The following is a 128545-nucleotide window of genomic DNA, read 5'->3' as shown; positions in this document are numbered from 1 at the left end:
AAGAGAGGGCTGCACGAGTCCAGAGTTCATCTGCATCTTACAACCAGAGCAGGACTACCACGGCCCGGTCACACAGTCCAGAGAGCTACCGCGGCATCGCTTTGTGTTTCCTAGATATTGGCAAAAAAGAAAAGGCCGTTCCCAGACTCTGAAACCGTAAAGGACTGCATGCTGGCCGTCGTGGATGAGGTGATCAATGACGATAAAATTAAAACAAGCGTGGCATCTGCTATAAAAACAAACCCCTGTCAGATACTTTCAACAGTTGTAGAGTTGAAATTCTTGCTGCAGATGTGTATGAAACGCTTTTAGGAGACCTGAAGAAAGCTGAGACCATGTCTGTAGCAGGAGATGAGTCCACAGACAAAACTGATCCTGCTCAGTTGTGGATATAGTTCCGCTATTTTGACGGCAGATGCTTCCGTGAGGAGCTACTCGGCCTACTGCCGTTACAAGGACACACAACTGGCGACATAGTCTTTAGAAGAGTTTCCACTTTTTTTAAAGACAATGGTCTGGATATGAAGCTGGATATGAAGCTGGATATGAAGCTGGATATGAAGCTGGATATGAAGCGTGTGTGCATGCTTGTGACAGACGGGGCTCCATCCATGACAGGGACAGTGAGTGGTTTAGTAGCACGCTGGTCCACTGTTGCACCTCAGTTGATCACCTTACACTGTATTGTGCATCAGGCGCTCAAAACAACAATGGACAGCGTGATGGCTACAATTATTTTTATTCTCTCCACCTCAAGCCTCCAACACCACTTATTCTGCATGCTGCTGTCAGACATATCTGCTGAAATGACCGGCCCAGCTAACCTTCTTGGTTCGAAAATCTGGCCCAACTTAATTTGTAATTGAATAGCCCTGGTCTAAGGCATTGTATGAAACTATTTGAATAAAACAGTGTTCATGTTTCTCATTTGCAGAGAGAACATTGTGTGTGACAATAAACTGAAATTGAAAGTAGAGCTGCATCAGCAGAACAACTCCACATTGCTTTGAAAAGCTAATCTAACCACACACATGGATAGCTGTTACAGTAGAGAGAAAGCTTGCTTATGTTGATTACTGAACAGCTAGCATATTGTTGACGTAGCGGGGATGCATCACCCACATGAATTTACATATTTATTGATGCTGAAGAACCAGCAAGGGGAAATTAATTTGTTCATGTTTTTGCATCTGCACCTGTTCATTTCCATTGCACAACACAAAACACTGTGTTTTAATGCCAATTACCCAGTAATTGGCTATGTGGCTTAACTATCCTCAAAAGTCAGTTCACATTAAAGAAACTGTGTGGCTACTTTTTCTCACTGCAGTGCAACCGTATGTTTGCCCCTCTGAACCTTCATCTCCCCACTGGGCTTTTCTCCATGTCCTGAGTTAAGAAACTGGTGCATACTAATTGGTGTGTCTTTATCCCTGTGGCAATAAGGGGGACCAGTAAATGTGAGTGTGCATGTGCGTGTGTGTAAGTGTGGGGGTATGTGTATGCATGTGTGTGTGTGTGTACACACAGACACACACACCTTTCTCATGTAGATCCATTTTTATTAATTTTTCTTTTCTTTCAAAAACAATGCTTTTCTCAAATAATCTCCAGAAAAGAATGCGTTTGAAACTGTTTTGCATAGTTTAGAGTATTTCCTTCAAACTGACACACAATTCTTTGGCAATTAATCATTCACCCACACTACTGGTCTACCTGTGCTTGCCAGCAGTTCTGAGAAACTAACTTTGAGTTGCTTCCAACTCTCTTTCATCGCTCTAAGATAGATAGATAGATAGATAGAAAAATAGATGTTTATTGATCCCAAGAAAAATGGGAAATTACGGTGTTACAGCAACACACGTACATCAGTCACACAACACAGAATATAAATATAAATGAGATACTAGGAAAAAATATACATACATACAATATACATGAAACAATATTAACAGGAATAAATTAAAAGAACTATTATTTGAATATATACAGGATGGGAAAAATAAAAAGTGCAACTGCTTAAATATTATGCTTAATGTATGCTAAATGTAAATGAACCATTTGTGCAGCTTGCCCTTAGTGCAGTGGTGTGGGGTCTAAAAGTCTCATCGAGCCCCCAGTGATGACGTGTTGAAAAGTTTTATTGCCTGTGGTAGGAATGATTTCCTGTAGCGGTCCGTGCGACATCGAAGCTGTCGGAGCCTCTTAGAGAAGCTGCTCCTCTGTTGGACCTGGGGGGGGGGGGGGGGGGGGGGGGTCCGGGTTATCCATGATAGATAACAGTTTGTTCAGAGAGCTCCTCTCCACCACAGCATCAAATGTGTCCTGTAAAGCCGATAAGATGCAGCTGTTGTCGTATTGTGATATTTTCTGTCTCTGCTCTATGTGAAAAAGATTTGATTGACCGTCACTTGCAGCAACCCAGAAATGATCATTAACTGTCAGTTGGAGGTACCACTTATGATTCTTCATCAAGCTATTTGATATTTGGTATTGTGTGAGTGACTGGATTGAAATTCAAATGAAGTGAGTCAGAGGTTACGGAGAAGAGTGTATGTTTGGGATTAAACAAGGCTAGCTGTTTCCCCCCGTCTTCTGTCTTCTGTCTTCTGTCTTCTGTCTCTATGCTAAGCTAACCAGCTGCTAGCTACAGGTTAGCCTACGGACATGTGAGAGTAGTATATTGATCGTATCAGCAAATTCTCTCGGCAAGAAAGCAAATATGCATATTTGCCTAAATATCAACTATTCCATTCAATTATAATGTTGGTCAGTGAATGAAAAAGAGGATACACATCTGTAAAATAAGCTACAACTGATTTATAATGACTAAATTAAGGAGCATGCTAACCTCGGTCTGAAGGCAGGGACCCAGATTATATGTTCTAGGAGAAGGGTCAATCCGAAATGGGATAGATAAGCCCTTAAGATCTCGGGTCCAAACTTTAACTTTAATTATACCGTTAAGATTAAAGCCCATGTTGCAGGTTTAACTTTCCAACAAATTTGCACTTATTGATTGTTGGTAATAAACATTCAAACTGTTATCCACTGTATATGATATTGAAAAGTATCACATAACATAAAATAACACGAAAAAGTAGGTCATATTTTACAGTGGTTTGCTTTTCTCCCACAATGCATTGCATGACGTCACACAAGGGAGACGATAGGCCAGCCAGCTCAGAGAGACCGTTGAGAGTTACGAGAGAAAGAAGACAACAGTGTAAGAAAGAGTATTCAGCAGCAGATTATAGATAATACATTCATATACATAGATAGCCTATATATATAGCGAGACATATAAACAGATAGACACTATTGATAGATATATTTAAAGAGAGAGAGATAGATAGCTATAGCTAGCGAGCTAGCTAGCTGTAGGTTAGCTAGGAAGGTGGGTACAATTTGTCCGTGTTAGGCGGGTAGATTTTTCAAAGACGGACGTAACCAAAAATTCAAAGATCTGAAAGTGAAACACGGCTTAGACGGGGGATGTTGTTCGGCTTTTCACAAGTTTAGAGCTAGCTAACGCTACGCCGCCGGACGCCTAGCCTGCTAGGTAAATATTACGACTGCCTTTGGTGTTGCCTATATATGCGTCCATGTTGTCAACATCATACATGTGGCATTAGTGCTCCTTTTGTACCATAATTGTATTGAATGGAATAGTAAGCATCGCTCCTACGAGATGGGTGGGTTTTTGTTACTTTACACACAAAGCTAACTGGCTATAGTTAGCCTGTACAGATGCTAGCGGATTAACGTTGTGTAGCCAGCAACTTCAGCAGTAGAGTTTCGGTAAGCTAACCACGACGGCGTTGTCGCCCACAATCAACCTGCAGTGATGTTTGAGATGGAGACACGCATATCGTTTCTTTCCCCTGAGATCCTGGACATTATTTTCATTTATGACGTTAAAAATAAATGAAGAGTAGCCCGAGTGTGCGCGGTATGAGCTTCCCGACCGGAGGCTACTCGCCTACACCACCCGCTCTCCACCCACTCACTCCCCTACAGCACCCGCTCTCCACCGCAGCTTCGCCACCACACACACACAAGCACCGGCCAAACAGCGACACGTTTTCACCGGAGGACGAGGTAAACACTTAGAAATAACACTCGGGGATGCCTTCTATTCCTATATCTAGATAAATGTACCAGTACTTATCTGAACTAACGACATGATCCCTGTCACTAGGTCGAGAGAAAACGTTGACGTTCACTCGCTGCTGTTCACTGACAGTAAAAAGTAAAGTCATCGTCTGCACTGCTGCGTTTCTAAATAAAGGAGAGAAATGAAGAAGACTTCCCCACAATCTTGACAATTCCTCATTTGCCCTCTCACATCTTGCAGGTTGGTAATTATTCGGCTGCTGGCCTTTCCTCCTCCTCCTCCTCTTCCTCATCCCAGTCAGTCACCGTAGTTCTAGTGCCAGACTGAGACCTAACTCCCTCCTGTGACGTCATCGCCGAATTGACTCCATAAACCCGCAAATACCAAAAATGACCAAAAACTAACTTTTAAAACTATTTGGAGACATTTTTAAAAATGATATACATATCTTGAGTGCTTTTTGTACCCAATAATCAACAGTGGTGGTTAACTTGCAACATGGGCTTTAAGTGATACTTCATTGATCCCGCATTGATTACTCCATTGTTAGTTATTTCACACATTACACACAGGCCCAAGATACACACATGCACAAACCTCACACACACACTATTGGAGAGATATGAGGGGGTTGCCCTTAAAAGGCGCCCAGAGCAGTTGGGTGTTCGGTGCCTAGCTCAAGAGCAGCTTGGTAGTACCCAGGAGGTGAACTGGCACCTCTAGCTACCAGTCCACACTCGGTACTTGGTCAAACTGACGAGCCAGATAGCCAGACAGATTCTTCTACGAGAATGAAGGAATGAAGTGATGCCTTCCATCCAGAAGGGCTGTGGAGATGGCTAATGTATAATAATGTAGTAATAATGCAGCCTTTATTAGTCCCACAAGGGGAAATTACTATGGAATAGGCTAGAATGGCGGCGTTTGAAAAATGTTAGATAAACACATTGCAAGATTGAAAATGGGGAAAGTACTCAAGCTTTCTGAAGGGCTCCTATTTATAATATGTTTACATGCTTATTCCTTTAGCACATAGGTTTATTTGGTTGGTTATTGTTTTGTTGTATTGTCGTGAATATTATGGTTGTTGTTGCTAAGTAAGTGGTGATGATGAGTGTATATGTGTATATGTGTGTGTGTGGGGGGGTATGTTCATGTTATGATATGAATGTTTGGTATTTGGTGTGTTGATATCAAAAAGTAAAGGATATTTATCACAAATTAACAATAAAAAATGTATAAAGCAAAATAAAACCAATACATAGCAATTAACAGCAGAGTTAGCTAGTTTACACAAATTTAAAAAAGACTTTTTTTTATATTTAAAGCAGACTTTTCACACAAACACAATAAGATAATATGGAGACACCGTCGGCCTATCAGAGCTGGCAGGATAAAGGTGACAAGGGAAGAAATTCCCTGTCCACCTCTCCTGTGAAATTAAAGGAGATGGCACCGAGACGATAACCACTCCTGACAATCCACTCATCTGCATTTCAAGCAAGGCAGAAGGGACAGGACTTGCTCCGGGGAGAGGGAAGGAGACAATGGGTCAGTGGACTGATTTGACTAAAGGTAAGAAGTGCCATGATAAACTAACTACAGCCACGGAATTACATATTTGAGAGGTCAATAATAGAGCTAATGCTATCAATACAGAGATGCACGTCTGAAGAAAAGAAAATGAATGGAGAGAAAATGAGTCATACTGTAATTAACGCGCAAAGTGGACATTGTACAATAAGCTGGAGTAAACTCCATCATCACCACAGATCTTTGAAGCCCAACCGTGACATATCCTTTTCCCCGGTTATTGCCAGGGTTTTGAATGATTAGATCTTGTGGGATCGAGATTATGGAGTCACACTTCAGTTACTCGATAAAAACAGGCCGGAGCACTCAGAGCAGGGGACAACACATTTTACTTGACTGTCAAAAGGAGGTCTTCCTGTTGATAAGGTAGACAACTGAGATGAGAAGAGACAGACAGTGAGTGATGGAGTGAGAAAAGAAGGTTTAAAAAAGAGGTAAATATAAATGTGAAGCTACTGCTAGCTGTGCGTTAGCTTATAGCACATGGGAAGACTGGACTGGAAACAGGGCAACAGCTAGCCTGGCTCTGTCCGGAGATAACAAGCTGCCTTTATTTCTAAAGCTCACAAATGAATACAACATTGTAAAGTTACGAGCCAATTTGGTTTTAAACGGCCGGCTGCACAAACAACCCGACCAGTCCGTGTTTCCAGATGGGTCTGTGTGTTCGGATTGGACCAAACACATGGGGATATTTAACATAGCAAATTTTTATGTTTGATCTACTAACCATCAACCCAAATAGATATTTTTAAAGAAACATGGATGCTGAAATGTATTCAGCAGCACTCATAGTCTGGTTTAGTTTACATGGAAAACATTGGCTAGTGGAAAATCTGATTGGCTGGTAACTATAAACATGTACTAGCCATGTTGGCTGATGATTAAAAAACGTTCATCTAAAGCCCGGAATATGTCATGTGTTTATTCCGTAGAAAAAACAAGGTGTAAAAACGACACCTGGTCATATTACAGGGTGGATGAACAGGAAGAAAAACAGAGGCAGAGACGGTCAATGAAGCGCCGGGCTCTGTTTAGGAAGCTCTCCCTCCTTGGCGCTGCATTCACACACAACATCAGCTTCTACCTATTGGTCCACACTACATCCCCACTGGTGGCTTGTAGTTCGACACTTCCTTTTGCGTTTCAAAGCATTTCCCTGCAAACAGAAAACTCTACTTTGAAATTCTTGTTATGTTCAGTCATTATCCCAAGGCACTGAGATTTATGGATTAAGTAAAATATTTCAAACCCTAATTGGCGCTGAAATGCCCCAGATGCCAGTGGTTAGCTATGCAGCTTAGGGAAATAGATAAGTCCTATAGCATTGTCTTTGATTCCTGGTCGCTCTTTGTAGCTATGTGCTGTGCATAGAGAGGAGCTCTCAGCTTCTCTGCTGCTGACAGCTCTGGTACGAGTGAGCCTGAGTTGACCTGAGGGCAGAGCATGTGCTACGTGGCCAGGAGAGTATGGCTCGTGCTGTTTTTCTTCACATGATCCTGCACTTGGCCAACATGATTGCAGTATTAGTGTAATACGGTGTAAAATCCATATTATTATTGTATCAACACAAAATTGCCTATTACATAGTGTGTGAGTTTATCCCTGAGGTTAAAGGGATCAATGCTAGTTTGGTTAAGATAGCAATGGAGGTAGATGGGTAATTGAGTGTTATTATGTGAAGACTAGATTACAGTCTGTTAAAATCATGCAAATTTCCTTAGCGCTAACAGCCATATTTCAGATCAAAGTGTCTAGTACTTACTGGATGTCTGACTACATGGAGTCCCAGTGTTACTTTCTCAAGATAAGTATCTCACATCATTGGTTTAAAGCTTGAATAACCTCCCCGCCATTCAAGCAGCAATCGACTAAAGACAGAAAATAAGATGTTAACATCGAGGGAGTAAGCAGCTTATTTATCCCAGGATTATTCTACTTTTCACCCCCTCTGGGATGTGGTACAAATCCCAGAGTCCTCATGGTCGAGTGATGAAGCAGCTGTTTTTCTAAGGAATCTACAAAACGACTGGAAAGTAATGTTCTTTTTTAATAATAATAATAACAATAATAATAACTATGTATACTTTATTAATCCCACAAGAGGAAATTACAATTTACACTCTGTTGTTATTACACACATTACAGACAGAGCTGAATTACACACACATGCTCAGGACCTATACATGTACTAATGGAGAGATGTCAGAGTGGGGGGGCTGCCCATGGAAAGGCGCCCCGAGCAGTTGGGGGAGTACGGTGCCTTGCTCAGGAGCACCTTGCCAGTGCCCAGGAGGTGAACTGGCACCTCTCCAGCCACCGGCTTCCCAACTCAACTCCCTACGGACTGAGCTACTGCCCCCCCAGTCCCAAACTGAATAATGTGCCATGCTCTATAAACATTGGCTTCAAAGCATTTTAATTATACTTTTGTGACTGAACGGTTCTTGAGGTAGTATGCAGCTAATGTCACACTTGTGATCATACACAGGGTAGGGGTAACAACACTAAACCAAAACTGGGACTGCAAGGAAATGATGAATGTTTTGGAATTATAGGGGCCAACAACAATACAGTCTTTACACGATGTCTGTGCCTGAAAGGAACGTCTAACCTGACAGTGAAAAAGAAGGGAGACAGGCTTGGAACCAGTTGAATCTTTGGGATCAACAAGTGCAATGAGTATGTAAGATAAGAGCGTCTCAAAAGGAGAAGTGCCATTGGCTCCGTCTCAGAGAAGGCCTAGGACACACGCCAACAGACCTTCTGGGAAACAGAGGAATGTTAAATTACAATTTAACGTCCACTGAAGAATGACAACAGAAAACACTTTATCCACTTCCAGTGGACACATTAGTCATCGGTAGACATGGCAACTGGCTCAGAGCCTAGGCGAGCAAAAAGGGCCCAGAGTCTACGTCACTTGAATTCCTACATGGACATGGCAGCCGTCACAGTCACTCAGGAGAGATTCATCACTGTCCGTCTCACAAGCAGTCCTGTGACATTTTCATTTGTCACATGACAGTAAGCCACGGGGCCAAAGCGTGGGCCACGACAATTCCTTTTCCTGGTGCGGCTGTGGACATGAACATTACTTGGTGTGTGAAAATGCTTATTTATTCTGATAGGGAGACAGGGAGACAGGGAGACCCACAGACGGAGAAATGGAAATTAAGTTGAATACAGAGAGGCAGAGAGATTCAGAGAAAGTAGGTTATGCAACAGGGGATTGATGGGAAAGAAACCAAAGTGCAGCATTAAGTGTTCTTGGCTGGCTGGACAGAAGATGATGGGGGGGTGCATGTGTTCCATGATTTTTTGAGTAAAATGGATGGATGATGGATGATGGATGATGGATGGTAGGCTTTAAAGGTGAGATTAGATATTGGAGGAGCATTAGTAGAGATGAGCGACATGCAGGGACCAGATACTATGGACCTTAATCAGCGAGGCCGAGACTGGATGGTTATGTCATACACACTGTACATAAACACATCCCTAATGCAAGCCCAGCATTAAATGAGGAAATCTGCATCCTCTACAAATGAGAAATTGTGTGAAAAGTCCCTTGAAAGTTGTTAGTTGTTACCAGCGTCTATGTGATTGAGGAAATAATGAAATTTGAGCTAGATAATAAAGGAGTTAGAGAAATGGACAGGTGGACAGCTATGGATAGACAAGGGCATTTAAGCCGTGAGAGAATTAAAAAGGAAAACATGCTGAATCCCAGGCAGATGTTACCATGCAGGCAGGTAGCCAGGTGGATGCTGACTAACATTGAGTTGTCTGCCACTCCGACATGGCATGTCTGGGTATAATTATACATTAGCCCCCCACACAGATCAAACATTGACATCCTCCCCCTCAGGTGTTTCACACACGTCTCAAATTGTCTCTTTCACTGTCAGGGACTCAGACTCTGCGTGCACAATGATTCACATGGTGGATTCTCTTATGTTCATTTCATTAACATGGAGTGGAAAAAAATAGTTTGTCCATGAATACAGCCATCAGAGCATGACATTAGGAATAGGAGAGCTTTATAACTACAGTTACTGATGCACTTCATTTCCTGGGATGGAAACAGTTTGCTAGCAAGCAGTTATCATCAGTAGTCAGTACTTAGGAACACAGGCTGGGAAAGCAATAGACTGCAGCAGGTCGACAGCCTGTGCTGAAATCTCATAAGGCGTTATTTGTCTGTAAACTCTCAAGGCTTTCTTACACATGCTGGAACTCCTAGCAGTGGGCCCTCGGGTCAGGCTGTTAGAGTAGAATATTGAAGAATGATGAGCAAATTCCAGATTAATCACAAAATATCACAGGTGCTGGAGCTGATGGAGCGACCGTATAACACAAAAAGTGCTTTGATTTATGGGCTGCGGTCGCCTGTTGTGTGTGGATAAGTTATCACCTTCACCATCATCACTACCAATACCAGGATTCAGCTCTGGGTTATCATTTCCAGTAATCATCCGCTGCAATATTTAGAGGTTCAATGCATTTTCAATGACCCAAATGTGGACATGAGCAGCTCTCAGGGGTAGAGAAGTAATCTGCAGGAGGGGAGACACCCCATGGATGCCATTTTCAATAAGGTTTTTTGAAAAGTAGTTTTTTTGTTGTTGTTTTTTTATCTCACATGGGAGCTACATGACTATTTTATGGAAGCAAAGAGAGATTGGAGACAGAGCTGAGATGAAACTAATTCAGATGATGATACTGATGCAAGGGAACGGAGTTGGAGGTGAGGAGCGAGAGGGCATGAAGGAATGAGACAGAGCTTTGAAGCCCAGAAGGAGGTGCAGTGTCAGTGTAAATTGGAGGGTGGGGAGGTAGATAGAGATTAAGGGCCAAAAGAACAACAATGTATGGGGGGAGGCGAATGAGGGAAAAGGAAAGAAGTGATATGGCGGATCAAACTGGGTATTTATATGTGTGCATACAGTACGTGCATGTGCGCTTGTGTGCTTTGTGTGTGTGTGTGTGTGTGTGTGTGTGTGTGTGTGTGTGTGTGTGTGTGTGTGTGTGTGCGTGCGTGGAGGTAGGGGGCAGTAAAAAATAGGGGAGAGATGGAGTGCGAATGAGAGGGTGAGTGGCATAAATTAAGAAGGAGAGAGAGAGGGAGGGGGTGCACAGAGGCTCTGTGGAGAGATGAATACAGCTGTGTAGAGAGTAGGAAGGAGACGCACAAACAAGAAAACAAGCAACACTAGCCCACACGCCAGGACCAAATGATAGGAGCAACCGTTGTTTATCTTTAGGTGGAAGAAGAACTGGGATATTAGCAATAATAACCAAAGAAGGACAGATATCTCTGCCACTCACAACATTTGGGACAAAGGAAGACCGAAGAGTGGGAAAGGAAACAAAAGGAAGAGTGGAAAGAGAAAAGGAGTGACCTGAGGTGGAAACAGGAAACCAGAACCCTGAAACAGGTAGGAGAGAGAGAGAGCGAGAAAGAGAGAGAGAGAGAGAGAGTTGGGATGAGACCAAACCAGAAAATTAGAAATTTGTGTATAAATTAATATTTTTTTGGCATGTGCATGCATAGACTGAGCAAACATAAAGAAAGAGATTTGTTATAAATATATTAGCTGAAACATGGCTGAAGGAAAAGAGCTGATGAGGAGTGTGAAAGAGAGAAGGAAGAGAGCGTGCACAAACCTACACAGATAATCAGCGGAGCCTTTAGATATATAAGTAAATAAGATAACTTGTGAAACACAACGTAAATGAATCATCAACTGGCATGTGTTGAAAAAAACCCAATGGCATTCTTTGGTTCTTTAACTTTCATCATGGCCATTAGAAAGAGGAAATAAAAAGTGTTTGTATGCGTCATTAATCACATTGGCAGAGCTGCATAAATAATACATGGAATTTAATGGAAATGCTTCGCTGAGGTTGGGAGCTTTTCAGTGTGATGGGAACAGCTGGAAACACAAACACATGAATAATGGATTTAGATTATTTGGATGCAAGTATACATGAGGAGGGCTAATAATCTATTATCCTAACTGACAGTGGGATTTATCTGCAAGAGAAGATGAGAGAGTAACTATAATAAAGGGACAATAAAGGGGAATCCTTGCTGAGTTAGAGACAGGATTAATTATCAAGGGGCTTTGGGAATAAACCACATATATCAGCAGGTGACAGACCATGTAAATAGGTAGGTGGGTACATTCATGGCTTCTTTATCTCTTTTCTTCATCTTAAGCAGTCACTGATACATTTATTGAGCAGGGAGGCAGAGATCACATTTTTATTTTTATGTTAGTATGAGGGCAGGGAGACAGGAGGATGGCTGCTGGGCTGCTATTTTCCTGAGGTTTAGGATCACATTTGGTTCAGTGCTGCCCCCCTATGGTGAAATGATGCTACCCCATATAATGTGAATTGTGCACGAGACAGATTTGTGGCTTTATGAGTTTTTGTTTGTAACATCTCCCCGAGCACAGCCGCTGACCTCGGCCCGCTGATCCACAATGTGTGTGCAGCTGCAAACGCTACTGCTGCTGACCCTCTGGCTGAGCGTCACACAGGGGTGAGGGACCTGCGCTCAGACACTGTAGGAAGATGTAACAGGGTTCAGAACACATGCTGACATTGCTATTTATGTATCTTCTGCTTGAACATTTATGGTCCATTTTCTCCTATATCTTTATTGACGTCAGTGTTCGTATGTATTCTAGCAACAGCTGGGGAGAATGGAACGACTCTCAGCTTCAGCCAACAATTCAGAAGTTGATGAAAGGATACAACCGCTACCTCAGACCTAATTTCAATGGTAGGAAGGAGCTTGATAAGTGTTTTTTTCATTTCATTTGAAAACAGACTTCTTTCCAAATCTTCTTGTGTCTCTGTCTTGCTCGTGCTAGAGGGCCCTGTGGAAATTGGAATGAGCCTTGACATTGCCAGCATTGATGCCATCTCTGAAATCAACATGGTACCAACATGGAACACTCGTCCTACTTTGTTTTTGTGTGAGTGGGTGAATGAATGAGTGAATAAAAGTCTTCTTTACAAAACCTTTTTAGGACTACACTGCCACCATCTTCCTTCGTCAGCGCTGGCGGGACTCCAGGCTGGTGTTCCCGGGAAATGAGAGTGTCAGCGTGGATGGACGCCTCGTGTCCCTGCTCTGGATCCCCGACACCTTCATCCCTGACTCCAAGCGCTCCTTCCTGCATGACGTCACAGTGGACAACCGCCTCATACGCATATTCAGCGACGGAACTGTTCTCTATGCCTTACGGTACAGGTTTATGTTTATTGCTTGATATTTACTGACATTTGGTACGCCTGCACATAAGATGTACAGATTCTGCTGAGCTAGTATGAGGAAATTGGTCTAGAAGATGAGCAAATAAAAGTTTTACAATCACTGAAACAAGAAGATGAAAACAGAAAGGAAAGGAAGGGAAATGTACTCATTTACATTTCCCATTTTATGCTGTTTTCATGATTGTTGTGTTAATCAACTGCAAATTGGCCTTAGGTTCTACTAAATAAAGAAAGAAAGAAGAAGAAAAAACACATATGCATCATCTTAGTCATAAATTAAGGGAATGCCACGGAATTAGTGTGTTTTACCGTGACCTTTAAACAGTTCAGATTGTGTTAAGGAAGATTAGCAGATTTCCCCTATGGCCACAGTGAAAATATGTCACACTGATACAAAACAGCATTGTTATGACTAGACAGCTTTAATTAGGACAGAAAGGGCAGCATTGGGCAATGTGTTCCTTATTCTTCTTCAGTAAAGTCACATTTTGGTTTATTATTGTTAATTGAGTCTGATACATAATGAATGCATTGGATAGAAAAATGTCTGACACTGAGATATTGTTGTCAGGAGAGCTCTCTGTGTTCTCTAGCCTGGTCGTACATCAAAGGAGTAACAGTGTTACAGGTTTCTAATGATCTTCCTCTGAATACACAACAGCATCACGGCTACCATTGCCTGCAACATGGACCTGACCAAGTACCCCATGGACAGACAGGTGTGCACCCTGCAGCTGGAGAGCTGTGAGTACATGGGAACTCCCTCAACCCCCCATCCAGTGTGTAGATGGACATACGTCACCATACGTCACATTCTCATCATTATCATCATCATCATCATCATCATCATCATCGTCATCATCATCAATGTCGTGAGTATCAAGCTGAATAAACAATGTTATTCTTAGCAGGTCAGATTCATCAAACCATCTGTGTGTGTGTGTGTGTGTGTTTGTGTGTATGGTCAGGGGGCTACAACCTGCAGGATGTGGTGTTCTACTGGACCAGAGGGAATGATTCCGTCAAGGGTCTTGACGTCCTGCGGCTGGCTCAATACAGCGTAGAGAGCTACTACACATCAGTGTCAGAGGCTGTGTATGAGACAGGTAGGACCCCCCCAAGTTTTTTTTTGGATGGGGGCTTTTTGGGTTGGCCTAATTTCCATTTTGCAGTAGTCAGTTTTTGAGTTGCATGAAGTGGTTTTGTGGTTGTGTTACTTAGCGGCCTTCCATCTGGGAGTAGATTCTGAAAGAAGCGGCGAGCTCGGGGAACAGAGTGACACGAAGCAGGGTTCAGTGTTCTAAAGGTTTGATGAGACACACAAGGATATATACTCTTTCTAACAACGCTCCATTCACTGAGATCACGTGACAGTATAAAGATAAGAAGGAGGCTCCAAAGGAGTTGGGGATTGATTGGAGATGGGTTTCCCACAGATAAAAAATCTTCAGGAGAACAGACGGGAAAGGCTTTTTTCAGAGTTTTTCACAGAATGGAATGTAACATATTCACAACAGGTATGGTGTCCTTCAATACATTAATGGTCACAACTGAGCCGTGACAGCGTTATATATAAGTCTCTAATGTAATACGTGTCTTTTTGTGTCTCTTCATGCAGGACAATACCCCAAGCTGGTGTTGCATTTTGCACTGCGTAGAAACGTGCTGTTCTTCATTTTGGAGACATATGTTCCCTCCATCCTGCTTGTGGTTCTGTCCTGGGTCTCTTTCTGGATCAGCCAGTCCTCTGTCCCAGCTAGGGTCTGTATTGGTCAGTACCAAAACTCTTAATGCGTTTCACTATAGGTTAAAGTAGTCTGATGTTAGTGCATTCATTTGAATTACTATCATAGAAATTGCTCATTATACAGTGGGTACGGAAAGTATTCAGACCCCTTTAAATTTTTCACTCTTTGTTTCATTGCAGCCATTTTCCAAAAATCAAAAAAGTTCATTTTATTTCTCAGTAATGTACACTCAGCACCCCATCTTGGACAGAAAAAAACAGAAATGTAGAAATTTTTGCAAATTTATTAAAAAAGAAAAACTGAAATATCACATGGTCATAAGTATTCAGACCCTTTGCCGTGACCCTCATATGTAACTCAGGTGCTGTCTATTTCTTCTGATCATCCTTGAGATGGTTCTACACCTTCATTGGAGTCCAGCTGTGTTTGATTATACTGATTGGACTTGATTAGGAAAGCCACACACCTGTCATATAAGACCTTACAGCTCACAGTGCATGTCAGAGCAAATGACAATCATGAGGTCAAAGGAACTGCCTGAAGAGTCAGAGACAGAATTGTGGCAAGGCACAGATCTGGTCAAGGTTACAAAAAATTTCTGCTGCACTTAAGGTTCCTAAGAGCACAGTGGCCTCCATAATCCTCAAATGGAAGACGTTTGGGACGACCAGAACCCTTCCTAGAGCTGGCCGTCCGGCCAAACTGAGCTATCGGGGGAGAAGAGCCTTGGTGAGAGAGGCAAAGAAGAACCCAATGGTCACTGTGGCTGAGCTCCAGAGATGCAGTCGGGAGATGGGAGAAAGTTGTAGTAAGTCAACCATCACTGCAGCAATCCACCAGTCGGGGCTTTATGGCAGAGTGGCCCGACGGAAGCCTCTCCTCAGTGCAAGACACATGAAAGCCCGCATGGAGTTTGCTAAAAAACACCTGAAGGACTCCAAGATGGTGATAAATAAAATCCTCTGGTCTGATGAGACCAAGATAGAACTTTTTGGCCTTAATTCTAAGCGGTATGTGTGAGAGAAAACCAGGCACTGCTCATCACCTGTCCAATACAGTCTCAACAGTGAAGCATGGTGGTGGCAGCATCATGCTGTGGGGGTGTTTTTCAGCTGCAGGGACAGGACGACTGGTTGCAATCGAGGGAAAGATGAATGCGGCCAAGTACAGGGATATCCTGGACGAAAACCTTTTCCAGAGTGCTCTGGACCTCAGACTGGGCCGAAGGTTTACCTTCCAACAAGACAATGACCCTAAGCACACCGCTAAAATAACGAAGGAGTGGCTTCACAACAACTCCGTGGCTGTTCTTGAATGGCCCAGCCAGAGCCCTGACTTAAACCCAATTGAGCATCTCTGGAGAGACCTGAAAATGACTGTCCACCAACGTTTACCATCCAACCTGACAGAACTGGAGAGGATCTGCAAGGAGGAATGGCAGAGGATACCCAAATCCAGATGTGAAAAACTTGTTGCATCTTTCCCAAAACGACTCATGGCTGTATTAGATCAAAAGGGTGCTTCTACTAAATACTGAACAAAGGGTCTGAATACTTATGACCATGTGATATTTCAGTTTTTGTTTTTTAATAAATATGCAAAAATTTCTAAATTTCTGTTTTTTTCTGTCAAGATGGGTTGCTGAGTGTACATTACTGAGAAATAAAATGAACTTTTTTGATTTTTGGAAAAAGGCTGCAATGAAACAAAGAGTGAAAAATTTAAAGGGGTCTGAATACTTTCCGTACCCACTGTATATTGATTCACTGCATGACCTTATATGTGCCTCAGTAACATACTCTCTCACAGACACGGTCAGACAGTTACCCATAAAGCAGATAGAGTGTGTTTGAATGCCGTTTATTTAAACTTAATCCTGTATTATGCACCTGTATTGTCAACATTGAAAACAAATCAAATTGCTGACTTAAAGGTGCAGTAGGTAAGACTTCTAAAACTAACTTCCTGTCATATTTGCTAAAACTGAGCCTTGGTTCCAGAAGAACTACATGAAGCAGGTCGGCTCCTCTGGCACGACTTACAGCCTGTAGTGGGATTTACAAAAATCCACAGCTCCCTGTTCAGCTCAACCAACCAGGGCCGGGGGGGTGTCTAACTGCATGTCAGTCACTGCTCATGCACATGCATTCCTTCCCCTTGTAGAGTGGGGCTTAGGAGACCGTTTTGGGCTTTAGCAGTCCTGGATCTTCACCATACTACCTACAGCACCTTTAACCATTGCCATAACCTAAATACTAACACATTAAAAAAGAAAAGAAAAACATGTGTTTACATAATGTTTTAACTTATGAACTTATTTTAATATATGAATACCCTCACCTTAGCGACGCCATAACTCCAGCAGGCGTATGCCAACTGATTATAAAATGAAGAAGTCAGCTGTAAACGAGTTATTTGCACCATGTTCAGCAATGTATAACTTTTGTAACTGTCCTGCATTCATGAGAATATGAATATGAATACATCATCACTTTACTGACACCTGTAACCAATGGGATGAAAGAGAAACAGCAGAAGTAATTACAATGACCAATCCATCTACTATGTTACCTTATGAAAACAACCCCAGCAGCACTGCTGTGACGTGTTTTCCAGGAGTAACAACAGTCCTGACAATGACCACACTGATGATGGGCGCCCGCTCGTCCCTGCCCAATGCCAACTGCTTCATCAAAGCCATAGATGTGTACCTGGGAATCTGCTTCACCTTCATCTTTGGTGCACTGGTGGAGTACGCCTGCGCTCACTTCTATAACATGCAGAACCAGACCATCGAGGATGTGTACAGGGTGAGGAAAATGTTACCATTTAAATAGGAAGTGGAAACAAGACTTAAAACATCTAAGATAATGAAAACATTGTATTTGTCTATCTGTCTGCCTGCCTGCCTGCCTGTCTGTCTGTCTGTCAGGATCTTCTGAGGGAGTTCTGTGAATCCAATGGAAACGGCTCCATTCCCATTGTCGGCTCCAACCAACCGAACCAGTCTGTTGAGGTCGGCTCCACTGCAGAGGAGCTCACGGAGCAGTCAGCAAACAGCACCACTAGGAACGATGTTCTATCTAAAGAGAAGGTGTCAGGACAGGGCTGCAGCTTGTCTTCAGTGAAGGACATGTCACGCAGGGCGGCATCCACCTTCACTGTGGAAAATCCACACAACATTGATCGCCACGCTCGTACCGTTTTCCCCACAGCGTTTCTCTTTGTCAATATCCTCTACTGGCTTTACTATCTCTTTCTCTGATTGTTGGCTCCAAGCTGCTGCACAGTTCATTATTCACCATCCTTGAAGAAGCTCTACCTCCTCATTTGAGAGCCAATACCAGTTACCACTGCCGAAGCTTTTTGTATCACACACCGTATAAGAAACCTTTTTGTCCCAGACAGGGATACAAAGTGACCCAAAAGCAGTTGAGAAATGATTCTATGTATCACACCCTTTACTGAAAGCTATTTTTGATCATGCATGGATGGCTTTTAATATATTAACATGTAGAAGTGATGATACAAATCTGATAATTCCATAGAGCAAATGAAGATGAGTAAATTAGTTATAAACAAAAGGCTGTGTGAACTGCATCACACTACATTGTGCTGCATGGAATTTTCTTCACTAGGTGACAGATGTAAATGTGTCTCTTTTTTGTTTGTGTATTTAGTTCATAGCATTTCATGTGGAATTAAAAAATTAAACTAATGGCTGGGAATGCATTGTAGTTCTGTATTGTAACAATAATTAATGATGACATGTTTGAGAATAAGACACACATTTATTATTCCCTTATCCAGGTAGGAGAACAGTAAAGTGCAAAGGTCAAGCACAGGTTCTGCAGAAAAGATGTTGAAATAGGATATACCGTGGTGGAGATTCTCCTAGTCAGACAAAGACAGGTTTGAATCACAGAAGAGCAGTATTTAACAGTTTTTGAATGTGGGCGAAAGAGGGTCAAGTGGTGTAGGATTATTTAGCAGATGGGTCGCGGTTCAGCACAGCTTCAACCTGAGAGGAGAAGCTAATAAGCACAGTCAAAAAGTAATAACTCACTTAGCCCTGTATGGCACATAATTGAATACCCCTCGACAAGTGTACGTCTTATGATGATGATGATGATGATGATGATGATGATGAGAAATGGAACATGGAACAGTGTCAAAGTATAAAAGATACAAAACCGTAGTCTCACTCTGTACAGGCAGATAAAAAAATACATTATATGAAAGGCACATTGTGGCTTAAACTACCTCCATCCTCATAATTATAAACACATCACTTGTCTCACATGGCACCCTAACAACTTAACACTTCACCTTAAGCAACACTGGATGAGAACACAATCCGGTTTTGCTTTACCATTACAACGCTGAGCACTAACTTCACTTTTCATCACACTTTCTTTCATGAACTCTTCTCTTTCCTGTTTGCCACCAAAGACAGCTGAAAGTACTTGGATACAGACAGAGAGCAGGTCTTGGATTCCTCATCATGGAAAAAGTCCTTTGAGGAAGACAGCAGAGTAAATATTCAGTGAGATGTACCTCCACCTAGCGGCTGGTTTCTTTCACACAGTTGATCTCCTGGATGCAGCCTGTGCTCTTTCTCCATGATGCTGCTCTTAGGTGGCTTTCTTTGACTCCCATTCCTGTAAAGATAGAAGCCTTAATGAGATGGCTTCACAAAAATATCTTTATAGGTAGAACAATGAGTTACACTATTCAGCTTCGTAAACATTAAGTCATTCAGTTGTTAGACTTTATTTTTAGACAAAATATAACAAATGCAAAATAATTTAGGTTATTGCTGAATGGTTTTATAGCATTGCAATGTACTGCTACTGTCACTAAAATCATCAAGGTAAGTTAGCAATACACAATCATAAAGCTGTTTATAAACAGATTCTTTTCTGTTCACGGATTCTCAAAATCCAAAATCCAATGCCACTGACTTCAAGAGACAATTGTTTTTGACAATTTATATTTGGGTGGTTCACAGTAATGAACCAAACTGGCTCAATGAATCAAAGTAAATCAAAGACCAAGTAAAGGTGTCGTACAAGGCAGTATAGTCTCTGTGTGAATAAAAACCATTCCAATCTACTAGATTAGATCACTAGATTACCTCGAACCATTTACGTAGAAATATTGTGAAATGAGTTGTGAAAGCAGTAGTAGCTGAGCAAAGTGATATTCAACTACGTGTTGTAACAGAATCCCTTTTAATCCTTGTCCTACTGAAAATACTCTCACACAAGGCACTGCATTGTAAATGTCCAAAGGGACTGTGTGAACACCCTTACTCTCTATTCATGTGTGAACTGTAAAGCCATTAGATGATGACACATGCTGCTATCAACCCTTGTGAAGCCTGACAGAGATATCTGTCCATAGGCTGAGGAAGGGTTCAGGAAGTGACTGTGACAGTTACTTTTAGTGATGGCCAAATGAAGCTTCGTGAACCAGTGTCTTTATTTTCTGAGCCCACTAGATGGCGCTCTCTGTTCAACAATTGGTTGAGAACACACTGAACTGCAATGCCTTAGGCCTTTCTCTTAAAACCAAGGGCGCCATCTAGTGGCCTCAGACAAAAAAGACAGTGGTTCACCAAGCTTCATTTGGCCATCATTAGATACCTTTGCCTTCTGCATGACAGTTCCAGTAGAAGCATAAACAGATAGAGGTCTCCGACGCATCTCTGAGGCACAGTTTACTGGTAAAGAGTCACTGTAGATATTCTGGGTCTTTTTACAAGAGGCCTACACAAAAAGAAAAAGTAAAGAAATGAATAAACAATGCCTATTCAGGCAGGTGTGCAAGTACAGTGGGGCTCGAAAGTTTGGGCACTCCAGGAAAAAAGATGTATTAATGTGTAAAAAGAAGCCAAGAAAAGATGGAAAAATCTCCAAAAAGGCATCAAATGAAAGATTAGACATTTTTATAATATAACACAAAAAGTTAGATTTTATTTCATCATTTACACTTTCAAAACAGAAAACTAAAAAATGGCGTTTGCAAAAGTTTGGGCCCCCTGCCGAGTTTCTAGCATGCACCCCCCCTTTGGAAAGCTGAGACCTGACAGTGTCATGGATTGTTCTCCATCATGGTCTGGAAAGACCAGGTGATGTCAATCTTAAGTTTTAAATGCCCAGACTCATCTGACCCCCCCCCCCCCCAACAATCAGCACCATGGCTTCTTCTAAGCAGTTGTCTAGAAAACCGAAACTGGAAATAGTTGACGCTCAGAAAGCAGGAGAAGGCTACAAGAAGATAGTAAAGTGTTTTCAGATGCAGATATCCTCTTTTGGGAATGTAATTAAGAAATGGCCGTCATCAGGAACAGTGGAAGTTAAAGATCTGGAAGACCAAGAACAATATCAAACAGAACCGCTCGCAGGACTGGGAGAAAAGCAAGTCCAGACCCCCGTTAGACTGCCCGATCCATCCAGAAAGACCTGGAGACACCTGGAGTTGGGCTACACCACTCCACTATAAAGAGATACTAGTACAAACATGGTCTTCATGGAAGAGTCATCAGAAGAAAACCTCTTCTACATCCTCACCACAAAAATCAGCATTTGAAGTTTGCAAATGAACATATAGATAAGCCTGATGCATTGTGGGAACAAGTTCTGCGGACCAACAAGCTATTAACTCTGTGGGGTGCCCAAACTTTTGCAGACACCATTTTTTTGTTTTCTGTTATTTTGAAAGTGTAAATGATGGAAATAAAATCTAACTTTTTGTGACTTATTATACAAATTTCTAATCTGTCATTTCTTGGCTTCTTTATGCACATTAATACAAATTTTTACCTGGGGTGCCCAAACTTTCGAGCCCCACTGTAAACATGTTTTTGTGCATCTTTCCACATAGTGAAACAAATGTACCTGAACTGGGGGCTTCGCCTCAACAGGTGCACCCAGCGCTCCGCCTGCCAGGCTCTTCTTGAGGTTTTCTTGGACCTGAGTGAGCCGGAGCTCCAGGTCCACCCTCTCCACCTCTTTAGCTCGACAGGCGTCCTCCAGCTGGGACACGCGCTTGTTCAGGGAGGACGTCCTCCGCTCTGCTCCACACACACACACACACACACACACACACACACACACACACACACACACACACACCACACACACAACACAATCAGACAAACAAGGATTAAAACGATAGATGTTGTATTTTTGGGTTCTTTTAAATGGCGTTAAGTCAAACATTTACTTGAAGTAGCTGAGTACTTTTTACTACTTCAAAAGTAAATTTTTTTACTGTCCAACATGTATAGATACTAGTTCCAATGTGATTTCCAATGAGTCATTTTGCTGGTGCTTATTTTGCTGGTGCTTCGTTAGTAGACTTTTACTTGAAATGGACTATGTTTACAGTCTGGTATGCTACTATCACTCTTTCACCACTGCCGGCAGCATATTATGTGAAACTAATTAGAGAGATTAATTACATTTAGAAGGAATTTTCATAACCATGTCTTTGATTTGATAAAAAAAGCAATTAGATGTTTTATTTCTCCCTGTAGGGAAGTTGTCTTCTCACACGGCCCTCTAATATAGCAGGTCATAGTGCAGGGTCAGATACAGAGCAGGAATACAGAATGTGCACTTAATATGCAAGACCTCTGGTTAATGTGCAGACAAATACGCTAAATGTGACTGAAAATAATACTTTTGCTTAGGAAGAGTCTGTCTCTCCATCCTAATGATACTTAAGGTCCATACAGTGGATGTATTTTTTAGCTATGCTGTTCATTTTGAGAGTGCAGTAACAGGTTTTAGTATCCGTAAACTGAAGAGATGTCATGACTGAGGAGAATTGTGTAGCACGTGCTGTCTGTTTTGCTTTGTGTCTCCTTACCAGAGGCTGTCTTCAGCTCTTCCTTCAGCTCTCTCTTTTCCTTTCGGAGGGTCACAAGTGCATTTCTTATCCCATCCCTCTGTCTTTCCAGCTCCTCTTTCTCGTTCAGGTAACGCTTGGCATCCTCTTCCGCTCGCGTTTTCCCATACCTTCCGTATTGGTTGGCGTCTGCGTGGAGATGCCAGAGGAGAGCAGAGGTGAGGGGTCAATGGTGCAGGGGTTATGGGAAGGAGACAGCGAACCTTCTGCCTGTCAAGTTCCTCACGTGAGGAGTATGGTGCCACTTGTATAACCCGCATGAAAGGGTAGCACAGAAATCTGAAGTTTTTCATAATTCAAACAAAAGAATTCTAGGAGGAATCAAAGATACGATGCATGAATGGCTGATAAACAAACACACCCCTGCAGAGGGAGAGGTCAGAAGCAAGACAGCAGATCTAATGTGAGTGTCCAATAAATCTCAGGTTCCATCCTGAAGCTCTCAGCCATGGAGAGCGCTGGCTCTTTGATGTGTCAGAACGTCATAGTGAAGGCCTGTGAAACGGCACTGAGACAACGACCACGCGGTATCACTTTCCTAAACTCAGGACGCTCAATATATATATATATATATATATATATATATATATATATATATATATATATATATATATATATATATAGATATATAAAGGGTGTAAGGTATATAAAGATTATTCAATTTTCCCTTAAAGGGCAGCAGGCTACTACCCTCAGCTTTAATTGTGTTTTTTGAGAGAGACAGACCCAGGAGGGAAGCTGCTGTAAAGATACAGCTCAGCTGTTTGGTTGTGAAAGATATTGTGAAATGTTTATAAAAATGAACATTGTGCAGCTTTTCTTATGAATCTGTTGAAATGTTTTTTCTACACTATTGATCACAATATGTTATTGAAGTGCATTACACATATTGGTGTGATCAACATCAGCAAAGGGATTATTCCATTTTCGGTCCTCTTCTCTTTACTAATAACCTTGGCCTGAATGAAGTCGATTCCATCTGTATGCAGATGACACTATTTATATTCAAATGCTTAAACAAGTCAGCATGCACATACACACTCCAGCACAGGGATTCTGTACTCAGAACACTCTACAACTGCAAATTATAACTTTCCTCGTTGTGGGACAAATAAAGGTTTATTGATTAACTTTTTATTCTAAATCTCGCAGAGCAAATGAAGTATGGTCATTTATCGACATGCGATAAAGTTTGAAAAGGTTTCCATCTACATCTCTGTTATTCAGTAAGCTATATTTTAAGTTTGACATTGACAAAATGATAACGGACCTAAACTACAGAAATAGTGTTTATGTAAAAGCTGTAGAAAACAATTGGTCCAATCTATATTTCTTCTAATTTTTGAAATAGTTCTCCACCGATTTAGCATTGAACTCCCATAACATTGTCAGACTCACCATGGACAGTTTAAAACCGGAGTGTCAAACTCAGTTTCACCAAGGGCCACACTGGAAAATTAGAATCCCATCATGTAGACTTTATTGCTTTTATGTCATCAAAAAAGTCAAATATCTTTGACTGTATTATTGCATGTCTCCTATAGTCTTCTCACATACAGTTTGGTTGACAAAAATGTCAAAATGCCAAAAAGAAAGGTGAGATAAACGGTAGTCTTTCAAATTCCCTACACAATAGGACAGCGCTCCAACCAACCAGAGCAACACTAGCTGATACATTCAACTTGTGCTCTTTCCGGTCAGCAAAACTCCGAACACATCTTCCTTTTTTAAAGAATTCATAGCTTAACTCCAAGTCTTCCAGAGTCACGAAGTTGGGTATGGCTACAGCCTGGAGACCTCCTGTCTCATGCCTCCAGTCTCATGCTCTCCCGGCTACGTGAAACTCGCAACTCTGCCGTCCTTATGTTAAGCCCACCCACCAAATCTATACACGATGTGACTGGCCTGACCAGAATTTGTTTTTTCCCAAAAAATTCGCAAGCCGACGGAGAGTTGCTAGGCTGACCAGATTACATTTGGAGGCCACTGGCGCGTCTAGTTTTCCGGGCAACCAAAAAGAATCAAAAATGTCAAATAATGCGACAGAAATGCTGGAAAAAACAGCAAAAACGTTGTAAAAATTGACAAAAACTAGGCGGGCCAAAATTATTGTGAACCAAAATATACATGGGGGGTAGATCAAAATTTGAGGGAGGCCGGATATAGCCCAAGGGCCTTGAGTTGAGCTGCTTACATACTCACTCAATAACCTTCTTAATTATCAAGGGATGCTGTTTTTAGAGATTTCTTGAACTCAAAGCATACTAGAGAAATCAACTTTTAGTTGATCCGTATCTCACAAATGGACTAACCGTCAGATTCCTCTTGTCACATTTCTTCACGTTTCTCAAGGTTTGTCTCTATCATTGAGAGACGAGTCAATGTGAATGTTTTATGGGATAAGTCTTCGATGGGGCACTCCTGCAAAGGATCTAACAGTATAGTTCATGAGAATAGGCTGAGCATCACTGGAGGTTCAGGAATGTCACTTTAGAAAACTAACTAACTAAAGCCACTTACTGGAGCCTGTTCGTCTGAGGGAGACTAAAGGCTTGGTTCTGTCAGAGTCAATGCTGGAGAAACTTGAGCGCCGTTTCCCTTGATTCCCAGACTGCTGCCTGCGGTTCTCCCATGACTGGGTGGAGTAGAGAAGGGGGGGGGGGGGGGCACAACAGATGTGGGATGATGCACAAAGAAGGATGATGACAGAGGGAAAAAATACAGCAAAGTTTGAATATTAGGCTAAACAATAAAGTTAGATTTACTGGACTGAGACCACTGAGGTGTGTATGTTTGCGGCTGTAAGTGTTGAGAGGCACATGTTTTAACTGCATGTCAGTTGGGTTGAGAAAGGAGTTTACAGGCTGTAAAACTGCCATGAGCTCTGGCCTTCCTGTCATCAGTTTGAGCGTTTTTCCTTTTTTTGGTCTTTTTTTCCTCTCCCATGCACACACACTGCTTTTTCTCTGGCCTACAAAAAGCCGTCATTGATAAGGGCGTAACAGAGCACTGCCTGTCTGCCTGTTCGGGCGACTGATATGGAGTGTCATATTCAGACAGTGATAGTCCCCAACAACTGCACACACACAGCCATGCAGCTTCTAATCTCGTCACATCAAAGTAAAGCATTCCACTTAAGGTTTAACTGAACTTGGAAAATGTGTGAATCTGAGCACCTGCATGTCCTCATTAGGGACCTCATCATATGTTCTAGAGTCTGTGGAGGTGCTGCTGGAGGATGTGGCCCACCTAGGACCAGAGAAGAAGGAGAAATGAAACCTATGTGAAGGCTTACAATCATTGCATTGGTCAGTGGCCTTGCTTTGACCTCATCCAAACTCCCCCCTTTCTTTCTCACTCACAAGAAGGAATGCCGTGCAGCGTCGCGAATGTTAGCGATGGTTTCCACGTCAACGTAGTCGTAATGCAGTGACTCAGGATCCGTTGTGGACCCTGTCTCTGCCAAGAGGACACCGAGCCACCTCCCAAGTTCCTCAGAGCTGCTGGCCTAAAAAGAGACGAGACAAATCAACTTTGAAATTTGAAAGACGCTAAAATGAGGCTAACTGCAGAGGGATAAGATAAGAAGATAAAAGAAGAAAGTGAGTTTGTTACTAGGAGCAATTGCATAAAGCCATTTGACCTATTGTTATATGACAAGACAGCTTAGACATGAAAGGGGAGAGAGAGGGGGAATGGCAGGCAGCAAAGGGCCGCAGGTCGGAGTCGAACGTTCTGCTGTGGCAAGGACAAACTCTTATTTTCCACCAGGCGTGCTTGTGCTGCATTCCAGCTCTGATAAAGACATGAATCAGGTCTAGCCGCGGGTTGTTGGACAGCCGGAATGTGACAGCTAGACTAACCAGTCAATTTACCAAAATACCCCCCCCAATGTCGATTGTCCAGTGAGTCGGGTAGTAAGGTACTCCGCTTCCGAGATGCTCCCGTTATGGTATGGCACGTGGCGGAGGATGGACCAAACCGGAACACAGCACAGATGTGCCCAGTGGAGAATCGGAGCAATTGTCATTGATTAGTGCAGCTTTAATGGGGCTGGACACGATATCCATAAAAAAGGTCTGGGATTGCCTCCACACAGCTCTCACAGACCGTTTCCCAAGTCGTCAAACATCGCTGCTTTGTCACGACCCTCGGCGTCAGATACCGACACACAAGGCACTCACATGCATGCCAGCTATTAAAATGAAGAACAGAGAAGCTCCGATTACAGAGGGAGTGTCATTCTCTGCTCAGGAGGCCATTACTGCATTATTTCTTTCTGTTATATTAAAGTTCTGATCATCAAAAAAAAGAACAAATGTTCAGTGTTTTACCTCCAGAGCAGCCACCTCTGTGCACTTCCGTAGGATTCGGAAGGCAAAGGGATGTTTGGGTCCCAGCCCTGGGACCACCTCGCAGCCGTGGAGAGGAAGTGAAGGCAAAGAGGTGCGAGTGTCTCCTTTGTCATGGTAGAAGCGCAGGGAGCCTCTGCACAAGCAACACCACTGCTCCCGCCACACCTGATTCACCAGCACCGACACGTAGCCTGCATGGCGAGGAGGAAAAGAAAAATGACGCGTCTGCAAACCTGGAGACCTTTAAAAGGGACAGTGAAGTGGGGTCGGACCTTGTCGAGGGTCGGTGTACGATGTCCGGAGATCTCCTGGCCGGGGGGGCTTTTTCTTAGAGAAGCTGATGATGCGTGTGATTTTACGGCCTGCAGCGAAAGGCCCCCGTTTCACCTTGCCTGCATATAAAATGGAAGCATTCAACAGTTTGGTTTTCCCCAGACTTATCTTTGGCAGGTGGAGATTGTAAGTAAAACTAAAAGATATAATTAATTAATCCTAATTGACTTTAGAAACGTGAAAATCCAGGAAGAGCGCGGATCTTAAATTAATATTTCTTTTGTCAAACTGCTGTATTAGTTTGAGGCTGTGTGTCTGTCTCACCAGTTTCTCTGCAGTTTTCTCCAGTTGACACCCCCACGCTGTCTGAGTCTGATGTGTTCCTCTCTGCAGAAAGCCTCTGGTGAAGAAGCAGACACAAACACACGTTTAGACCCTTAGAACAGCCGTGTCCTACATGTCCCACACAGGATCTGTCTGCCTGCCAGGATTAAACTAGAGCTTGGCCTTCTACATAATGAGCTAAATAACTACACTTGAGTCAATTTGTTAACAAGCTTACATGCATTATCTTACTTAAAGAACCACTGCCACCCATATCTCATGACTATGTGGTAATGTCTGAAGTCCTACTATGGATTTTGTAACTTGGTTACCGTGGTTACCTTGTTTCAAGCCATTCTAGCGTGGTATGTGGTATAGAAAGCCTGCAGGAAGACTCAGCTCCATTTGGGCCAGTTCTCATTAATATGCAACCAGCTAAGCTGCTGGACTCTGATTGGATAACAGCCAGCCAATGAGAGTCTGACTATCAGCGTCCTTTACCCAGCTCATGAATATTAATGAGCTCAAGCAACATGATGTCAGACTGACCAGCTGTTGTGATTGGTCTGATTTCTCTTCTTATTTCTTATCAGTGGCTAGAGCTGACAAAGGAGGTAGCAGTTCATCTTCACATTCACCACATAAGACACACACACACACACACACACACACACACACACACACACACACACACACACACAAACACACACACAAGCACCACAGATTTCAACACATGCAAGTAGAAACGGTTTTGTGTGGCAGGGCACATTTAACAACATAATGAGACTTTATTTTTACTCCTTCCAACTCTTTCGTGCCTCCTCTCGGTTCTCCCCTTTTGCAGTTTATGTTCCAACAGGTTGGTGAGCTTTAAAGAGTATGTGTCTGTTCCAACACTGACTCACCACCATCCCTATCATTGCTGCCTTAACACCCAATTACACTATATATCTCCTCTTTGTTCTACAAGGAAAACACAGGTATCACTGTGTACTGTGTCGAGCCAAGCAATTCTTTAGGGAAATTGATGGTGACAACACAATTACTGCTTGCCACCATTCTTTCCTCACCTCACCTGTTACAATGAATTATGAATTATAAAAACGACAGGGACGTGCTGACACAAACATCCTCTCTCCTGCACTTACCTTGTCAAGTTCAGTTTTTCTTGGAATGATGGGGGACGCAGATTGCTCAGGCCCCACACTCTGACCACTCACCTCTCTGACAACCTGTGGGGGATGTTTTACATGTGTCACTCTCGACTGCATGCTTCCTTATGATGTTGGTTGTTGGACATCATTGACAAGATTGATGGCTGTGTTACCAGTCTGTCTTTACTGCAAGCATGCATATCATTTAAACATAGCTCACCCTAAGCCATCTGTGGGCCTGCTCCTTGCTGTGTACCGCCAGCACCAGTGCATCTCCATTGGGTAAGGTGAAACGGAGTTCATGGTGCTTCCTCTTGCTGTCTTTGGGTGCATAGACCACAGTGCATTGGGGCAAAAGCAGATCCACATAGGGGCACGTGTCCTTAGAACTCTTATAGCACTGCAGAAAGGAGGGCACATAGGAAACTGCGAGTGTAAGAAGAGAAGAAGAATGGCAGAGAATGTGTATGTGTCCTGAATGCATAATTTCATGTTTTGCTAAAGACTTCTTTGAATGAACAACTTCTCACCTGCAATCTGTTGTCCCGTATGACAGTGAGCTGTTTGGCCCATTGGCCGAAGCGTTTCTTGCGCAGCAGGAAGGCACAGATGTGACAGTCCCGGGCAGGAGGCATTGAGCTCTCATCCGAGGGCCACTGATGAGTGAGTTGGACACCAGGGCTCCGCTCTTCCTCATCCTCTTCATAGGACTCGTAGGAACTGCTCAGAGCATCAGAGTCGTTGTCTGAAAAGGGCAAAATAATGTGTTTTATTTGTTGTAAAAATGAAAGGCACTTTTTATCCTGTATATTCAATCATTTTGGGGCTGACTTTGTTCTCTTACTTACATGAGTTTTTGCGGTGTGTATTTATGCAGGTAGTGGGATAATTGTTTTCAGCATCTTCATACCCATCCTCTATAGAGTTGGAAGGGCTAGGCCTGACTGAAAATGCAAGACATAAAAAATACCTAATTACTCCTTATGTTCCATCATAAACTTTAATCCAACTTGTACTTTGTAATTACCGACTAAGGGGTTTTTAAGGAAAAAGGACACTTAGGGTGCTGACTTCAGCAGAGGCAGGAAGATGCTGACCTCGTGTGACGATGTATTCGGGCAACTTGCCCGGACTGAGGGGCACTGCCTCCTCGTAATACTCCTCGGGGGGAGGCGTTGTGGGCAGAGGGGGAGGAGAGTGCGCTGAGTGTGCTGGGGCAGGGGAGTCTGCACAGTTCTGCTAAGGGAAACACACAAACACAACTCTCAAATTTCCCTCATAACCATCAAAGATTTCTTTTTCACAACCTCATAACTACATCATCAAAGAGATACAGAGTTAAACCCTAAAAATTGTACCAATAAATTAGACACATGGGCACTTTGTGGGTCCCTAAATCTGAACGCTTCCACCAGCTTGCAGAGGGTTGAGCATGTGTGCATGGGAAACCCCCACAACATGGAATGCAATCTCTGTTTTTCTTTCTCTGCTTTTTCTCCACAAGTCATTGTAAAGAGTAATAGCCTCTGCAAAGTTGGATTTGGATTAGGAGTGCTGAAAAGATGGGCAGCATAAGACATACACACAGCATTATACAGCTCTGGAAAAAAATTAGAGACCACTCCTTTACTTGTCTTAAATCAGTATCTCTACATGTATGGCAGCCATTCCACTCCAGTGGCTGGTAAATTCCAACACTGGCACACCTCATTCTACTTAATGAGGTGCTGATTAAGTGATCACCTGAGCCAAATCTTATTTAACGAGGAAAAGTATAAAACCCACTGCTGTGGTCATCACTAGCCTCTTGCAATAGGGCCTGCTGGATGGCGAAAACAGGGCTACTAGTACCACACAGGTAATCTAAACAAAGAAAGGAACAATTGATCATGCCAAAAGAGTTTAAAAGAAATGTTTTGAGTGAGGAAAAGAACGGTTCAATTCTGGCTTTACTGGCAGAAGGTTACAGAGAGTATGAAGTTGCTTCCATCCTTAACATTTCAATGACGGCAGTTCATAAGAACAAGATCAAGCAACAGACATTGGGGACAACAAAGCTACAGACTGGAAGAGGGTGGAAACCATTGTCCACAGACCAGGATGACAGCCAACTCATTCGCTTGTCACTCAAAACCCGTACGATGACATCAAATAATTTACAAAAAGAATGGCAAACAGCAGCTGGGCTAAGGTGCACAGCAAAGACTGTGCAAAACCGGCTCCTAGAAGCAGGGCTGAAGTCGTGCAAAGCCAGAAAAAAGCCCTTCATCAATGAGAAGCAAAGACAAGCCAGGCTAAAGTTTGCAAAAGACCATAAGGATTGGACCCTAGAGGACTGGAGTAAGGTCATCTTCTCTGATGAGTCAAATTTTCAGCTTTGCCCAACACCTGGTTGTCTAATGGTTAGATGGAGACCTGGAGAGGCCTACAAGCCACAGTGTCCGGCCCCCACTTTTAAATTTGGTGGAGGATCAGTGATGATCTGGCGGTACTTCAGTAAGGCTGGAATTGGGCAGATTTGTCTTTGTGAAAGACGAATGAATCAAGCATTGTACAAGGTTATCCTGGAAGAAAACCTGATTCCCTCTGCTCTGACAATGTTCCCCAGCTCTGAGGATTGGTTTTTCCAGCAGGACAACGCTCCATGCCACACAGCCAGGTCAATCAAGGTGTGGATTGAGGACCACCAGATAAAGACCCTGTCATGGCCAGCCCAATCTCCAGACCTGAACCCCATTGAAAACCTCTGGAATTTGATCAAGAGGAAGATGGATGGTCCCAAGCCATCCAATAAAGCTGAGCTGCTTGGATTTTTGTGCCAGGAGTGGCGTAACATCACCCAACAGCAATGTGATGACTGGTGGAGAGCATGCCAAGACGCATGAAAGCTGTAATAAAAAATCAAGGTTATTCCACCAAGTGTTGATTTCTGAACTCTTCCTAAGTAAAAATATTAGTATTGTGTTGTTTAAGAATGAATGTGAACTGGTTTTCTTAGCATTTTTTTAGGTCTGAAAACAATGCATCTTTTTTGTTATTTTGATGAGTTGTCATTTTCTTAAAAGAAATAATCTGAATAACAACATTTTTATTTGGAATTTAGAAGAAATGTTGTCAAAACATTTGTAGAATAAAACAAACGTGTTTATTGTAATCAAACAAATGCCTATAAATAGTAAAACCAGAAAAACTGATAATAATGCAGTGGTCTCTTAATTTTTTCCAGAGCTGTATATCCCCCACACACTCGGCCATATGTAAATGATATCTCTGGAAAAGAAAAATTCAATATATATTGGCTACTTTCCTGCACCAAAGTGTCAGCTTGTGTGCTATTTTCTTCTTTAAGATCATCTGTAACATCCTTTAGGTCTCCAAGCTCGCAGTCTAGGAAGGCCAAAAATGTACATTTAAACTCACTTACTTATAAAGGAAACACAGTATTTACAGCTCATTTATATAGATATGTGTCCAATTCACAGCATCGTGTTGGAACTCAAACTCACCAAATGTCTCAAAGAGGGACTCTACAAAGCTGGTGCCATTTCTATACACCGCAGAGTTCATGTAGATGTAGTCGGTTCCTAAAACTGGAGGCAAGGAAAAAGACATTATACCCTAGAATGTTGAATGCATTGCACATTTTTATAATGTGGGTCTAATTAAATCACAAACAAACCAAGAGAATAAAATCAAAGTAAGGCAGTGTTTCCTCGTCTCACTGACCTGATGGCTGTATCTGCTGCAGGAGGTTCCACACGGAGGTTTTCTTCTCCTGTGTGGAGGAACTGAGGCTCTCCTGGTCCAGCATCTTCAGCAGGACGCCCAGCTCACTCACCAACACCTCCATCGCTGCACAGAGGGGGGCAAAGGTTGGGGTGGGGGGAGTTAGGGGTTCAGAGTATCAGCAGGGAGGGCAAAGGTCAGACTGACAAGTCTAAACAAACCAAAAGGGTGTATGTCAAAGAGCCTCTTTCTGCGTTGCTTTCCCTGTCTTTTCTTTCATTTTCTGTCACTTAGCTTCACAGTTTGTCATTATCAATCTGCCACCTTATCACACAGTCGCCCTCTCCTCCCCTTTCTGTCACTAGTCAGACTAAACAACGACAAAAAGCTGGAGTGACAAGAAACACGTCAGCTAATGGCTCATTAACCCCTCTGAAAAAAAGTGGAAGTGAATCTAACAAAACATAAAATATCTTGCACAGAATTAGAACAGAACATCCTGCACAAGGAGCAAAGAAAAGCAGGTGAAATGTTGCAGGCTCACTGACTGATGGGCACATACCCAAAATTCAATCAACTGTCAACTCTCAATGCTCTGAGGGTAAATTAAATGTTCAGCACAGACTGTAAAGATGTTGGCAAGAATATGAGATTCTGACAAGAATAACTGAAGCACCACTTTACAGAGCCCAGAGCAGACCAAATGCACCAGCAAGCTGAGTCTTGTGGCACCTGATCTTTATCTAACAGATTTAGTCCTGGACAAAAAAAAAAGAAGAAAAAAAAGAGCACAAGCCGGTTCAGACAGGCAGACCTCCTGCAATACATATTCTTCACAGAGCTCCCCAGGTTCTGGGACATGTTGAGGACTCAGCTTATAGGAATATATGATCCACATCACAAGTTGATCTGGTCCACTCCCTGTTTTCAGAACAGAACTTAAATAAACTCGCCCAGCTGCTGGACATCCTGAGAACAAGTCCGCAACCCACAGCTGATGTATGCATTTGGCAGAAAATCAGATAAAGGAGGAATCTAGACTTAAGCAAAAGGCTTACCAAACAGCCCCCATGTCTCTCCCTTCCTCCTGCTAGTTTCATAGCTTCTGTCGTATTCTTTCCCTCTGCTTCGTACGCATGTCTCTACCTCTATAATCCTGAAGATCCTTAGGAAAAACCTGACAACTGGCGCAGTCACTGCTGGGCCACTTATCTGCCTCCTCCAACTCCCTCCAACTCTTTCTGTCACTCCCCTCCTGCCCCATTTTCACAGTCCAGCCTCTAGACCTGCTGAACCGTGCATCTTGCCGGGGTCAGCCATGGGACGGCTGCTGAGCCAGAAAAGTCTTTGTTCGGTGGGCGGTCATATGACAACAAGTAAATAAACACAAAATACACACACATACACATGCATATCTGCACACACAAAAAACTAAAATATGAATGATGTAAATTTAGTGAGACGTGTCAAAAGTGATTTTTGGTGCACCTGTCAACAAGCCAGCCTGTTTGAGGAGCGTATGAAGGAGTCTAGGGCAGAATGTGGGATGAATTACTCTGACACAACAACCTTGTCTGTAATCACCACTGACAACTAGAAAGTCTTAATCATCTGGAAGATGTATCTGGTGGTTGTGAATGATGTGTGTTCTACATGTTAGACTGCTCCCACTCCTTAAATACATACATTCCTGAGGTGGGTCTTTCGATGGGCTTCACAGTGCCTGGCCAAGGCCACAGTCAAGAAAGAGCAACAAGAGCTGCAGTAGGTGTGTGTTTTCCTGTGTCTGTATAACCACTTCTTTACTAGTGTGGTTTCCTTCTATTGTGATAAAAGCTTGCACAAGTGGGAATGAGGAATTAATTCATGCCAGGACCTGGAATGTCTCCTCATTAAGATCTGATTCACCCAGGGGAAATGAAGGAAATGGGGGTCAGGTAAGGAGAGGAAACTCATGAGAGTGGGATGCTTTGGCCCAATGAGTGTTGTTTCTCTGCCAGACGTTCCAGCTGTTTAGATTCTGGCTCTAGCGCACCACTGGGTTTCCTCTAACCTAGTGGAAGACAGAACTTTATCCACAGCATGACTCATTTACAGCAGAAAGAAAGTGAAATTTACACCAGTCAGCAATTAACCGAGTATACCTCAGAAATCAAGGCGTCGCTTTCAAGGAATTAGCGGGAAGTAGGTCACAAAACTCATAACCCTATTTCACTACGTCACTTGGACCTGCACTCTACAAAGCTTATTATCCAATTTGATGATAATAGTGTTAATTGTGCCAATATGAGAGGAATTACTGTGTAATATTTGGCATGTGAGGCCAGAAGACCACCCTTACATCCTCAGCCTTGCCTTTGTAATCAAGACCACACTACTCACAGGAGTTCATCTAAAACAGCACATGGTTCTTTAAATCTCTGCTGCAACTCTTGTGTGTGTGTGTGTGGTGTGTGTGTTGTGTGTGTGTGTGTGTGTGTGTGTGTGTGTGTGTGTGTGTGTGTGTGTGTGTGTGTGTGTGTGTGTGTGTGTGTGTGTGTGGTGGTCTTTAATGTTTTAAAAGCCAGATAAGACTGTGAGCATAGCACCTGAGGGAAACTACACACAAGCTTGCAAAAGATAATAATGCGACAATAGGTCTGCTTTCTGTCCCCGGAGTCAGAACTAAACAGGGTGAAGCAGCTTTCAGTTTCTATGCTCCTCATATCTGGAACAAACTCCCAGAAACCTGCAGGTCCACTGCTACTCTCAGTTAAGGCTGAAGACCTTTCTTTTTGATGTTGCCTTTCTTTAAATAGTTGTTCATTTCTTTAATGTTTAATTTCTTATACTGCACTGTAACTTTTACTCTTGTGTTTTATCTGTTTTTATCTTTTAACTTTTTTTTAACTGATTTTGTGTAAAGTACTTTGAATTGCCCTGTTGCTGAAATGTGCTATCAAATAAAGCTACCTTGCCTTGCCTTGCTTTACATGAAAACAGATGTGGTCTGATTAAAGTCAGACTAGGGGGAAATTAGAATACTGAATGTGCAGCTAAAAGAAGGACAAAGCCTAACTTTAAAATCAACTTTGATGGATGGGATTGCCGGCAGCACATAAGACGGGTGCAGGCGGTGCACCATGCAGGAATGTGTAGAGCCATTCAAAGCTCAAACATTTACCTCCTCACACTTGTCTGACAATTGTTGTTAAACACTAGACACATTCCTCACCTTGTTAGTAGTGCACGACTCTGCATAGTGGGTTTGTGTGAGTGTGCATGTACAGAGAAGAAGCAGAGAGACATGTTTGTTTGACAGTGCAGAATCAGAGCACAGAATCAGAGGGGGTTAGAGTAATGTCAGCGAGTTGAGCACCTGTGCTAACATGTCCAACAAACCTTGATATGAAGAATAAAGTGACCTCAGACGGGTGCACAGGGTTTTTCTTTTACTCCCTCCTTTGTATGCCAAGGGCTTTCTTCATGCTGAGCTGAGCTTATTTATCTTGCCACACATCCCACACTCACTCACACACAAAATAACTTCACAGTATGTCGAAAGTGACTAAATTTGGCAGCAACTCTGTTTCACAATACTGTTGCAATCAGACATTTCAAATAATTACACAATAATTTGCATCCCACAAAGAGTCTCTAGTGGCTTAAAAACTTCTGCAAATCTGGGTGGCAAAACTGTGGCTTTCTCAACAATGTTGCCTTTCTTGGTATTTCAGCCAGCTAGCACAACGAAGACATCACCTGATGTCTCAGTCTATGTTAACAACACTGCATTGTTCCCTATATTTACATATCTATACGAATCCTTGGACCTTCTTTAGCTTTAGATACCTGCTGTGCTAATATCCTGACAGGCTACAAAGACCGCCCTTCAGCACTTACCTTCAACAGCACTGGATGAGAGTCCCACCATTTTCCAAGGTTGAGAAGAAGACAAACTGGTTCATTCACAAGCAGATACTGCAGGAGATATTCCACAGCCTCCCTGTGTGCTCCGTCCTGTGAAGTCTTTGTAGTGGAGGTGAGCTCTAGTCTGCCTACTGCTGAATTCACACTTCTTTTACCTCTCCCTTCCTCCCTCTGATCTGTTATCTCCCTTTTCCTCCCTCCCACTCTGTCTACCCTCCTCTCTTTTCTTTTAGGGGGTAGGGAGATTGCGGTGGTGGTGGTGCTCTTTGTGTGTGTGTGTGTGTGTGTGTGTGTGTGTGTGTGTGTGTGTGTGTGTGTGTGTGTGTGTGTGTGAGTGTGTGTGTGTGAGTGTGTGTGTGTGTTGCCCTTCTGTTGTAATCCTAGGGATCGTATAGCACCTGGGAAAGACTTGCTGTGTAAACACGCACATGTCGACTAATACCTAACTCACATTCTTTATTCTTTCACATTCTTCCCCTCAATACATTATTAACCTTTAACTAGTTGCACATAAAAAGTGCCATACAGATGATGCCAGTGAACCCGCTGACATACCACATGCAGTAAGGCATTGTACTTCTACTTTAAATTAGAGCATCTTCAATACTGTAACTTTCTGATTGAGATACCAGTACACATATCCTCAGTGATCTTGCATCCTCTATATTTAAAATGGGTTTTCTTAAAATTATAAAGTGAAAGATTCAGTGGAAATTGTAGAGTGGAGGTAGAAACAAGTTGAGACTTTTCAGTTGCATGACTTATCGCCTTGAGGCAGGCTCATGGGCTCCAACACGATGTGACACGCTGCTCAATCACAAGGGCCCTAACACTGCACGAACAAAGGCACACACGGACAACTACACAACCATATGCACATTAATGTAGAAACTCCCATGCACAGACCAAACACACTGCTTCCTTAGTGAATGCCTGTAGGGCTGCTTGGTGCAACAACCAATCACTGTGAAGTTACTATGTTGAATTATTGAAGAGAATGTCAAATATAAATTCATACTGTTTTGCTCTGACCTAATGAAAAATGTTTAGTTAAAAGAATATGTTTTGGGAAATCTGCATATTCACTTTCTTACTGAGAATGTAATGTGCAATATGGTTTGCTAACACAGAAAAACTTGAAAAACTGGAAAATATATAAAATGGGGAAGATATAAGATACCTATAGAGGTAAAGGTGATTTTGATTGAAGAACACTGCTGAAATGTCACTAGACAATAAATGATAGATAAATGAGTCCTACTGTGCACATATAGAGGATTTCAAAATATACCCTTCTGAGGATGTCAGTAGAACATGAATTGCCTAATAGTGTAGACAGGAAGTGCTCCTAAAATCTAATTTGGTAAACAGGCCAGACAGCTTCCCTGAGGCATTTCAAGAGTTCCCCAACTCTTCCAAATCCTCTAGCTGTGACAAATTCCACAGACACACCCTAATAGACTTGGACACTCCTCTCTGTGACTAAATGTGACCTCTGGCCTCCTCACTGAAGCGGTGACCTCACACAGGACCGTGTATGCCAGAGGAGGGATGGGAAAGCAAACCATGTTGTAAACTCAAATTCATCGTTGAGTCTAAGCGGATGTTTGTGCCAAATTTGAAGACATTCCCTCCAGGGAGTCTTCAGACATCACATTCAGGAGAATGGAACGGACGGACAAATGGATAATCCAAAAACGCCAGCGCAGAGGCATAAAAACACATCACGCTTCTTCACATTATCAATGGGTACAATGAGCTCTCATGCCTCCAGCTGAAACGTTCAAGACAGACACACTGCTAAAACATGATGGACTATTAATTTAGAAAATAGATGCATTTTCCAGATTAACAGTAAGTACCATTTATCAAGTCCATGTTACAAAACCCAGTTATATCCACGAAGAGGTAACTCCAGCTAGACAAAGCTGCTGTGGGAAACTCAAAGGACTGTACCATCTGCGACTCCACAAGAGATCAGTATCTAAGGAAAACTGCTGGGCTTTTCTTGGAAGTCTCCCCTTCCATATTGTCTTTGGACATGTTGGATATACAGCCATTTCCCAACCTGATCTGACATAAAAGAGCTCTTTAGGTTGAAGACTTTGAGGTGTGGGAGTCTTGTCTCATCGCTAAGGCCGGCTGAACAATGTGACCCAGCAACTTTTGAAAGGAAATGAAAAATATTGTTTGTGTGAAAAAGAACAATCTTATCTCTTGTTAAGTGTGTCACACGAGAGGGTTTTCAGTTAAGAGAGAGCAGGGTTAGACTGTTATCTTCATGCCGTGTGAGGGTTATCTCAATACCACTGTCTAACTCAGTCCTCAAAGCAGAGACATGCATGTTTGAAGAAAATAGCTGAATCATAACATTTAGAAAAGAGATGAAAAAATGGATATTACATCTGTAATTCAAAATCCCACCAATGTGTCACACCCATATATAGATCACTGAGGCGTGTGTGGCTGTGACATACTAACAAAGGCCAGGTACGCCAGATGACCAGATGTTCTCGAGGCTGTTAATTGCATGCTGTGCCAACAATGCCGTCTCTCACCAGCCTGTGCCCTATCATGATGAAATCTCCTCCCACTCTACTCCTCAGATTCCAGGCATTTCCCAAGTCTGATGGTTCTCCTCTCCCCAGCGCAAAACATGTCTGGGCAGTCACAAACTGATGGCACCGGAGCCCACGATAGACACACAAAGACAGTATTGGTTTGTTGGGAGGATGATACATATCGGTAGGATGACTACAAATGGGAAACAACTGTCTTCTTGCTAATATTTGGCCTGTGCATTCATATTTAAGGCAGGATTTTAAGGGGAAAGGAAACTACCTGGTTAAAATATGCAATTTTAATCCAGATTTCTCAAAGCCATTCAGCTCTACGGGGCATATTAGGACTTTCAGCTCACTGTTTTGGTATTACGACTTGCAACTTTACTGTTTTGGTTCACTCTCACCACTCTCATCAGGGCTGTCCCCAGACATAGGAAGCAGCCATTCAGCCAAAACCCAAAAAGTACTATATCATTAACAGCACTTTGCATATCTGTAAAACACACACAGAGTGGATATAAATGTTCCTCTATTCATTTAAGGGTCAGGGAAATTTTACTTTTTTTATTTGCAGGAGAACCAACCAAATGGTCCTTAAATGCAGCAGAAACCCAGACACCCTGACAGAAACCCAGATGGCAGGTAGCCAAGTCATAAGTCCAATATACAAAGATTAAGCTGCCAGTCATCAAAGCAAACATTTTTTGACTGATTTTGATTTTATTCTGGCAGATGCCAACAAGACACTCTTCCTGTCCTATATCAGTTAATGGTCTGCCCACTGTATGGGGATGCTCCATATGCCCCCTATAGAGATGGACCTTCTCCCACTTCTGATGACATCACTTATCACCTCCGGCCTTCTGTTTCCCCTTCCGGTCAGCTGACCTGCTCCCACTTTTACTGTACTGTCTCTGTGATCCCATTCTCAATGGACTGTTTAGATCAAGGCTAGATAGAATGGAATGTGCCGGCTTCTACAACCTTATTTCAAAGGGAGGCCAATTTAATGGAACTTTTCCATGGGTTATTCTTACAGACCTTATTTTAGCTGCTGCAGGTGAAGTCGCCTTGAGACTGAGAAATCCTTTCTCATGGAGTTGACATGTACATTTATTATGTGGATGGACATTTTAGACAAAAACAACAATAAGCATACATACCATGCACACTGCAAAACATGCAGAGGTTGAGCAGCAACTGAGGGGAGCATGTGGAAGAGCTTATTTAGTTTAAAGGAGTCGTAAAGGCATACAAATTAAGGGAAGAGGGGGGAAAAACATGTTCTCCCCACTGTTTTTATTGTACATGGGACGGGAAGATGCTTAAGGTTATGATAAAATACAGCAAGAATCCCAACCCACACCCTGTGATACTCACAAGCCTACCCACAAATTTAGTAAATAGAGTAGAGATGGAAACAGTCTAGAGAAATACTTGTTTCAGATTTCTTTGTTGATATTAGGTAGTATTCTGTCCCAGTTTTTTTACTGGAAATAGTTGGCTGGTACGTTGACTTCCAGCCTGACACTGGCTGATCGCTAACTTAAAGATAACCTTCAATTAGGTCAAACCTAAGCATTAGCAGCACGCATTCCACAGCACAATTACTTCCAGCCTTGCATCTAGGTTTAACCCTCCGTAAAGTAGAGAAGAGCTGAATTCTCCCTATCTTATATTTATAGACGTCATTTAAATGGGGAGCGTATGTATCCTGCAGTCAATCTCTAGAACAAATGTCTAGCCTGAATGTGCATCCTCACTCCTTCTAATTAGGCCACTCTAATAAGCTTGTTACAGAGAGAGATCTACTCAAAGTCATTAGGCCTCTGAAGCGGCTGGGACGTTTCCATGGTGACAGTGGGGGAGAATTATTGGTTTTTGCACTCCCACTCACCTGTTTAAGCATTAACTGGCTTTTGAAGGGCAGCAGTGGAGCACAGAAGCTTTTGATGTTTGCGCACACACACACACGCACACGCACATGCACGCACACACACACACAGACACACACAGACACACACAGACACACACACACACACACACACACACACACACACACACACCACACACACACACACACACACACACACACACACACACACAAAGGTGAGAGGCAGGGAGCTACTATCTCAGCAGTGAGATTGAGTTCCAAGTCAGGTTAGGAAAGCAATGCTGCTCATTTTCCATCTAACATCTACTAAGTTTATTCACTGGGATTTTGTTTTAGGGCGCTTTTGACACCTGGGTCCGTTTAAAATGAACCCTGGAGAGTTGTGTTGCATAGTTTGGTTTGTTTGGCGTGGTGTGAAAGCTCATTTGAACTCTGGTGCCGACCAAACAACTTAATCTTTAGTCCGCTTGACATTTGGAGTCTCAAGTGCTCTAGGGTTTGGTTCACTTCAGGTCAGAATGTGATCCGACACAAATACTGGAAGTGAACCGAAGACAATGCATTTAGAAGCCTGCGATTTCAACCTTGCACACAATTTAAGGACCAATAATGAATGATAACTGTCAAATCCATAACCTTATAATATGATAATATCGCTCTCGTTGTCCAGGTGACAAAACATCATCATCTCCCTCTCATCAGGCCTCCCTCTCCCTCACTCGCTGTCTGTCAGCTGCTCATATTACTCGCCTTCTTCTAAAATATCTAAACACAAGCAAAACCAGAAAACCTAAGCCGTTACATATATTGTGTTGCTCAATTATTTTGGAGACTAGAAGTGTTGGCAAGTTTCACTCAGAATACCGCGTGACATTTGTTTACAATGTTTGCTGCGTTTGACAAAGTGCAGTGAGAATGCTAACCAAACAAAAAAAAATGCCAATATTTTGCAACTTCACCCCCCCAAATCGTACCCAGTCTACCAAACTACAGGTGTGAAAGCGCCCTCAATAAACTTAAACCTGGGATAAAATTATAAATTGTTAGCTCTGTAATGGCCAAATCTGATGGCTGTGGGGTATCAGACGAGTGCTCAGGAAAACTTTCAGTGTGTATAATGTGACATGGAGGAGAACAAGTGATGAGGAATCTTTTACAGCACATAATGTCCTGACACAAAGAAGGTGTTTCATTGTTTTTTCTTTGTGTGACAGTGTTCCCTTCTATCCCCAGGAAGCTGTTAATGCCAATTACATTCCTGCTGTAGTCCTATACTTTCCCCTTGTCGTGTTAAATCTACTGTATCAAATGTGCTTGTTTAGCACTGTGATAGGCAGGCAAGCTATGAAGGGGATTTCCCCGTCTTTTTTTCCAATGTATTATGAAATAGGCTGATCGTGCCAGTGACCCTGAACAGAAAAAAGAAGGTATAAAAAATGGACAGATGGCTAGAAGTCATTGAACAGTATCAATGGCCAGGTGGCAACAGTTGCATTGGGGTATTTCTCAATATGGACTCAGGTCAAAGTTGAAAGTTCACAGAAGTGTCCATGATGTAGAGGGTATCTGTCTGCTAAACCTCCTTCCCCTCTTTCTCATTTTTCATTGTCTGCTCTCTGATTTATTCAGGTCTGAGATGGCACAGAGAGCTTGACTCAGCCAGCTGCCAGACAAAGCCACTACAGTGCAGTCAGTAAGATTCAGATCCCGTATCTGCCCTCAGTCCTATGAGATCACCACAATGCTATGTCTCCCTCACACAAAAGTATTCACACACTGAGAAGGATGCTATTCTGCAAGTGGAGGCACTGTTTTACTGATGTTGCACAGACAAGGGACACACCACACACACACACACACACACACACACACACACCACACACACACACACACACACACACACACACACACACACACACACACACACACACACACACAAACACACACACAAGGGGAAAGGAGCTGTTCTCTTTCCATTTGGGATTTTTTGCAACAGAAGAAAACACCTCGTTTCTAAAGTGCAATACATTCTACAGCTGCCTGCTGTAATGTTGTGCAGCATATCTCCACGGAAACCCTATATAAACAGCTGTGCAGAGAACGACCATTGCCTACATACAATGCAAATGTGCACCCCTACACGTGCACATACAAATAACCTGCACATATATCAGGCACATGAATCATAGTGATCTTCTCATCTCACTAGGGTTAAAGAGGGGATTTCCACTCTTTATAGGGCTGGTCCTCACTCAAACCTGATTTACAGCTCATGCATGATGGGGCACACACACACACACACACACACATATATATATATATATATATATATATATATATATAATATTTATATACAGTAATACTGTACATGCACACACAACATACTGTATGTAATATAATGTACTGTAAGTATGAGTGTCAGCATGTCTGCACACTGATTTAATGTAAAAAAAACTCTTGATAAAGTCTAATAGAGCAAGCAAAACTAGGTAACTTGTGAACCTTACATGTATAATTAAAAAATTATATATATGGAAGGGAGATTCCCTCTCCTTATAACCCCTTATTATTATAGCTCGTGTTTCAATTGGTTGGAAAAACACAAGATTTACCAAGCACTGCAGAGAGAAGAGACAGGAGTGCTTTCTAACAGAGTCCAGTGAGGCCAAGGAAACCACAGCCAGCTTTTTAACAGTCCAATCAAAACATGGGATTTGGATGTTTAATGTGATTGGAAACTAGGCCTGCACGATTCATTGTTATGAAATCACAATCGTAAGTCACCCTTTTCACGATTTAATTTTTAAATCATTTTGATTTTTTTTAAATTTTGTTTAATTTAATTGTTTTTATTTTTTACATGACTGATGCTCATTTAATTTTACAAGCTCACTGCATCACAAACGCTACTACTTTCTTCCGTGAGTTTTAAACAGACTGGCTGCAACGCTCTCCCTTCTCTTCATCGGGCCCCCTCCAAAAAGATTTTAGTAGCTTGTTTTCGGTTCCCCGTTTCACGCAGCCTGCATATGATCATTGTACCTCCTAAAATTGTGTTTAAAGATACAATGATGACGTGTGAAAAAAGCCTCTATGTATACAGGCTTGTGGTGATGTGCAATGTGATATAGGTGCCAAAATAGTTTGGTACTGCCGATTAGTTTGGTCTTGTCATAGTTCATGTGTGCAATAAACATACTTTGTGAGAAAAAAAATCATCAATTCCAAGCTAAAAAATCATGATTCATATTTCCCCCTGAATCGTGCAGGCCTACTGGCAACAAACAATCTGCAATAACCGTAAAAGTAGTGTTGACATCAAACTGAAACACAGGATGAGCTTTAAGGCACCTGTGTCCTCGGCCCCATCGGACTCCATTGGAGAGCTGCTTCCAACTGAGCATTTGCATCCAAAATCTGGACTGTGACAGCATTACATTTAAGTTACATTAGCTAAAACTAGGACAGCAAGACCTAGGATTTGAAATAATGGAGTAGTGTTACTTAAATGAATAGGTCACTTTCACAAACTCTGCTTTTGTAATGTGACAATACAAACTGCAGCATACACAATAAGTAATAAAGCATACATGCACACATAGTGAGGTCACTGACCACTGGTTAGATGACGCCAGCAGACTGCATTTTATTTGGACTCTTTTGCCCTGCGAGCCTGTTCCCACTGAAATCATGTTTTAATTCAAATCCATGTTTATTTCCCAAATGCATTCTCCACAAGCCTAATGACTTAGATTTGTATCATGAAAAAATAAATTGTTACTCATTACCATTGGTTGCTTTTATATGTGAATAACAACTACATTGTTGGTGGAAAAAACTGATTTCCCATAGGCACACACAAGCAAATACACATTCACACAAACACACAGGTTCTTGTTTCATAGATTTCTCTGTGGAATGCAGTTATGCAAACGAGCCATCTCAATAGAGGAGAGACATGGATGGAGTAGGGATTTCATGCACATGGAGCAGACGAGTGCGTACATGAGTACTATGATACATGTGTGCATCGTTGTGCAGTCCACAGAAGATTACTGTTTTGTCCACACCTTCTTCCATATGCTCCAAAATATCCTGACAATAGTCACAATTCATCATATCTGCTGGTCTTAATCATAGACAATCCCATCACTGCAATGCATTTCTTTGGGGACAGCCTCTCCCCTCTCACACCCACCTGGTGCTCTGCTTCTCACAGTGCACACTGACGCCACTGTGGAAACAAAACCTTTATTACACTGTTGCTCCAGCTGGCTTGGATATATCACTGGAAGAAGCTCCCACCATTCATCTCATACCTGCCGTTCGACAACTTTAACAAGCTCGATATCTGAGCTTGTGTAACTCCACATAGTCAAGCTTTGGGGGGTCAGAAAAGGAATAACCTTTAAGACAAATAACTGATCAATTTAAAGCTGCACTCATCAATATTTTCTAACAATAGCTCAAATGACTTGGGATGTTATGGTCTTCAGTCGTAATGAATGAAGATCAACTTTACAGTTCTCCTCAGCTTTAGGGGACTTTTTAGCACTTTTCAGCTCATTGTTATGATTTTATGACCAGCAACTGTTCTTTTGGGTCATTCAACCTCACTTCCACCAGCAGCAGACAACTGTTGTCAGCAACAACTAAAAAGCTACAGTGAACCCACTGTACACAACAAACGAGTTAGCAATTAGCTGGTGAACACACAGTAGAGGAGCGTTCAGCTGCTTAAGAATACTAGCCTAAATTTGTCAGGTGGACGTGAAACACAACTCCAAATAACTCTTGACAACAGGTTTCCCATATCAGCTGAAAATAAGTCTAATATGTTATACTATAACAGCTTGCTCAATGTCCCAAAACAAATTAATGCAGTACTACACACTGCCCCTCTAGAACCTGGCAACTTGTAAAGGCCATTTATTTTCTGTATGTGTAGACTAAACAATTAACTGAACAATCAATTGATAGAATATAATTTACTACAGCCTTATTTAAGACAAGGGAGGAAAAGGGATTTAGCAGCAGCCAATCAGACCCCGTAAACAGTAGGGTGCACCCCAGGGATCACCAGCCGTCATCGCGCGGTTTTTCCTGCAGCGTTTACACAAATACAAAGCTCAGATAGAAAGTCAGTCAAGCTAAATTCCTGTTTGCATGTGTGTGTGTGTGTGTGTGTGTGTTTGTGTGTGTGTAACTATATTTACTCTATAGTTACTCTTTTAGATCATTGTGTACACACCAAACACACCAGTAACCTCCACATAATCCACATACACTGACAAGGTGAGGACGGATGGCAAATTAGTAAATCATGGACAGGAAAGGCAGTGGCATTGTGACTAAAAAATTGTATATTTTTTTTGAAAGCAAAGAGGCCCTCAAAAAGGTGCTGGAAGTAAAATTAAGTACCATGTATGCAGCTTGTCCAATTTCCTTTCACCTCTAGTCAGATGAGTAAACATGTCCATTACGTTGCATGCTATAATCCCTCTCACATGTTTACCTGCTGGCGGCTGGCAACACAAAGCACTCACGTCTCTGCAGCTCTCAAAGCAGGACCATGATGCAGGAACATCAGCTGAACTATAAACACACTGCAAACTGACTCAAACCTCAAACTAGAAACTCAAATCACAACTTCATATTTGAAATGCTGAGTTGGTTCACACCAAGCCCTGATAAAGCTGTTGCTTCTAATCTTTCTAACCACCAAAGCCCATGCGGGGGGGGGGGCAAGTGTATTTGTTTTCAGTTACAATGTGGGAATGTTGTACTGTGCAGGGGGGCAAATGTACGCCTCCCAGAAAAAACACATTTTGTATTGCTATTTCAACACAAAAGCAGTGGAGCACTTCAGAGATTTCTATGGAGAATTCTCTGCTGGTGGTGTCTGCAGAAATCTCATCTCCACATCCAGATGTAGGAGTCCAGTTCCCTTCCTACAACAACAGTCAAACTTCAGATGAGCACTTGGTTCTCTGCCTCTCCAAGCAGCTGCGTGTGTGTGCGTGTGTGTGTGTGGGGGGGGGAACCAAAGCATCATTATTCATGTGTTTAAAGTGCACTACCATTGTGTCTTCTTACATTTACAACAGGAGTAGGGAAAATAGGGAAAAGAGAAGTGTCGCGGACATCAGATTCCTGAAGTCACACAGAAGGAATATAGCCTACATTTAGAGAATATTAAAATAAATGAAGTGCAGTTGGGACAAACTAAATCTAACTATTATCTTAGGTGTACATTTACCCAGCAATTATCCCATATGTCCCTAGTAAAATCAGTTCAGCGTAGAGAGCCTCTGAGCGTGCTGCAGTCGGATCTCATGGGACGAAGGAAACACACACACACACACACACACACACACACACACACATACACACACACACACACACACACACACCGTGACAGTCAAAGAAAATGACCAATTAACACAAAAGACCAACATGCATATCTAAATCTATCTTTGTATAACTGCAAAGAGAGCCAAACACACACTCCCCACTCAGGGTCTTCTGCAGCAGTGTTTCAGGATGAAAAAGTCTGAACTTACATTCAGGGCCGTTGGTTTCCATTCCGCTGGTGATGCTGGTCACATTGAATGCCGGCCTATAGAAATGTATAGATGTATAAATGGGTCTATGGGAGGGAGCCACCGCTGACAGATACCGGCCATGCATTTAAGATCCGCTGGTCAGGGACCCGAGGCAGACCATTTCTCTGCTGGGTCCTAAAGTCAGCAACCCACTACACTAAGTAGTATTCTAGATGGGGAGTACTAGTTGGGGAGTGTAATACTAGATGGGGAGTGTAATACTAGATGGGGAGTGTAATACTAGATGGGGAGTGTAATACTAAATGGGGAGTGTATTACTAGATGGGGGGTGTATTACTAGATGGGGAGTGTAATACTAGATGGGGCGTGTATTACTAGATGGGGAGTGTAATACTAGATGGGGGTGTAATACTAGATGGGAGTGTAATACTAGATGGGGGGTGTAATACTAGATGGGGGGTGTATTACTAGATGGGGGTGTAATACTAGATGGGGAGTGTAATACTAGATGGGGGGTGTAATACTAGATGGGGGTGTATACTAGATGGGGGGTGTAATACTAGATGGGGGGTGTATTACTAGATGGGGAGTGTAATACTATATGGGGGGTGTAATACTAGATGGGAGTGTAATACTAGATGGGGGTGTAATACTAGATGGGGGGTGTATTACTAGATGGGGAGTGTAATACTAGATGGGGGTGTAATACTAGATGGGGGGTGTAATACTAGATGGGGGGTGTATTACTAGATGGGAGTGTAATACTAGATGGGGGGTGTATTACTAGATGGGGAGTGTAATACTAGATGGGGGGTGTATTACTAGATGGGGAGTGTAATACTAGATGGGGGTGTAATACTAGATGGGGGGTGTATTACTAGATTGGGAGTGTAATACTAGATGGGGGGTGTAATACTAGATGGGGAGTGTATACTAGATGGGCGGTGTAATACTAGATGGGGGGTGTAATACTAGATGGGGGTGTATTACTAGATGGGGGGTGTAATACTAGATGGGGGTGTATTACTAGATGGGGAGTGTAATACTAGATGGGGGGTGTATTACTAGATGGGGAGTGTAATACTAGATGGGGGGTGTAATACTAGATGGGGGGTGTATTACTAGATGGGAGTGTATACTAGATGGGGGGTGTAATACTAGATGGGGGTGTATTACTAGAGGGGTGTATACTAGATGGGGGGTGTATACTAGATGGGGGGTGTAATACTAGATGGGGGGTGTCTTACTAGATGGGGGGTGTAATACAACCTTCAAGGCAGTACAATAACGTTATGCAATTTAGCAAGCTGGAGCCAGCTAGCAGTTACATTAGTTTGGCTAACAAACACGTAGCATGTACGTACATTTATTTATTTATTTGTTTATTTATCCATCCATCCATCTTCGTCCTCTTATCCGGGATCGGGTCGCGGGGGCAGCAGCTTTCTTTGTGGGGGTTGTATGTTCTCTCCATGTGCCGGTGCCCATGAGCAAGGCACTGACTCAGATCCCTTGAGGGATGGTTTAAATGCAGAGAATGAATTTTTCTGTGACAATATAGAACCTTTACCTTCTCGTTTATCTCTCAACAAGAAAAAGAATAGGCCTTAAAATTCCTTAACTGTCAAGATAAAATTTTTGAAATATTTTCTTTTCCAGTGACAAATAAATTAAAAATTAAAACTAGGACACTGAATTTGTTTCAAGAATTGAATTGTTTGGTAAATCAAATATAAAAGTATTCAATGGAAGTAAACTGGATCTTTGTCAGTAAGTTAAATACCTTGCAGTGTTTCATTGTGATATTTCATATAATATCTGTGGCTACAAAATACTATAAATAAAAGGACTATTATTCCTAAAAAGAATATTAATAATAGTAAATGTATGGGTGAATACAGTCTTCATCCTAAAACAGTACGTTATTATATTGCAATGAGCTGGAAAGCATGGAGCTTGGTGTTTGCTGTATGTATTTCATGTGTTGGATTGCACATGATTTTAGGTTACCATACAGCTGCACAGTGAAATGGTTGATATGACAGTGATATGATATTGGTGACCTTCACCTATTTAACCAGAACATTACATGGAAGTGATTTGCCAATCTGTATTTGCTTTCTCACTTTGCTTTTTATTTGCACACATATCAATCCAGGTCACAAATACAATTAAAAAAGTTGCATCTAGATCTCAGATTGTTACTTGTTGTATTCTATATCAATTAGTGTAAACCAAAGGGACACAGTATTTCAGGTGAAAAGGAAAAAATAGGTAAACAAACTGCATTCTTGTAAACCAAAGCAAAGTGATGCTGTATGCTCACTCACTCATTCTTCTCATCTAATCATTCACACTGATAAAGTCTCATAAATGATATAGTGTATCTACATTCTACTCATTAAGATTGCTGGTGCTGCACACTCATAATTAAGAGAGCATAACAAATAAGGCAAAGCCAAAAAATCTCCTCTTTATGTTTTTGCCCTGCAGCTCTGGTCACAGACATCCCCACAGGTGACCTTATAGGGGCACAGCCATGCCTTCCTCCAGCCTTCAGGCTTAAGAAAAGCACATCACTATGTACCGCAGGCTCTATTGCTTACACACCACTCTGGCCATGTAACAGTTTATCAGTCCATCTGTGCATGATGGCTCTGTGGCCGTACCTTAGTAGGCCCTATCTTAGAAGTTCACGCTGGTGTGACCAGAACTTGGTGGGTCATTTGAGGAGATCTAGAACAGGTTCTCAGCCATGGCAGTGAACTGAGCAGAAGTCTACCTATCTCTTTCTTCCTCTAGTTATGGCAGTATTCAACGGACGTGTATGGTATTAAAACAGTCGGGCCTGTTTCTTGAGCTCATTTCTCTTCCACAGAGCCAGCCTGTCAAAATCCTCCACAGTCATTCCAAACACTTGGAGGAACTCCTCTGGGGACAGGTGACGCTGAGAACACAATGACAAAGAGATGACAAAGTTAATACATTATACTTGTCATTTTTTCATTCAAGTCTCTATTCCTCTAATCTAACTTGGTCTTTGTTTCAATTGACATCAAGGTTGTAATTCCAAAAAGACAAATACATTGTTTTTTAAGCAAAAAAAGAAAAAGCACATAGTATTTTTACCAGAATTCCATAACTGGCACCAGAACATAATTTAAGGATATACAATTAACAAACAGTACAATTAATATACTGTATACTATACTTTAAAATACTAAAACTATTTTACAGTGTTTGGTTGGTGGCCTGTTCTGCTTTTGTATTCTAAAATCTTGGCTACGGCGCCACTTTTTAACTAGACCAGGAACAACTTCTTCCATTTCTAACTGACCTCCAGCCTGGCTCTGTCTGCGTCTCTGGGCAGCCTGTTGCGGCCTCTGGTGGTGACAATGAGCTCCTCATAGGGGTAAATCTGCAGCGAGGGGAAGGCAGCTATGCTTTATCAAACCTCGGACATTATTTACAATAACAATAGGCTTATTCAACATATAGGCTAACTCACATGGAATTAATCATTCAAATGATTAATTTAAAGCCTTACCGTGTATTCTGCTGAGAGAAATGAAAAAAATTGAGTCAGTACAATGTAAAAAAGAGTAGAATTAATTGCTTCCATTTAATAGGGGATAGGTGTTTTAAAATCTTACCTCTGCTTCCCCAGTTGACCTCACTGCCACTGTCATACTGGTACTGGTAGCAGTCAGCACTCTGAGGCTGCAGGTGTAAGGAGGGACATGAACAGATTCTGGCTTGTTGACCTCTACAGCTAAGAAAGCCTTTATGCTTAAAGCCCCCTCAGATTGGAATAACCTACCTGTAACATGCCCTGTCCTCTTATTACAGAATCAACTGTACCTGTCCAACAACATGCTAACACTGTAACCACCACTTCCAATATTATTACCACAAACCAGTTTAATTCTCACTTCAGTATGTCAACCTGATCCTGATGCTTTTTTTCTTTATTTCGTTATTTTTCTCCGTCTTAGTTTGTTGTGTCTAATTGTGATTGTACTGTTCATTTATGTCACTAAGGACGCCCTCAAAAATCATTTCTAATAAAGAATTTATATACATTTTTAGCAAGACATTGCATGAAATTAGAAAATAACAACAGCCCTAACAATACTCAACTCTAGTGTGTCAATGTTAATGGCTATTTCATATAACAGATGCAATTTTAAAGATGTCAGACCCATCAAAAATAAGCCCCAAGCATATATAATTAATAAAGCTAATTATGCTGCGTTGTGTCTCGTTTACTGTGGTCTCACCCTCTGGATGCCGTTACGTCCGTATCCTGGCAGCGATGCAGACTTACAAACAGAATCTAAAATACAGAAAGCATGTAGTCATTGAAATCATGTGATCAATGACAGGTCAGTGCCAGAAGATGGTGCTCATGTCTAACCAAACAATTCCTGAAGTTGCAGATGTGTGCACACAATGCTGGAGCTTTGTTAATGTAAGGTCATTGAATCCATCACAAACCCTTCGTTTATGACCCAATGCCAACCTCCAATCAAAAACTAAATATGAATACAGCTACTATTTAAATAACCATGAACCACAAACTGAGGGAGTCTGCATGAAGCCCAAATCATTTTAGAATATTTATAAAATACAAATGATAAACTCACCACAATCAGCACTGTACTGAGATCTGGGAGCTGTGAAATGAAGAGATCATATAGTTACATGACATCTTCCTTATTGCAAAAATTCAATGCATTTATAATCTGCCCTACTCTAAATGCTGATTAAATTCCCCCAAAATTATTCAGGGGAAGTGGCTATAGAGTTCTGACAGCCATCTGTCTAGTTAGAGGCGTAACAAAGAAACAGAAAAGATGCAAGTTGGGTACCCATCAAGCCCTGGGAGGGACACAAAACATCAAAGGAGCCATTCGGCAGAAAGAGGCCAGGCAGGACTGGTTCAGGGTAGAGGGGGAGAAATAAAATTCATCAATAAAAAACAACATACAAACATGCAAGCACAAAGACACACTGCACACACCACCATCTAATCGCACAACACAGCTTGTATGGTTACAAGCCTTTGTTGCCTTTCAACCATAGCCTACAGAGTCCGGTTCAGTTGTGTCCCCCACCCATCAGAGGAACAGCTTTAATGAGAGATGTTACTGCTCATAAATAAACCAGGATATGGGACACCAGCTGTGACAGCGAGAGAGTGTGATAGGTACACAGATAGACAGAAAGATGGAGAGTTAACAGAGTAGAATACAAAGAGCGATATCAGGAGCGAGAGGAGGACAAACAAGCACGCATATTGAGATGAAGCAAAGACGTGAAAAGAAGAAAGGAACCATTGGATAGTGATGGAGACAGAATGAATGTTAGGAGCTAACATGGCAGTCCTAAAATGCAGCTTGACCATTGAAGCTTGGTTATTGCACACAGAGACAACTCTGGTAGCTTCAGGTCCTGGCACACCTGGTTGAATGCTCTTCTCTCGGTGGCTTGATCAGATATTGCCACAACAATGACATCTGCTGCAGCTGCCGGCCTACCACAGGTTCAGCAGCAGCTGTTCAACTATCTTTCCATCTCAATAAACCGCCCCGCCTGCAGCAGCCATGACCCTCCCTGACCTGCATCCACAACCTCACTGCCCTCACTCCAAACCCAGATGACAGCAAATATTGAGGCTCGTAAAAAATTAAATAACCTTGTGGCAACATATATGATCACGCTGGGAAGGACAAAGACATGGCTGCACAGGCATGAACTTGCAGAATCAGAAAGAAGATTAGACAAGGAGGAAGATGCGCAGGGGGCAGGGTGGATCCTTACATCCATTGACAGTGTTGTTGTACGCCGTGGTGCCGTAGCCTGTAGTGAGTGTTTCCTTGCTCCCACTACGAGAATTCCTTGCACTGCCCCAGGGGTCGTTGTCATAGGAACCAGATCTGGCTTTCATCTCCTCCTTTAGGATCATCCTCCCAATGCCACTCCCAATCTAAGAAAGGAGGCAGAAAAGGAAAAAAAGAAAAGAGGTGTAAAGAAAACTGGCGAATTTAATGTACAGTGTTTTTCCAAGATGGAGAAAGAAGCAAATGGTGGATAGTTCAGGCGTCATACCATACGAAGAGCATTATTTATGGGTGTTCCCGAGGAGGTGACTTTATTCAACCAGATGTTGAAGAAAGAGAGAAAGAAAATAATGAAGCACTTACTCTTTGAAGACTGTGACTCCAACTCTCTTCATCTCCTCCCGTCGAGAAGCGTCTTCTCGGCGCCCGATAGGCTGAGAGAGACAACAGAATGAAGAGATTTCCCTTGCATGAATATATAGTTCAGAGTAGAACACAGTGGGTGAGTGAATAAATATGACACAGTTACAAAACAAACTGCACTTCTATTGCTGTATTTGGTCCAGCAGAAAAATAAAAAATGCAGCTAAACTGAGTGAAATGACTCGTACCTTTGGGCGAGCTGGTGTATGGGTAGTATTCTGACTCTGACTGGGTGTATGGCTCAGGAGAGTAGGTGGACAGTCTGGAGGATCTGAGGATGTCCTCACTGGTCCTGCTTTTGGTGGCTGTGTCCACATGATTGTCTGTGAAGAAATGGATCAGGTTATGAGAGAGAAGGTTTTGCCAACAGACAGGATTAAAGTAAGTGGTAATTCTGTTAAAGCAATAGTTTCACATCTTGGGAAATACAGTATTTTTATTCACTTTTTTGCCAAGAGTTAGATGAGAAGATCAGTACCACTCTCATATTTGTCTATATCTTGTCTCATATTACTGCCTAAAATGCTGGTATTGTATCGGGAAGTACCAGAGTTTATGCCAATCCCATACCACGTAATAAAGCCCTTAAGAAAATCTTCGTTGAAGTAGTTCATTTATGTTCTTTTTCTGTCATAACTGACTGTCAAAATGGATTAAAAAGAAAATTCTGTGGCGTTGGTTGTTTGTGTTTAACCTGAGCCAGGCCGACAACAAATCACATCCATACAAGGATAGTAGTATACAGTTATTAAAACATAATAAAATATGTGACACATTGGTATCAGATCAGTATTCGGTATCGGCTCATACGCAAGTTCTAAGGTTTAACATTTTCCCCAAAAATTCGATGTATCAGATCCCGGGAGAAGACGACCCAATGATCAGTTCTGCTGCGTGACCAGGCGAGCTGGGTGCGTGACGTCCGCTGCAGCGATGATTATGAAATACCAGCTAGAATGTCTGGGACTTGTCTTCTGAAAATCTACGCAACCAGTATTAAACCACTATTTTACAGAACTCCATTATACAAACTAACAAAATCTGCTAAAGTAAACCATTGAATGACTCTTAAACCATTCTATTAAAGCAAACCCATTCTCTGGCTGCAAACAGGAAAAATCACTCGAAGTTAACCAAAATATTTCTTTATTAGGGAAAGGCGGCATATTTCACTTTTAACCACATACAAGTTCAATTAAATGAAAGAAAACAACCCACAGAAATGTACAACTGTGCACTGCAAATGGACAGGGCCATAGGCAGGAAAAGAAGTAAAAGTATATCAGCGTTGCGTTGGACTCGTGACAACTTTGACTCCAGATTTCTTTTAGTTTCCAACGCATTCTCAACCGGCCCTTTCTTTTCTTCTGGAGGTGTGTTTCCAGAAGCAGAGAGCGTTGATAGACTGATCTCAGGTGGTTTATAGACTGATCTCAGGTGGTTTATAGACTGTGGTCTCAGGTGGTTTATAGACTGATCTCAGGTGGTTTATAGACTGTGGTCTCAGGTGGTTTATAGACTGTGGTCTCAGGCGGTTTATAGACTGATCTCAGGCGGTTTATAGACTGTGGTCTCAGGTGGTTTATAGACTGTGGTCTCAGCTGGTTTATAGACTGATCTCAGGCGGTTTATAGACTGTGGTCTCAGGTGGTTTATAGACTGATCTCAGGCGGTTTATAGACTGTAGTCTCAGGTGGTTTATAGACTGTAGTCTCAGGTGGTTTATAGACTGTGGTCTCAGGTGGTTTATAGACTGTAGTCTCAGGTGGTTTATAGACTGTGGTCTCAGGTGGTTTATAGACTGATCTCAGGTGGTTTATAGACTGTGGTCTCAGGTGGTTTATAGACTGTGGTCTCAGGTGGTTTATAGACTGATCTCAGGTGGTTTATAGACTGTGGTCTCAGGTGGTTTATAGACTGATCTCAGGCGGTTTATAGACTGTAGTCTCAAGTGGTTTATAGACTGTGGTCTCAGGTGGTTTATAGACTGATCTCAGGCGGTTTATAGACTGTGGTCTCAGGTGGTTTATAGACTGATCTCAGGTGGTTTATAGACTGTGGTCTCAGGTGGTTTATAGACTGATCTCAGGTGGTTTATAGACTGTGGTCTCAGGTGGTTTATAGACTGATCTCAGGTGGTTTATAGACTGTGGTCTCAGGTGGTTTATAGACTGTGGTCTCAGGTGGTTTATAGACTGTGGTCTCAGGTGGTTTATAGACTGTGGTCTCAGGAGGTTTATAGACTGCTCTCAGGTTTTTTATTTCATTTTATTTCCTGTTTCCTGTCATAACCTTTCTCGGGAATCAGGAAATAGTTTTGATTCGATTTTCCGGGAATCACGTTTCCCGGGATTATGCTCTAGCAATTTCAGGTATCAGAATTGGTATCGGGAAGCAAAATATGGTATAGGACCGTCTCTAGTCAGGAGACTGTTGGTTTAGCTTAGCATATAGACTGAAAATGGGGAAGCAGCTAACCTGTTGCTGTCCCAAAGTCAACAAAGAAATAAATGCTAGTCAGCATCTCAAAAGCTCACAAATGAACAAATTATATCTAATTTGTTTAAGGCATACAAAACCAGAAGGGTCAAAACAACAAGCTGATGTTATAGCCATGAGCAGCCACTTTCTCTATTCTCCGCCAGCTAACTGGCAACTTTACGGTGAAGTCACTGTATTACCTTTTTACAGAGCCAGGCTAGCTTTTTCCCCCACTCTGTATGCTAAGCTTTGCTAACTGTCTCCTGGCTCCAGCTTCAGATGGCATGGAGATAGAGAGGTGTCAATTTAGTATTCAACAAGAATGTGAATAAGCCAATCCCAAAATGTCAAACTATCCCTATAAGGAGGAAAATGTATTAAAAAATGTAACAAGAGTACATGTACACAGTCAACATATCCACCATTCCTGTCAGAGGAGATCAATATTTCAGCCAACTGCATCACAATTAGTTCAGTTACTGCTCAGCCTGAGGCACACAGTAGTTTCACGAGCAGTGTGAGGTGATGATATTGATGCCACTCTGCACTAAAGCACAGTCAATGGGAGTCAATGGATGTGACATGCAGTGTAATGTCAGATAGATCGCTCTTCACTCTGCTAGCCATTAGCCATGCCAGCCCCGATCCATGAGCCATTGAATTTCCCTTGCACATGATGCATGACACCGATGGTCATCGTCATTCTCATCTCTGGGACACACTCTTTCAGCTTGATGACAGGGCGAGCTGCCACACACACACACACACACACATACACACATACGCACGCACGCACGCACACACACACATCCATTATTCTTCTTCATTAGTAAAATGAATCTGGCTGTCAGTGCTGCGGTTGTACCCTCAACCATTCAGTTTGACAGCAGATTGAAATTTCTGTCAGAGAAAGTATGGCTGTGCCGTTTTGACATAGGAGGACAAACAAAAAGAAAGATACGTACACACACTCACATACAGAGATAAACAATATCTATCTACCGGCATTGAGTGAGACAGCGAGAGGAGGGAGATACTTACAGTGGCAAGGTCACCGGGTAAGGTGAAGCAGAAGGTGGAGGGAAGTGAATAAAAGTGAATGGATGCAATAAAAAAAGAAGTGAAAAGAAAAGGGAAACATTATTGGAACGTCCCCAAGGAGGAGTGACAACGTAAGAGCTCCCATATGGAGAACAAGGACCAAGCCACCAAGACCTTCTCTATACAGGACGAAGCTTACTTGTTAACTGAGTAGTACATAACAGGCCTTTGATGCACATAGCAACACAACTTCACATTTGGCTTTAGATTTACATCAATCCTGATAAGTGCTAAAACAGAAAATAGTAATCAATTGCTGTTCAGGAGGACATAAAGTACGAGAAGGATCAACACTGCTCCAAAATGTTCGTATTAACGGTTTTTGAACTTGCCATTTACTTTACTCTTTAGAGACAAAATGATGGCCAGTGATGTACTAATTATCGCTAAGACATAGGGGGAAAGTGTCAATACACACGACCGCACAGTTTAATAACTACCACACAAATACCAACACACACACACACATACACACACACACACACACACACACAGTAACATGCAGGACGAGAACATATAAACTCTGCTCCTGCAGGAGGTCTTGAACCTTGTAACTCTCAGATGAAAAGCATTTAACATTGTGATGCAACAAGGGGATAGTGAATCTTTTTCTTGAATGTTAATGTTTATACTGAAGCACACTATCCAGATGGCTGAATTGCATTTCAGTTCACTGACTTATAATAAATAAATAAAAATACCATCTTGAGTTAACCTCGCAGCTGTAGAGTATTTGATTGAACATACAACACAATATATATAACGTAACATAATTCCACACAATTAGGAAAATCAACAATTAGAAATCAGATTTCCGTCTCTCTCACCTACTCTCTCTGTTGACATTCAGACGCAGCAGATGTGTCTGAATTCAAACAGTTCCGATTACAGTATCTTAAATAACACCCTGACCACTGGTTAACTAGGCCAGGCTGAGTCTCCACAGCAAATATAAATTCCAGTTATAATACAGTTTGCCACTGTGCCGTGTGCCGTTGTTCTGTTCTATTCTGGTGAATTGTGTGTCCTCAGAGTCCCATGTACTCAACACTTTTCACGCCTGAGCAACCTTCACTTCATTCAGGCTCTATTCCAGCTCCAGTCGTGCTGCAGGAGCTGCACGCAGAAGCAGGCATGTGCTTGTAGCATGCACACTAAACATTGCTCTTGCATTTGGACAGTTACCAATTCAATAAGTCTAAGTGATCTTCACCTTCAATAAAAAAAAGTTCTTCAAGTCAAACTCTATTTCCTTTGTGCATTTTTAAGCACAAGTCAATATTTTCCATTTGTCTGGTTTTGTTAAGAAGGGCTAAATGTTTCTATGACAACTGGAGCATCAGTCGTAATTATTGTAAAATCACAAGAGGCTGTTAAAATCATCATTAGGTCAGTACAAACATCTACATGGAGTACTCTAACACAAAATAACTAAACTGACAGGAGGACAGGCAGGCTAAGGCGGGGCTAACTGCACTGTACCCGTTCTCGAATAGATGGGAGGCTTCCTGTAGATGTTGGGGTCCCCTGTGGCTGAGGAGAGAAAGAGGAGATGGAGAGGTGAAACATGGAGGAGTAAAGGAGTCTTCTGTCGGGATGATCTGAAGGGGCGACGTGGAGGTAGGAGGGATGGTTGTAAGGAAAGGTAAAGATGCAGTATGAGGAGAATGTGCCAGAGAAATTATGTACAGTATATACACACGACTTAGTCACATGTTCACACACTCTGATTCCCATGGAACTTCAAAGGGTAGTAAGGACAGATGAAATCTTCTCCACGTAGTAAAATATCTATGAGATTGAGAGTGCTGCAATGAAGAGATGGGGAGTCCTACCTGGTACATGAAAATGTTTAGGGGGCTGGTTTGTGGTGGGTGTGCTTGACCGCCCCTCTTGGCCGTAATAAGGTGAACTCCTGCCACTTTCAGAGCCTGCAGCCAGCCACAGCCAATCACAGCAAAGGAAACATGAACACGAAGGAAGGCCTTAACACAAGTCTTAACCATGCAGATGAAAACCAAACGGCCTAGACATTCATTCAGATTACAAAGTGACATTGGATAACTTTTTCACTTGTGCAATCACCAAGGCTATGGCCTTGCCTTCCTATTCCAGTAAGTACAGTGTCAATGCACATGTGTAAGAGTTAAATGAAATGACAGCCAATGAGCAACTGCAGCACATGAGGCAAAACTCTTTCAGAGTGAAGTGAAAAAAGATTCTGCCCCAAGGCGATGCATGTGTATATTTGCTGTCTCCACTACAACTACTACCGTTGTTAATATAGAAGAGTGGGGATGACATACAAATGGAAATAACAAGCGACTCGATCTCTCCTAAAGAACTTTTTATTATTGACTGATATCTAAACAATCAATATTTCTTCATAATTCAAATTGAAAGTTGAAAGAGAAAAGAAGTGAGATCAAATTAAAAATATTATTATTTTTCTATGCTACTAGGAAAAATCATGCCATAATTAAATTTAAAAAAGGAAACATAAATGCTTAAACTGAAATATTTTGATTGAGAGAAACATCAAATATAAAACTCAAAATGGAAGATAGAAACAATGAAATGGAAATACTTATACTATTTTTAATAATAATAATAATTTTCAACTTTATCTTTTGAATTTAACATTTGAAAAAGTTTTTTTTAAACTGCCCATATTCAAAGTCTAAACAGTTAATTTCTTGCATAAAAAAGTCTCAGATGTGAATTTAGTGAAGCTCCAGTCTGACGTGACAGCCAGCTTGGTCTGCTTGGTGGCCGGTGAGTCCCAGAGACCCCGCAGTCAGCCGACCCTCCCCCCTGCCTCCTCTACTACCAGCAGTCAGCCCCCCTGCTGTCCATAAGGTGCCTCTGAACCTCTTTGGTTTAAGACCCTCCCCCCAGCCTTTGGGCCACGCCTCCTCAACTGTACTCCCCAGCAGTCAGCCCCCCTGCTGTCCATAAGATGGCTCTGCACCCCTTTAGTTTCAGACCCTCCCCCCAGCCTCCTAAGTGTCAAGTCAAAATGAAAAGCCAAACATTAAATCAAAATGAAAAAGTTGAATCATAAAATGTCAAACGGCAATTTCCAAAATTCATGTAAAATTCAAAAAATAAAATTGAAAATTATAAAGTGCCAAGACTAATATAAAATCATTTCTTTTTTTCCTATTTGAGATTTTAATTTAAGTATTTAAATTTAAGCTTTTCTATTTTCCATTTTAAGTTTTATATTTGATGTTTCTCTCGATCAATAAAATATTTCAGTTTAACCTTCATGTTGTCCTCGGGTCAAGTTGACCTGTTTTCCCATATCAATGTTCTTTTTAATTACCCATAATAACATGATTGATTCCACACAAAAAAAACATTGAAAAAAGTGACAAACATTGAAAAAAAGCAGCAAAAGTGTTGAAAAAAGGAGAAAAACGTAACAAAAAGTTTAAAACACTGATAATAAGCATTAACAAAAGTGTTGATTTTCAATTTTGACAGGAAGACAACACAAGGGTTAAGCATTTATGTTTCCTTTTTCTTTTTTATATTTAATTATGGCATGATTTTTCCTAGAAGCATAATAAAATAATAACCTTTTATTTTTTCTTGCTTTGTTTTCTCTTTGGACTTTCAATTTGAAATTGAAATAAATATTTTGTCCACAGATGCCAGTCTTAGAGTGGTTTTAATCTTCAGCCAGGCAGCAGAAAGGCATATTCCCCAAAATGTTGAACTATTCCTTTAAATGACTCAACTTCAGTAGAATCATTCCCTTAGCTCAGAAACTCCATTGGGCTTTGACTTTGTTCAAAGTGCATTTCACTTACACAATGACTGACTTCCTTTTCTACTTTTTAAACTGGGAGACAATCAGCAGACGACGGGGAGTGACTTACCAGGGTAGGCATAGTGCTGCGGAGAGCGAGGCATGATGGGAGACATGCCTTGGCGACTATATGTCGGCGAGTCAATATAACCTGGACTGGAACACCGCCTCTGCTTTATATCCAGGCTGTCGTAGTCCTGAAAAGATAAAGGTGAGGTAAAAGTAGAAAAAGAGTAGGGGGGAAACGAGGAGACAAATAGTTTAGAGACAGGTCAACATGTCCACAGTTCACCTGTTGAAACTTGTCACTTGTCTTACGAGCTCTGCTGAGGAGCATGCTTACCTGAGAATAAGGAGAGAGTGTCCTAAGTGACTGGAGAATCAGTGGAGAGAGAAGAGTTACCATTTATACTTTAGCACCATGGTGAAACAAAATCATTATCTCATATTTCATGTATTTATAGAATCACAACAAAAGACCGAAGAGTCAATCAACCAAACCCAATTAATGTTTTGTTTGATCCTACATGGATGATTGGTGGGGGTTTCTGCATGGGACAAAGTGATGACCACCGTTTATGATTATTTTAAAGTCAGTTAAAGGAACAGTTCGGCATTTTGAGTATGATCAGAAGATGCATACCAGTTACAATGTGTACCTCTTTTGTCTTATTTGTTCACCAAAAAAATGTCAATTTGTGGTTTGTTTGAACTATTCCTTTTTTGGCTTGGCTAGTGAGTAGCGCCAAGCTAGCCAGGCTAGCCAGGCTAGCTGTTCCCCTTGTTTCCAGTTTTTATGCTAAACTAAGCTAAGTGTATCACCTGCTGGCTCTAGCTTCATGAACAAACACATCTCAAGGCGATGAATTTATGTAATTCAAAAGATTTTGAACTATTCCTTTTAGTATGGCGCTCATCCTCGCTGTCGGTCGACAACCTTGTATGTCCAAAAAGAGTTTTTGTCAAATAGAAAACTAAAATAAATGAGGCTACTTTGGATACCTTATATTGTGAATTATCTGTGTGTTTTATAACCACCAATTTGTAACTCCACACAAAATAGTCATAACCTTTAAATTAAATTTTACTGAAAGTTTCAAGGACTGTTTGTAAAAAAGACAATTATCTTTTTAATATTTTAAAGTGTTTGCTTTGAGTATTGTATTTTGAAATTCAATTTTCCTTTCAAATTTCTATTTCCTCAAATCAAAATAATGCATCAAGTTTAAAAAACAAACAAAAAAAAACTAAAACAATGAGAACTACAGGATATCTGCACAGCTCCATCTAAATACTAAGCAAAGTGTTTCTCCTGAAAACAGCGATGAGCCTAGTGTTGGGCCTGGAGTGTGTAGCAGCAGTACCTCCCCATAGCCGTAAGTGTCTAGCCTGTCATCAGAGTTGTATCTGTGGTAGGGCTGGTATGAGGAGGATATGAGATCTGGCTGTTGGACCTCGTATATGGCTTTGACCTTTGGCAGGGCAGCTAGGTCCTTATAATCTAGGATCTGATTCGCCACTCTGGCCTGGAGAGAGGACACACATACACCCACCAAGACAGAGACAACATCAACCAAATGGACAATGCACAGTATGCGCAGATCATGGAGCGGTAGGGCTGGGTAGCGTTCAAACATTTTAAAACATACATACACATATTTGATACTAGTTCCTGAACGATACTTTTTCAATACCAATTTTATAAAAATTCATATTAAAATTTCAGAGCGTAACTTCTTTGTAAAAATTAACGTTTGTTACATTCAAGCCATTCCTAAGGAGTCAACAAGTTTTTTAATTCTTCCGTGTCTTCCTTAGCTACTAGCAACTTCATGGAGGAAGGGTGGGGGTGAAGTACAATCACAGAAGGCTTGTATCATGTGGACACACTAACAGAATTGTCATTACGTAGAATTCCTTATGGGGGAAACAGAAACTACGTACATTAGCTTTATCAAAAAGAAAATATAACAATACACATTACGGTAAAAATGTATTTTCATATATTTGAATTATTTAAAAGGAAAAAGAAGAACAGGGTTGGGTTTAGGAGAAGAAGAACAGGGTTTAGGAGAAGAAGAACAGGGTTTAGGAGAAGAAGAACAGGGTTTAGGAGAAGAAGAACAGGGTTTAGGAGAAGAAGAACGAGTTTGGGTTTAGGAGAAGAAGAACAGGGTTGGGTTTAGCCACCTATCTCAACACTTAGAAGCTAACGCTGGTGAACCCCCCACAAAACTAATCTCTGCGATGCTAATTATTTCTTTTAGCTGGATAAATATCTAAAGTTAGCAAAAGAAAATAATAATAAATTATAAAAATTAAACTTTTCATCTATCCACATGATGTTCACTACACTTTCAAACGAGGCCACGCCCCTTTAGGAGACAGGAAGTACGTATTGTTTTGTAAATTGAGGTTACTTAAAATGTGCTGTATCTAATCTTTAGTATAGAGGATACTAAGGAGGCCATTCAGCCCCAGTACCCAGCCCTATGCAGTGGTGAGAGGAATGAAAAACAGCTGATGAGGCACACACAAGCATGCACACGCACATTTGTGTGTGCACGTGCTCATCAAAAGTACACATGTATGCTGCAGAACCTGACAGCAGACAGACAGACAGCAACGTAAGTTTGTGACCTTCCAGGGCTCAGCATGTGGGAGAAAGAGAGCAGATGAAGCAAAGACAGCTAGAGAGAGAGACAGGGAGGGAGGGAGAGGAGGCAGTATGGAGGACAAGCGTGCTTACGCTGCTCTCTCATCCATCACCTTAAACAGAAAGGTCATTGATTGTGAGATGAGAGCAGAGCGGGGCAGGGCGGAGCAGGGGGCCCTGACTCCTACGTGCATGCAGACAACCCTTGACATGCTAATACCGCCGACATGCAGCAGCAAGGTGGGACACTGGACACAAGGGCTGCTTGATTATGAAAAGAAATCATAATCACCATTATTTTTGGTCAATATTGAAATCACGATTATTTCACACGATTACTGATTGTCTTTTGGAAAGATGTTACAATAATTGAACTTAAAAAAACAGTGAAACTGTTAAACAAATCAACAGGAAAGCTTCCCTTCTTACTTTTGCTGTTTGAACATTTTCTTTTCCTTCAGAACACAAGACAAAATAAGAGTTTACTTGCATAAACGCAATATGAAAAAACTGTTTTTAACATAATCTTTTTGTGGGCCAAAATTGTAATCGCGATTACAATTTCGATTAATGGCCCAGCCCTACTGGACACCATGTCTATAAGTCAGGTTTTGAAATGCAACTGGTCCAACTCTGCAGTCCCCAGTGACAGCGTTCACATAAAGCTGGTATGTTGCCCATAGTCTCTCTCCCTCTTTATACTGTACTGTATATAGAAAGCACTGATTTGGTGACTTGCACAGCAAAACATATTTAAGTGTTTAGCTTAAAATTGGGTTTTGGTTGAAATATGAGATAGTTTTTTTTTTAGATGGGTGGTTAACATTTATTTTTAAAATTCACATTAATGTGTCTTGGTTTTCAAGTTCAAGTGCATTAGAAATACCTTCTTTGTGACCTACACAGTCTACAGGCATGCTACTGTGAGCTAAATGCTAACATGAGCATGATAACATGCTCACAGTGTGAATGTTACCATGAGCTGATGGTGGTTCTAGATTAAAAATGTCAATTGATCACCAAAGTCATTAGGATTCGTCCTCTGGGGACCTGGAATATCTGTGCACAAGTCTATGGTCATTTATCTGATCATTTTTTAGATATGTCACTCAAAATAAAAACCTGGGGCCATGAATGTCTAGTAGGTGTTTATATATTTCACTCAATGTTTGATAGATTGGACCTGCTGGTGGTGCTAATTGGAACCTCAAGTGATCACCAACATCATCAGGATTCATCCTCTCAGGAACACAAAATGTCTGCACAACATTTAACGGCATCCATGAAATGAGAATGTTAGTTTTGGACTAAAGTGGTGAACTGCCTGACTCTGCCATCCTTGAACCACCTGATACTGTTATCCATTGTGCAAATCTAGTTGCTGAATATGTGTAGTTTTTAATCCAAATTGAGCCCAGTTTTCACCCATTTGTAACCTGACCTCCACATGTTTTTTGACATGCAAATCACTATATATCAGTACTTTCTGGGAACTGATGACTGGAGATGTCATCCCAGATATAAACCATTAACATTGTCTCATTTCTATCTTCTGTTTAACTGCTGCCACATCACTGAAAACAGAGTTTAGGACACAGACAAGTGAACAGGCCAAGGGAGTGAGCGACCTCTCGGGTTGGTGCTTAACCATTTAAGCATAGGATAAGTGCTCGTGTTTCTGATGTAGAAATTGTGCTTTTTTTAGGGTAAGCTTGGTGGCAGTGGCAGCTAAAAGTGATCAAAAGCATGCAAAGTTACATGCTACTCACGCATATAACCCTGCTGGGAGAGCCTATAGAGGAGCCCGGTGGAGAGATGGAGGCCTCTGACAGGCGTCTGTGCTGTGAGGTACAAAAAGACAAAGAAGAAACGAGAGGAGTAAGGAAATTACAGTTTTCCTTTTATCTCAATGTTTTCATTTCAAATTCTAACTCACCCTGAGTCTCCTCTCTGCCCTCGCTGCCTGCTTGCATAATGGGTGCCACACCTCAAATCCTGAAGAAGAGAAGACGGATTGGCTTTTGGTGTTCGCACACGTCATGCATTCATCTACAGCCGCATGCCTCAGTGTGGATGAGTGTGTGTAATGTATTGGGATTAAGTTTCACCTGTCAGGTACATTTCCTCTCCCTCTTTGAACATCATGTTACAGCGGGAGCATCGAGCGCAGCTCGGATGGTAGTGTTTCCCTCCCGCCTGTGAGGAGGAGAGGAGTGAAAGGTGTGATGAAACATAAATTATTATGTAATGCAGGGCAATATCTCTATATGTTTCCTACTGTATATCACCTGACCACGACTGGCCTCATAATGTACTGAGACAGCATTGCATATCCTGTAGTTGTTCATCAGCATACAGCAATCACATGGTAGCCACCACCCATTCTCCCCCATGCCATAATCAGAGCAAAGATCCCTGTAGGTCAGTCACATGAGAAAAAATGTTGGAGTGTGTCTGTCTGTGTGTGTGTGTGTGTGTGTGTGTGTGTGTGTGTGTTTGCGTGCGTGTGTGCGTGTGTGTGCGTGCGTGTGTGTGTGTGCGTGTGTGTGTGTGTGTGGCCACATGATATGAGGAAAATATCTCATTGCGATTATTTTGAATGATATTGCAATGTGATGTGATTGCTGATATTGGAGGGAATGGTTGTTTTTGTATCATTATTCTCATTTCCCTTAATAAATATTAAAATTAAAAATTCCAATGACTATAGTGTAAATTTTTGCAAGGATCTGTTTCACACAACAATATGTTTTCTTTCAACTATTGGATAGGATGTGTAGGCCGGGACGTCTCTGCTGCACCACGATACTTCATTCTGAATGGTTTGACACATATTTATCCATTAACAAATATGGCGCCCCTCCCTGAGATTTGGATATTGCACTAGTCCATATTGCGATTTGAATAAAATTGTGATTAATTGTGCAGCCCTAGTGTGTAGGCTACAGAGAGAAAGAGGGAACTAGGTGGTCATGTGAGAGAAGGTTCATGTCCTTGGACAGGTGAAATGGACACATGAAATGATGCAGTATGATGTCACCGTGCTGGCTCCTTCCATTAATCCAGTCCAGTTCACGGTCCTGATGTTTCTCCTGTGTCCCTGCAGGGCTGACGGCTGAGGCGTGGCCCCGTCCCGTCACCTCCGCCTTCCTGACACACCATTAGAGAATTTCTATTTATAGAAGCACTGCTGACATGTGGCCTGTGTCGAGGAGACCTGAACTGTTTCATCTGAACACAACCAGCAGCCTGTGTGCTTTAGTATGTGTGTGTGTGTGTGTGTGTGTGTTTGCTTGTTGTATCATTTTCTGCTGCATTGACTTTCCCTGCTTTTCATAAAACTGATACTTGCAGGAAACCTCTTTGAAGAACTGCCAGTGCACAGTGTGCTTCTTAATGTATCCAAGCCGTATTTGAGCCAATCCCTGCTCTCCGTGTCGGTCTCAGGTGACTCTACAAGGACAGCCCGGAGAGGAGGCTGCACTTCCATCCCGTGCGTTCCGAAACAACGAAGTGTTTACCGTCTGTGGTTATACGCTATCACTTTAACAAGTGCTATCACCATTTCTTATGAGGCCCCTATTCTCACCGGTGGCCTTTACAGGCTGCTATATTTATTGGTAAGACACGGAGGAAGGAAGGAAAAGGAGAGAAGTGAAACTAAAAAAGGAGGTTTTAGGCTCCTCTTTTTTCCGCATCCCCGTCTTTATTTCTGCCCTTCCCCATCTATTCTAAACTGCTCATTAAACTAACAACCACTGGCTCCGGAAAGTTGGGCTGAAGAGCGACTCTGCAGAACGAGCCTAATCATAACACAGACCCAGACAGACAGAGTAGTGTTAGAAGATAGATTTCAAAGGAGGAGAAAAGAGAGTTTGGCAAGCTGTACCGACACTGAAACAGATTAATTGATGATTCATCTGCTTCTTTGCAGCTTTGTTTCCGTCAATAAAAACTATTTAAAAATGGGTTGTTTCTGTCATAACCATATCCAATGAAAAAAAACAAGAACCATGACAAAATGTATAATATTGAATGGACAAATAAACTAATTACTGCTTTATGTAAAGCCTTATTCAACGACTTGCATGCATCTGTGGAATCCCCAGTATGCGCAGATAAAGATGCAGAGTGCAGAGAATGGGTTTATTCGAACCCGAACCATAAGTTTTTTTTTTAAACCTAACCAAGTACTTTTGTTACCCGACGGGCTTTTTTTTCTGGCAGAAAGACCAGACGTCTAACTTCTTCCAACATTGTAGAGTGGTAAAATCAGCAGATGTACTTCTTCCTTTTTTCATTTTAACTAGAACAAAACAAAAGATGACATGACTAAAATTTGACCAAAACTAGTAATTTTTTGGCGGAAAAATAAAATTAAGATCAAATCAGGTGCTAAAATGAACACATCGTCTGTGAAGTACCGAGATAGAATGTATGTGTTATTCTTATCCTAAATGCATCCTGTTCATGTGTTTCTAGATCTGACTTTCTGTGAGTCAAATTAGGTCTTAAAGAAGCAAATCATTACGATATCAAAATTTGACAGGAGAAAAGAATAAATGTCATGCTTCTAAGCTCATGTGATCAGAGAGCAAGAGAGAGAGAGAGAGAGAGAGAAAGAAACAGAGCAAGAGAGAGAGAGAGAGAGAGAGAGAGAGAGAAACAGAGCAAGAGAGAGAGAGAGAGAGAGAGAGAGAGAGCAAGAGAGAGAGAGAGACTCACAGATGAAGGCTGACATGTCCCCATGTCTATAAATAGCCCAGGGAGGCTGACAGTCAGGAACAAAACACTTCACACCAGTCATTCTGACAAGCACAGCAGCAACAAGGCCCCGTGCGTGTGCCTGTGTGTGTGTGTGTGTGTGTGTGTCTGTGCGTGTGTGCGTGCGTGCGTGTGTGTGTCTGTGTGTGCGTGTTTATGTCCGTGTCCGATAAGGTTTTACTACAGCTGTTTCATTTTCCTCAGATCCCAAGAGACACCCACTACTCTTCCAAAACATTTAATTAGCATGTACAGTCTATCACTTTTATTATTTTCAAAACTAGTCCCCTCATTATTCCCCCTTCACGTGTGTCTTCCTCTGTCCGCCTCAGCTCCTTCTCCTTTGCTCTTGTTCTCTCCACTGTTGACTCCTTCTTCCATCCCTTTTAAAAGTGCTTTAGCGTAAGAGCACACATAGATTTCTATCAGTGCAGAATTTGCTTTCCATGTCTCCTGCTTCCATCTTTTCCCTTCACTTTTCCCCCCTTTGAGCTTTTTATAACTCCTTTTTCCTCTCAACTCCTTACAAGTTGTAAAGATTCCATCTAGCTTTTTGATTCCTGTAGGTGCAGGTACGTCTCTGTTCTGCTCATCTGTGCTTCCAAGTGGCCAGGTTGGCTCAGTGGTAGAGCAGGCGCACATATGCTGAGAGGTTTATTCCTCTACACAGAGGTCCAGGGTTTGAATCTGACCTTTTCCGATATCCTGCATGTCTCCCCCTTCTCATCTAACTCTCCTTTTAGTTAAAACATTTAAAATTAAAGGTGGAAAAGCCCATAAAATCAAACAAAAAGCGTGTGCACACACATGGTTATGCACCTACGTTTGACTATTGTAATTGCTAACACACTGCAGCTGAATTTGTTTGGTATGGAAAAGCTGCAAACACTTTCTATCACTGCCATCTTAAGTCGCTCCCGCCCTAAAGCACAGCGGGGCTTAAACGGTGGCTCGATTCTGATAACGCTGATTACATACAGTCAACTCCCAATTTGGATTTCTGTATTACTGCAAAATTATGTGTGGGTAAATCTGCGATAACTCATGTGGAAATCTGGTCCCGTTCTCACCTCCAGAACCCTTCCACTGATGTATCTGCTGCAGGTCTCACATTTCACCCCATACTGGGCGTGGTAATCTGCCTCACAGTATGGCACTCCATCCCTGCAATAGAGAATTCAGAAAAACTGCTGTAGCGTGTTGAACGCACAGTTTAGCCCATGGTGGATATGAAAAATCCAGTATGTCTGTTTATGTGTTTCTTCTGAGTGAGACATTACACACTCACTTGCTGATGTACTCTCCAGTGAGGACCATGTTGCAGCTCCGACATCTGAAGCAGCTGACGTGCCACTGTTTCTCCAACGCCAGGAGAGACTGACCCTGCTTGATCTCAGCTCTGCACCCGGCACAGTCTGGAGAGAAAAAAAAGAAAGAAAGAAAGAAAGAAAGAAAGGTGACAGGAAGAGGGAAGGATGGGACAGAGAGAAGAGAAAAGAAGTGGAGAGGGGAAAAGGAAGGAGACAGAGAAAGACAACGTGAGCTAAAGGGTAATTGTACATCTTTAAAAACCAACTGTGCTCATAAGTGTAGTTTTCTACCTCTTTGACACCTTCTTACATAAAATCCCCCTCACGTGAGACATGTACTGTATGTATTAATCCCTCTCTACCTGTTTCTGTCTCACACACACACACACACACACACACACACACACGCACACGCACACACACACACACACACACACACACACACACAATACAAGCAGACTATACCATTCCAGTTCCCCCAGCAGGCTTTATTGACTGCCACTAACAGGGCAAGAAGAAAGCAGGACAGCAAAGATGTTACAATGACGCATGGCTGCAGAGGGACAAAACGCTGAAAAAAGGTCAGCAGTCCATTTGTTTCCATTTGGAAGACGTTTGGCCGAGCTTAAACTTTTCTGACCTGGTCTACTGCCCCGGAGTCACGGGGCCACTTCACTTTGCCCTGTCAGCCAAGACAAACTGTGGTTTACAGTGAAAAACTGCAATGTATTGAGTTGGGTTTCTGCTGTCCAAATAAATCTTAACTGTCATGCGGTGGTGCTAGTGCTGAGCCTATAGGGCCAGGGCTTATAGGCCAGCGCTGATTTTCTTCTGGGTTATGGTACAGTTCCCATTTTAGCCACTGGATGAACTTGGCATTAGAACATCTGTGATGTCACAGCCTGGGGTTTTCATCACCTGTTCATCATTTCAATTCATGTTGCAACATGTTTAAAAGTTTTAACCGGCAGACACTTCCTGTTTCAGGGATTTAGTGTTTATTCATCCTTCAAATAATTAGTTTGTCATTTGGGAAATACTCGTCGTACGACTACTTGATGAGTTAGATGACAAGATTGATCCCACTCTCATATTTGCTCGTTCAATGAACCTTAGCTTAACAGCTAGCCTGGCTCAATCAGAAGAAAATAATTAAATAAATAAATACATTTGTTTAAGTTTTTATGCTAAATTAAGCCAATGGCATCTTAAATCCCTTAGCCAAAGGATTTGTCTTTATTATATTTATGTGTGTGTATATATTGGGAGCATTCATTTCTTTAATTGCTATTATATTGGTATATATAATAGTCGAGATGCAGATGGAAAATTCTGAAAGGGAAGAGAATGGAGGGAAATATAACAAGTAACAAATGTCCTCGACCGGATTTGAACTGGGGATGTTGCAGCTGACATGGTACTCCTCCTAACTTCTCGGTTGATGTTAAGTCTACATGCAGCTGTCATACATTGCAGATTTACGTTCAGCAAATTTTTCATCCATAAGGAAATATGTGGGGTGCCATCCAATTTTGAAGGATTATTTAATATTTTTTTCCCCTTCAGAGATATCATTTTCTGTTGCATTAATGGAGAAGACCAATACTACATGAATACTTGTCGAGAGACATACAAACTAGTCTGGTTTGAATTGCCCTGTTGCTGAAATGTGCTATACAAATAAAGCTGCCTTGCCTTGCCTTGCCTTGGTTCTGTCTGGAGATAACAAAGTCTGCCTTACATCACCTCTACAGCAGCTCACTAAATGACACTCTACATCTTGTTTATTGAATCTGTAAAAACTGTGCTAAGCTGAGCTAGCAGCCTGCTTCCCATTAACTAAGCAGACATGAAAGTGGCATCAATCTAACTTCTACTTCTCTTCTAACTACTGTTTTAGGTTAGACACACAAAAAAGGAATTCGACAGGCAACAATTTCTCAGGGCAGGGGTTTGCTCATTAATGTGTGTAAAAGCAAACATCCATCGATAACCCTTTCCACCATGTTATCTAATGCCTGGCCGAGCCTTTTACCCTGAACAAATCATAATTTTGTACCCTACTGGCTAAATGGATTTCTACCACTTTTGCACAAAGAGCATCTATTTGCATTCTTAAATGTCACAATGACAGAGGAATGGGCTGTAAAAGCCAGTGCATTACATTTAGTGTCTGCAGTCTGCGTCCCCTCTCATAGACTGCCTCCTCATAAGACGGAGTGATGAACACGTACCTGGGGAGCCGTTTGGATTTCATTCCCCTGAATGGAGCAATCTGGGGAAGCCAGTTATTCACTGCTTCTCCACCATCTGTTATCACTGAACAGCCAGTGAGTGGCAGCGTGCTGTCTGTATGCCACACTTCACAAATCATTCACTATCATTCACTATTGCTCTTTTGTGAAGTCATTTTCCGGCTTTATTCTGAAAGGATGAGAGACTACTAATAACACACAAGATATTCAGCTCATTATATACTTAAGCTCCAGCGGAAATACTGTATGTGACCAGATGCACACGGATTACATAAAATGTTCTATCCTCTGCATGTGTAGTGCTGACAGTAATGAATGAATGATGTGTCTGTTTGTGTCGCATAATTCTCCGCTGGCAGATCAGCGTGATAGGTTGGACCACTGATTTGACAGACGCTTGATTAGCTTAATGAACTAAATGGGCCTCGTGGACACATTGCATTGGACCCAGCGCACCGTAGCGCCTGGTGGCCCTAAACAGAACAGACATAGTGAGGTGGATGCCGGACTTACGGCTGGGCCCGTGGATCTTGATCGGTTCATTGGGCTTGACGAGTGTGCGAGAGCACTGCTGGCATACGCAGTCCTTTCCACTGAACGTCACTCTGTCTCCAATGGGGAAGGGTTTACTGAGGAGGGAAAAATACAAAGAATTAGAGAAAACAAGCACATAATAGGCGATTAAATGCCAGCAGTGATTCTGTGAGTTTACATTACAGCCAACCGTACGGACACCGCACGGACATAACAAATGGGTGCTGGCAGGAACATGATTGGGTGACAGACAGGCCATAATTCTCATGACACAAGCTAAATACAGTCTGACATCTGACAACCTGAAAATCCATTTCCAAAGAGTTGAAGCGATGGGTTAATGGGGGCGTTGATTGTTGCAGGAGCACCTGGCTGCTCTGTGATTAAAGAGGCGATAATGTGATGCTGCCACAGGCTTCTAAAAGGAAAACTCTCTCAGTGGGAATGAAAACTTATTAGGGAGACTGTGTGGAGTGCATACTCGTTCTTTCTCAGTCTGTCCGCCCAGTTCGCTCTGCCTCGCTCACTCCCCCACACAGCTGGGGCCACAAGGTCACTGTTTTCTTCAACGCCAAACTAAGATTAGGAAAAGTAAAAACATGAACACAAGCGGAGTACATGACAGCAAAGCAGCACCTATAAAATTTAATTTACCACATCATGATGCGGTTTATCTCTTTTCCTCTTCTGTGGCGTCTTCTTGGAGACAGATTGATTCCTTAATGACTGGGCAGGATGGGAGAATGAATGGGGAGCTAAAAGGCTTAGAGAAGGCTGTTTAAAAGACATAGACGGCAGTAATCCTTTTACAACATTGCCGAGGCCTGGAGCCGGAGCCAAGACCCAGAGGGAGGCTAGAGTCTCCAGCAGAGCTCACAGTCAGCACACAGGAGTGCAGTACATCCATGTACGCAGTTAGAAATGTACATAGGCAAGCATGTATAAAGGCTTGCGCAATATATACACGCAGCTGCGGAGGTTGTGAGCCCTAGAAAGTGTGTTTCTAGGGAGCTATATTAAAACTGCTACCGTGTGTGTGTGTGTGTGTGTGTGTGTGTGTGACAGAGAAACAAAGAGCATTCATACATACAGTACAAGTCTCATGTGAGGGGGAATTTATGCAACTGCCTTATCAGACTGACTTATAAATACATCCATCAGTCGATCCCAAGGTTCACCACCTGTTCACCACCGCAAACTCAGACACTTTTTTATTGAACTGACATTTGCATTCCAAGCATGACACGCTAAAACTTGCATGTACTGTATCAGCACCTCACCTGAGGTATCCCAGTCTATAGTCCTACAACTAGAGTGTGTTAGTCGGTCTGACCTTGGGTTTACCTGTGTGTCTCTCCCTCAAGACACTCTTGCCTTGTCAGCCTTTCTCAGCGCTTTAAAAGTTTTCTCTGTTTACATATTTAATGCATGTCCCCCCCCACCCCTCGCACAGGCCACAGAAGTAAAGCTATTTCTGGCTTTAGAGACATGCCCTTTGGTTTTGATCATTTTCTTAAAAAAACATCAGCACAGGAAAGGGAACCTTGCAATCTGCCTTCATTTTAGCTGGGGCTGTGTTGACAAAGAGAAAGGGAGGGAAGATGATGAAGACATAAAGGAAGACAATGGCATGAGAACGATGATTAAGAGTGGGAAGATGTTTTTGCGGTGATAATGAGGATGAGGGGGAGCAGACATGGGAGGAGGACGGGGTGGAGAAGGAAGACAGGATGGGAAAAATAGAGAACGTACATGTAAGAATTGTGAGCAATGTGACAGAGGGCAGACAGAGCAGCAAAAAAGACATTCACCCTTCGGCTTCTCGCTGTCTCTTCCAGTTGACTCCACACACACTGACAGACACACACACACAAGAAGATGTAACGTCCCCGTCACTGCCAGGGCTGCTCTGCTGGCCAGTTGGTTTCAGTTCAGAATGTTTTCAGCCAATAGCAAGCAGATACACAACAACAGACGAACACTAGTCTCCTGGATTAAGGTAAGGGAAGATCGCAGTAAAGTAAACCTTACACAGTAAAACATCGAAAACAGAGAAACAGACAGGGAGGGAGGAAGAGCAACATAGAGCAAACATTGAGCAAGGGACCTTTTAAGAATTGGGCATGAAAGAGAAAGAGAAGGAGTGAAAAGGTGAAATAAAAAGAGGAAGGAGCCAACAGGGCTGAGTTTTACTTTGTTCAGGAGGAGCTTAACACGAGCCCTGATGGAGGTCAGAGGAGAGATGGCCTACTTCTATTTAACCTAACAGCGTGAAACACCAGGTCAGCTCTCTTTTTGGAATCGTGTCTCGACTAAGAAAATCAACAGAACCGCCTGAGCTTTCCAATCAGACTGATGGACATGCAGGAGCCGGAAGTGAAACAAGACTGAATCATCTGCTGATTCAGAAATGAGTCACATTTGCATATACGTATTAAGTGAAAGATGCAACTTGTGTAGCATCATTTCAGGAAGAATTACACAGTCATGAGTCATTCATTTTATTTTCAGTAGCTCCTCAATTCATCTCCTGTTCTCCGTCCTATACGGGCCACTTTCACTAATGGTGTGCTCTATCACTCTACAGAACAGATCCAGAGCAGTACAGATAAAGAAGTGAGAAAAGAAAATCGTATAGTACCCACACAGACTTTTATGTTTAAGGTCTAATCCATTTTTTCCCTTGGTTCACCCGGTCTCCTTGTGTAATAATGCTTGTGTAACCTCAACCCTGTTATGCAGCATCTAGATATAGACATTTTGTTCAGTAGGATATGCATGTTGTAGGGAAGTCACATGAATGTATAAAATGTTATATGACTATGAAGACAAAAGAGATGACTAAACGGAAATGGAATCTTGCAGAAATATATTAAAATCACACAGAGAGTCTTTTGAAAATTGATCTCCCAAGTATTGGCAATCAAGGGAAACAAAAATAAACTCTGTAACTACCAAAAATATTAAGCTATTTAGGTTTCTTCCTAGAAGAGTCCATACGCTTTATCTTTAATTCATTTTCTTTCTGCTATCAGACACCACTAGGCCACATCAAACTCATGTCAGCCTCCAGGCTTATATCTGGCCTGTCTGTGTCTGTTTTCCAATACACACACACTGAATACAACACCCGCCCCGTGAGGGTTTTCTATTGGCTGACTAAACGCCCTTTTAGCTGACTAAACTGCATGTGATTGGTCGATACAGCCATCAGTCAGCCCCATCTTGCCTTCTACCCGCAGCTAGCAGAGAATGACTTTATTTTCATTCAGAAAGATGACTACATATCCGCTTCTGGATGGCCTTCAATTGTTGGAGGAACTCGCATTTCTCTGCTTCTAAACAACAATAAAAAACTGTACTGTTCTGGAGATTTTAATAATAATCAAATAATCCAAAATTTTAAAGCTGTACCAATCAATATTTTTAAATATATGATGAATAAATAGACTGTGTTTTATATAAAAAAGTGTTGCCTGTTGACAAACTCACAGACAATTATTGTAACGGCACTTTCTCTGCTCAGTGGGGTTCTTTACCATTCTCAGCTCATTGTTTTGGTTGACTCTACACAGCTCTCACCCCGTCTCCATCACAGCAGGCAGCAGGTGCTGGAGTTGCTGAAGACCGAAATAGAACCCAAGGAGAGCTTACAGCTTGATGATCAATTTATGCTTCTTTAAATACACTACAAATCAATAGACTTTATTACATTAATAACAAAATCGTACAAATGTATATTGTCTGATACCAAATGGCAGAGAGAAACTAGCTGTGAACATAGTGGAAGATTTGGCACTTTAAGAACCAGATATTTTGGTCAGGAGTTGGTGAAGACCAAAACAAAGCTAAAAGTAGAGCGAATATGGAACTTACTTTTGCCAGGGGTTTAGACACTTATAATAATATTGCCGTATTATTGCCCAACCATATGTAACCTTCTACTGTAAACATACTCTACATCCAGAAACGTCCATCAAGCTGCTGAACTCCAACAGTAAATCACACAGCAGTGCAGCGGTGCAATAAATACACCAGCACTTTCTGAACTTCACACTTTATTAATGTTAATTCTTAGCATGTTGTGTTGCCTGTGATGTCTTGCATGTCCTTTTGTGTCCTTTTTTCGTTGATCTCATGTTTATGTTGATTTTAGGATGTTTTTTCTGTTACATGTTTATATTGTGAAGCAACAGATTGTAGCACTATTTCCACGACAAATTTCCCCTCGGTGTGTGTGTGTGTGTGTGTGTGTGTGTGTGTGTACCTGCAGACACTGCAGACAAAGCACATGGGGTGGTATGTGCGTCCCAGAGCGGACACCACCTCTCCTGTAATGAAGCTGTCACAGCGGTCGCAGCGTGTCCCGTAGAGACGCTGATAGTCTGCCGTGCAGATGTACTCTCCTTTCTTCTGGAAGAAGCCAGATCGTGCCAGATCACAGTTGCACACTGCGGAGAGAACAAGGGAGAGAAAGTAAGATATCAGGACACTCAAAACACAAAAGAACTTCTCATTTGATTTTAAAATCACATGAAAAAACAAACCACTTAACAGCATTAAGTGTCTAATAAGTCCCATATGTTTTCCCAAGTTTCTTGCATTAGACATGAGACATTTTTTTTTCAGTCAGAACACACTCCCTGTTACCTGTTTGTGTGGGGACATGTGCTTATTTAGGGTGCGTGTGCGTGTTTGCCTTCACACATGACTGCTAGGGAAGTTATTCAGCTCCGGACATTGGTTAGCCAATTTACTCTGATGGGAATATAATGATATAATCAGTGGAAAAGTCCTTTTGTGCTAAACAACGTGAAGAGGGAGACAAAACAGACCACAAGTTCTCGCATCATCAGAACGCCGACTGCAGTCTCATTAAGTAGTACCAATGGAAAAGGCACCGAAACCTTTTGCTGTGAATGCACAAGGTGCATGCCCAGTGTGTGCGTGAGTTATTGACTACATTTTGTATCCTAAGCAGACAGTGTATCTACAACGCTTTGCCGTGTAACAGAGTAAATTCCAGTGGGTGTAATAGTATAGCTAAGAGGCTTTTTCACGGGTCAGTGGCCAGAGTGGATGCTGGTCTCTGGTTTCTCCCCGTCTACGAGGATGACAGTTTTTTGTAACTTTTGGTGGGAACACACATGGCACAGATGAAGGTCACATGCTGTGTTAAATAAATCCAGATTTTTGCACGTTTATTGTTCATTAGTAGTTACCCATTTTGAAAATTAAATTAAGCAAATGAGAATTTCTTGAAACTACCATCAAGAGAATGTAAATCTTCAACACTGTTGAACTTCAGCCTCTATTTGGACATTATTGCCTTGACCCAATTATCACTTAACACAATTAAAACCATCATTTAATGGTCATGGTAAGTGTACCATCCGACCAGTTCTGCCCAACAGGGGGTGGGGGTTGAGATTGTTGGAAAATATGCTCATTAACTTGATGAGATAACTGGTTAGCTTAGCTAAGCACAAGGGCTGGAAACAGAGGGACACAGCAAGCGTGGCTAGGAAAATATAATCTACATGAAAAAACTGCTCATCATGAGGTCAACAATACCAGGTCCAACTGACAATGCTGAAAGCTGCTTGGGTCACATTGCCAGTGAATGGAGATGGATTGTGCCACAGCGAATAAAGCAGTAAACATATTAAACCCAACAATGCATCATTCTGAAGCAACTCAAATACCAACAACTTGCTGCTAGTAACTGGCTTCATCCTGGCCATGCTTTACAGAGACTAGAGGTGCTGCTGTACAGACAAAATGTGGATCCTTAGAGCCACTAGTTTTCAGTGTATGCTGGCAGGCTGAGAGTTCACAGGCAGACACACACACACACACACACACGCACACGCACACGCACATGCACACGCACACACACACACACACACGCACACGCACACGCACACGCACATAAACCCTTCAAAGGGGCTCATTTAATCTCAAGCTGTTTATGAGTGGAGCGTATTGACTTAATGGTATAATAAAAGATCAATGGGCCCTCACTTAAAAACAAAACAGTCTCAGCTCCCACAGGAAGATGGAAACACATAAATCCATCCCTGATGAGATGGCACTGTGCGTATGCAGAGATAGGATGATGAAATGGGACAGTGTGTATGGGGAGAGATGATGATGGATCTTTATCATTGTGACAGGTCATTGGCATCAAGGCAAGGCGGCTGAGGAAGAGCAGAAGAAGGGAGAAAAGCAAATAACTAAGAAACAGGGATGCATGGGGAAGACCAGAGCTAAGAGGTTTAATGGCCTGTTTATGAAAAATAGTTTGTGTGTGTGTGTTCAAACCACATTTCCAGAACCATTGAATGGCACAGAGCTTCAAAAAGTATCCCTGCTGCATTTTAAACCAGACTAACTAAGACTCCTACCATAAACCCAAATCACAGGCTATCTGATGCCTTCATGGAAAAGAGTAAATATTTCCACATCTACTAAACGCTTCATCACAGAATAAAATGCTGCATCTTGAAATGGATCAGTGCACTCATATAGTAAAAATGTGTTTAATCTTTTAAAACTAAATTGTAGAAATATTTGGCGCTATCATTTTTCTTTTTTCTCCTGCTTTCTCCCTCTCTCCTTTGCCTCGCTCTCTCTTTGGAAATGATAGGCTTTTCATTCTTCACACAGATTGATTTTGAAATGACTGGAATCTGCTCAATTAGCCTAATGCGCTACATTAGCATATGGACGCCTGACCAAATCACAGCCAGCAGACTGGGTCTGCTCAGACTGGATTGGAAAGGCTGGAAGGATGGTTCACCTGTTCTGGCTAATCATACTGTTTTCTTCTGACTGGCCGATTGGCTGGATGCCTGGCAAAGGACGTCCCCCTTCCTCAGTTGCCATAGGAGACATAAACCTTCCACAGTTGCCCTAGAGACAGCTCGGTCCCTGAGGCTGAACGATGTGGTGGTGGCACATTTGGTTTTGTTTCAGTAGAACTGGTGGCTGTAAATACCAAATGTTGTTCAGTTTAAATCACTTTGACACCTTTTGTCACGGCAAAAACATTTAACTGACATATTACAATCAAGTTTTCACTCAAATGTGACAGAAACTAAATGGTCCAATTATATTTAATTTGTTGAAGGTGCTCTAAGTGATGTCACGCGTGTTTTAGGCTACAACATTTGTTGTCACACACAGCAAACATCTCCTCACTATCTGCTAGCTGCCTGTCCCCTGAACACACTGTAAAAACATCTCCTCACTATCTGCTAGCTGCCTGTCCCCTGAACACACTGTAAAAACATCCCCTCACTATCTGCTAGCTGCATGTCCCCTGAACACACTGTAAAAACATCTCCTCACTATCTGCTAGCTGCCTGTCCCCTGAACACACTGTAAAAACATCCCCTCACTATCTGCTAGCTGCCTGTCCCCTGAACACACTGTAAAAACATCCCCTCACTATCTGCTAGCTGCCTGTCCCCTGAACACACTGTAAAAACATCTCCTCACTATCCCCTGGCTGCCTGTCCCCTCAACACACTGTGAAAAACATCTCCTCACTATCTGCTAGCTGCCTGTCCCCTGAACACACTGTAAAAACATTCCTCACTATCTCCTAGCTGCCTGTCCCCTGAACACACTGTACAAACATCTCCTCACTATCTGCTAGCTGCCTGTCCCCTGAACACACTTTAAAAAACATCTCCTCACTATCTGCTAGCTGCCTGTCCCCTGAACACACTGTAAAAAACATCTCCTCATTATCTGCTAGCTGCCTGTCCCCTGAACACACTGTACAAACATCTCCTCACTATCTGCTAGCTGCCTGTTCCCTGAACACACTGTACAAACATCTCCTCACTATCTGCTAGCTGCCTGTCCCCTGAACACACTTTAAAAAACATCTCCTCACTATCTGCTAGCTGCCTGTCCCCTGAACACACTGTAAAAAACATCTCCTCATTATCTGCTAGCTGCCTGTCCCCTGAACACACTGTACAAACATCTCCTCACTATCTGCTAGCTGCCTGTCCCCTGAACACACTGTAAAAACATCTCCTCACTATCTGCTAGCTGCCTGTCCCCTGAACACACTGTAAAAACATCCCCTCACTATCTGCTAGCTGCCTGTCCCTGAACACACTGTAAAAACATCCCCTCACTATCTGCTAGCTGCCTGTCCCCTGAACACACTGTAAAAAACATCTCCTCATATCGCTGGCTGCCTGTCCCCTAACACACTGTGAAAACATCTCCTCACTATCTGCTAGCTGCCTGTCCCCTGAACACACTGTACAAACATCTCCTCACTATCTGCTAGCTGCCTGTCCCCTGAACACACTTTAAAAACATCTCCTCACTATCTGCTAGCTGCCTGTCCCCTGAACAACCTGTAAAAAACATCTCCTCATTATCTGCTAGCTGCCTGTCCCCTGAACACACTGTAAAAACATCTCCTCACTATCTGCTAGCTGCCTGTTCCCTGAACACACTGTACAAACATCTCCTCACTATCTGCTAGCTGCCTGTCCCCTCAACACACTGTAAAAAACATCTCCTCAGAGCCTTCATTTTTAACACTCTACTTGCAAGCAGGCCCTCTACTTTCAAACTCTCTCATTTTAGTCATATCCATTAATCAGAAGTTTCAAACTCCCTCCACATGTTGCAGTTGCCAGCACAGTGGGTGGAGTTGGGTCAGAGCTTGGTGTCTCTGCTGCCGCAGAGATGTGGTTCAGCCTGGCTCCGAGATGAAAGGCTTTGGTTACAGCCTCACAACCAGCTCCATATGGTGTGGACACCCGTCCATAAAAACCGCAGCCCAATACAACCAACGTAGAACCCGCCTGGTCTGTCTCACTGTCCTATCAATGGCCTTTGGGGATTTATACCAATGCTAGTCATGGGAATGAATACACAGATGGAGTGGAAAATCATTATTATGTAGACTTACCAAATTAAGGAAAAGTTAGAACTATGTATTATTTCATGGAGACAAAGTTAGCGTCCTCAACAGTTAGCTTTCTAAATCAAACATAATCATCTTTGCAAGACTACATCAAAGACTTCATTACACCTATTTGCCCATTCTAGGATCTTTTCCTGAATGGCGCTCTAATGAGGAAAAATAAAAGATGCTGCTTCTCTCCTTCGTATTGCTCTTTTTTGTCAACGCAGGAAGTTAGCATCTAGATCACAAGTATAGTGATTAGAGGTTAGCATGTAGGATGGTGTCTGCAGCTTTGGTCATTAGAACTGCACTGATTAGGCACCCACAGGGGGTCCGCATGATTGGATATTTATCTCCAGCCAACAAACACAATTAAAATTCCCTTCTCAAAGTCAGCCCCGGCCAGAAACCCAAAATAGTGCTGACAACCCTGCCTCCTCCTGCCCCTTTCTCTGTCTTTCAGTTTCAAGACTGCTTCCACATCTTTGTGGCTCAGAGCACAAGTTCTCCACTGCGATGTTGTCCAGTATTGATCATGTGATGGTTGTCCCATAGTGATCATGTGATGTTGTCCCATATTGATCATGTGATGGTTGTCCCATAGTGATCATGTGATGTTGTCCCATAGTGATTGTGTGATGTTGTCCCATAGTGATCATGTGATGTTGTCCCATAGTGATCATGTGATGGTTGTCCCATAGTGATCATGTGATGTTGTCCCATATTGATCATGTGATGGTTGTCCCATAGTGATCATGTGATGTTGTCCCATATTGATCATGTGATGGTTGTCCCATATTGATCATGTGATGGTTGTCCCATAGTGATCATGTGATGTTGTACCATATTGATCATGTGATGGTTGTCCCATATTGATCATGTGATGTTGTCCCATATTGATCATGTGATGGTTGTCCCATATTGATCGTGTGATGTTGTCCCATATTGATCATGTGATGGTTGTCCCATATTGATCGTGTGATGTTGTTCCATATTGATCATGTGATGGTTGTCCCATATTGATCATGTGATGGTTGTCCCATATTGATCATGTGATGGTTGTCCCATATTGATCATGTGATGGTTGTCCCATATTGATCATGTGATGGTTGTCCCATATTGATCGTGTGATGGTTGTCCCATATTTATCATGTGATGGTAGATGTCTGTGACATTGAATGGAAACACCTTAAAATGTCTCAAATCAATTCCATATACCAATTTGATTGCAAAACAGCGAATTTTCTTCAAAATTCAGAAAATTCGATAGCCACGTGGATGGAAACTTAGCTATTGACAATGCTAACATTTTAATGTTTAGCAGGTACAGTGTTTATCATGTCACTATTTTAGTTTAACATGTTAGCATGCTAACATTCGCTAATTAGCACTGAACACAGACTAAACTGAAGCTGATGGGAATGTTAAATTAATTTGGCTCATAAATCATAGTGTGAAACATTAACCTGATGATGGTACTAGATGAAAAGTAAAGATCACTAAAGTTAATACAATCCTCTGGGGAACATGAACGTCCATACCAAATTTCACAAAAAAGCCATCAATTACATGTACTGTAACAAAATGTCAAAGTGTTGGCAGCACAAGAGGAAAAGTCCGAGAATCTCTGAATGAATGATAAAAATGAATATCTGGACACAATTTTGTGTTACTCTGTCAAGTAGTTTTACTGAATAAGTGACAATTTTTACCTACTGGTGGCGCTAAAATGAAGGATCTAGAAAGACATTATAATACATCCTCTGAGGACCTTGAATATCAGTTCAATGGCAACCCACTTCATTGTTAGGATATTCTACTAATAACCAAAATCAACTCCATGATGGCACTAAAAGAAAAGTCAGGCTATCAGCAAAAAGTCAGCAGGGTTTGTCCTCTGGGAGCTGGGAGTGTCTCTACAAAATGTACTGGCATTCCATCCAGTAGGTGTGGCTTTCTTTCAATCTGACCGACACATGCAAGGCTATCTAAAAGAAAACCAGTACCAGGTGGCCAGGTTAGCTCAGTTGGTAGAGCAGGCGCACACACTTATGTAGAGGTTTACTTCTTGAAGCCGTGGCCCTTTGCTGCATGTTATTCCCCCCCTTTCTCCCCTTTAATGTCTTCAGCTTTCCTGTGGTAATAAAGACCTAAAATGCCCAAAAACTAATCTTAAACAAAAGAAAACCAGAAACAGAATACAGACGGAGATGTGGTCGTAGAAAAGGGCAAGAGGAGAGGGAGAGAGAGAGGCAGAGAAAGAAGCGGCTAAAGCAGAGAGAAATTGTGCATGAGTGGCAGGGTTCCCTGAGCATTTGGCAGCGGAAGCTGATGGAAGCAGATGGTTGCCCTGTGGAGTCCCTTCATACCAGCAGACCAGCCCCAATGCTCAGGCCTTCAACTTTTAACCCTCTGAGGGCTGATAAGACACTCAGGTGAGGGGAAAAGGCATACATCACACACAAGGATAACCAGCTGAGATGAGGCCTTTTAATAAGGCTCCAGCCCTATGTACAGGTGTACCGGCTTAGTGTGGATATGTGTGTGTAGGGTTTGTCGCTTAATGATACTTTTTCTTTATCATTCAGAAATCACTTGTTCACTGGGCTAGACACTTGCACACTTACCACCTCAGCGTGGTACGCACGCACCCACGTGCACGCACACCACACACACACACACATACACACACACACACACACACACACACACACACACACACACACACACACACACACACACTTAAACACAATAGGCAGGGCGTCGGTCCCTCAGGACAGTGATGCTTCAGAGAGACTAGCGGAGGAGTAATCCCTGCCATCTATCCTGGATCCTGGAGAGTCGTCGGGGAGAAGCGCCGCTGCCTGCTGCGCTCCCTTCGCTCTTCCCTGAAATCTCTCCCTAGCAACCAGGCATTGGCGTGGTGATTGGACCAGCGTGCCAGCGGTTGCTATAGTTACAGGAAGCGCCCCTTCCCTGTAACCCCCCCGCTTTTTTGTGCAGTGTGTCTCTTTTTCTATAACCTCTGTTTCTTTTCCCTTCATCCTCTTGCTATTTGTCTTTTTCTCTCCCTCCTTCTCCTCCGCTATCTATTTCAGTCTTTCCCTTGCTTTCAGAGAACAGAGCGGTGGTACAGTCCAGTAGGTCTGTGTTATTAACGCAGAGGTTGAGTGATGGGGGGCTAATGGCATCCGAAGGGAGGCTAAACTGAGAGAAAAAGGTCTGCAGAGAAAAAGACAAAGATGCTTCAATTTCACAAGAGCGGCTGGAAATGCAGCATTAGCAGAGCAGTCAAGTATTTATCGGCCCTGTCTGTGCAGATCTGCTATTCCCTTTAGCACTGTTTTATGAGAAAAATCTGTTTTTGTCTCTGAAAATAAATAACTACTGGGAACAGCTTGGCAGTTTATGTGTGAACGTGTCTGTGGTGGCATCTGTCTCTGTCTGTAGTTGTATATTTGTTTGATATTGTTTTATATTGTTTTCTGTTAGTGAGTTGGCTCCACAAGGAAGAACGTGCACATTTTGCCTTTGCATGTTATTTATTTGTGTGATAGCTTTGCGCTCGTGCCACTGACAGGTCCTGCTGTTTCTGTTGGAATCCAAGAGTTCCAATTATGCTTCAGAGGCTGGATAAATGTGGTCACTATGTCATTAGGCCTGTATGCGCGAGTCAGCCCGTCTGCTGGTAATACAACACCTCATTATCCATACAGTACAGCCCGCTGCTACACTGAGAAGTGCTACGAGAGCCACACATACACCCCCACTGCCTTCTCTATGTCTGGAGTTGATGCATCAATCGGTGAGCTGGCTTCTGTCTTCAGCATTTTCCACTGACTTCTTTCTTGAGCTGGTTGTATGGCTGTTCCTTCACACCATCATTGATCAAGGTCAATAACCTGAGCACACATGCGTATTCTCTTAAAAAGCCAAGAATGAAATCAAATGTTGACACACTCCAGTCACACCTTTCATAAACACGTCTGACAGATAATGCAATTGGCATTTGACAGCGGATTGTCACTCTGGCACAATGGTATAGTACAGATAAGCCATTAGTCAGCCTCCAAATTCACACCCCGCATGCCAATGTCATTCTGTCCCAAGATTAGAAATTGATTTAATGCTTGGACGACTCTCATCAGGAAATAAAGGGAGAAAGAGAGAGTAGAAAGTAATAAACAGAGAGAAAAAGAAACGGAGAGATGGAAGACAATATAGAAATTTGATTTCAATACCTGCTAGTGCATTCACAACCATTCAGCCAGGAAAATATACCGAACAGGGGATGGAATGAAAAGCAGAGAATAGAAGCCCAGAGAGAGTAGACTAAGTTTATGAAGTTCAACAGCACATGCAAGTTGTTTGTTTGTGAGGCAGTGAACAAAAGCTTTAGAAAACTGCTAGCTATGCAGAGGCCCATACAGGAGAGCATAATATATACTGGGATGTGGCAGAGTCTAGCCATACAATAGTGCCCCATTGCCTCATGGGATGAGGAGAGCTCTCTGGAACCGGAGAGGGGAGGGCTGTCTGTAACATGATGTTCATCAGCTTTCCAATACAGTGTCGCTGGTGGGAGTAAAAGGGAAATAAAAAAGGAAGAGCTGGTGAACCAGATTTGTATTACACTCGAGTGATGATGTAATGTTTAGGCGACACAAACAGAACCCCCATCCCCCCTATTCTTCTCTTCCCTGCTCGCTTCCTGTATTCACCCCCCTTTTTCTCTGGGGCACAGAATAGAGCCTTACAATTGGATAATAGCACCACAGAGATGCTGAGAATATCCACCAACCAGGGCCAGGGTGCCCCTTTACACCGTTACCACAGCAACCCCTCACAACCACAGCAAGTGTGCACGCTCATATGGCTGAGTGCATGTGTGTATGTGTGCACTGTATACAAGTGTTTTTAATGAGTGTGTGACAGCAACACATAGAAAACATGTAATAACAGCCCTTCAGTGAGTTTATCTACTGCAGAACAGTGAAGGGCATTTGGACATTTGAATGAAATGCAGTATGTGCAAAAATGTATGTATTGTGTCTAATATATACGTGTAATACGTGTAATATTTGTATTACACAGTCTAATGAAAAGGTACCTGTGGCAGCCAGCAGGATGATGCCCAAAGGATTTAAATAGGAATGTTTAGGAATAAATAAAGTTCTGCAAATGATTTGTTCAAACATGGAATAAGTCAAGATACATACAGAATTATTTAGGGAAAATATGAAAAATAATAAACTGACATTTTTTTAAATAAATTATTACAATTATTGTCCATTAGCAGTGACAATGTGATGCAAACACTTAGGCATTAGATAGATAGATAGATAGATAGATAGATAGATAGATAGATAGATAGATAGATAGATAGATGGATGATGGATGGATGGATGGATGGATGGATGGATGGATGGATGGATGGATAGATAGATAGATAGATAGATAGATAGATAGACAGATGTAATTTCAAGCTTTCGGATACTACATTTTAAGTCTGTTTTTTTTAATTATTTCCATGGAGTAAATAAGTATGATTAGAACAGATCTGGCCTACCTTCCCTATTTTAAGTGGTCCGGTTGTATCCCCGTGCATTTTTAACAACATGTCTGACTGTCTTTGCTTTGGTAATTGTATTAACATATAACTGAATACACTCTCTCCAGGCTGTACAGCCGCAGCGGGACAAATACAATGCACAGTAACAATATAATTTCTAATAAATGTATATTTGGCCTACATTATTAGATTGACTATTTCTTGGCTTGGCATGGAATCCCCACAAATTATTTCTTGTAAACCAATAAATAAATTCCTTTTTAAACATAACAATAGTGAAACACATGCCACACTGCTGTAAGAGGGTGTGAGATGATGTCACCTCAGTGTGTATTGCAGGTCACCAGTGGTCACCTGTTGCACTGCGAAGCTAGTTGACACAGCGTCATTAGACCACAGCGTACAACCGAAGGAAAATCCTCTCCAAGTTGGCAGCGTTACCTCTGCAGGTCTGCAGGAGCCTGAGTCCCCTGCAAGGCACCTCTGATCCGCTCCAATCCCCACCGGGGGCTAACAGTTGCACTCAGCGTGTATTCTAGGAGATTGATGAAGAGTGAGTGTGTGTGTGTGTATGTGTGTGTGTTTGTGTGATTGCTACAGCTGTTTGTCTACTTCAATACTTGCTGTGTTGTGTTGTTATGGATCGGGTTCCCATGTCTTACCGGTGCAGGTGAAACACTTGACGTGAAAGTGGGTGTCTTGTACTCGTACCACCTCTCCTTTGCATACTTCCCGACATCGCTGGCATCGGATTGGTCCAGAACTTTGTTCAGCACCCACAGAGCCCGGTTGATAAGCTGTTGAAGACAAAAAGACACACATTTATTATTCAATTTATGGGTTTAAATTACCTTTTTTTAAGGTTGAGTGTATGCTAGTTATTATTGCTACAACTGTAAAGCTTTTCATTGCACAGCACTACTGCAGTTTATAATAATAAACTGTGGGAAATTACCGCTTGAAATCGTTTGTCAATAGTTCATATAATATTGCAAAAAAGACAAAGGCTAAAGCTATCAGGTCTAAAGGTTAGAATGCTTACAGTTAATGATCCATATTTATATCCTTACAAATTTGCTGTTGTGTTTTTTATATTGGAGATAGTTAAAATAAAACTAGAGTTTACACAACAAAATGTCCTTGTTTCTCACTCACATGTAGCAGAACTAACCAATCAGATGCTAGCAGAACCTGAGGTGAGGAAACCCACAAAGGTAGCTTCATAAACAATGAAACACTTAAACATTTAGGTCTTTCTTTCCACAGGACAGCTGAAGACATGCAACAAAGGGTCAGAGTCAAACCCACGGCCACTGCGTCAAGAAGGAAACTTCTATATATGTGCACCTGCTCTACCACTGAGCTATCCCAGCCACCAACTGCTTTTCATATTTAAAGATTTTTCCACTGTATGCAGCACTCCATCACCAGCACTGGGCTGAGTAGACTACCCACTAACACTGTGTGCAGTTCACACGATAAGACCAGTGAGTAGCTCTGTCAACACTTGTTCTGAAGCTGTGAGGTCTGACACCAAAGTAAGACGGTTAAGCTCCAGGCTTTCTCACCCACTGTCTCCATCTTTCACACACTCATAAGGCTGACACACACACTGCTGCGTCAGGTAAGAAAGTCGATGGATCCCCTTACCTCGTTATGCATTAGCTTACAAGGTCAAAATGTTAGATTCATTTGATCTTAAATGAGTGAGGAAAATGAATTAGTCTAAGACCTCTTAGGCTTTTAGAGGCTCTTTAAAGGTCTATCTTCTACTCAAGGCTATAAACACTTCTCTGGCATCCACAAGCAGAGACAACCAGCCTCCACATACTAAGACTGTGCCAGAACAGCTGGGCTTACAGTCTCTTATTTTGCTCCATCTTCCTGAAGGAGCATCTGAGTGGTCCTACACTTTGTGGTAGGGGAATAATGGCAGGGTAACCAGCTGTCTACCTGAAGAGCTGACTGAAGGACTCTGCTGCTTCAGACAGAGCAGCACAGTAACATACCTTCTAATTCCATTTCTCTGGATGAATCCCGACACACTTGCAGCACTTAAAAAGTCTAACAGTCATGCACGCTTCATAGCCTGAGCACGCTTCGCACACACCGGGTTTGACAAAAGTATGTGTAGGCTTACTCAGGTGGAGGGACTATACAGCCATGGGTGCAAGACAAACTGAATACATGGTTGCTTATTTTCCTGTTCAGTACAGAAGCGTGGGCTCTGGAAATATGCAATAGTTCATTGTTTCCCTCACAAGGCTGGCAGCACCACTGGGACCCACCACCCGGCCTAACAGGTACCCAGCCACTGGTTCAAATTAAACTCCCTTGGTTGTGGATGTGTGTGTGTGTGTGTGTGTGTGTGTGTGTGTGTGTGTGGTGTGTGTGGGGTGTGTGTGTGGTGTGTGTGTGGTGTGTGTGGTGTGTGAGAACCAGGCAAAGGGAGTCTTTTTGTCATAAAACCAAATAAATAAGAATGAGAGATAATGGGAGCTAATGGCAGCACATGCAAGCCTGTGCCAACACCTACAGGATATTTATTTACAGTGTTGACCTTCTGAAACAGGGCTGAAACAAACCTCTGCCACAGTATAACCTCCTCTGCTTTCACAGCCAGGCAAAGTTGTATAAAAATAACAGTACATACAAACTGAGCAAGGTGCTGAATGAAGCCTGTCAACACATGCCCAAATTGGACAGGCAGAGGCGCAGTAAATAGCAAAGATTCCTGCTTATTGTTAAAAAGTATGTTTACAATGAAAGCGGTGCTTGTTGAACGTCTTGATTGTTCATGCCAATAAGTCACACCTATGCAGACAATCCAGGTACAGGGGCTGAAGCATTACGTAACTCTATCTAATTGTGTCAGGGCGTTCATTCTCATTGAACACAGCCATGTTCTCCCTGTCTAAACCCATTATGGAGCTCTTAAACAACCCTCCATCCTCTCCCATGCTGAGGTGTGGAGGCATTCTTCTAATGATGGCCACCAGACTAAGGGGACTCCAAATCAGTGGTGAGTAGAGCAGACAGGTGATAAGAACAGGGCCAGGGTTGGAGAGGCCGACAGCGTCGCCAGGGCCTGAGAGGCTGCTGTTTTTTCTGCCCCTGACGTGACAGCCCATGGGAAGAACCTGCTGGGAGCTCAGTCACAAGGGATGCTGGGAGATCAATGGTGACGAGAGAGTGGAGTGAAGTGTGCGTAAAAAATCAAAGAGAAGAAAAACATTGACAATGTGGATTCAGGGCAAATTATTAAAGAAAAAATATAATAATGTAATAATAATAATGTATATGTATGTTTCTTACACTCTGTTGTTATTACACACAATACACACAGGCCTGACCTATGCATGCACTAATAGAAAGATGTCATGGATCGGTGCCTTGCTCAAGACATGCACCAGTATGTAGTTTGGCTAATGGCAGCAAGATGCCAGCTTCAAGAATTCACCATGTTGACGTGACTGAATAAAAATATTTTCCACAAGACCATCAGCTAATATCACATATTTGTCTTGGTGACAAATTTAAAACACAGTGTTTCATTAAAAATCCCATAATAACTTAAGATCCATAGTTCTCAGCCCATTTTCTGAAATAAGGTTTACTTGCTTCAGAAATTGGGAAACATGATTGTGACATGATCATGACATGATCCAAGCTTCACAGCATCTCTTCAGGTGCCAAAGGAAAATAATCATATCACTATTATAACACTCATATTTTCTGCAGGTTAAAGTGCAGTGAAACGATCCGGTTAAAGCTGTATCTAGCTAAAATAGGTTCTTTGTCTTTCATACTATAGTATGCATTGTCACAACAAAGCAACACCTTGGCTTCCCTGTCTGTAATCTTATGCAGCCAATGATCAGGGGTCTCCCTGCCCTCCCCCGTCCCCTCTCTTTATCTCCCTTCATCTCTGTCAGGACCTTGGCCTGGAGCATTAATCAGAAAAACTATGGTGTCCACTGCTATCACAAACATACCATCACTATACGGAGAGAGAGGAGAGAGAAGAGAGAGAGAGAAAGGTCAGACTGTTACTCTGAATGATCACTCAGTCCCACCAGAAGCCAAGGTCATGCAGACAGAAACCCTGAGGACGCAACATACAATATAACCACAATGGTGTAGCTATAAGCTAAATGAGTCTCCTTTTCATTCTATTCATTCACAATAAACATTAAAAAATAGGTGTAGAGATGAAATGGAAATTGAATATTTCCATGCAGTCTACATGACAAGAGCTTTAACGGTTCTAGACAAATCAAACTGAATACCGTAGTAACCTCAATGGCCAGAGCTGCAACTTGACAAGAAAAGCGTGCCTAATCTAATGTCAGACTGTAAATATACCAGTTGTATATGATTGTCTACTATGAATATTCATGTGAGCATCCCAACATCTGTGTTTGCATCTGCACATTTTTGTCTGCCACCTTTGTTCTCTGTGATATTGAACGAAGGCGTCTGGTAGGAGGAGTGATAAATGGTGTTTGGACTGCTCACCAGATGAGGCAGAAGAGCAGGAATCATATATGATATCGCTTCCCTCCCCGTCTACCCTTGCTCACACTCAGATATTCAGGGCACCCAGAGGACTTCTTATAATTTTGTGGACGTTTTGCCTTTCATCATCATAAAACCAAAATTTCCCTTTGACAAATGTTTTGATCCATGACAAGGTATCTGGAAAAGGCTGGATTTCCATGAACATTGCTACTGGTGTCGGTGGAAGTCATTAGAGGATTCATTGTCTCATAACTATTACATTTATGTACCACATTAAGTAGATTTTGAGATTTTCCGTAAGAAAAACTTTAAACAGCTGCTAGTAGATGAAAAGTTAGAGGATCACCAAAATCATAAGGATCCTCTGGGTGCAATGAGTATCTGTAGTAAATCTCATGGCCAGCCGTCCAACCATTGTTGAGATGTTTGACTGAAGGAGATGCTGACTGAATTGTGGCTAAAAATACTATGTAAGAGAATACACAGCAAATTGGAAAATTATTCAATGGAGAGTGCAACTAACTGGCATTGATTTCCATACTTATGCATTCAAACATATGTCTTTTTCATTAGGTTGCATTAGACGCACACACTCTTTGAAGTTAAAACACCTAAATGGGAATGCCTTTTGGATGTATTTTGTTTGATGAGAACTCTCTGCTACATAGAGAGATTGAGAGGGAAGGGGAGAGTGTCAGTGCTGTCTGTGATGTATAGTGCTGCAGATCCTCTCAGGTCCCTGAGCTCAATGATCACTCTATTGATCAACATGTGTTTTATCACTCCCCTGAAACACACATACTATACACTGCATCTGATTTGTCAGTTTGGTTACATTTTGCAAATTTTGGCAGGAATATTTCTTTGTGTGCATATAGTGTATCTTAAGTATGTAATACCAAGATTCTTTCCACCTGGAACTAACCTGCTACACCCACAGTCCTTGTCCTGCTGCTAGCCAAGCAGAAAATAGGAGTCCAACAACCACACAAACACGCACAAAACCCAGTGACCATGTGAGATAGAAGGCCCAGAAGATGAAGACGGACAGTCAGAGCTGTGTGTAATTACACTGTGTGTGTCGATGGCCTCTGGGCTATCACACCCAATGCAGTGGAAAACACTGCACACAGCATAAAAGGCCCATTCATGTCCAAACGTTGAGAGTGTTGAGAGTGGAGGGGACCATATGTTTGACAGACTGGAGGAAAGGAGAGGAGAGGAGAGGAGAGGAGAGGGTCTATCCTCTGCTCTGATGCCTGCTGTTTTTATGCCTAAAGCCATAGTACAGACACATGTCACACCATCACCTGCCTGTTGGGACAATGCTGCACGCGCACACACACACACACACACAACACACACACACACAGTTTAATACAGACAAACACAGGTTCACACATACTCACGGGCAAACGGTATACCACAGGTTGACATGCTATTGATGGGTGTGTTTGTGTGCCTTTCCTGTTGAAGCACATGCTTTCAAATTACAAGAGCTTGTGACAGCTCTCCACATGCTGGCTGCATGCGCTCCTCCCTCTCTGTGTCAGCTGAGAAAAGCATTATGAAGCTTAACAAAAGAATTCTACACATTTTCTGTGGAAGCAAGGATCTGAGACACCACTCCTGGCATGAACGGCATTGGAACTGGCAGTCAGGCAAGCAGCAGTACCAGAGGGTAAAGAGCACTGGATGAATAATGTAGTGCCACACAATGACTAGATTATGAATGATGCAGTAATACCCGGTTCCTCCTGTAGACACAGAGGACAGGGGAGGGGGTACAGGAAGCACATGATACCATCAGTTGATGGAGCACCTGGTGCACATCAACTTTACCTGGCCTTGCTGACAGCTAAAAGACAGGGTGGGGGGGTTAACCAGTGATAAGTAGGTAAACAACAAAGTGGAGGCACACATACAGACGTGCACATGCTCACACAGCTGAGCAGTCAGCCCTGCAGGGGAAAGCCCTGATTCAGCTGACAGAGGATCAGGGTCACAGTCAGCTGATACAAAGTCAGTTCAGCATCATGGCAGGCCCCAGGCCCCAAGGCCGGTCTAGGGTAAGTATGACAGAAGCCCTCGGCTGTCAGACCTTTTCGTCATGTGCTGCATCACAGTGAACTAAACTCCATGAGACCAACAGTGGTCAGGTCTGAAACCTCCAGCGCAACAAGGGTTTCCTTCTCCTGCAACCAATGTGTTAGTCTAACAGTTAGAGACAGGTGGACTTTTACAAAGAGGCAACTGCTGAACGCCTGGGTGGTCTTCCAGGAGAGGTCAAATGTACTGCTGGTGGTGGTGAAGAGGCAAAGAAGGAGAGAAGAAGAGGAAAGAGACGTGACAGAGGAGGGGGCCAAGCAAACAGCTGCTAATGTGGATTGAGAATCCCGAAAACGCTCTTCTATGCAGGAACTATTGTAAATGCTACTTTGAGCCCCAGATACTCAGGTCTCTTGAACCTGCTCCAAGTCTATAATAGGGGCTCGATACACACTAAGCAGAGGCATCCGTTCTATATATATATATATATATACATATATTTACAATATAATATAACTATGAATCGGAATAATATGGTATAATCAGGTGAAGTGAAATTGCATGGACTAAACCTTAACGTCTTTCTGTAGTCTCCTCCATCAAATAGAGACTGTTCTTTCTCTATGGTACTTCTCTCAGCTCTCACATGTATTGTCCTGGCGCTTCAAGTGGAGAGATAAAGCGCGCAAGAATGGACTTACCACTGGAACTCATGGTGCCCAATGTTGTTCTGCGTCGAGAATAATCCCATAAAGTCTTCACGGAGCAGCTACTCCTTCCAAATTGTGTTATTAAAAATAAATATCCAGTGAACGTCAACGATGCTCCTTACTCCGCGCAACACTGCTTCCAGTAAAATATATGAGGTGGACAGAGACAGAAAAATAAGAAAAGAAAAATAACGCGAGGATGTTTCCAGATTTTATAAAGATCCAAACTACAGCTCCTGTTCCTGCTGTGTGAGCATGTTGCTGTTCTTCTTCTTGTTCTTCTTCTTGTTCTTCAGAGAAACACAGGTCTGCTCTGTCGGATTCCACCTTCACATCTTCGCTCCTGGCTGATCCCAGGTCCGCCGCGCTCTCCCTGGCGGTGTCTGCTGCTGTCACCGGACGTGCGCCTCTCACACACAGTGCACACTCGCAGCAGACCTCTTCCGGCCTTACCTTTCAAAATAAAACATATTGACGCGAATGTCATGACAGTGTCATAACCCTAACCCTCACTTCCTCTGAATCTAAGTGTTGAAACTACAGCACAACTAATCTATTGCCTTAATTTATTAGGTGTTAGGTACCTTCATTTTGCCAGTAATCTGAAAAGGCAGAAACAACACCCATTTCAAACATAAGAGCCTAAGTTTAGAAGCCCATTTAAATGGATTTTTGGGGATAAACAAGTTTTTTCCTTAACCCCTTTAAAGTTGTCGTACACAAAATACTTTGTGGTAATGTTTAATATAGATGAACACAGTGTAGATGTTTGTTTAGAAGTAGAAAAATGCTCCGTTTGAACAAGGTCCTCTAACAATTGTTGGCCATTCAGAAACCTTTTAATCCATTGTGGAATTTTTGACATGAATAAATAATTATCAATCTTAAAATCAACTCAAAAATCTGGGATTGGCTGCGCCACCTTTCAACCCAGCGTCACGTCTGTTTGAAGCTTCAATAGCCAGAAGTTCCAGCTTTCTAGGAATATGTTTGGTGTCTTTGTAGTCATTCCAGAAGTTTAATAAGCCGGCTGAGACTTTTCGGAGACTCTGACGAGAAATTCCAGAGCAAGAAATCCATGATTGAACGGCTATTTAGTTATCTTTATGTATGAAAAATAATCATAATCCTCTGCTTTGGGATGCAAGATGGCGCTGACTGATCAATCACATGCAGTTTTGTCAACTGAAAGGGTGTCAGCCAATAGAAAAGCCTAGCAGGGTGGGCATTGTATCCATGTGTATTGGAAAATAGTGGTTACTGGATATGAACCCAGTTCTATGAGTATGTATGCAAAGGCCAGAAGCCTGAAGGCTGAAATTAATTTTTCAATTCAATTCAATTTTATTTAGAGTATCAATTCCTAACAAGAGTTATCTCAAGACACTTTACAGATAGAGTAGGTCTAGACCACACTCCAGAATTTACAAGGACCCAACAGTTCTAGTAGTTTCCTCCAGAGCAAGCAACAGTGCAACAGTGGCAAGGAAAAACTCCCCTTTGGGAAGAAACCTGGAACAGACCCAGACCCAGACCCGGGCCCAGGCCTAGACCCAGACCCAGACCCAGACCCAGGCTCTTGGTAGGCAGGACGTAGCTGGACGTAGCTGGGCACCGCAGATCGGGGCAGGACGTAGGGCACCGCAGATCGTAGCAGGACGTAGCTGGGCACCGCAGATCGTGGCAGGACGTAGCTGGGAACCGCAGATCGGGGCAGGACGTAGGGCACCGCAGATCGTAGCAGGACGTAGCTGGGCACCGCAGATCGGGGCAGGATGTAACATGGCATTCAAGAACGGAATGTGTAGCGGGACTATGGCGACAGCTGCAACCATGATTTTGGAGCCTCCCTGATCCGAGGAAAATGAGTGTGATTTGGCACTTTATGAGGTTTTTTAACATCAATATGCGTTCCCCCAGCCTGCCAATGACCACCCAGTGGCTAGAAATGTTGATAGGTGTAAACCGAGCCCTGTGTATAAGGTCCATATAAAAGAGACTTCAGATACAGTATTGGGGGACCACTAAGGTCTATATAAAAGAGTCTTCAGATATAGTATTAGGGACCACTAAGGTCTATATAAAAGATACTTCAGATACAGTATTAGGGACCACTAAGGTCTATATAAAGAGACTTCAGATACAGTATTGGGGGACCACTAAGGCCTATATAAAGAGACTTCAGATGCAGTATTGGGGGACCACTAAGGTCTATGTAAAAACATCCAAAAAGCATCATGTCATGGGACCTTTAAAGATATTCTTTTTGTTTCCCCTGACTGCCAAGACTTTGGAGACTTTTCAAAAGCCAAAATGTTTAGTCAGTGTGTTCTCTATGTGTTTCAATATATTTCTCCAAGATTCCATTTCCGTTTAGTCTTTTCTTTTGTATTTCTAATCATAGTAACAATTTCTACATTCATGTGACTTCCCTGCAGCAGATCTTGATAGCCCAGGTTCTCCTGAAAGAAGGATGTCCAGAACCTGATGGTGTGATGATGCATCACAGGGTGGAGGTAACACAGGCAGTATTACACAAGGAGACCAGGCCAACCAAATATTGGATAAAAATGACCTGAGAGAATTCATTTACTCATTGATTTCCTTTATTGGAAAAATCCACAAGTCAGTTTCAGGTGTCAATTAAAATTAATCCTCTGATTTTTAATTTGCAGTAATGTAATGGCATTAGTTTATCCGTGTTAATCCTTGTGTTTCGTTTGTTTTGTTGGATTTATTCATCACTTGTTTAACATCTGTTATTGTCTGTTCTGCACTTTGGGCTGTATGCATGAAAGGAGCTCTATAAATACGGTTGAGTTGAGTTAAACATAAAATAGAAATGAAGATTTTAAGGACTATGTGATTTTCATCTAATTTACACATTAGTTTAAAAATATTAGTTCATCTGGTAATTATTAATTTAAGGTGTTATTAAGGTTCCCAAAAAAACCATAATAATCCTATTAAAATAACCCGTAAAAATTAAGATTAGAAGAGACACATGCAAATGGTATTTAATAAATAATAATATTCAGTATAAAATGTTATTAAAGGAGTAAGCATGTGAAATACAATTGAAATAACGTATGTTGTTTCTTTCTCCTACACACCAAATCTACATTGAGACACCAGCTCAAGTCTTTTACTAGTGTCTATGTATAGTTAAGTAATGTTTATTATATTTTTGATATATTGTGTATGTCGTATAAAATTTGCACTCTGATACCATTGCACCTTTCTGCATTTTTTCTACAATCTATCTAGAATGTAACTTTACTGTGAGGGAACACTAATTATATCTACCTTTGTATTTTTGTACTATGTATGTATGCATGGATGTCACATGTCTTATGTCTGTGTGCCTATGTGTGTGTATGTTGTGTATATGCTATTGGACACCTTAATTTCCTTCTGGATAAAGAAAATATCTCTATCTATCTATCTATCTATCTATCTATTTTCTATCTATCTATCTATCTATCTATCTATCTATCTATCTATCTATCTATCTATCTATCTATCTATCTATCTATCTATCTATCTATCTATCATCACCTTCATGATTTTATTGTGAAACTAAAATGGCCTCATTTCCTGTTTTGCTCTGCCTCTCTGCGGAGAACTTGTGCTGCTCTCGTTTTTATCCCGGGTTAAGCGACGTCACGCCGGGCTGCTGGAGAACGCTTTGGGGACGCTGTAGCCTACATCACACTGTAAATAGTGTTAAAAGTCATCAGTCTCACCAGTCTTAATTCATTTTTCATCTCACGATGCGAGAATATAAATATTCTGTCTCTGAATGTGTCTAAAGCTTTTGAAATTGATTTAAGAATTAGTGTAAAGTTGTACTTGGGCAGAACCTCAGTTGCCTTTTAAGAGAACTACAAAGAGGAGGCTGATTTGGAGAGCAGAGGCTTTATGAAACTCAGCTTGTTGGTGTTTTTTGCAGTGGTCGGCTGGGCGTGCAGCTAAAGCTGTTCTGACACCGCCCTCTTCTGGAAAGTCGACGTAAGCAAATGACTTAATTGGATTATTATTAACGGTGGAGCTGAGGAGAGGATTCACTGGGAAGCAGTGTTTGGTTGGCTCTGTGGGATAAATAGCAGAACATGCAGTAGGACTCAGGGACGTGTTGCATGCAGCAGGTTCAGTGGAATCCAGCGGGAAAGATTTCCCTCTAATGGTGAAACACCCATCGCTGTTTCCCAAGCAGTCTCAGTGCTTGGTTCAGTCACGTCTACAAGTAACGGAAGTTGGTTAAATGCAACAAAGGTCTATGACCCAACAAACTAGGTACAAATAAGCAGTTGGAAACAGCTAATAATGATAATATTTCGGTCCCATGGCACCATGCGCTGTTTTTATGAAGCTGTGTGTTTTATTAGCCCACTGCCTTGCCCCATGTCCTGAGGAAGCCCTGGTTCTTAATCCTGGAGGAAGCTGGACAATGGGGGGATGTAAGAGGTGCCTCTTTCTCTCTCTCTCTCTGCCTCTCTCCCTCCCTCTCTCTCCCTCTCGCCCTCTCTCTCTCCTCCTCTCTCCCTCTCTCTCTCCCTCCCTCTCTCCCTCTCCCTCTTTTTCCCTCTCCTTCTCTCTCCCTCTCTCCTGCTCTCTCCCTCTCTCATCCTCTTCCTCTGTTCCATCCTCTCTCTCCCTCTGTCTCCCTCTCTCTCTCTCTCCCTCTTTGTGTTCATATTTATATACTGAATTCTTAATCTTGCTTTGATGGTAAACCAAATATGACACACCACATTACGAGTGGTCTTACATTTACACATGTATATTGTATGCTACATGTATTACATACCTTTACTGACCTGTCCCAAGTCAAAGCTGATTATGATCAGTATGGATAATGATTGACTTCAATGATCCATCTCCGTCAGAGTGTGTGTACGCATGTGTGGGTGTGACAATGATTGTGTCAGTCCTGCGAACTGTCCTGTATGTCATGCAAAGTGATGGGGCAGAAAAACAGGAAGCTGGCCTTCCTGTACTTTGGAGGCAGTGGGGAGGGGGGGGGGGGGTCAGGTCAACACAATATTGTCACTGTCTGTAAAGGTGCCAGTGCCCCCTTATCAACAGCAAAGGCTAACATCTCCTGATGTGTGTTTTAGTGGAAAACCCTGCACACTGTTGACATCACTCAGTGCCTTCTGATGGAAACTATTTTCTTAAGCAGTATAAAACAGCAACATGGCAGAAAAATTATGCTTTTTTTGAGCTGCTGAACATATGACAGAGACACTGATTTGTTGCAGTCCAAATGCATTGCCACATAGTATGGTCTAATCATCCACTCAGTGTTTTTTTGTTGGAGCTAATGTCTCTTTTGTTTGTCAGTCAGACTCAGGCCACGTGTCCAGTATCAGTAGCACTGATCAGCTGTATGCTGCATTCTTCACTAACCCTCACAATCCTTGTCTTTGTCCAACCACACGGCCACTATTTACCAAATAACCCTACCCTGGAATCTCTACCTATTCCTGTCTACCTATTACTAATCTGTTGCTATTCAATACACCCGCATTCCCTCTCTTTTTTTTGTCTTTCTCTCACACACACACACACACACACACACACACACACACACACATACACACACTCACACACGCACACACACGCACACAGTTTTGCAAACAGAGCAAAATAAATGGACTGTGTCCTACAGTCTTGCTTAGACAATTGCATGATCACATGTGCAGTGCAGGGTTGATATTCTGTGTTCAGGGTGACTTTGTCTGGTACACTGAGGGCTGGGGATACACAATCAGTTCCAGAGTTTATATTTAACTAAGCAAGCAAAAAAAAAAAATACCACAAGAAACCAAAGCATCGCTACCCTGGAGATTATTATGTCCCCAAACACAGATAGGGATGGACATGAAGAAATGTCAATGATAGGAAGAGGTTGCTGCTATTGCACATGAGGGTAAACACGACACATTCCCAGTGGATTGCTGGCAGTGTGTATGGGGCTTGATGGGCAGGACTGCGAAGGCTCTGCACTTCTGGAATGAAGATGAGTGATATATCGGGTAGTAACACAACAGTTGCACAGACCAGCTGATTGTTTGCGCCTCATTACAAACTGGTATGGCTGGTGTTGTAGAATGGGGAAATAGAGTGTCTCTAAATGCTAAGTGGTGTCAACTAAAAGCCAGAGTTAACCTTGGAATAGCTTTTAAAACCGATTTACATGCAATTATAACTTGAGCTCTTTTCACTTAAGTCTCCTTTTAGGCTTTCCAAATTTTGACTTGAGAGAGGAAGAGTGTGTGTGTGTGCGTGTGTGTGTATGTGTGTGTGTGTGTGTGTGTGTGTGTGTAAATCGAGATAAGGCATGTATGAATCAAAATAGGGGTGAGAGAGGAAAGGAGAGAGAGAAAAGGGGGAGGTTGTGTCTTTGTCCCAAAAAAATCAGGGGAGGAGTTAACAGCAAAACTTCCTCTGTTAGTGACAAGTCGTCTGGGATAGCCTCTGTAGCGCTCAAAGGCACATATACACACACACACACACACACACACACACACACACACACACCGCTCACACACACACACACACACACGCTCACACACGCTCACAATCTCTCACTGACTTACACACTCTTATTTTCTTTTTCTGCTCTTCTGTGCTTTTGGGTTGACAGTGGAGAATGACAGCCGTTTCGGCAGCTAATTCACTAGTTAAATGGTGAAACCACCCACACACACACACACACACACACACACACACACACACACACACACACACACACACACAAACATACATAGATACACACTCATTCTGGCACGCACATGAGGAAAGAATTGAGAGGGGAGAACTGGCAGCAACACAGAGGTAAGAGTTGTTTTTTTAACGTTTAATATGCCTGACTGCTCTCTAATTCTCACTGTGTCATACACATTCTTGTATTTAGCAGCTTCAACACTGTTGCACTTTGTACTCAGTCACATAACCATGAAGTTGCTGTCAGTCAGGGTATACAATGGACAGTGAAACTGTCATGGAGTGATTGCAGTTCCTTAAACCTTTCACGAGTGGCTAAAGGGCAGAAAGAAATACTGCAAAAAAAATACAAAAACTGTACATGACCTTGTATAATAGTATGAGTAATAGAATGAAGACATAAGAAGACGTTATCTTATGTCTTCATTCTATTAATCACATTATTACACTTCCACAGTGTTTGTTTCAGTGTTGTACAAATAGCGCTATGCAACAGTGTGGGGATCTCCCTGCAGAGAGCTCTGTCCTCGACACATTCATGTGAGGGAGCAAACATGGGGTTTGTCTAAACTTAGAGTCCATAGTCCCTGTCTCATATTACTCCCCGCTAACTCTTGTACCACATTTTCCAAATCTACAAACCCTGAATGTACACATACAGGGTCACACAGACACACCTCAAACAACCCCTGCTTGTCATGCTTTTGAACACAGCCATGCACTGCTGACACCATGCAGTATGTTTCTCATTAGGTTGATTGCTATTGTTATGGACTGCCGTGTGTCACAATTGCAGGCTAGGTTTTCTTTCCTGTGGTTTCAGACTGCGTGGAGACTGTAAGGTTGTTTATGGCATATGGTGATTGGAATCGTCAACTCCTGCCATTACAGGCCGTGCCTACTGTGTTTGTGGCTTGACATATTGCTTATTTGAGGCTTTAGTAATGCTGTCCAGTGTGCTGTCGTTCAGAAGAGGAAGGATTTTGACCTTCCAGCTGACAAGAAACAATAGCTAGTTTAACAGGGGGTAAGTAAAGAGGGTATTGTAATGTGGGCAGCATCACCAACATCACGTTGCTTTTACTGACAGTCTCTGTATGTTTTGAAGTGGATGTCACCAGAGACAACTGGTGCCCCTTGTGCAGCATTTGGTGCATACAAAGGCCTAGCATGTGACGGCACATATCGGCCTTGAGCACTCTGTGTTTATTAGATTAGACAGAATCTGTTTCACTGTGAGAAACAAGCAGGGGAGTCTGAAGAGTGTCAGGATATGCCCTGACACGCCTTTAGCCTGTTTACAGCTTTCTGCCTCACAAGATACTGTACACACACGCAGATTCAATCTTGACTACTCAGCCGCCACATAAACAAGATGACTGGTCAGAGCACAAAGGAGGAATAAACTGTATGAATGTGTTGTCTGCTAGCAGTGATTAAATGCAATGACAGAAGTCCCATAATGTTTGAGAATGGAAGCATTGTAGTTTTAAAGATGTGGAAATTTATTGGGCATGGGGGGATCTCATGAAATATGCCATCAAGAAGCATTATGGGTATTCAGTATCCAAGGTTTCAGGGTTCTAACTCACATAAGGGGCCTGCAGTTCACAAAATATCTGCCTCTACTTCTTCAATTTTGACAATTCTTTCTGTAATCATTTTTTCACAAGCTTCCCAAATGTATGGAAGAACAAGGCTAAATCCTGAAGTACCCCATTAAGGTTGTTCTATTTGAGCATACAGAGTTAGTCAGACATCAGCCTAGTAAAAAGTGTCTCCTCTGCTTTCAAATCTGCAGTAGTTCATGTCTGAAATGGCTTGTTCATGCAAATTCCATTTCCTTTTACACGCAAATCAATATAGCTTGAAATTCAGTTTGCCACGTAGTGGGAGATGTGTTCTTTAATACATCGAGAACCCTGCAACCAGAAGAATGCAGTTTTTTTTCAAAACATATTATATAGCACACTGGTTCAGTTTGTATGTCAGATACAAGCATTATGGGTAATGCAGTTTAAAAAGTACTAAGTACTACATTTTCTCTTAAATGAATTATTTCAATCCCAATAATATTTAGAGACTGTGACTATACAGATATGGATGCGGTTTTAAAAATATAGGTTAAGTTAATGTTGTATTTACCAATCTAATTCCTTATACTCAAAATATTATATTCTAAACTAACTGCCGAAGAGATTGCAAAGACTGGTAGTAGAAATGATGTGCTAAGCAAGAATGTAAATATGAATGAATCTATGTTTGTTAAGGAAACTGATGAAAAAGAAATGATTGAAACATAAAACATTTAGGAGTAAAATGTCCACAGACTGGAATGGTGTTGACATGTTTATGGTCAAAAGTATTATTAGCTGTGTTGACATACCTCTGACTCATGTATGTAATTAATCTCTGAAAACTGTTTATACAGAGGAACATTTTTTCAGATGAAAATGACAAAGGTGATACCAATGTACAAGGCTGGTGAAAAACTTACACTTTCAAACTACTGACCTGATCCACTCCTCTCCTAGTTCTCAGAACTACTAGAAAAAATAGTTCAAAGGCTCGACAACTTTATTACTAAACATAATATACTACGTGATTAGCAACATGGTTTCAGGGCTATAGGACAACTTCACATGCACTTCTTCAATTTGCAGGAAAAATATCAACAGCAATACATCATAAAAACAAGCAGTGGGGATATACTTGGATCTTAAGAAGGCATTTGATACAGTAGAACACAATTTATTGATCATGAAATTACACAAATATGGAATTAGGGGAACTGCACTTTCTCGGTTAAATAACTACTTACATAATCAAGATCAATATGTTGATGTTGCTCAAAGGAGAGCCTTAAGAACTGTGAATGAAATACTTTTCAAACTAAAAGCACTAAAATTCAGAGATATTGTTGACTTTAAAACTGCACAAATTATGTAAATAATTGACAGCTATCTAACAGTATCCAAGTATAGTTTCAAATGAGAGAGAGCAAACATCACCTACAGTAAGAGGAACTTTTGTGTTTCAAAGAAAACAAATGCTAAATATCACTGCATCACAACCAGAGGAGTTACTTTATGGAACAGCTGCAGTGAAGAGATGAAATCATGTTCAACAATGAGCAATTTCAAGAGATTATTTAAAGTGAATACATCGAATGGATTTGAAAAGGACTCAAGTTGATAGTACTGTATGGTTCCTGGGCGTATATGCTAAATCTAGTTTGGATGGGTTATTATTATATGTAGATAGATGGAAACAAAGAAGATAGATACAAAAGAAAAAAAAAGTGTAAATGTGTGTGTGTGTGTGTGTGTGTGTGTGTGTGTGTGTGAGTTGTAGATATACGGTACATGTATGTTTATGTAAACATGTGAACATGAATAAGTGAAGCCTATGTATACATACAATGTACATATATTTTTTTTACATGTTTAAAATAAACTACAAAACTAAAAAAAACATTTTTGCATTATAGGCACTGTGTTACAGTAGACTTTTAGTTATTTGGAATTGTATTCATATCTTGTGAGTTTAGTCAGCACATTGTTTTCTTTATCCTGTATAATAAAGTGTAATATAATTTCTCTTGTTGCTACAACGTCGTTAGAACAGTTTGATTGATATAGTACCTATCCTCCTGTATTAATTACAGGTTTTTCTTTCAACTCATTCTTAACATCATATTGGGAGCTTCTCTAAATAAAGAGGAAGATATTTGCTTTCCAGTTGGCTGCTACATGCTTTTATATACTGTAAATATGTATCATTATGACACAGCCAGATCAGAAACAGCACACAGATTTAAAATGGGCACAATAAGGGCCTTTCGTTACCCACATTGAGCACATTGTGCCGGTGCAATACTGACCAATTACAGCAGTTTACCTCCATAACTAGAGGCCCCTGTCACTGCCCAATGTGAGGACAGTGCAGATTTGAGTCACGGATGTGTCACTCTGCCATGAGTAAATCTGTAAGTTGCACTTTTCAACTAGTAGCATATAAAATGCCAACGAGAGACTTCTGTAATGTCCGTAAAAATGGACTTACTTAATGAAGTTGGTTCACTGCTGGCTACAAGTTAGCAATCAAACCACCATAGATAGCTACACAATTTTTGGAACGATTCCCATCTTCTGTTATTGTTTGAAATGAGAAAAGTTTATTATTTCATGATATCACAAATGTCAGTATGACAGTTATGTCGTAAACCGTTTAAATCTGAGCATGTGCGACTCACATCTGCACTCGCCTCACATTGGGCAGTGACAGTCCCACACTCTGTGTGCTGTAGAGAACATGATCAGTTTGAGAAATGTATAGAAACTCTTTAAGGAAACTTTGCTGCATCAAAGGCTTATTTCTTCTCATATGGTAAAGGTTCACTTTAGGTCAATAATTTTGTTGTGTACACCTCACTCTTAAAATCAAAATGAACCCATTAACCATCAAAACCTTTATGGACTCACTATCCAATCTCCATCCTGGATCTCCATCGTCTTCTCCATGGTGACCGGACAGCGTAGGTTGATGCTGTCCTGGTGCACTCCCATTATCTCATCTGTCTGCTACCCATCTGATGGCAGAGAGCAGCGTTGTGTTAAACCGTGTGATGTGGATAACCTGATCTTTGATCTATGCCACTATGGCAACACCCCCCCCCCCTTGCTGTGACCTTGCAGCCTGTCCCTGTGTGGCATTGCCTTACAGCGGCTCCGCAATACATTCTCCCAGCAACACACACACTCAAAACACACAAACACTTTGTCTTTGTGACCCACATTTTGTGCATATTTTCACTGGCACACATTAGGAACACACAGGGAAACTCTCACTGAGGCTTGTCTACCCCCCACACACTCATACCAATTGCAGAGAGTACTTTGTGCATTCACTGACTGACTGGGCAGCTACTGAAGAGAGAGAGGGAGGCTGGTGGGAGGAGGGAGATGGAAACAGAAAGAGGCAGAGGGATTACAAAGAGAAGCAGACCCAGACAGATAGAAGAGAAGAACAGATAAGACTTGCACATCCAGTAAAACCTAACTGGTGGAAAGACAGAGTGAACAAAACAGGAAAGGCAATTCAGAAATAGGAAGGGAAAGGGGCTTGCCCAACAGAGAGGAAGATAGTTGTTGTTAAAGAGGCGGGGGGGAACTGATGGGATGGCATTGATCTCTGGGAGCTGCCGGCTCCTGGGCCAGATGGCGTCTTGTTGCTGCAGACCGCTGCTCAACTCCTCCTGCTGTGGACCCTTCATCAAAGTCTGCCTCTCCTCCTTCACAGGTCTGTCCCAGCCAGCTCTCTGCACTACTCCTGTACATGTACGGTACATGTTATGAGACGGACCGCTATATTCACATAGACAGGAGCATAGCTCCAATACACAACATGGGTAACACACTTAGCCAAGAAGGTAAAAAGGGCATGGTGTGTTTCTGTACTGTAGCAGCATGACTCTGCTTTTGTCGACTCAAGCAATCTTGTTGGTGCTAACTGTGCTCTGTGTTGTAGGATGGGAAAGAATAGGCTGTTGTCCTCTTCGGCCCAATGTCATGTTGCATTGTGTTGCTAAGTTGTGCTCCCCATTGTCTTGTTGTGAATGCTCTGTATCAAGATAAAACTGTTGTGATGTGTTTTTGCACTGACAAAGCATGTGGAAAATAAAGAAAAGGGGCATTTCAATCTAAATGATTACTTTCTGTAGTTACCTGGCGGTTAACAGTATGTTCCTTTTATTTTAAATGGTGTGTCACTGTGTGTCTGAACATATGTGACCATGCTGACATAGAAGTGGAGGAACCTAGAAGTTTATTTTCTGATGTCAATGCAGCTGTATGTCTGTGTGGCCCGGTGTGTGTTCAACGTCATTGTAGTCGTCCCCCCCCAAACCCTGATAACTCCTCACACTAACCAAAGGCTTGATCTTGGCATTGACGAGTAATTCAAGCACCTCTAAAGCCCACTACTTAGCATGTTTTATCTTGTTTCTTTAATCCATACAAGACCAAAGTATAAAGATTCTCACCACTGTTTTACGTCTCCTTCTTGGCCAGGAGCAGTAACTTCACCAAATCTCTGCTGGTCACTCCCGGCCAACACCGGGAAAATGACAAATTGTTGTTTTTACACTTTGGTTTTTATAGTATAATGTGTTCATTCATCAGCCTTTTGTTGTTGTTTATTTCAAACAGAGCTAGGCTAGCTGTTACCCCGAGTCTTTACGCTAAGCTAAGCAAGTCAACTTGCTGTCTCTAGTAGTATTGATCTTCTTATCTAACTCTTGGCAGGAACAGTAATGTGCATTACTCAAAAGGACAAACTATTCCTTTATAGTGAATTCATATGAGAATTGAACTGCATTAAAAACTTTGGAAGTATTTGATGATTACATTATTTAAATAAAATAGAAAAATGGGTCTAAATGTGTTTTTCACATTAGTGTTCATGAACTGATTTGTTTCCTTAATTACAGACATCTCTCCAGCTGAGCTGGATGCTCTTTGGAGGGAACCACCATATGCTCTCGGGGGAGTAAATGAACACTTCTCAGGAAATGACATCATGACTGAAGGTAGACTATTTTGAACTGGACATCTCAGTCAACCTGAAATCCCATTATTATAGAGTCCTCTATTACTTTGGAGCTCAAACAACACCACACCACTTATTAGAGCTGTGTGGTCACAAAGTGAGGAAGTGCATGGGACATCCTCCCTGCACAATGGAACCAACTAGGGGAAGCTCATCACCACTGTACTGCAAAACCCAGCTATTACACACATCCATTGGGCTGATATTTATAGATTTTTCAACTTATGATCCTGTTAATACGTTGTTGTGATAAACAGTAACAATAACAATAATTTCCAACCAGGGGCAGGCTACTTTACAGTTAGCTAAAATTTAGTTAAAATAGAGAGATAAAAACTAATTTAATTTTTAATTAATGGTTAAATATTTTGCTTTAAGTAATGCATAAAGGGCTTAGACTTACTGCTGTATGAATATAGTGACAGTGTTGTTGGATGGCTTATGACCAAAACTCATCTGTGAACCGTCAGGGCCTCTGAGCTCACCAGGCTGATGACTGCTCCCAGACTATACATGGAGAAGCAGCATTTAGCTCTCGTGCACCACAGAGCTGGAACAAACTTCCACAGGATATTAGACTTGTACCAACATTGACCACCGTGAAATCCAGGTTAAAAACATTTCAGTTCTGCTCTGCCGTTGACTCAATACTCCCCCCTTCTATCCTGTATTTGAGTCTCTCTTCATGATTTGTTTTAATTTTTTAAAATGCATAATGTTAAGCACTTTGAATTGCCATTGTGTAAAAGGTGCCACACAAATACCTTTAAGAGAAACATTCTGATAATTTCCACTTGGGGGGAACTTCTGTTATAAATCTAAATCCTATGTTCCTCCTGTACTATATTGAATGCATGTACCATCTAGTAATATTTTCTTTTAAATCTCCATTACAGTTTGGAACTGGTACTGTAATTGCAGCTTACTTCTGAACAACACTTCTGATTTCCCTTTTGATAAAATTGGTTCTACATTCTACACACCTGTATTTATCATACAGAAACCCTAAATACTATATACTATTTAGAAAACACTGGCTTAACCAACAATGGGTTGAGTTTTATAGGAAAGGATGCTTAAAAAAAGTCTGATATGCTCTACTTTAGGCATGGAATCACAAAAGGTGATAATCTAAACTTGATCTAGCAGCTTTTCTCTTGACTTTGTCTCCTCTTTCAGGTGTTGTTGAGGAGGAGGACGGTCCCATGGTGGAGTCAGGTGAAGGTGGGGTGGAGCCTGACAGCTACTGGATGAAAAAAGAGGCCTTTCTCAGAGGAAGTACTGTCACACTGGGAGAGAAATTCTCCTCAGGTACATTTAAGAATCCTTTTTGCCCGAGTCCATTATCTGACTTGTAGTATGTTTCTAATGAAAAACTAGCTTTTACATTAGCCAGTGTAAACTAGTTTGAGTTAGAAGCCTTTCCCATGCATTATATTTATGAATACTGATGTTTTACTCACTCAGCAGTTTCATCCTTCACATTCCTCCAGGTTCTTCCACTCAAATGGATTTAAATAGCTACACTGAGAGTCCAGTAAGAGGCCTAATAGCTTTGTTATTCCTCCGGGGACTAACATACTCACAGAACATCTCACTGAAATATGAGCTCCTGTAGAAAATCTTTAATGAACTCTTAAAACTCTCTAGATTCTTTCCCTTTTACTCAGTGACTACAAACCAAAACCTACAGCAACTTATCTTTGCAATGAAGCATGATGAATTAGTAAAATGATTACAAACACATCATTTGTGAATTTAGTCCTTTAATTTCCCAAGACAATGGATCATAAATCCTCTCTCTCGTTCTCTAAGCAATTTTTTACTTCTAAATTCTATTTTGATTGTTTTTTTTTGTTGTCCACACACTTCCTGTAGATTCAGTGTCAAACTGAATTTCACTAAGGACCACTCTGGAAAATAAAATCAAGAGCAAACATAAACATTTTTAGACTGTATTATTGCATGTCTCATATAGCCGTACTTACAGTTTGGTCCACATCAAGCCATAAAAAAGTCAGCAAAACAGTTCCTTAGCCATCATACAATCAAGCCAATCAAGCAAAACAATTAGCAGATTTTTAAAAGCAGGCCACCACATAGCTGACTCACAACTATGTGTTTCACAGGCCTTAATGTATATAAAATCACTGATTGTGTAGGATTTTCTGAGTCTCAATATCGGTGTTATAAAGAAATAAAAAGGTCGTAATGATGAGAGGCATGATCAGACAACAGATGACACAGACTCATGAGCTCCTGCTGAGGATGGTTGACTCAGTATACTGGCAGAGAGGGTGCTGCAACGGGGCCATCGTTTCTCTCTCTCTGAACCGCAAGATACAAAGGACTCATGTATGGTTGGAAACACACAGAACACAACATTATTAACATTATTATTTTACTAGGGACATATGCTACGGCGTAGCCATTTGTTCAACAAATCTCCAATGTACACCATCACAGCATTTATAGCTATTGCTGGTTTCCACTGCCAGTCCCTTTGAAGGGCTTTGTAGTAGATATGCACCAGACATCACTTGAACATACATACAGTACATGTACTAATAAGGTGGAAACACTTTTAGCTGACACAGCCACAGTGGTGTCCATCTCAGCTATCTTACTGTAGTCAGAGGTCAAAGGTGAACAGATGAACTTGAAATGATAGTGGCCTCTGTCTTACACTAGTAGTGGCGCCTCTGTACACACATCCAGCTGTCGTCCTTTCTCACTACAGTCTACATACAGTATGTAAACATGTTATCTAAAGTGACAACTATCAACATGACTAACATAAAATAATGTGTGTAAGAAATAATTTCCATCTATCAGTCGGAAAATCTGCCGAATTCTGCTTTGAGTGACGCATAATAAAATAAAATGTTTCCCGTCTTTTTTGGTAGGAGGGCAAACATTTACTGTGAACCTACATTGCTAACGGGCCGGGTAAAAATTTTCCAGGGGCAGGATTTGGCCTGCAGGCCTTGAGTTTGACACGTGAAAAGAAACAATTTGACGAAATAATAAAAGAGTAATTGATAACAGTGTTCTTCTTGTCTTTTGTCTAGAAATTGTGCTGCTGTTCACCGGGCAGAGGCGCTCCAGCATGAATCCTGACCAAGCCCTACAGGAGGCCCTGCGCACCCGACTGCGGGTGGTGGAGAGCAACAGCCAGGACGTCATCCAGCTCTTTAAAGTGAGTGACAGTCAGAAATGACAATGTAGGTCACAAAGGTATTACCGTAACAGTCAAACTGTCTGATATCATAACAAAGACCAAGGTGCATTATGATAAGAAGCCGTATATTGCAATATAATATGTACTGTATATGTGTAGTGCACTTAATGGAAACAGATGGTTGTTCTGTTATTGAAACATGACACTTTGTTTCTGCAGGACTTGTCTGCACGTCTGGTGTCTGTCCACGCTGAGAAGGATAGCTTTGTACTCACATTCAAGACTGTGGAGGAAATCTGGAAGTTTTCAACTTACCTAGCATTAGGTAAGTAACCATATCATATCTCACAGGCCTACAGGAACACATACTTTCTTCCTAAGTTAAAGGTTTAGTGCATAACTTTTTGATATTAATGAATGTGCGTTACATTGAAGCCATCGCCAAATGAGTTGCTACAAAGCTAGTTAAGACTATCGCGTGCACGCGCGGGGGGGGGTTGGGTGCAGCCTAGGTTGGCTTGTATCATGTGGACATGCAGAAACCAAACACTATAGCTTTAAAATCCGTTTAGTTTTTTTCCCATGAGCGATGATTTTGTAGTGTGCTTTGTTTGTGCTCTTCTCACTGGTTGGAAGTACATTTGTATAAGGTTGGAAAACATTTGAATCAGAGCCTGAGGACAGTTGTGGAGTTGTTTGGTCATGTTGCCGGGTCCCTCAAATCCAATCAAACCACACCCACACAGGCCTAAATAGGCAGACTGGTTGAGGTTTTAAGTGTTAAAAAGCTACCTAAGGATGATTTATTTCAAATCTTTGTAAATGTAATGTTGTAGAGAAAAACGTAGAACTTTAAGTCCAGATTTCAGGTGCATCACAAACACATACATTGCTCTTTCCTTAACCATTTTTCCAGTTTATACATTTATTGTCCTATTTTTATTCTTATCATTGTAGCTGTATACCAAGTTTTTATTAATTGGTGATATTAGCATAAGGAGTATTAGTCATATTCATATCTGAGTTGCACATGCTCTGTCCCAGGTTATGTTGCTCGCTGCTTGGAGAACTTCCTGTGTGATCAGTCCTTCTGGCTGGACCCAGAGCTGCTCAGCGACCTGCAGATCAATGTAACTGTGGACGAGGAACATTTGGCCACCCTTTACCTAGGACTGTTACTCCAGGAGGGTAAGTCAGGTTGTGTTGTGTCATGTTCTGGAAGCTCAGTGAGCCTTTTAGGAACACTTGCATTATGAACTGTAACACAAAGGTTAAGAGAGTGAAAAGTGAAGAATGAAATGTAGTTCATAAATCTGTTATACCTTGGTAGTTAAACCCGTGCTTTTGTCCAGACTCTAAACTGAACCGTATTGATTGCCCTTTGGCTGCCATGACTTTCATGAATATTTGAAAATATTTATAGTCAGAAGTATGTGGACCCTAGCCACTGTAATTTTGTAGTAACTAACTTTAGCAGACATTTGATCCCATTACTATATTTCCATTTTCATTGACCCCAATTAACACTATGAAGGATTTAACTATCACACATGACTTTGGATAAATTGTAGCAATGCTTTATTGCCATACAGTTAGAAGACCTTAGGTGCCTCACTGTGTACAGTCAATGTCTAAAGTATTATAGACTTCTAATTACAAGTCAGAATTATGACCCCATTGGACATCAGTGAATTTGAGCAATTAGCTCAAATGTTTTGAAGTATTATAAAATAAGTGTTCTGTGCCTAGTCTACAAAGACGTCCCTACTTTCTCCTGAACATTTTCCTGAGGCAAAAAGCTTCATGGGAATGTATAATAAAACTGTAGTGCTGGCCTATAGTCATAATAATTACATTAACTTAATAGGGCAAGGATATAAAACGTCCATCATTCACCCAGTTACACGCTTTGCTGATTCTTCACTTAAATGTGGTGACTTTTATCAACATGAAGAAACTGACTGAAAATATTTGTTTCTGAATTCACACAGATATGTATTGTCTGCATATGATTGTGTGTATGTTTTTCAGAGGTTGATACTAATGAACCAATCTCTTTGCAGGATCTTTTTTTGCCAAGGCGCAATTCACAAGAAGTGAGCAGGATGAGGACGACGAAGAACAGCTGTCATTCAAAAAGAATGACTTACTGATGGTGAGAGACACAGGGCAGGATGACATGTGGGAGGGCACCATGCTCTCCACAGGAAACCATGGCCTGGTGCCAGTCAACGCCATGCAACCGCTGCCTTACCCCTTCTATCAGTAAGTCACTCTGTGTTCCTCAAATCCCTTGATTTACCCTGCAGGCAACAGTGGGATTAACATGTTCTCAATGAGCAGAGCAGCAATACAGACATGTGTGCACGTGAGCTAAACTATACTTCCTGTGTGGTCAGGTGGTTCCTGAGGAAGTACCCAGGCAATGTTGGATGTTCGCCAGCAGAAAAGGAACCCTTTGAACATGCTATTGGTAAAAACATTCAGCATATAAATTATTTTCACACATAAAACTGTACAGCGTTGTAGCCTATTCTGAACTCAGGCGCAGATATCCAAACCATCTCTTCCACCGATCTGAACCTGGGAAGCTAATTAAGCGTTTTTTCCGACGTAGCTGTTTATAATGACACGGTACGCTACCTGCTCAGCAACAAACAGCAGACAGACAACGTTAGCGACTGTAGTGGCCAGATATTTCCCTGTGGAGCTTCTGGAGACTAAATGAGAGCTAAACAGGAAGTCAATATTGTATTTAAATGTATCAGTTGGACACAAACATGACTCCAATGAAGGCTTATGTTGCTCAATATCTGCTGTGTGAATTAGCCACTACTTGGGAAAACATTTGCCGTAAAGTAGATAAAATGTAAATGTTGTCTTTACAACAAGTTGCCAGTGTTGATTGTAGCAGCGATTGTTTTTGAAGTAATTTCACTACTTATCCAAAGTCAGACACACTCACAGACACCTTTCATGTGTCTGCATGCCTTCTGATGGTACGCAATGTGTTGAGGTTAGCTTAGCATAGTTCAATTCCTGGATTTCTAGGAATTTTGTATGAGATCAAGTAGAAGTTCCTCACCACAAAAATCAAGAAATACATTGTTTGAATGTGTTGTGTAACATAGCTACTTATTGTGTTTGCGAAGTCAGCTATTTTACTGTTACATGAAGACAGAGGATATATTATAAAGATTTTCCACTTCCTATTTACTGGAACACACAGCGATGCACAGCCACAGCGGATCAATACTAATAGTGTAATGCATATACATAGTTGTAGCTCCAATTTGTGTGCACTTTATTTTGTTTTAAAAAATACATAAAAAGTATTAAGCTATACAGTATTATCATATTCATGATCAGACAATGGTATTATGTATTGACCCCGTAAACTCTCTTATGTGTCTGGTTCTCCTCATCAAACCCCTCAGTGACGGGTTCCTGTGTAGCAGTGGTCAACTACAGTCCAGTGGGCCCCGATGAGCTTCTGCTGAGTAGAGGGGACATTGTGGAGATCCAGGGTCTACTAGTCCGAGGCCTTGACATGTTCATAGGAAAACACACTTCCACAGGGCACAATGGTTTTGTACACAAGGCCCATGTCAAACCTCTGGATGTTGTACCCCTGTAAGAAAGTCAACTTTTCCAGTTGTATTAAGCATGGCTTGTTTCTAGTTTTTGTGCTGATGTGTGTATCTGCAGTCTGGACGGGGTGAGGGTGCCACCGAGACAGGAGCAGACGTGATAATGCTGCCTTTGTTTCCCTCCCACAGAGGTGGACAGTTGGTCTTTCTGACTGAGGAGGAGAGAGCCAGCCTGGCTCAGGTTAACCCCTGTAGCTCTGAGCCAAGTGACAGTGGCCTGCTGGAAAGACTCTTCTCGTCTGACATCAGCTCCGTGTACAGACTAGGTAAAGAAAGGACTTGGCCGATCAAATTGTTGGGTGGAGGAGGGGTGTGCTGCCGAGCCATGGCTGAAATATAGGTCATGTTTGGTTTGACATGCAGCTCCTGTTACTTTACTAAATTGTTGTATTGTTAGTGATTCATTCTGTTTCAATATTTATCCCCAACTGGGAGATTTTCTGTTTAATGGATTTACCTTGTGTGGTTCCAGACAGACTGGATGAGACTGACTTCAAGTACATTAGAAATCGTCCAAAACATGGTAATACTTTACACGTAATTGTGGAAATCAGCTGCTTCTAAACTTTATTTATTAAAACAACTTGACGTGTTAGTCCACTATCTGTGTCCGTCTTCTTCCCAGATCAAAAGATTCCTGAAAGCACCCGTCAGAGCGTCGTGTCAGAGAAAGGTGGAGGGACACCCCCATACTACTCCTCTCCTCGAGCCTCTCTGTGTCCCTCCTCCCCTCGTCTGTCCCTCTATCAGTCCCATTATCCTCTGCCACGCGAGGGAGAGAGCCTTTCCTTCACTCTGGATGACACGTTCAGAGAACTGGACCAGTTCCAGGAAGACCCACCTCTCTTCTTGGAGCAGAACAGCTGGGAGGGGGAGGACTCCGAGTTCAGTAACCCCACACTGACCCTGCTCAACCATGACCACTTCCAGGTCTGCAGAGTCCCAGTTCATTCACTGATTTATTTATTTATTTATTACAGGGCCAAGCAAAGAAGCAATGCAACAGATTGTAGTTTTGTTTCTTGTTTTCTATTTTATGTCCATGGCAGCTAATAGAAGCAATTGTTTTTTTTGTTTTTTGTTATTTATGAAAGGTGCTACCTTAAGATATCATTCATATATTAGGTCTATGAAAAAATCTAAACGTGATGGCAGAGATGCAAAAACAAGAAGCGAACAGTTTTTTTGCATTCATTTACCGTTTGATTGTACAATAATATTACTCAGAAGTAAATGTGTATATATATATATATATTAACTAGGGGTGTCATGATTTTGATTGATTTTAAATTGAAAAGCGATCAAATTGAGCTTTCGATCTCAACTATCAAAAATGAGAAGCATCCTCCAGGATCAGCGATTCCCCCAGTATTTTTTTCTCCGAATGTCCGAAGAAGAAACAACAGAAATAGCATGGCTTCCCTGCAGGTGGCATGCAGCTTACCAGTAGCATGCAGCTGCATTTTTCCAGACACCGTGGCCACTGCCGGAGTCAGAGATGACAGAGAAAAAAACGAACTGGAAAATCCTCCTGCTTCCTAAGGTCACCGGTGTGACAACATTTTGCCTTCCCCATGAGTGGGTTATGTAAACAACCTCCGACAGGGACCGAATGGGGAATTCAGTTGCACCTCATAAGCTCTGAGAAACTCAAACTGTTGTTGTAAAGTACCCTTCTGCCATCTAGTGGCTCTTGTGGTGGCATTGCCATCCAAAAATGTTTAAATCAAAAATTTACTTAAATCATGACCTTAAAATCAAAGTCTAATCGATCATTGATTTGCAGAATTGTGACACGTAATATCAGTCAATCATATATCATTGTGTGCAACATTTTCAATAGCACCACCATCATTTATGTGATTCTTATTCTTCTTCTCATTGACTTGTAACTTCTCTTTTCTCTCTCTCTCAAAAAGCGCCCTAGTTCAACACAAGTTTAACAGATGTGGTCAGTTGGTAATGTGGTTGATTAATTAAGCTGGGCTTTTACTGATAGTACTCTGTCGCCACCAAAACTGAAAAGACAGATCTGTGGCATGCCTTTACTGTATTATGACTTATCAACACAGTTCTGACAACTAAAAGCCTTTGGTTATTATATTTCTGAAGACGTGGGGATAGAGCCTTTTGCACTATGACTCTGACTCTGACCCAGACTCTGCATTGCTCTGCCAACCAGCATTAAGTTTGCTGACAATGTGGACTGTTTTAAGGGACAAGTGAAGACTTGGTCACGCTAGCTAGCACGTTATCTGTTGTTATTTTTTACTTTATTTGAATCTTAGACTATTTCTCTATTATGATTTATTGTCTATGCACGTTGTAAAGCACTTTGTGTACACTTTGTGTGAAAAAAGCTGTAAAAATAAATTTGACTTACTTACTTAAATTGATATGGCAATATTTTCCTTATTTCCATGTGTGCCTGTCCCATCAGCCCGCCAAGAGACTCTTCTTAATTTGTTATTTCTTGCAGGAGGACTTCCTGCCCCTGTACGACCTGCAGTATTCCTTCCTGTGGGTGAACTTTAGTGGTAAGACAGAGGACGAGCTTTCAGGGCATCTAGAGAGTGTCAGGGATTGTGCCAAGAGGATGGGCTTGCACTGGGCACATCGACGGGCATGCTTCCTCCTGGGAAGACTCTGTGCCAGGAAGCTAAAGTTCTCCCAGGTTTGTAATTCATTTCTAGCATTAATGTGTGTTGTGGATTTGTTAATATGCTTTATTTCTCCCTAAAAAGTCAATATAAGGCAAGTGAGTCTGTAACAAGACACCACAACATTGAGAATATAATCATATATATAATATTTAATATTGACACATGTTTCCTTCTCTCCTCAGGCCCGTGTGTATTATGAGGAGGCTCTCAGTGTCCGTGTGGACAGTTTCTCGGACACGCCGCTCCTCATCGCTCTCTTCACAAACCTCACCGCTGTCTACCTGAAGCAGCGTATGACAGACAGGCTGTCCCAGACTCTGGAGAAGGCCGGTGCCCTGCTCCTCTGTCTGCCCTGCCACACCTTTACCTCCATGGACGAGGTTGAACTGCTGCAGCTGCTCCTGAGGAGATCGGTGGTGATGGGGGACAAACACCTGGAGGCTCGCGTCTGCTACCTCATCTCCAGCCTCTTCCTGCTCCTCAGGAAGACTGAAGATGCTCTTCCCTTTGTGGAGCGACTGCAGTTTCTCTCAAGGACGCTCTCTGCTGCAGAGGGACTTCCCATAGTTCCTTTGGACCTCAACTGGCTTTTGAGCTGGCTCTATCATCGTAAGTACATGCCTTACTTAGCCCTGTCCTCTCTGAGTCTAGACTCAAGACAAGACCACTCCCTCCACGATGCTTTCCTGAGGATTGAGTTGTTTATCAGGAACTCTGTTCGCCTGAACCCGTGCTGGAAGGAAGGAACCTCCCTGCTGCCTGCCCAGATTGTGATTTATCTTCAGCAGGCCCTGACAATAGCTAAGCAAGGGGAGGACATGAAAACCCAGAGGGACCTGTGTCAGGGCTTGGCCACCATCTACCAGCAGTATGATGCTCTGGATGAGGCGGTGCACTGTGCTCAACAAGCTGTGGAGACAGGAGGCCACATCATTGAGGAGGAGGGCTTTGAGGCCTCTGTGCTGCTCGGGTGGCTGCTGGTGTTGACAGGCCAGGCTGAGAGGGCCCAGAGTGTCCTACTACCACTGCTCACATCTCTCCAGGTAAAGCAAGCATTGCTATTCATCTAGATCAGGGGTCTTCAATGTTTTTTAGGCCAATGGCCATCTTAGCTAAAAGAGCAGAGACCCTCTATTACATTTTTTGCATAAAATGTAGTTGCATTTTTTATACATCATGTTTTAATGTTAAACATATGTGGTGAATCATTAAGCTTTCATGTATCTGTAGATGGCTGCAGTGGCTACCTTACCTATAGGCAATAAGCCTATCATCAATATTTTGTAAATTCAAAGATTATTTTTCTACAAATAGGCCAAATTATCTTTTCTGATAATGTGTTGGATTCATGTTAATGCATATTCCCAGACAGTTTTTGAAAAAAACTTAAACAAAATTCCAACACTAATTTGGCAGCGCCCCTACAGTAACTCTGAGAACAGAGGTCGTTGGCCCCCTGCTAAAGATTGTAATCTTGTTAAATCTTCTTCTACATGAATATCACGTGTGATCTCTCCAGGGCACAGACAGTCCCACACAGCGAGGAGTGATCCACAACCTTTTGGCTTTGAGTCTGAGGCGGCAGGGCCACATCCCAGAGGCAGGCTGGCATCTCCACTCTGCCTTGGTCATCTCCAGGGAAAGTGGACACCAGAGGAACCAGGCCCTGGTATTGGCCAACCTGGGCTGCCTGGCACTCGATGTGGGGGCATCTTTGGTGGCAGAACGCTTCCTAATCAGGTGAGATATGAGTCTTATAATTTTTCCCCATGGAACTTAACATGTAGAAAGAGTTTAGGTTATTCAAGATGTCTCTTCTTAATTATTTGCATACAAGCTGCAACTGTTTTCCTCATGCTTGACATTGTATATATATATGTGTGTGTCTGTGTATGTATGTACATGTGTATATGTATGTGTGTGCATATAAAAAATATATATATATATATATATATATATATATATATATATATATATACACACATAGAGACTTTTTTTTAAAAATATTTTTATATTTATATTTTCTCAACTGTGTACGTGAATGACCTTACCGGTTAACTGTTTAATATTCAATGGTTAGAAAAGGGAGCATATGGGTGGTTTTGGTGTGACGGAGAGCCTTTCTCTTTTGTCTATCAGTATGTATGTATTGTATGTCTGTGATGCCTGTTTCTCCTGAGGTCCCCTCTGTCTTGTCTAATTTTGAATGTACTGTATATTCTTGTCTTTAAGGACCCCCTGGAAAATGAGATACTACATCTCAAGGGGTTCTTCCTAATACAAAGATTTTTTATTGTGATGGATGGTGACTGTGTCCCCAGATCCCTGCATCTTTTTCTGGATCTCTGGGAAAGCCCCACAGATGAGGAGCACGTTCAGGCCTACCTTTGGCTAGGGCGGAGCTACAAAGACAGGAGGAAGAGTCAGGACAGCAGGGCGTGCTATGAAATGGGGCTACTTATTGCACTACATGCCAGAAATCTACACAGTGAGTACAAGTAAACACGAATGGTTTGACTTTATTGACTCTCAGGAGTGGTGTCAATCTTCTCATCCAACTCTCGGCAAGAAAGAAAATAAGCACATTTCGCAAAACGTTTTTTATTTTTAAATGTGTTCACAGTAACATAAAATAATTTTTAAGGTAACATGAGAGCTAAAAGTGACACCACTTCTGTAGAGCTTTTTCCCTGTTTCAGTGTGATTTAATTAGAGTACAGCCAATACTGCATTATTGAGGAGGATGTAGATAATAATATATAATACAATTACATATAATTTATTATTTTTAGAGAGAAATATATTTGCCTATCTAATTTTTTAAACGTCAACACATAAGATATGTGTTCTGAGAGTGAGACATTTTACAGGAAAAATTATGTATTTTAATTATGTATTTTATTATTAATTTTAGCCATGCCCATGTAGGGTAAAGGTCAGACTTAATAATTCTTGTGAAATAGTTCTTATTACATATCACAAACATCAGAATCAGAGTGTATTAAGTCTTGGCAACAGCTTGTAAGATACTTGTTGTATTCTCTCACAGGTCAGATGGTGGTGGCCAAGGTGCTGAGTCGGCTCTATGCCGAGTTGATGCTGTACGGCCAGAGTATCGTCTACTACGAGCTCTGTGTGTCCGTATCCAGAGAGCTGAAGGACAAGCGACTAGAGGGAGAGTTTCTGGAAATCCTCAGCAGCGTCTACCTCTCACTCAACACTGAAAGGTGAACTTTGCCTCCTCTTCCTAATCCCTCTTATTCTCTATCCATCTTTGCCATAATATCTTTAGTTTCAACCAAAACATTTTACAACAATTCTGGATTGGGGATTGCAGATCATCTCGGAAATCTCTGGACTACACCAAGCAGAGTCTGAGAATTTCAATAGATTTGGGCAAGAGAGAGGAAGAGTCAGAGACGTGGCTGCAGGTGGGACGCATCTATTACCTCATCCAGGAGGACGAGCTAGCTGACATGTACCTACAGGTGAGGAGGAGGGAATATGTGGCGTGTGTGTGTGTGCTGGAGTGGTTACATGAGGGAGGTGGACATTTTTCAGCCACTGTTTTTCTTTTTCTTGTTCTGCCCTTTGTTCCTCCACAAAACTGGAATTCATTGTATGTTTTGTGTGCACTCCTCATTCCTGCACAGCAAAGATGGCGGCTTTATCAACAGTCTTTCAGTTTCATTTTGTCTTTATTTTATAACACTTCTCTGACAATCCTTACATATAGCTTAGTCATAAGCTACATAAGTCATTCTAATGGTAGATATGTAATCAATATTGATTGACAACATAATGTGATAAACAGGCAGCAGTGAAGACAGCCCTGAGGATGAATGATCATCACTTTGCCATGAGCATCTACGAGGAGGCAGGCGACGTCTACTTTAAAGGCCTCCGGAACCGCATGGCTTCACTGCCTTTCTACAGGGTAAGAGGACGCAACATACAGCTGCAATGTCATGATGCAGCATTTTCCATGATAAACTGTAGTACATTTTATTTTGAATATTAAATGATTTTTAAATTCTTGGCACTGATGATAAAATTTAACAGAATTTTTCATGTTTGCTTTCAGGACGGCAGTCTGCCATTTGCACGGAGCATCAAGGATATCCATTCAGAGTTCCGTTTGTTGAGTAAACTGACGGAGCTGTTAATGAAGCAGGGAGAGCAGGACGAGGCTCTGCAGTACGCAACCCTGGCTGTGGAGATCGCCAGCAAAACAGGTACAGAGTACAAGCATGGCCTGGACTAGAATCAGTGCCTTTTGACTGTTAGGTGACAGAGACCTTTGTTGTTTTACTTCAGCTGTGCAGTTGAATGAGAGGACAGCCTACCACCGGCTGGCTACAGTCTACTACCACCTGCAGCAGTACGAGATGGCAGAAAACTACTACCTGAAGTCCCTGTCCCTCTGTCCGCCCGTCCTGGGGGACCCCATGGAGGCTCGCTACTACACCAAGGTGTACTGCAGACTGGGAAATATCACTCTACACAAACTGAAGGTACAGCAGATCAATGTATTTCTGTGTTTGTATTTGTATAAGCAAATTTTAACGACATTTTATCCTGTCACCCAAAATCAAAACACAACATTAAAACCTTACTTAAAGATTAACTGACAGGTATTTTAATACATGTAACAACTTGAGAAATCAACAAAATCTTATTTATGTTTTGTGACAGGGTGCCCTCATGGCCTCTCCCCTCATGTCCTGTCATCTCTTTATTGGTAACATTCTAATAAAGGCATGAAAAAAGAAGTCCATGTAAATAGACTTATATTTTTAATAATGATCAGATATGTCAGTCAAAAGTTTAATTTCCTAAACTGTAAATCTCTTTATAAAACAAAACAATAAATACATAGATTTTCACAATAATCTATAAGGTGAAGTGGATGGCTATTCAATTTTTTGCAGATCTTTCCCCTGTCCTTCAAAAAGAAATATAAAGAAAATACTGTAATTTTCTTTTTTCTGTAGCTGGTGGCCTTTTCACAGTAAATTGCACTGATCAAAGTCAAGCCTTCAAATATGAAGATAGAATGTTTAGTTGAGTTGAGATCTGTTCTGACCTCTGCCCTGTTCACTCTGTCCAGGATTCTTTTGATGCAGTGGGCTACTTCCAGTTAGCTCTGGCAGCGGCCATGGAGGACCAAGCTAACCCCGAGGCTCTGTATGTGGTGTACATGAAGCTGGCTGAGATCCACGGCAACCACATGCCCGATGCTCAGCTGTGCCAAGTTTACAGAGACAGAGCTCAGAATCTGAAGCAACTTCTGGCTGGAGAGGAAGGTGCTGCTGTTAGAGAGGAAAGCATGAAGGATGAAGAAACAGAGCCTGTCCAAAAGAAGGACGAGGACTCTAATGCTAATAATAGGCCTACAGAAAGTTTGGTTAACAGAAAGACGCCTACAACTGAAAATAAAAAGTGCGAAGACAACTCAATTCCAAGAACTTGTTTAATACATGGACATACAGAGAATATATGTGCCGACACTAACATTGGAGATATGAACGGGAAAGAAGATCCCAACATTAATCTACAGATTAATACAGATGGCCCTTTTATGAACGCCTTTGGGTCCGAGACGGAAACCATTGCCAGTCAGTCGCACAGTGACAGTATTCTTACGGAGTCCTTTGATACAGCCAAGGAGGACATCTCAGACTCCAGCAGCTCCACTGACACTTTAGAAATATACCAGAATCAAACAGATGAGAAAGGCTTTGATACTGTCCACAGCATGCCCAGTCCAATACCTGATAATTACACCAGTGACATCACAAGACACACAGATGCCTTAAACGCAGATTCTGATACTCAGGATGAACAAAACACATCCGCTAAAGAAACAGATGTGCATGAAGATCCTCTTTAAAAAGATGCCAGTGGTGAGGACAATCAGTCTCATAGACACTGATAAAGCTGTAACCCTGGCGACAAACACACACAAACACACACACACACAGATGATGTGTACACATGTCTCTCAGTGGCAGCTTCACTGACATTTCCTCTGTCTGGTTTCTTGACTCCAACGTTCCAGCCACATGGCACTTATTGTAGGAAAGGTGATGTCAAAACTGTTTTTTTCTTTTTTAGAGATCTAGTAACATTAAAGCATGTGCCTTATATAAAATATGTTCTGCGATTATTACAGTGCATTTTGCTTTTATGTGTTTTCTAAATGTATGTTTTGGTATCTCTGGAAGATATGACTCAAACATAAATAATTCCTATTTTGTTTGCTGAGTGTTCCTTTGTGCTTTTGTTCATTCAAATATGCAGAAATACTGCACAGTGGCCTTGGACAACAACATTGAACAAAACATATGAATAAATACAAGCACGTAAAAACACAACTGCATTTACATCCAAGTGATTCTATTTTTCTTACCGTCAACCAATGATACCAAAACCAAACTTTGCAGGGATGTGCACAGGTAAAGGCTAATGTTTCCCGGGTAACAGCTCATTTACCCTTACTGGCTGAGTTACCCATCCGGAGAAAAAAACCTAAGTAAACATTGTTTTTATTTATTTTTAATTGTTTGTTTTTGGTGTTGTGGCCGTTCGTCATTAGTAAAGTTGACTAAGTTTTCTGACACAAACAAGATATAGTGCAGGCACGAAATATAGGCGTCTTGTAATTAAAATACCTTAGTTTGACATTTGTGCTGAGCTTTCAAAAATTGTTGATTTTAGAGTTAATAAATGCAGTACTTAGTGTTGTTCTTCATGCAGTGATAGACATAATAACTTATCCATGCAATGTACTGTCCTTGGTCACTTCATGTAGGTATGACTGTTAAGGGATCACGCTCCCTTTAAATGTTCTGAATGTGTCGCTAGTCAGCGCCATTTTTTAGTAGAGTGACAAACACATTTGTGTGCTCAACATGAGAAGTTGTCCCTTGCAATTTACTGCAATTTCCACAATACAATAATAAAGTACAACCCATTTCAGTCACATTACAGTTCTTCTCTTTAGCACCCCCGTGGACATTTGTTTCTCAAAATTCAGAACGCAGAATCTTAGCCTGATGTTGCTGTACTCAGATTCTAGTCCGAATGGTCCAGACAATCACAGCTGCTTCTTATAATTCTAATTCCCATTCCATCAAACAATTAGAAAATCAAAGACAATCCCACAAATTATGCAATAACTGTTAAAACATGCAACACATATGCTACTAAAACTAAATGAAAAATACTAAAACTGCTAAATCTTAAACTGGGCAATCAACCACAACATCAAAACTTTGGGAACCAAATGAAAAGCTTCCTACAGTCAGAGAAGAAGAACAACATCATCATTAAAGAGAATCATTAACAAAAACACTCATACATGACTACAATGCATCATTGAAAAACAATAGCCCACAGAGACTAGAAAGGGTGAAAATAACTTATTTTAGTGGGTGTGGGTGGGTAATTTCATGTAATTAATTTCACTGCCGTTAAAGCGCCGATCCGCGCAATTGTCACATAATATTCCTTCTTCTACACATGGTCATGATAATGTAATTCAGATTCAGATTCAGAAATACTTTCTTGATCCCTGAAGGGAAACTCTGTTTCACAGTAGCACCAGTAGTAAGAAGACAGAGACGGAGCACTGCAACAGGCAGCTTGCACGTTAGCGCATGCGCACAATTCACTTCAGATGCATCAGCAACAGAATCAGAATCAGCATTATAGCAAGATTGAGTACAAGACATAACAACATAACAACATAATGCACAAGACTACACACGGTACATGTAGATACATGAAGGATTTTTTTGTGGTGACTTGGGAGGACGGGAAAAACAAACAAAAAGAGACCAAGGCAGTCAGATGTAAGCGTGGGGGGGGGGATAGGGGAGGGCATGTATGGTGTGGAGTGAGAGTTCTGTGTGTGTGTGTGTGTGTAATATGAAGCGTCAGACTGCCCAAGTTGTTAGAGAGTTCAGTTCATTCGGCCTTGAGGAGATAAGACAATGCACAGGAGTAGATAGTAATCCAGCTGGAGGCTGTTTACCCACTCAGGGGGGCATAGATCACAATTTCAATCCAAGTTAGGTTGATTTGGCAAAATTCGACCAAATCAATGTCCTCAGCGTCATACGTGCATCCAATTCATGAAGTGCCCTCTGCGCTTCCCCAGACCGGTCTGAGATGTTTCGAGACAGTTCTCTGGTCTGGTCAGCCCTCAGATGTAAAACCTTCATCCTCTCAACCACTCCATGTAGGCACTCTTTCAGTTCCCCAGACAGCTTGTGGGTAAATTTGCTGGCGGCTGTCTTACCAATTTTCCGATAGGTCAGGGAGACCCCAAGTCCGACAATCAGGGGCCCCACCAACAGAATTCCAATTATCCAAATAACGTCTTCCACAGTGAGAGCGTCCAGGCAGACCGCCTGCAGGGAACGTCCCACTGGGGCAGGTCGGCTCACCCGGTAAAGCATGCTTGAGTGAAAAAATCTTGTCAATAGCGCTGAGTGACCAGTTAATCAATTCCATGTTGAATGTTCAGGAAAACAGCAGGCAGGGAACAAAGAGAAAGGAGAAAAAGTTCCACACGACAAGGTAGACAACTGGAATAGGAGCCGGGCTAAGATAAGAGGGGAGAGGAGCAAAAACAGGACTGCACTCGTCAGAAGCAGGAAAAAGAATAATCATATCTGTAGTGACCTTTTAACAAAACATACAGTAAAAAATGAAAAATGCCAGGGGGCAGACACAGACGCTGCTCTGGACAATAATTAAACCAGGTTCAGTGTGCTGTGTAACTTTGGAATCAGCGATTCATTCATCACAGTTCTGTTAACACGTACTCACTGTCATGTTTCGCATTGAAAAAGAAAGCATTAACCGGTTTATTAAACCACTCAAAGAGTGCCATAAAGTACATTGTCATTATTAGGCCTATTAGATGTGTTGCAATGTCTCAGAAAAGAAAATGTACACACTGTGTGTCACGACCCCTCCCTTTTCTGCCTGCTATCCTGGAAGAGCAGTTTGGGAGGGTTTGTCAGCTAATTGGTGGACACATCGACCTTGGTGGTAGGCCTCAACCAAGACTAAAGTCATGTCTCATTCTTCTCTCTCTGCATTATCCTTCTCCTAACCTCCACATCTCCTGGTTTGGGTTTGTTTCACCTCCTCTGTTGCAGTTGTTATTTATCCACACATCTTTCATTCACCCCCACACCACACACACTACTGATACCATTAATTCTACACACATTTTTGTTTGTTAACAAACAATTAATTGGCCCTCTAACCTGTCTGGTCTACCCTCTTTGTCAAATGCATTGAGCCAGTTTGTGACATGTGCAATAATGCTGTGTCTTGAAAGCACCACAAGAGAGCGCTAAAGGTGGATTTTGTGTTTTGCTGTTCTTCAGTCTAGCCAGAGGGGTGCAGTGAAAGACAACCCCGAGCTGCAGCTTGTGTGGCCTCAGCAACTTTAAACAGGTGAGAGAGGAAAAAGATTTCCGTTATCTGCCTGACAATGGCAGTAATCCAAGCTGAGCCCAATGGAAAGTTTCCTCTGTGACATTTTTTGGCTTGGGTTCACCTAAAGTCCAATCATGACGTCCATTTGTACATGAAGGTCCTTGTATGTAACTGTGAGGACGGAACAGGTGAGGATTTCATATTAAAATACATTTCCTGACAGGACACATTTAAAAAAAACAGACAGTTAGTGATTTGGTCAGTATGGTGCAGCTTGAATTTCACCACACTTGAGAAAATAGTGTCTTGAATTACAGTAGGAGGATATTACAGTAACTGGCCTGCATTTTATGGAAATGACACAACGGAATTGTGGCAGAGAAAAAGCAAAGAAAAAGCAAGCAAGTAAGAGTCAAAGTTCAGGCAAGGCCAAAAGAAGAGAAACCACTCAGGATGGGTTGTTGTAAAGCAATGAGCCTAAGGAAGGAATGTTTTTGCATACATGGCCTGCATGCTGAATCATGTTGCAGGGATTCTTTCTCCCCCCACAACCATGAGCACAAGTTCAATACTCATCCACTCAGTGCCAAAACAAGCACTGAATTGTTCTTCCTTTTTAAGTATTCCCAACATCACTTTAAAATAATCTTTAAAGACTTTTGCTTAACAAATTTTTTCCGCTCTTCACTTCCTGGAATGCACACGTGGAACTACAGAAGCTGATAAACATCTACAGCAGAAAACACAAGGTTAAATAATCTCATGTGACCCAAAAACTTTCCAACAGTCACAAAACAATCTGAAACCCTGAATGCATGGAAATTCATTTGGCACAGAGAGACTAAAAGTTCAACTGAAGAATTGATTAACAGGTTTGGTGAATTAACTGGTTTTCCAAGCCTGAAACAAGGTAACAATAAACCCTTACAGTTTACGTGGCAAGTGACCTTATGAATAGTTTCTTTGATTTCCTCCTGAAACAAGAGGACTTTCAATAGGCCTCAGTCACCAATATCTTATGTTTATAATTTGTTCTCAAGAAAGAATTGTTTGCAGGAGTGTTCTTAGTGTGATGATCCCAATGTCTTTGTAAATGTAAAGCTTATGCCTGTTTCTCCTATTTAGCATAGGTAAACGCCTCATTAATTCCCACAAAAGGGCATGAGATGGCAGGGCTGTGTGCACACTTAGAGAAATGTCAAAAAAACGTGGTGGAGGCCTCGACTCCAAAAGAAAAAAAACAACTAGTAATTCTTAAGTAGAAGTGTTGCTGCATAAAGTAAGCAAGAAATGAGACATCATATTTAGTAATGTCAGCAGTGGAAACAAAGCAGCAAATTAAACCAGTTACTCATGCAGTGGCCGCTGTATACGGAGAAGGGTGTACAAATGGTTTGATCTGAAATCTGAGGCAAAAAGAAAACAATATGCCATTGTGTGATGAAGTCTTTGTCTGCATATTGAGTGATCAATCACTTATTATTGGATGGCAAGGTTCCCCCCTAACATAATTGATATGAGTTGTAGGCAAAGCAACTTTATTTATTTAGGCCTAGCACAATTCATGCACAATGGCAATTCAAAGTGCTTCACAAATGAGCAGAAGTGTAAGTGTAGTGTGTATTTTTTATTAAAACAAACGTATAATTATATTTAAAATGAAATAAAAAACAATCCAAAAGGTATAAGTACTTATTTTGCGCAAACATGTCAGCCCTCAATAGTGCGTAAGAGTGCTCTAGAGTGTGCATAGATTCTGTTCTTATCTAAGAACAAATCCCAAACAAGAAAACTTCGCTGAATACCAGAATCTTTAAGCAAACTGCATAAGTGGGGTT

General features: G+C 41.8%; 4 protein-coding genes and 2 long non-coding RNA genes across 23 annotated transcripts; 3 read left to right on the top strand and 3 right to left on the bottom strand.

Annotated features, from left to right (window-relative positions):
• The first annotated feature begins 10837 nt into the window (after positions 1-10837).
• Positions 10838-18422, top strand: gabrp (gamma-aminobutyric acid type A receptor subunit pi). Of its 2 annotated transcripts, none has more exons than XM_032528213.1 (10): positions 10838-11151; positions 12178-12263; positions 12418-12506; positions 12598-12665; positions 12757-12974; positions 13665-13747; positions 13972-14109; positions 14622-14774; positions 17368-17561; positions 17684-18422. In XM_032528213.1, exons 2-10 carry the CDS (start codon positions 12205-12207, stop codon positions 18014-18016), a joined length of 1335 nt encoding a protein of 444 aa, XP_032384104.1. In that variant the 5' UTR covers positions 10838-11151; positions 12178-12204; the 3' UTR covers positions 18017-18422. The 2 variants fall into 2 exon arrangements, with proteins under 2 accessions (XP_032384104.1, XP_032384102.1); XM_032528211.1 differs by having other exon boundaries at positions 12412-12506.
• On the bottom strand, positions 11423-13073 carry LOC116696941 (uncharacterized). Its single transcript, XR_004333865.1, has 3 exons — positions 13011-13073; positions 12749-12903; positions 11423-11649 (listed from the first exon to the last, which is right to left on the bottom strand). It is a non-coding gene; the product is annotated as an uncharacterized LOC116696941 (long non-coding RNA).
• A 100-nt stretch (positions 18423-18522) lies between the features above and the next one.
• On the bottom strand, positions 18523-47615 carry afap1l1a (actin filament associated protein 1-like 1a). Of its 7 annotated transcripts, none has more exons than XM_032528209.1 (19): positions 47431-47615; positions 32501-32626; positions 32281-32364; positions 32078-32161; positions 29872-30013; positions 29623-29718; positions 29305-29519; positions 28995-29174; positions 28769-28852; positions 27621-27696; positions 27296-27415; positions 27003-27214; positions 26031-26176; positions 25845-25917; positions 25189-25303; positions 22630-22797; positions 21654-21829; positions 20400-20522; positions 18523-19412 (listed from the first exon to the last, which is right to left on the bottom strand). In XM_032528209.1, exons 4-19 carry the CDS (start codon positions 32135-32137, stop codon positions 19386-19388), a joined length of 2013 nt encoding a protein of 670 aa, XP_032384100.1. In that variant the 5' UTR covers positions 32138-32161; positions 32281-32364; positions 32501-32626; positions 47431-47615; the 3' UTR covers positions 18523-19385. The 7 variants fall into 7 exon arrangements, with proteins under 7 accessions (XP_032384100.1, XP_032384095.1, XP_032384096.1 ...); XM_032528204.1 differs by having other exon boundaries at positions 32082-32161; XM_032528205.1 differs by having other exon boundaries at positions 29872-30010; positions 32082-32161.
• On the top strand, positions 24073-46265 carry LOC116696942 (uncharacterized). The gene is made up of 3 exons (XR_004333866.1): positions 24073-24226; positions 35483-35498; positions 46254-46265. It is a non-coding gene; the product is annotated as an uncharacterized LOC116696942 (long non-coding RNA).
• Positions 47616-49272: 1657 nt separating the features above from the next.
• On the bottom strand, positions 49273-94783 carry ablim3 (actin binding LIM protein family, member 3). Of its 9 annotated transcripts, none has more exons than XM_032528244.1 (23): positions 94405-94782; positions 87796-87933; positions 76885-77068; positions 72597-72712; positions 69807-69933; positions 69589-69682; positions 65863-65950; positions 65691-65749; positions 65524-65595; positions 62463-62624; positions 61442-61471; positions 61169-61295; positions 59117-59212; positions 58764-58814; positions 53888-54022; positions 53640-53710; positions 53257-53422; positions 52080-52109; positions 51714-51769; positions 51087-51153; positions 50981-50991; positions 50771-50851; positions 49273-50380 (listed from the first exon to the last, which is right to left on the bottom strand). In XM_032528244.1, exons 1-23 carry the CDS (start codon positions 94415-94417, stop codon positions 50267-50269), a joined length of 2088 nt encoding a protein of 695 aa, XP_032384135.1. In that variant the 5' UTR covers positions 94418-94782; the 3' UTR covers positions 49273-50266. The 9 variants fall into 9 exon arrangements, with proteins under 9 accessions (XP_032384135.1, XP_032384137.1, XP_032384139.1 ...); XM_032528246.1 differs by having other exon boundaries at positions 50981-50988; XM_032528248.1 differs by having other exon boundaries at positions 50981-50988; positions 53888-54004.
• A 6166-nt stretch (positions 94784-100949) lies between these two features.
• On the top strand, positions 100950-123515 carry sh3tc2 (SH3 domain and tetratricopeptide repeats 2). Of its 3 annotated transcripts, XM_032528167.1 has the most exons (23): positions 100955-101256; positions 106447-106576; positions 107636-107734; positions 108934-109065; positions 110826-110953; positions 111155-111260; positions 111980-112123; positions 112999-113200; positions 113335-113408; positions 114373-114568; positions 114715-114851; positions 115058-115108; positions 115211-115515; positions 117065-117259; positions 117431-118291; positions 118768-118988; positions 119570-119736; positions 120298-120475; positions 120586-120736; positions 121063-121185; positions 121333-121483; positions 121566-121762; positions 122359-123515. In XM_032528167.1, the coding sequence occupies exons 2-23, from the start codon at positions 106483-106485 to the stop codon at positions 123139-123141; spliced, it is 4695 nt and encodes a 1564-aa protein (XP_032384058.1). In that variant the 5' UTR covers positions 100955-101256; positions 106447-106482; the 3' UTR covers positions 123142-123515. The 3 variants fall into 3 exon arrangements, with proteins under 3 accessions (XP_032384059.1, XP_032384058.1, XP_032384056.1); XM_032528168.1 differs by lacking the exon at positions 106447-106576 and having other exon boundaries at positions 100950-101256; XM_032528165.1 differs by lacking the exons at positions 100955-101256; positions 106447-106576 and adding an exon at positions 105883-106446.
• Positions 123516-128545: the final 5030 nt, after the last annotated feature.

The sequence above is a fragment of the Etheostoma spectabile genome, chromosome 10 (genome assembly GCF_008692095.1).
Source record: "Etheostoma spectabile isolate EspeVRDwgs_2016 chromosome 10, UIUC_Espe_1.0, whole genome shotgun sequence".
Lineage (NCBI taxonomy): Eukaryota > Metazoa > Chordata > Actinopteri > Perciformes > Percidae > Etheostoma > Etheostoma spectabile.
This window is presented reverse-complemented; position numbering and strand designations above follow the sequence as displayed.

Coding starts and splice junctions, on each gene's coding strand:
- gabrp (XM_032528211.1), top strand. CDS start 12,205: ATGTGTGTGCAGCTGCAAACGCTACTGCTGCTGACCCTCTGGCTGAGC. Junction 13,748..13,971: donor CACCCTGCAGCTGGAGAGCT/GTGAGTACATGG, acceptor GTGTATGGTCAG/GGGGCTACAACCTGCAGGAT. Junction 14,775..17,367: donor CCCAGCTAGGGTCTGTATTG/GTCAGTACCAAA, acceptor CGTGTTTTCCAG/GAGTAACAACAGTCCTGACA.
- afap1l1a (XM_032528204.1), bottom strand. CDS start 47,557: ATGCATGGCCGGTATCTGTCAGCGGTGGCTCCCTCCCATAGACCCATT. Junction 26,177..27,002: donor CAGAGGTGGCTGCTCTGGAG/GTAAAACACTGA, acceptor GTCTCTTTTTAG/GCCAGCAGCTCTGAGGAACT. Junction 25,918..26,030: donor GCTGCACGGCATTCCTTCTT/GTGAGTGAGAAA, acceptor CTCTGGTCCTAG/GTGGGCCACATCCTCCAGCA.
- ablim3 (XM_032528244.1), bottom strand. Junction 65,596..65,690: donor GGGCAGAGAGGAGACTCAGG/GTGAGTTAGAAT, acceptor TGTACCTCACAG/CACAGACGCCTGTCAGAGGC. Junction 52,110..53,256: donor CAACAACACTGTCAATGGAT/GTAAGGATCCAC, acceptor TTCATTTCACAG/CTCCCAGATCTCAGTACAGT.
- sh3tc2 (XM_032528165.1), top strand. CDS start 106,326: ATGGCATTGATCTCTGGGAGCTGCCGGCTCCTGGGCCAGATGGCGTCT. Junction 114,852..115,057: donor CAGCTCCGTGTACAGACTAG/GTAAAGAAAGGA, acceptor GTGTGGTTCCAG/ACAGACTGGATGAGACTGAC. Junction 119,737..120,297: donor ACATGCCAGAAATCTACACA/GTGAGTACAAGT, acceptor ATTCTCTCACAG/GTCAGATGGTGGTGGCCAAG.